Genomic DNA, 128,696 nt, shown 5'->3' on the forward strand with positions numbered 1-128,696 from the left:
CCTCCTCCACTCCAAAGAGAAACGCCCTGGCTCCTTCAATCTTTCCTCAAAAGACCTTCACTCCAAACCAGGCAGCATCCTGGTAAATCTCCTTTGCGCCCTTTCCAATGCTTCCACATCCTTCCTATAGTGAGGTGACCAGAACTGCACACAATATTCCAAATGTGGTCTCACCAGGGTCATGTATAGTTGCAGCATAACCCCGTGGCTCTTAAACCCCATGGCTAATAAACGCTAACACACTATAGGCCTTCTTCATGGCTCTATCCACTTGAGTGACAACCTTCAGAGATCTGTGGACATGAACCCCACAATCTCTCTGTTCTTCCACATTCCTCAGAACCCTGCCGTTGACCCTGTATTCCGCATTCAAATTTTTCCTACCAAAATGAATCACCTCACACTGAGTACAGTACATTTGGGAGGCCTAGCCTCCCCGCCTGTTGCCTCCTCTTCAAGACTGCCCTCCTAATACTGGCCATCTTCCCCCCCCCCCCCCCCCCCCCCCCCCTCCCACCCCCCGCCCAGATAAATGAGGAGATCAATTTGTCCGCCTCCCCTGAAGAAGGATTTTGGTAAAAAGACCGGCAGGCACTGAAATAAGAACAGAAATCGCAGTAACACATTAATTTTAACTGCCTGCACCTGGCCCGCCACACGACAAATGAAGGTTGTCCTACCTTAACAAATCGACCTTCACCTTCCCCACCAGACTAGTAAAATAATATTTTCGGAGCCCACCCGAATCCCGGGCCACCTGCACCCCCAAGTACCTAAGGTGGGTTGCCGCCAATCAGAATGGCAGCCTCCCCCACCCCCGCCCCTACTCCCGGCTGGGAGACCATGAAATACTCGCCCTTGCCCCAGTTCAATTTGTGCCCCGAGAAAGTCCCAAATCTTTGAAGCAGCTCCATTATACTCCCCTCCAACATGCTCGATGCCGTGATGTACAATTACAGATCATCGGCGTATAAGGATATCCTATGCCCCATCCAACGCCCCCCCCCTCCATTATTCCGTTCCAGCGCGATGGCCAAGGGGCTCTATAGCCAGTGCAAACGACAGTGGAGGGCCTAGCGCACCTCTACCTCTTACACCGGTGCAGTGCAAAGTACCCCAAATTGATACTGTTAATACAAATGCTCGCCATCGGCTCCTTGTACAACAGCCACGCCCACGCCATGAGCCTCAGTCCAATTTAAAATCTTTCAAGTTCAAGTAACCCCACTCTACCCAATCAATCTTCTCTGCATCCATTGCCACCACCAACCCCATCTTCTTTCCCTCCGCTGGAGAGAGGATCACATTCAGCAACTGCCTCAGCGACCAGAGGACAGTTGCCTCCCCTTCATGAACCCCATTTGGTCCTCCCCAATCACCTTCAGGAGTCATCCCTCCAGCCTTACTGCCAGAACCTTTGCCAATATCTTGGCATCTACATTCAGTACGGATATGGGCCTATACGTTAAGTGAATGGGCTAGGGTCTGGCAGATGGAATACAATGTTGACAAATGTGAGGTTATCCATTTTGGTAGGAATAACAGCAAACGGGATTATTATTTAAATGATAAAATATTAAAACATGCTGCTGTGCCACGCCTGGAGTATAGTGTTCTGTTTTGGTCTCCTTACTTGAGAAAGGACATACTGGCACTGGAGGGTGTGCAGAGGAGATTCACTAGGTTAATCCCAGAGTTGAAGGGGTTGGATTACGAGGAGAGGTTGAGTAGACTGGGACTGTACTCGTTGGAATTTAGATGGATGCGGGAGGATCTTATAGAAACATATAAAATTATGAAGGGAATAGATAGGATCGATGCGGGCAGGTTGTTTCCACTGGCGGGTGAAAGCAGAACTAGGGGGCATAGCCTCAAAATAAGAGGAAGTAGATTTAGGACTGAGTTTAGGAGGAACTTCTTCACCCAAAGGGTTGTGAATCTATGGAATTCCTTGCACAGTGAAGCAGTTGAGTCTCCTTCATTAAATGTTTTTAAGGTAAAGATAGATAGTTTTTTGAAGAATAAAGGGATTAAGGGTTATGGTGTTCGGGCTGGAAAGTGGAGCTGAGTCCACAAAAGATCAGCCATGATCTCATTGAATGGTGGAGCAGGCTCGAGGGGCCAGATGGCCTACTCCTGCTCCTAGTTCTTATGTTCTTATGTTCCACGCCCTGGGAAGACAGCCAGCTACAACAATCTCAATATCAGCAACAATGTACACTCATCTCTCTTCCCTCCACTTTAATGCCTATCATTTTTATTCTTTCCCCTTCCCCTGTGTGTGTGCCTGTCTTGTAAGTGTTTGGGTAGAGGGTGGGATGGTAAATTCTGGGGAATTAGAACATAGAACATTACAGTGCAGTACAGGCCCTTCGGTCCACGATGTTGCACCGTCCTGTGAAACCCTTCTAAAGTCCCTCTACACTATTCCCTTATCATCCATATGCCTACCTAATGACCATTTGAATGCGTTTAGTGTTGGCGAGTCCACTACTGTTGCAGGCAGGGCATTCCACGCCCTTACTACTCTCTGAGTAAAGAACCTACTTCTGACATCTGTCCTATATCTATCTCCCCTCAATTTAAAGCTATGTCCCCTCGTGCTGGACATCACCATCCGAGGAAAAAGTCTCTCGATGTCCACCCTATCTAATCCTCTGATCATCTTGTATGCCTCAATTAAGTCCCCTCTTAACCTTCTTCTCTCTAACGAAACAGCCTCAAGTCCTTCAGCCTTTCCTCATATGATCTTCCCTCCATACTAGGCAACATTCTTGTAAATCTCCTCTGTACCCTTTCCAATGCTTCCACATCCTTCCTATAATGCGGCGGCCAGAACTGCACACAATACTCCAAATGCGGCCGCACCAGAGTTTTGTACAACTGCAACATGACCTCATGGCTCCGAAACTCAATTCCTCTACCAATAAAAGCTAACACACCGTACGCCTTCTTAACAACCCTGTCAACCTGGGTGGCAACTTTCAGGGATCTATGGACATGGACACCGAGATCTCTCTGCTCGCCCACACTACCAAGAATCTTACCATTAGCCCAGTACTCTGCCTTCCTGTTATTCCTTCCAAAATGAATCACCTCGCACTTTTCTGCATTAAACTCCATTTGCCACCTGTCAGCCCAGCTCTGCAGCTTATCTATGTCCCTCTGTAACTTGTAACATCCTTCTGCACTGTCCACAACTCCACCGACTTTAGTGTCATCTGCAAATTTACTCACTCATCCTTCTACGCCCTCCTCCAGGTCATTTATAAAAATGACAAACAGCAACGGCCCCAAAACAGATCCTTGTGGCACACCACTAGTAACTGGACACCAGTCAGAGCATTTCCCATCAACCACCACTCTTTGTCTTCTATCAGCTAGCCAATTTCTGATCCAAACTGCTAAATCACCCTTAATCTCATGCCTCTGTATTTTCTGCAATAGCCTACCGTGGGGTACCTTATCAAACGCTTAACTGAAATCCATATACACCACATCAACTGTTTTACCCTCATCCACCTGTTTGGTCACCTTCTCGAAGAACTCAATGAGGTTTGTGAGGCACGACCTACCCTTCACAAAACCATGTTGACTATCTCTAATCAAATTATTCCTTTCCAGATGATTATACATCCTATATCTTCTAAACCTTTCCAAGACTTTTCCCACAACAGAAGTAAGGCTCACTGGTCTATAGTTACCGGGGTTATCTCTACTCCCCTTCTTGTACAAGGGGACAACATTTGCTATCCTCCAGTCCTCTGGCACTATTCCTGTAGACAAAGATGACTTAAAGATCAAAACCAAAGGCTCAGCAATCTCCTCCTTAGCTTCCCAGAGAATCCTAGGATAAATCCCATCCGGCCCATGGGACTTATCTATTTTCACACTTTCCAGAATCTCATTTAGCACCTCTCCTATCTCCTCGGACTCTACGCCAACTTCCCACTACTGTCCTTGACTGGCCCTACTCTTACCTTAGTCATTCTTTTATTCCTGACATACCTATAGAAAGCTTTAGGGTTATCCTTGATCCTACCTGCCAAAGACTTCTCATGTCCTCGCCTGGCTCTTCTTAGCTCTCTTTTTAGAGCCTTCCTAGCTAACTTGTAACTCTCAAGCGACCCAACTGAACCATCACGTCTCATCTTCACATAAGCCTCCTTCTTCCTCTTGACAAGTGTTTCAACTGCTTTAGTAACCCATGGTTCCCTCACTCGACCACTTCCTCCCTGCCTAACAGGTACATACTTATCAAGGACACGCAGTAGCTGTTCCTTGAACATGCTCCACATTTCCATTGTGTCCATCCCCTGCAGTTTTCCTCTCCAGGCGATGCATCCTAAGTCTTGCCTCATCGCATCATAATTGCCTTTCCCCCAGCAATAACTCTTGCCCTGCGGTTTGTACCTATCCCTTTCCATCGCTAAAGTAAACGTAATCGAATTGTGGTCATTATCACCAAAATGCTCACCTACCTCCAAATCTAACACCTGTCCTGGTTCATTACCCAGTACCAAATCCAATACGGTCTCGCCTCTTGTTGGCCTATCTACATACTGCATCAGGAAACCCTCCAGCACACATTGGACAAAAACGGATCCATCTAAAGTACTCGAACTATAGTGTTTCCAGTCAATATTTGGAAAGTTAAAGTCCCCCATAACAACTACCCTGTTATTTTCGCTCCTATCCAGAATCATCTTTGCAATCCTTTCCTCTACATCTCTGGAACTTTTCGGAGGCCTATAGAAAAGCCCTAACAGGGTGACCCCTCCTTTCCTGTTTCTTAACTCAGCCCATACTACCTCAGTATTCAAGTCCTCATCAAATGTCCTCTCAGCCACCGTAATACTGTCCTTGACCAACAATGCCACCCCTCCCCCTCTCTTACCACCTTCCCTGAACTTACTGAAATATCTAAACACCGGCACCTGCAACAACCATTCCTCGCCCTACTCTATCCATGTCTCCGAAATGGCCACAACATCAAAGTCCCAGGTACTAACCCATGCTGCAAGCTCACCCACCTTATTCTGGATGCTCCTGGCATTGAAGTAGATGCACTTTAGACCACCTTCCTTCCTGCCGGTACACTCCTGCAACTTTGAAACCTTACTCATGATCTCACTACTCTCAGCTTCTTGTGTACTGGAGCTACAATTCAGGTTCCTGGCCAGGTTAACTGGCCAATATTCTAATATTCTATTATTTTTTTTTTTTTATAATTTTTATTGAAAGAGTTTTTCCATACAAACATTTACCCCTACTATTTTTTAAATTATATACAACACAATCCCTCTAGGCAAAAATCCCTCCCTCGCCCGCCCTCTTGCGCGCACCAGTCCTCCCCCCCCCCCCCCCAGCAACAACTTAACAAACAAGGCAGCCTACAGTTATATTCTATTATTATTGCATATTGTATCATTCTTGCTGTTATAAATAAACCATTTTTTAGTGTTTCACTTACAAATCTGGTGCATGTAAGTCATTGAAGCAGTCAAGGGTCAAATATCTAACAAAGTATATACAGTTTATTGGTTAATTCACTTGCATTGAAACTCCGGGGCATGTCGGGCTGGAACTGAAGGCGCACTAACCCATAGTGCGTAACAATACCAGTACTCTATCATACCACTACTCCACCACCTCCTCTCCAGTAACATTAGTCAAGGCAAAACTACTTCCCATTTCGTAACGGTATACAATGTGACTTTGCACACTTTCACTCTGTTGTGAAAATCCAAGAAAATTCATAAACATGACGGGCGCGATTCTCCCAAAGGGAGACTGAGTGCCGACAGCCGAGTGAAACCCGGAGTTTTTCACTCCGGTGTCGGAGGCCGCTCCTCGCCCCCTATTCTCTCCCCCCCCCCGGGGGGCTAGGAGCGGCATGGCGAGAAACTCGGCCACCGAGCCTTGACGCTTGCGTCAAAGCGGCGCGCCGAGAATGATGCGGCCGGCGACGCCTAAGTGACGTCAGCCACGCATGCGCAGGTTGGCCGGCTCCAACCCGCGCATGCGCAGTTGCCGTCTTCCGCTCCGCTGCCCCGCAAGACATGGCGGCTTGATCTTGCAGGGCAGCGGGGGGGGGAAAGAGTGCGTCTCTTAGAGACGCTTGCCCGACGATCGGTGGACACCAATCGCGGGCCCGTCCCTCCTGAGCACGCCCGTGGTGCTCGATCCTCCCTCCGCCCCCCACAGGCCCCACACTTACCTGTCGCACGATGTTCACACCGGCAGCGACTAGGTGTGGTTGGCGCCGGCGTGAACCGGTTGGGTTCGTCAGGCCGCTCGGCCCATTCGGGCCGGAGAATCGCCGGTTGCCGTGAAAAACTCCGAGCGTTGTCACGCAAAACGCCATTTTGGGGGGGGGGGGGTGAGAATCGTGGGGGGTTCCAGGGCGGCGTGTTTTGATTCGCCCGGCCCTCCCGCAATTTTCCCACCCGGCGTGGGGAGCGGAGAATCGCGCCCGACAGCTTTCTGAAATAAAGACACTTCTGGTTTCTGAATGGTTCCTTCAGATTTTGCATCGTCTCTCAGCGCAGAGCTATCCCCAGGATGTCTTCCCCAAACAGCCAATACAACTTAAAACAACATTTCTCCTTAAATATCTCGTTCCTTTTCATTTTCGATTCTATCAACTTCAGCATCTATTTTATTCAGTTTTTCCAAAAATATAAAATCTTTCACGTCTTCTTATTGCCTCGCCTTTCGGGAGACAATAACATTTAATAACCTTCCCTTACTTACTTATGAAACCTATTTAAGTTGTAAAAGTTTCCTACTCTCCTTTGAAATTTAAATGTTGAAAAGGCAAGCCCCTGTCTATATCATAATGCATAATTTTAAACCAAACCTATTTATTTTGAAATTCACTTCACTGTGGACTTTTATTATAAATTTATGCATTTAGCACCTTCACCAATTGCATCTCACAACTCTCCCAGACAACTTGGGCGAAGTTCTCCCCTACCCAGGGGTCCTGGCATAGCGGAGTGGCACCAACCACTCCGGCGTCAGGCCTCCCCAAAGGTGCTGAATTCTCCGCACCTTTAGGAGCTAGGCCCGAGCCGGAGTGGCCCCCGCTACGCCGACTGCCGCCAAAACTGGCGCTAACGGCCTTTGGGGCCCGCCGGCCGGCGTGAGTCCGCGCATGTGCCGGGGCGTTAGCGGCCGCTGACGTCACCACCGGCGCATGCGCCAGAGGGGGGGTCTCTTCTGCCTCCGCCATGGTGGAGGCCGTGGCGGCGGCGGAAGAAAAAGAGTGCCCCCACGGCACTGGCCCGCCCGCCAATCGGTGGGCCCCGATCGCGGGCCAGGCCACCGTGGGAGCACCCCCCGGGGTCCGATCGGCCCGCACCCCCCCCGGGACACCGGGGGCCTGCTCGCGTCGCCAATCCCGCCAGCACAGGGGTGGTTTAAACCACGTCGGCGGGATAGGCCTGTCAGCGGCGGGACTTCGGCCCATCGCGGGCCGGAGAATCACCGCGGGGGGCACGCCGATTGGCGCGGGGCGTGATTCCCGCTCCCAAGATTTACGTCGGCCCCGGGCGATTCCCCGACCCTGCGGGGGGTCGGAGATTCCGCCCCTTGTCTCTATTAACCTTTCTCCAACTGAATTAAATTATTTACACACACACTACACACAAACATGCACGCACACACACTCTTCTTTACAGAATAACACAATATTCTCCAAATATATTTTTAAAAATAACATCCATTCTCTCAGATGCACACTTTTCAATAAAAACTGAAAAACATTTAAACATTTTTTTTGTTCAGAGCATAGGAACCCTGCTGGAAAAGTGTAATTGTGTTTCATAGCCCATATAAAATGTCTGGAAGGGTCCTCCAGCTGTGTTGGGACTTGCTGTCTTGAAAGAGAGTTTGAAATTTGGGTTGTAGCCATTTTCTGTTCTTTGAAAATATTTTTGCTTGCAATTGTGATGAATATTAGAATTTTTTAATACAGTTTGTATTATATATATCCGTTGCATTATATTTCTTTAAATCCTGGGTTAAATATAGCCAGACTTTGTGTCTGCAGAAGGTGCAATTAAGATGTTGGAAGAGTGAGATCATCATAGAGTTTGTTTAGCTCACTTGGCTAGACTGCTGATGCATGATGCAGGGCAAAGACCAGCAGCATGAGTTCAATTCTCATACCAGCTGAGGTTATTCATTACAGCCCACCTTCTCAACTTTGTCCCTTGCCTGAGGTGTGATGATCCTCAAGTTAAATCACCCTCAGCTCTCCCTCTCAAATGGGAAAGCAGCCTATGATCATTTAGGGTATGGCGACTTTACCTTACTTAGAAGACTAATGTTTACAGAAATAAAGTTCCCTGGGGGTTAGATAGTTGAGGGGCTGTGGTTAACCTCAGTAAGATGATCAAAGCCCAGTTAGTGGGCTGGAGATAATTAATGGGAGGAGTCAGATCTGTAACTTGCAGTTTAGTGTTTACTTGGAGCTTGGAGCTGAGCAGTAGTGCTTGTAAAAGGCTCTCAGGATAAGCAGTACTCTGAGACAGACAAGAATCTGCAGTCTGTTTCCTGACAGGATCCTGCTCTCTCTCTCTCTCTCTTCAAGCAGTCTTCCCAAGAAATCTCTAGTCAAGTGTACAGCAGGTAACCCTGTGTTTACTAACTTTACTTATAAGTGGCTTTTAACCTGTGATGGGCTTTGTTTAATGCTTAATTGGGGATAGAGAAAGGGTGGAATTCTCCGCTGGTGGCCAAAATCGTGGAGGCCGTCGTGAACTCAGCCGAGGTTCACGACGGCCTCGGGGCCCGCTCCCCACAACTAATTCACCCCCACCCGGGGGGGGCTAGGAGCGGACCCCCGTCGTTCCCGGACGTGACCTCGGCTGTCGGAAATGACGCCCGAATGGCGCTTTGCGGATGACATCAGCACGCAGACGCGAGAACCCACGGTGCCGTCTTTCTCCACCACCGCCCAGCAAGACGTGGCGGCTTGATCTTGCCAGGCGGCGGAGGGGAAAGAGTGCGTCCGTTTTGGACGCAGGCCCGATGATCGGTGGGCACCGATCGCGGGCCTGTCCCCTCCGGAGCACAGTCGCGGTGCTCCCATCCCAATCGGGCCCCTGGATGCCCCAAACGGGCATCTGGTGCCCATTTCACGAATGCAGCGACCAAGTGTGGTTGCTGTCGTGGTGAAACGGGCGTGAAGGGCCGGCCGCTCGGCCCATCGGGCTCGGAGAATCGCTGTTCGCCGTGAAAAACGTCGAGTGGCGATTTTTCCGAGGGGGGGGGGAGAATCGCGGGGGCGCCATGGGGGGGCGTAAAAAATGTCGGGAAGCCCTCCCACGCCTCGTGAAGAGCAGAGAATTCCGCCCAAAGTATCAGTTAGTAGCTGAAGTGTTTCCTTTCATTGTTAAGAATTGCTTAACTTCTAATTGTAAGCACTATTCTGTGATGTCAATGTGTTTAATCCCGTGTTAAGAATAAAGTTTGTTTTCATACAAAAGATACCCATTGGTCAGTGGAATCACTACTCCAGAAAAGAATACTTTCCTCACAGTTTTAAAAGTTAAAAAAATGTTTGGGATTCTTGTCGGTTATCCTAACAAATATTGGAGTCTGGTCTGGAATCAGAACACATTTTATTCATTTATTTGATCAGAATGGATTAAAATTTTCCATTTTCTCCTATCAGCCCATGTAACATCATTGATGTTTTCTGCACTTTAAGCAGATCAAGGAAGACAATACATCATCTTCTGGAAAGGCCTCAAGATCATCGTACATTTGTTGGCATTGCCAGGGAGCAGATGTTGTAAGATGTCGTGGCACAAACTCTCAAGCTATCAGACATCGACCAGCAGCTTGAGGGTATATGTGTACTACCTCAATTACAAGCACCAAAGAGTCTCGTTGATGACAACTTCACCTAAGTTTTTTGCCCAATGATGTGGAGCAGTAATACATTCTTACCATTGCCCAGTATCATTGCATCAAGTGCTGTGGTTACACCCCGTTCCTGCATCATCATCACATGTATTCTGATTCCAAATAGACTGTGACACGTGGGCCTCAGAGAACTTTGAATATTCTATGAGATTTTAGCCTTGATGAAAGTCGATCTCCCTGCATGTAAGGCAATCAAATGTGCAGTAAATGTTGGAACTAATTGTAAAACCTCCCAGAGCAGGAGGACTATCACCCAGCGCAGAAGGAAATTTGGGATTTTTCCCATTCACTCCGAAGTGACTTCTTTGCATGAGCTGCTTCCCAGAGTGTTTGTCAACTTGCAGTCTTTTTGATCAGCAAAGATTTTACGCTGCATTTCAGCGATCACTGCATGATTTCTTTCACAGACTCAATTGCTGAAAGGACTTTCAGCTGCGGTGTTGATGGTCATGATGTTGAAAATTTTACGTATGTCTCTGAACTTGTCATTGGCAGCTTCCCTTCCAAGTATCAGTCAAAACATTAGCTGGTGTCCCAAGTCTGGTCTCTATCCGTTTCTTAATGATTTTGTCTGAAGGTTCACCAGGCTAATTCCAGGCATGCAGGACTGACATATGAAAAGAGACTGGATCGACTGGGCTTGCACCCACTGGAATTTAGAAGAATGAGAGAGGATTTCATAGAAATATATAAAATCCTGATGGGACTGGACAGGCTAGATGCGGGAAGAATGCTCACCATGTTGGGGGCATCCAGAACTAAGGACACAGCCTAAGAATAAGGGGTAAGCCATTCAGGACTGACTGCGATGAGGAAGGACTTCTTCTCTCAGAGAGTTGTGAACTTGTGGAATTCTCTACCACAGAAAGCTGTTGGGGCCAGTTTGTTGGATATATTCAAGAGGGAGCTGGGCGTGGGCCTTGCAGCTTAAGGGATCAAGGGGTATGGAGAGAAAGCGGGAGTAGGAAACTGAATTTGCATGAACAGCCATGATCATATTCACGGTGGTGCAGGCTTGACGGGCCGAATGGCCTATTCCTGCACCCATTTTCTATGTTTCTAAGGAATCGCCTTTTGCTCCTTACTAAGTATTATTGTAGAAAGACTAAATCCAATGGTTGCCATTGAAATGGTATATGATTTGCAGAATGAACTACAAATTTTCCAGGCCTTCACTGACCTGGAAGCCATGACTGGATTTTACATTGATCAGGCAATTATTTGGCTGTAGTCATGATTTCTGCCTCTCCAGGCAGTACGTTACTTCACCAGGAAATGCCAGCCAATCAGAGGGTCAACATCTCTTCAGCCTCAGCAGCAACACCAGGCGTGGTAGCCATTGCTGGGACTGAAGGTGCTTCCAGAACAGCCATCAAAGATGCCTCGAGTAAATGGGGGTGGGGCATGCCTGGGGAAATTAAACAGGCCCTGATGAGGGAAAGGGGGTGTGGGAGGCCATGTTGCAATCACGTTGGCAGGGTGTGTCTTCCAGTAAGGGTGACATTTGCTGTAAGGAACGCACCTCAGTTGGCCAAAGGATGCCCAATCAGGATGCAGTCTCCCCAACCCAGCTCCCCACACCGACCCCAAGGTTCACTCCCGAGAGGGATATGGAATATTGACCAATATTTCTGTCTTCTGAACAAACATTTGCAACTCGTTCGTCCTCTAGCACTACTCCTTAACTAAGATGAATTGCAAGATTATGGTTAGTGCCCTTGCAATTTCCGCTCTTATTTTCCTTCATATTGTCAGCTGCTTCTCATCTAGTCCCAGTGATTTATCAACTTTATATCCAGCCAACCTTTCTACAACACCCTCTTTATCAACTTTTAACTCATCCAATGTCTCAACTATGGCCTTATTAACTATGACTCAGCACATTTTCTTACTTGGTAAAGAAAGACACCATGTACTCATTTAATAACCTTAACTATGTTCTCTGCCTTCATGCCTCCCTTATTTTTTTTCACTTCCCCTCTGAACTTTTCTCTATTCATCCCAGTTCTAATTCTTATTATCAACCTGACACCTGTCATACACAATTTTGATTTGGCTTCATCTTACTCTCTATCTATTATCCAGGGAACTCTAGTTTTGCTTGTTCTGCCTTTCCCTCTCATGGGAATGTACCGTGACTATGCCTGAGTCATCTGCACTTTAAGTTGGCCCAGTACTCTTCTACAGCGTTGTCTGTCAATCTTTCATTCCAATTTACCCGGGACAGTCTGTTCTCAATAACCTCTCAAATACACAAACAATAAACACTGGGATCCATTTCTAAAGGAATGGAACTGATAAGTAGAAAAGTTATATTAAACTTGTATAAAACTTTGGCTGGACCACACTTGGAGTACCATGAGCAATTCAGGTCATCATATTAAGACTCCATATCATACAAAAAGGATCTAGGGCAGCATGGTGGCACAGTGGTTAGCATTGTTGCCCATGGTGCTGAGGACCCTGGTTCGAATCCCAGCCCTGGGTCACTGTCCGTGTGGAGTTTGCACATTCTCCCCGTGTCTGTGTGGGTTTTGCCCCCACAACCCGAACGATTTACAGGCTAGGTGGATTGGCCACACTAAATTGACCCTTTAATTAGAAAAAATAATTGGGTACTCTAAATTTATTTTTTAAAAGGATATAGAGGAACTGGAGAAGGTGCGTAAGAGATTTACTTGAATTATATATTTTTATATCTATCAGGAAAGATTGAACTGACTGGGGATCCTTTGTTAAGAAAATAGAAGAGTTGATAATGATCTTTAAGATTATGAAAGAGTTTGATACAAAACATAAAAATGTTCCCACTTGTGGGGAAAACCAGAACTGAGGGCCATAAATGTACGATTACCATGAATAAATCTGAAAGGGAATTCAGAAGAAACTCCCCTCGTTACAATAGTGACTACACGTCGAAAAATACTACATAGACTGTACAGCACTTTGAAAAGTCCAGTGATTGCGAAAAACTCTACATAAATGCAAATAATATTCTTTTTACACAAAGCCTGGTGAGAATGAGCTATAAACACTGACAGGGAGCTTCTGTGTTAGCTAATTGCAACTGAGGGAAAGGGGAGAGTAGATGAAGCAATGTGGATGGTGCTACAATCGGCCTCAGCATCCCTGAACTAGCAGAGAAGAAATAAAAAAAGCATCCACGGTTCCTGATTACTATTCCATGGTGATTTCTGGGAAGGACAGGATTGAACATGATTCTGGTGTTTGCCATAACCTGACCACGTTCATGATATGAATTCACAGATGAACAATATACACTTTGAATTGAGACAACAAGGATTTCCAGCAATGGGAATAAGGAATAAGAAGTGGATGTAGACACTACAAAAGTCATCCCTTCAGGAAAGGAAGGAAGTAAATTGAAGGAAAGATGCAAAATTGCACAATCCTACATAGTACATAGAACATACAGTGCAGAAGGAGGCCATTCGGCCCATCGAGTCTGCACCGACCCACGTAAGCCCTTACTTCCACCCTATCCCCGTAACACAATAACCCCTCCTAACCTTCTTTGGTCACTAAGGGCACTTTTAGCATGGCCAATCCACCTAACCTGCACGTCTTTGGACTGAGGGAGGAAACTGGAGCATCCGGAGGAAACCCACGCAGACACGGGGAGAACGTGCAGACTCCGCAGAGACAGTGACCCAGCAGGGAATCGAACCTGGGACCCTGGCGCTGTGAAGCCACAGTGCTAATCAATTGTGCTACTGTGCTGCCCTGTAATAATAAGCGCCTATTGTCACAAGTAGGCTTCAATGACGTTTCTGTGAAAAGCACCCAGTTACCACATTCCAGCGCCTGTTTGGGAAGTCTGGTATGGGAATTGAACCCACGCTGCTTGCCTTGTTCTGCTTCATAAGCCAGCTGTTTAGCCCACTGTGCTAAACCAGCCCATGCCAAAAATATTGAGCAGATTTTTAAGAACGCGGTTCATTGGTCAGCGAGTCTTGGTCATTCTATTCTGGAAAGTAAGTTGGTACTGGAGCTAAACTTTACTCAGTCTGACATTTATTCATATATTGAAACATCTCCCGAACACCAGAACAAACAAAGAACAAAGAAAAGTACAGCACAGGAACAAGCCCTTCGGCCCTCCAAGCCTGCGCCGACCATGCTGCCCGTCTAAACTAAAATTTTCTACACTTCCGGGGTCCGTATCCCTCTATTCCCATCCTATTCAGGTATTTGTCAAGACAAGCCTTAAACGTCACTACCATCCCTGCTTCCACCACCTCCTTCGGCAGCGAGTTCCAGGCACCCACTACCCTCTGTGTAGAAAACTTGCCTCGTACATCTCCTCTAAACCTTGCCCCTCGCACCTTAAACATATGCCCCCCCAATAATTCACCCCTCTACCCTGGGAAAAAGCCTCTGACTATCCACTCTGTCTATGCCTCTCATAATTTTGTAGACCTCTATCAAGTCGCCCCTGAACCTCCGACGTTCCAGTGAGAACAAACCGAGTTTATGCAACCGCTCCTCATAGCTAATGCCCTCCATACCAGGCAACATCCTGATAAATCTCTTCTGAATCCTCTGATCCCGTGTGACTTCACCTTTTGTACCAGTCTGCCTTGAGGGACCTTGTCAAAGGCCTTACTGAAGTCCATATAGACAACATCCACTGCCCTTCCTGCATTAATTATCTTTGTGACCTCCTCGAAAAACTCTATCAAGTTAGTGAACACGACCTCCCCTTCACAAAACTGTGCTGCCTCTCGCTAATACGACCACTTGCTTCCAAATGGGAATAGATCCTGTATCGAAGAATTCTCTCCAGTAATTTCCCTACCACTGACGTAAGGCTCACCGGCCTGTCATTCCCTGGATTATCCTTGCTACCCTTCTTAAACAAAGGAACAACATTGGCTATTTTCCAGTCCTCTGGGCCATCACCTGAAGACAGTGAGGATCCAAAGATTTCTGTCAAGGCCTCAGCAGTTTCCTCTCTTGCCTCCTTCAGTATTCTGGGGTAAATCCCATCAGGCCCTGGGGATTTATCCACCTTAATATTTTTCAAGATGCCTAACACCTCGTCTTTTTGGAGGTTTACCTACACCTGAGGCACTGGAGCGGTTCAAGAAGGCAGCACACCACCACCTTCTTAAGGGCAATGAGGGACGGACAATGCATGTGGCCTCGCCAGCGATGACCACAGCCCATAAAGATGTTTTTTTTTAAATTACAGGCACATAACCTTTTCAATAAGTCTCTTTTTGTGTGTTCAGATGAAACCCCAATTAATGTCTTCCACCTGCCTATAATTAAATGCAATTTTCATACAATTAACAGGGAGTGTGTTTATGAGTGTGAGTGTGTGCATGAATGTGAGTATGTGTGTCTGTGTGAGTGTGAGGCCGGGATTTTTGAGACCCCTCATGGCCGGACCTGCCGTGGAGATTCGGCAGTCCAGCCGAATGTCCATTAATTTTCACCGGCACGTGCAGGTTCGAGACTTTGCCAAAAAGGAGATACAGAGCTTCCCAATAGAGCCAGCTTCCACATTGCTGGAGGAAGTGCTGACGACAGGGAGACTGTTTTACGGGGTTTACGGGGCTATTTTGGAGGAGGAGAAGGCGTCACTAGAAGGGATCAAGGCAAAGTGGGAGGAAGAGTTGGGAGAGGGTATGGAGGAGGGGTTCTGGTGTTGCTCATTCTGGGTGAGTGTGCTGAACACTCAATTTGGCTCTGTTTTGTTACTTAGCTTTGGAGTCGCCAGGTATCATTAAGATACCGCCACAAGTTTCAAGGTCAAGTTCAAAGCAATAAAACCATACACCAATTAGTAAGTTCAAACAAGACACGTTTATTATATTATAGTAATCTACTAATCATGCATATAAACTATAAGACTAGGCTAATCCTACCACTAATAGGCCAAATACTTATCTGGATTAGGGGACTGCCGGATCAGGGAACAACGGCTTCTAGCTTTGTCCTGGATCTGCAGGCTTCCAGTGGTTATGGTCTAAAGGGGTCAGGAGTGTCTATTCCCGTAGCGGCGTTGTGACTTACTTGCTGGCGGCTTCTGTCCAGACCTCTCCTGCACAAGGTTCTTCTGCTGCAACGGCGTTCTGCTGGGAGGGCTAGCTGGTCAAGGAGAGGCTGACAGAGAGAGCGAGCTGGGGTTGGGGTCTCTGTTTTATACTCCTCTCAGGGTCTTGTGCCCACCTGGGCGGACCCTCTATACTCTTGTAATCGATTGGGTCTCTTCCCAATCGATTGTTTTGAATTCCCCAATAACGGGAGAGTTTCTCGATCACTGGGGCGGTTCTTGGGACTCATTGTTTTGGGCTTCTTTGGCGCCAAAACGTCTGGCCTTCCATTGAATGTATCGATTAGTGTTAATTTGTTTCTTTTGTACCTGGGGATCGCCCGGTATCGCCTCATTAATATGCTGACTGTTTCTTTTCATAGCGTTGTCTGGTTTCAGCAACAGCCAACTGGTTTCTGCAGCAGTCCAAATATACAAGCACTCTGCAAGCTGCTTGCCTTTTACAACCTGTCCATTTTCCCTGCATTCCTTGCAATCTTCCATTTTGTGTTTGGGCAGTGGTTACCCCAGGTGGCTACACTGGTGTGAGGTGCTCCTGAGGGTGAACGCCCACACCATGTGTGCGAGGTTGGGGCTGATACAGCTGAGGGTGGTGTTTAGAGCATACCTTACAAGGGCGAGGATGAGCCGGCTCTTTGAGGGGGTAGAGTAGGCTGTATCGCCTGCTGCGAGTAGCTACTGGTTTGCAATCTGGAGTGAGACTGGCGAAGAGCGGAGGGGGGGGAGATGCGCAGCGTGGCTAGGCTGCAGATAGTGAATGGGGGCAGGGGCCCGCCGAAGCTGAGGGTGAGGATCTTGAGGTTGCACTGGAAATCCAGGCCTAATAAGAGTGGCGCGCAGAGGTCGGGCAGGACATAAAGTTTAAATTTCGAATAACTAGCGCCTCGAATTGTGAGCGTAGCGACGGTGCGTCCTTGGATTTGGACTGAGTGGGAGCCCGAAGCGAGGGCGATAGTTTGGCTCACAGGAAAAACAGGAAGCGATCAGCGTCTTACCAGCTCTGGGTGTATAAAGCTCTTGGTGCTCCCGGAGTCAAAGAGGCATGGCGTGCTGTACCCGTTGATCTGGACCTCCGCCATCGAACTTCGTAGGTGCTTGGGGTGGGATTGATCTAGGGTGACCGCGTTGAGATGCGCGCCACGTGATGGGTGCCCGGGGAAGTCATAGTCTTCCGAATGGGCGTCCGGTCGAGTAGATGCCAGTATAAGACCATAAGACCATAAGACATAGGAGTGGAAGTAAGGCCATTCGGCCCATCGAGTCCACTCCGCCATTCAATCATGGCTGATGGGCATTTCAACTCCACCTACCAGCATTCTCCCCGTAGCCCTTAATTCCTCGCGACATCAAGAATTTATCTATCTCTGCCTTGAAGCCATTTAGCGTCCCGGCCTCCACTGCACTCCGCGGCAATGAATTCCACAGGCCCACCACTCTCTGGCTGAAGAAATGTCTCCGCATTTCTGTTCTGAATTTACCCCCTCTAATTCTAAGGCTGTGCCCACGGGTCCTCGTCTCCTCGCCTAACGGAAACAGTTTCTTTGCGTCCACCCTTTCTAAGCCATGTATTATCTTGTAAGTTTCTATTAGATCTCCCCTTAACCTTCTAAACTCCAATGAATACAATCCCAGGATCCTCAGCCGTTCATCATATGTTAGACCCGCCATTCCAGGGATCATCCGTGTGAATCTCCGCTGGACACGCTCCAGTGCCAGTATGTCCTTCCTGAGATGTGGGGCCCAAAACTGGACACAGTACTCCAAATGGGGCCTAACCAGAGCCTTATAAAGGCTCAGTAGCACATCGCTGCTTTTATATTCCAACCCTCTTGAGATAAATGACAACATTGCATTCGCTTTCTTAATCACAGATTCAACCTGCATGTTTACCTTTAGGGAATCCTCGACTAGCACTCCCAGATCCCTTTGTACTTTGGCATTATGAATTTTCTCACCGTTTAGAAAGTAGTCTATGCTTGGATTCTTTTTTCCAAAGTGCAAGACCTCACATTTTCTCACGTTGAATTGCATCAGCCATTTCCTGCACCACTCTCCCAAACTGTCTAGATCCTTCTGCAGCCTCCCCACTTCCTCAGCACTACCTGCCTGACCACCTAACTTCGTATCATCGGCAAACTTCGCTAGAATGCCCCCAGTCCCTTCATCCAGATCATTAATATATATGGTGAACAGCTGTGGCCCCAACACTGAACACTGTGGGACACCGCTGGTCACCGGCTGCCATTCCGAAAAAGAACCTTTTATCCCAACTCTCTGCCTTCTGTCAGACAGCCAATCCTCAACCCATGCCAGTAGCTCACCTCGAACACCATGGGCCCTCACCTTACTCGGCAGCCTCCTGTGTGGCACCTTATCAAAGGCCTTTTGGAAATCCAGATAGACCACATCCACTGGGTTTCCCTGGTCTAACCTACTTGTCACCTCCTCAAAGAATTCTAACAGGTTCGTCAGGCACGACCTCCCCTTACTAAATCCATGTTGACTTGTTCTAATCCGACCCTGCTCTTCCAAGAATTTAGAAATCTCATCCTTAACGATCGATTCTAGAATTTTACCAACAACCGAGGTTAGGCTAATTGGCCTATAATTTTCCATCTTTTGTCTTGATCCTTTCTTGAACAAGGGGGTTACAACAGCGATCTTCCAATCGTCCGGGACTTTCCCTGACTCCAGTGATTTTTGAAAGATCTCAACCAACGCTTCCGCTATTTCTTCAGCCACCTCTCTCAGAACTCTAGGGTGTAGCCCATCGGGGCCAGGAGATTTGTCAATTTTAAGACCTTTTAGCTTTTTTAGCACCATCTCTTTTGTAATGGCAACCATACTCAACTCAGCCCCCTGACCCTCTATAATTTTTGGGATATTACTAATGTCTTCCACTGTGAAGACAGACGCAAATTACTTATTAAGTTCTCCAGCCATTTCCTCGTCTCCCATCACTAGCCTTCCGGAATCAGTTTGAATTGGCCCAATGTCTACTTTGGCCTGTCGTTTGTTTCTTATGTATTGAAAGAAACTTTTACTATCATTTCTTATATTACTGGCTAGCCTGCCTTCATATTTGATCCTCTCCTTCCTTATTTGTCTCTTTGTTAACCTCTGTTTGTTTTTGTAGCCTTCCCAATCTTCTGAATTCCCAGTGCTTTTGGCCACTTTATAGGATCTCTCTTTTTTTTTGATACATTTCCTGACCTCCTTTGTGAGCCATGGCTGTCTAATCCCTCCCCGGATAATCTTTCTTTTCTTGGGGATGAACCTCTGTACAGTGTCCTCAATTATGCATACAAACTCCTGCCATTTTTGCTCTGCTGTCTTCCCCACTAGGGTCTGCTTCCAGTCGATTTTCGCCAGTTCCTCTCTCATGCCCTCGTAATTACCTTTATTTAACTGTCACACCATTACATCCGATTTTGCCTTCTCTCTTTCAAACTGCAGACTGAACTCAACCATATTATGATCGCTGCTTCCTAAGTGTTCCCTTACTTTAAGATCTTTTATAAAGTCTGGTTCATTACATAGCACTAGGTCCAGAATAGCCTGCTCCCTTGTGGGCTCCATGACAAGCTGTTCCAAAAAGCCATCTTGTAAGCATTCCATGAATTCCTTTTCTTTGGATCCACTGGCTACGTTATTTACCCAATCCACCTGCATATTGAAGTCCCCCATGATCACCGTGACCTTACCTTTCTGACATGCCTTTTCTATTTCCCGGTACATGTTGCGCCCCTGGTCCTGACCACTGTTAGTATGTTCTGGCGAGCTTGATGCAGGATCGCTGCGCTGAGTTGCGGGCCACGTGATGAGTGCCCGGGGAAGTCGTAGTCTTCTGATGAGCTATCTGAGCATGGAGATGCAGATGGGGCCCGTGGATCGCACATGGTGAGCGGCGAGGAAGATGGCATCCAAGATGGCGGCCCCCATGAGTCGCACGTGGCCGGCCGCATGGTGGGGGTTTGCCAAGATGGCGGCCCCCATGGATCGCACGTGGCGGGAGGGGGTGGAGTCGGGGCATAGGCCGCAGCGATTTGGGCTCCACGGGCCCGCTGGTGCTGGGAGCGATTATTTCTCTCTACTGGGGAGTTAGAAACTGGGGCCCTTTTCGCGAGGCACACTCTGGCATAGTGGCCTTTCTTCCCGCAGCTGCTGCAGGTCGCGGATCAGGCTGGGCAGTGCTGCCGCGGGTGCAGGCTTTGTCCACAGAAATGGCAGGCTGGGGCAGCTGAGTAGCTGGCTGGAGCAGCTGAGTAACTGGCTGGGGCAGCAGAGTAACTGGCTTTGGCAGCGCGGTAGCTGGGGGGCCTTGCGGCACAGGCTTGGGGGAGTTGTTGGTTGGGAGCCCACGATGAGGTCGCGGGGTCCGCGGGAAACGAGGTGAGGCTGCGGAAGGAGACTTCCATTGTGGTAGCAGCCTCCACAGTAGTGTCTAAGTCTTGGGCCCCCTTTTCCAGCAACCTTTGGCGCACATAGTTTGATCTGAGGCCCACTACAAAAACATCCCGCACAGAAAGCTCCCTATGTTCGGCCACGGTAACGGTCTGTTAGTTACAGTCATTGGAAAGATTGTTAAGTTCCCGTACGAATTCAGCTAGTGTTTCTGTCGGCCGCTGTTGGCGAGTCGTAAACACGTGGCATAAACCTCGTTGATGGGCCTAACGTACATTTTGTCCAATATCGCCAGCGCTATGGTGTAAGAACCGGCCGGGTTTAGCTGCATGGAAATTCTGTAGCTTACCCTCGCATGCAGTAGGCTGAGCTTTTGTTCCTCCGTTGTTTCAGCGGTGCTGGCTTCTGCCAGGTAGGCCTTAAAACATCTCAGCCAGTGGGAGAAAATTTCTTTAGCCTCTGCATCCTGCGGGTCGAGTTCTAGGCGTCCGGGCTTGAGGGCTGCTTCCATGATTTACTTCGACTGTTTTGTAAGTATATTAAATTGATGGAACCATCAATTCTACAGACACGTGCTTGTAGGATTAGAATAGCAGTTTTAATATACTTACAACAGAGCCAGCCTGTTAGCCGTTGAACTTTCGGTGAACTGGCCAGCTGGCTCTGTGGCATGGATCTTTATACAGCAGCTCCAGGGGGAGGAGTTCTGGGCGGAGCCAAGGGGGGAGCCCAGTACAAACTCTCGAGTACTCCCCCTGGTGGTCAGGTAGTGCAACTGCACTTACAATATCGGTACATATATACAATGGGAGCAGAGTGACATTGGTAACTTATAATACCGTGTGAATCTCATTCACCACAGTCAGATTAGTTGATCAGTGGCAAATGGAATTCAATCTGGATAAGTGTGAGGTGATGCACTTGGGCAGGACAAACAAGGCAAGGGAATACATGATAAATGGCAGGACCCTGGGAAGCACCAAGGATCAGAGGGACCTTGGCATGCATGGTCACCGGTCCCTTCAGGTAACAGAGCAGGTGGATACAGTGGTTAATAAGGCATATGGTACTTGCATTTATTAGCCGAGGCACAGAAGTTATGAGCAGTGAGGTTATGTTGGAACTGTATAAAACATTGGTTAGGCCACAGCTAGAGTATTGTGTGCAGTTCTGGAATCCACCTTTCACGAGAGATATGATAGCACTGAAAAGGGTGCGGAGGAGGTTTACCCCAATGCTGCCTGGGCTGGAGAGCTTTAGCTAAGAAGAAATTGGATAAAACTGGATTGTTTTCCTTGGAGCAGAAGAGACAGAGGGAGGACATGATTGAGATATATAAAATTATGAGAGGCATAGACAGGAAAAAATGTTTCCCCTGGGTGGAGAAATCAACAACCAGGGGGCATAGATTTAAGGTAAGGGGCAGGAGGTTTTGAGGGAATGTGAGGGGGAACCTTTTTACTCAGAGTTTGGAACTGGCTGCCTGAACAGCAGCTGGAGGCAGAGATCCTCACAACATTTAAGAAGTATTTAAACTGCATTTGCGATGCCAATACATACAAGGCTGTGGATCAACTGCTGGAAAATGGGATTAGAATAGTTAGGTGGTTGTTTTTGACCGGCGCAGACGCAATGGGCCGAAGTCCCTTTTCTGTGCTGTATATTATGACTCCAGTCACGGTTAAAAAAAACGCTCCCCCCCCTTTCATTCAACTTCCAAGTGAATCTGTTTTAAAAGTTCATGCCTTGGGAAAAAAATTGAAATGAGGCTGACTTTCTGAATTGGTGCTGTTTGCTTCCAGGGTGCAGCACACATGTGCAGTGCTGGAGGTTGCTCAACAGGGGACCTTTGGCCAGGTTCGGGGACACGGTACCCCGGGTCTGCGCTGTCTCTTTAAGAGCCCAGTGAGCGGGTGGGCGGGGCCAGCCCATGGCGGGGGCTGACAGTTGTCATGCGCGGCGCGGTGCATGCTGGGAAACGCCAGCGGGAGAGTCGCCCTCACATCAAGATGGCGGAGCGGGGAGGCCCAGAGCATCGGCGGCGGCTGCAGCAGCGACGACAACAACAAGAGCGAGGCCCGGGTCAGCTGGAGTGCTAGGGACAAGGGCCGCAGAGGAAAAGAGCGTGTGCTGACGCCGCCTTCCCTTCCCCAACTGCTCCGGAGCGACATTAAAATCTCGTTCAGAGAGGGAGAGAAAGGCTGCTCGGTGCGGGGACACACACCCACCTCCCCACACACACACACCCCGTCCGGCCTGGAGAGGAGGGAATCCAGGCTGAAAGGCGACATCCCGCACTCTCGTATGAATTCCGCCAAGGCCAGCTCGGAGTGTGCGCCACCGGAGGCGAACGCAAGGTCGGTGCTACTTAAATCTCAACTCCTTAGGTCGGCCTTAGTCCCCTCCCCCTTCCCCGATGACCAGGACCCGGGGCCTAGTTTGGCTCTGCTTCTTTGAACCCCCTCCCCTTTTTTGGGGGGCTATTCGTCGTATTAGTTGACTCTGCTGCTTGGCACTTTTTAAATGGTTATTTCTTAATTTGATTGCTTGGTTTTATTTTTTTTGTTCTAAATGAGTCATTTATTGCTTTGACGTTAACTTTTTTATGGTCAGTAAAATGTGTTTTCCTTTCCACTCTAACTTTATTTCTAAAATCCTGTGCTGGATCAGAACCCGGGCAGCTGATGCTCGGTTCCTTGCCAAAGGCTGGCAAGAGGCTCCCAGAAGAAGTCTGATTGCTTCTTGGAGGACTGGCAAATGGGGGTTATTTTTTTGCTCCAATGGAAATGGAATTGTTGGAAATGTTCAGCACGCCTGGCTGCATCTGTACACACAGAGCAGAGGTCAGTGATCCTTCATCAGAATTAGTGCAGATCATGGACCTTAAACTTGAGTGTTTTTTTTGCTCTATAGATGCTGTCCGACCTGCTGATTATTTACAGTGTTTTCAGTTTATATTTCAGCATTGGCAGTACTTTGCCCTCTCATATGCTCCATGCATGGCATTTTGATGTCTCAATTTGAAATGAGGAAATATTTATCACTCCATACAATGTATTTTTTTTTGTTAACAAATCCCAATTGTGTGGATAGAAATTGTACATTATTGTAGGTGAATTGGTTGGAGCAAATTTACTGGAAGGTTTGTCATTTTTAAATTTGGAAGTGAAACTAAAAGTTCAAGATATTCTCTTGTGTGCAGAATTGTTTGCGGTACATGTGAGGTTCAAGGCTTTTTGGATGTTGCTGTCTGGATATTGCATATGGCTAGGCTCAAAGAAGAGGAGTTGGTTGCATACTATGAACAGCCAGGTTTGGGGCGGCACGGTGGCGCAGCACTGAGGACCTGGGTTTGATCCTGGCCCTGGATCGTTGTCCGTATGGAGTTTGCACATTCTCCCTGTGTCTACATGGGTCTCACCCACACAACCGAAAGATACGTCACCCTTAATTAGAAAAAAATAATTGGGTTCCTATAAATTTATTTTAAAAAATGAACAACCAGGTTGTGTATCATTGTCTGATAAGGCTGTAGGTTTTAAGTGTATCATACTGAAACCTTGCCTTTCGATGAGCTTTATAAGTGGAGGCAAAAAGTACGAAAGGCAAAGTTTTGCTAAACCTACAAGTTTTGACCACGCACTGACTATTCCCAATTCTGGACACAATACTTTGAAGAAGTATGTGACGACTTTGTATAGGGTACAGGAGCGATGAAGGATTACAGGGAATCTGTACTAGATTGGATGGTGATTAAAATTATGAAGGGTTTAGATAGAAGCTGTTTTCAATGTCTGAAGGTTTGATAATCTGATAAGACATAACTTGATTGCCAAAAGAAACAGTGGTGACATGAGGAAACACTTTTCACAAGAGTGGTTAGGATTTGAAATGCACTCCCTGACAGTTTGTTGGCTTTGAGGTTCAAATTAGCGCTCAAAAGAGAATTGGGTAAATAGTTGAAGAAAAATATAGAGAGAAACAATGTGGGGGTGTGCGATAGTTAACTGGACTTTCTTTGAAATAACTGGTGTGGACTCTGGGCTGAATGGCCTCTTGTGTTGTACTGTTCAATGATTTCAGCTGAAAAGTTGATGAAAAATTCCTGTTTTGAGTATGTTACATAGAATCACCACTTGTAATATGAACTGAAATTGTTTTCCTTTTTTGAAATCATGATTTAATTAAACCGTGACTGCGATAGTGTAAAATACAAATGATATGTCCAGTTCCACCTGTTTGAACCTGGCACTTCAGGCCCTGTACAATACCCTCTGCAAGAGCTCTCAATCTTGTGAAGAAGTGTGATTGAGCTCTTGTAAAGGCCACAGGTGTCTTAATGCTGACCTAAATATCTGATTGCCCCAGATAGCTACAGGATTTACTAAATCAATAATTTTATTAGAAGTTGATTGAGAGCAGGGGTATATTGGTTGGATTTTAATGATCAAACATAGAACAGTACAGCACAGAACAGGCCCTTCAGCCCTCGATGTTGTGCCGAGCAATGATCACCCTACTTAAACCCACGTAACCCGTATACCCGTAACCCAACAATCCCCCCATTAACCTTACACTACGGGCAATTTTAGCATGGCCAATCCACCTAACCCGCACATCTTTGGACTGTGGGAGGAAACCGGAGCACCCGGAGGAAACCCACGCACACACAGGGAGGACGTGCAGACTCCACACAGACAGTGACCCAGCCGGGAATCGAACCTGGGACCCTGGAGCTGTGAAGCATTGATGCTAACCGCCATGCTACCGTGAGGCCCCACATGAATATTGATTTGCATCACTGAAACTACCAAGACGTGCTTGGTGGTGAGAAAGTCTCTGTTTTGCAGGTGTATACCAACAATTAAATAATTATTTCCACAAATTGCTTCTGGAGTTTGTCATTCAAATTTGGACCTGGTGCACTTTGTAGAAAAATCTAATCATCGTCAGGATCTCTCCCTGGAGATGGAGTAATTTCTTTATTTGGAAGCAATAATGGATCAAGGGGTGTTATTTATCTAATTTATTACAAGGAGTAAATCTACCCCAGAATTAGCCATGATGGTTATTCTGTTTGCTTAGAAAATAACTTTGCTATGAATTCTATATTTAGGTTGTAAGTACAGTAGAGTTACTACATTTAGTTAGACGAGTGAGTTTGCACAGTCAAGACCAGAATACCTCAGATCGCTTCTCCAGATGGTGAATTTTGTCCCCCTCCTTGGCTTAGCACCCAGCAGACCAGGAATGTCCCAAATTCTCCCACCCCCAGAAAGTGTGCACATAGATACAAAATTGGATTCTAATAATTGTCTGTGTACACTCAAAGTCACTTCTTTGGCTCACACCTAAGCAATTTATATAAAGTACTAGAGATTGCTGAAGAGAAGAAAATGCGAGCGGTAGGGGGAAAAAGCCCATTGAGAATTGCATTATCTTGTCAATTTTATTAAACATCATTTCAAGTAGTATTGCAACATGTATTCAGGTGATGTACTGGCCATAAACTGAAAACAGCATTCTGCTCATGGCTCTTAATTTGTTAACTACCGGGGCCAGCACGGTGGCCTAGTGGTTAGCACAGCTGCCTCACGGTGCTGAGGTCCCAGGTTCGATCCCGGCTCTGGGTCACTGTCCATGTGGAGTTTTCACATTCTCCCCGTGTCTGCGTGGGTTTCGCCCCCACAACCCAAAAATGTGCAGGCTAGGTGGATTGGCCCCACTAAATTGCCACCTTAATTGGAAAAAATAATTGGGTAATCTAAATTTAAAAAAAAAATAAAAAAATTTGTTAACTACCGTAATACGGTAATTTTTGTTTCACTCTTTTTGCACTGCAAAACATTTATTGCATTGAATGTTCTGTAGTAAAGTTTCAAAAGTAACCGCAGCTTTTAAAATTATTTATAGGTGAGTATACAGCCAGTTCTTGTCACTTTGGGCAAACAGTCTTGATTCATTTTGTTAACTTTGAGTTGACTGTCAAGTGTGGATGCATAACATCCATGAAGAAGGCTACATTGATTTAGATGTAACAACTTTTAGTGAATAAAAGCTTTGAATTAAAGCGATTGAATATTTGTTCATTGTTAACAGAGAATGAACTCTAATGTGCAGGTGGCTTCAATCTCACTAGAATCACATTCTAAGAACACTAAATATGCCAGCATTAAGCATGTTCTTAATCACAGATGCTGCTCAAGGAACTGAAACAATCCACTTAACACCCATAGTATGGGAACATGCAGTTTCTAAGTTTTTTAGTTTAGAGTACCCAATTCTTTTCCCAATTAAGGGGCAATTTAGCGTGGCCAATTCACCTACCCTGCACATCTTTTGGGTTGTGGAAGTGTGAGACCCACGCAGACATGGGGAGAATGTGCGAACATCTCATGGACTGTGGGCCGGGATTGAACTCGGGTCCTTGGCACTGTGAGGCAGCAATGTTAACCACAGCACTGCCCAATGCAGTTTCTCGAGGGTAGAATTTCTACCAGTTTGTCCTGGAATCTGGATGTAGAATTGGATGAACTAGCATTAAATATTATGGAATTTTAAAAATTTGCCATATTTAAAAACCATCGGTACTCATGCTTTCTGCCATCCTTTTTGTTCATCCAAGATTCAGTATTCTGAAATCAGGCTCTGCACATAAACGTGACCATCTCCCTCGGTCAAAACTGGCCAGATCTGCTGCTTGCACTGGTTCTGGAAGGTTCTTCAAATTACATTTGCATTCTTGGGTACACAGGCACATTTAAAATACTACGGTTGGCTCATGGACACCAATTAATCTGTTACATGATTCATATAATTTTAAGTCATTTTCAGTGATTGTTGGGTTACTCACAAGTAGAAATCTGCACTCTCACTAAAATTGCTAATTTTGGTGATACATCCATTTTCTGCCAGATTAATAAAACTGCATCAAGATATCACTTTTAAAAATATCAAGGAATACTTTTTAACAGGACAAAAAAATAACAAAATAGTTCTGTTATGCTGCCTGATTGTGTGGGATTTGGTAGATTTTGCATTTGTAATTATTAGGATACACTTTGTTCGAAATCTGAACGGTAACCATGACAAGCACAATTTCTAGTGTATTTTCCAGATAGCATCCAAAGTGGAAACTATATCCCTTAGATTTTAAACTTCTTCTTGGGATGTTACCCAAAGGACTCTGCAATGAAAGACCTCAAATGACTCCATACGGATCAACTTTTTGAGCATTGAATGTCTTGTTGGCATTTGCATATTTGTTTACTTCTCAAAATGATTTATCTTCAGATTTCTAGACAGGAAATTCCCTGATGACTTTTTCAGTTTATCCCATGTATATCTACATAGACTGAAAAAGCTCTGTATCTGAGCACTAGTCTGTGTCGAGTTAGGTGAATCTCTGTTGGGGAAGTGTTTGGGATCCTACAGTTCATCTCAGTAAAAAAAGAAATCAGCTCACTGATAATTATCCAGTAAATCCTACTGGACCAGTTGTCAAGTTAAGGCTAGATAGGGCAGCACGGTGGCTTAGTGGTTAACACAACTGCCTCACGGCGCTGAGGTCCCAGGTTCGAATCCCGGCCCTGGGTCACTGTCCGTGTGGAGTTTGCACGTTCTCCCCGTGTCTGCGTGGGTTTCGCCCCCACAACCCAAAAAATGTGCAGAGTAGGTGGATTGGCCACACTAAATTGCCCCTTAATTGGAAAAAATAATTGGGTAATCTAAATTTATTTTTAAAAAAGTTTAAGGCTAGATTCGGTTGAGTTTCAAAGTTTGGCATCAATGACATTCACAGTTGAGGCATTAACAATGTTTATAGACACTTGGCTGAGCTATTCCTTAGAACTGTACTAAGAGGTTGATGCCTTCAGGAGTGAAGGTGAGAAAACTGGCAAAGCAAAATATCAAGGTGGGAATTTACAATCTGACCAGTAGTTCCACAGAAAGGGGTAAATTGTTTTGTTTCCATTGATCTCCGGTGGAAATTTCTGATCTTGGGGAAGGCGTGACTATACCACCTATAGCCTTTTTTGTGATTTTTATTTTCAATGGCGACCTTGTTTTGTAGCTGGTATCCTCCATTTGAACTACTCTTGCCAAGTTGGCAATATGAGCCTCTAACGGTGGTTGGGGGGAAGGGGGGGGGGGCACGACTTGTGCTGTATAATTTTCACCGACCATGGCTGTAGTATTGAAATGTCTTGTTTCTGAGCAACGTTTGAATTTGATCTGCGCAGACTATCAAAATGATGGCCTCTGCATGAACGTGAAAATGTACACGATTGGAAAATCCAAAAGTAGTTAATCTGGTTGGTCCTATTGTCTATCCCACAATATTGCTTTTATGCCCTGTATCAATTTTTCCTCTACATACCATTCAACTCTCTCCCGGATTTACTGGTAGAATGTTTGTCAAATGAGTTATTTCTATTGGGCTACTCATTTTCACTTCGGTAAATCAATTCTGAAAGTACTGTTATAACTCTATTTTCCATTGTCTTGTTTTAAGATTTGAGATGTGTGCGTTACCTCGCAAAGCTAGAATTTGTTGCCTAAAGCTAATTCCTCTTGGAAAGGTGGCGCTGAACCATTTTCATGAGCAGCTGAAGTTCTTTGGTGCACCCAATGTGCTGTTAGGAAGGGAGATGGTTTCTTTTGATCCAGCTACAGTGAAGGCATGGTGATTATAGTTCCAAATCAGGATGGTGTGTGGCTCGGAGATGAACTTGTAGATGGAGGTGGTCCCATGTATCTGCTGCCCTTTTACTTCGAGGTGATAGAGATCACGGGTTTGGAAGGTGCTGGCGAAGGAGCTTTGGCAAGTTACTGCAGTGCATCTTATAAAATGTGCACACGTGAGGGAGAATGAATATTTATGGTGGTGGGTTGGGGTGTTGACTAAATGACTGTTTTTTGTTGGCTGGCATTGAACATTATTTGACAGCAGGAATAATGTTGCACAAAGCAACTTGAGAACTAGAAGTAAGCACGTGCAAGGGAAAGCTGCAAGGAAAAAACGATCTGAGGCTAACTAACTGTCTTCGAATGTGGACGGTGCATTTCCTTAGCTGTGGCCACAGAGTCTAATTTTGAGAGTTTTTCTCAGGCTAGTTAATGGTCACTAAGAAATGTTTTATAAGTGGTGCAGAAATATCCATGCAATGAGGCCCAGGATTTCCTAAATCCCACTCGCATGAAAATTGTGCTATAATCAATGCCTTTTGTATGCCATGATGTGGAGATGCCAGTTTTTCTAAATCCAATATTGGCTGAATGAATCATTAAACAACTGAATTCAGCACAATCATATCAGAGGAAAGCGCCAAACCTGCTTCTTGGGTTCTGTTGGGCGGCCCGGTAGCACAGTGGTTAGCACTGTTGCTTCACAGCGTCAGGGTCTCTGGTTCGATTCCTGGGTTGGGTCACTGTCTGTGCGGAGTCTGCACGTTCGCCCTGTGTCTGCCTGTGGGTTTCGTCTGGGTGCTCTGGTTTCCTCCCACGAGTCCCGAAAGACGTGCTGTTAGGTAAGTTGGACATTGTGAATTCTTCCTCAGTGCAACTGAACAGGACCGGAGTGTGGCAACGAAGGGATTTTCGCAGTAACTACTTTGCAGTGTTAATGCAACCCTACTTGTGACAATAAGAAAGATTATTATATAGTTCTTTATGGAAATTTATGGTTTGAGCATCAAACTATTTGTGATCATGAGGCATAGCAGGTTCTTAATGCTTTATAAAATAAATTTAGAGTACCTAATTTTTCCAATTAAGGGACAATTTAGCACAGCCAATTCACCTACCGTGCTCATCTTTTAAGGTTGTGGGGGTGAGACCCACGCAGATACTGGGGGAATGTGCAAACTCCACATGGACATTGAGCTGGGGCCAGGAGTGAACCCGGGTCCTCGGCGCTGTGAGGCAGCAGTGCTAGCCAGAGGTTTTTAACGTTATTCAGTTTTTTTAAGTCACTCGTTCTGATGTCCTGAATTGCATCTGATACATAATGTGCTGAGCTTTCCTTGGTTAAGAAAAAAACATATCACAAGAAGTTTGATTTCTGGTGTGCCTAACATTTCGGGTGTAAATATAGGAAAGTCAATGTGTGTAGATTTTTATTTGCGGATAGAGCTATGTTAATGATCGATGGAGGGTATTTGCAGATGTTCACCTTAATTAGCACAATTCAAAAACTCATGTAAAATAATAACAAATGAGAATTTCTTCCATGTTTTTCACGGATCATCTATCATGCTAGTATTCTGACATAACGTTTTGAAGAAATTCCTGGCTTGTAACTAGTTATGGGGGAGGAATCAATTGATTTGTGCGACCCAGCATCTCTTCAATAAATTGGCTCTTGAAGCTGGGCAAAATGGAAAAATTATAAATGCCTTGCACGTTCAGATCCAATGTCACTTTAATGCCAGTTGCCTAGCTTTTTGCAGTTCTTTGCACTTGTATGTGGCAGAGTTACTGGATTATACTTTTGTGAATTTCTCATGGTGTTGATTAAATTTTACAGGCAGTTACAAATGCCTCTGATATCACTAGTTTCAGCTCCTGTTAACCCAGGTTATAGCAATGGCTTTACACACAGGCTGGGTTACCAGTTTAATTATCAGAGTTCAATACTGCATGGGAGCTTCGCCATAGGAGATTTGTGAGTAACATTCAGAATTAGGGTTCCGTTAGCATTCCTATGCCAGCTGACTTCTGCTTGTGTCCTAAATTAAATCTTTCAAATTGTAACTCTGGAGCTTTGCCTCGCAACAAACTACAAAAATGGGCCCGTCGTGTGTTAAGCATAATTTGGTTTAACCTGATGAAGATGGTGTTATGAGTAAGAGAAACACAATGGATGCAAAAGTGGGACGTGCACAAATGAAATAGTCATGAAGCAAACCACTACTAATCAGGTAGTATTAGTGAGTTGCCCAGCCTAATTTCCAATCCCTTATTGGTGATATTAAGGCAATCTAAAGGGGCAAAGGAAATGCCTATTAGGATAAAAATAACATTAGGGACAAATGACTTTTTATACAAACCTTCTCCTATTAACTACATCATTTGTACCCAAAGCATAAGGCATTCTTTTGTCTCCTGTCAAGATGTCCCTTGATTTGTTTAGCCAGGACCAAATACAACACCCCTCAAATTATCTACACCTCAGTGGTCCTTCAAACGCAAACAGTAAAACAGCAACGGTCCTCGTGTCATGTCCTGAAACAGTATACTTCTGGTTGAATTTAAATATACTTTAGCCATTAAACAATCTTTCCCAGTGTGATGAATGCAAGAAATTGTCATATTTTGTATTTTTTGCAGGAATGTTAGCAAAACCTGGGTTAAGATGCATACAGACAATATGACTGCTATAGCTGTGATTAAGGTGTCATAAAAGATAATCATTAACTTGAAGGTGAAGTGTTCTGCTTGAGAACTATTTTCTTGTTTCCAGGTAGCCACCTAATGGAATACTGTTTGTTTGAAGGACTCATGGGGTATGTTTGGTCCTGTCAAAATAAGTCAAAGGGCATCTTGTAAGATGAGGCATAAGAATGCCTTAGGCTTTGGGTACAGATGAAGTAGTTAATGGGAGAAGCTAGGTCTGTCTGAAAAATCAGTTGTCAAGGAACACTCATCTGAACAGGGGTATTTTAGTTTGGTCCTGAAAGGCGTTCTCTCCAAAGATTCTGCAGAGGAAAGCAAGTAAAACCCTGGTTGTTAGTCATGAGTAATATTAGAAACATATTGTTTCTCTTAATTGGAATATAGTAGGAGGTTTAGGAAGAAAGTTAAGGTTTTCTCTTTTGCCAAAGCTTTTTTTTTTGTTGCTAATGTGGTTAATTCTGTGTTTAAGTTAAAGTTTGTTTCAACACTGTAACATGTCCTCATTGTACAAATTGAAAATAGTTGGGTTCTAGTCGGGATCCTAACACAAGTGTAATAAAATGTGTTTATAAAGGTTGCAGCATTAGCTGGTGTGTTCCCTCCACAGATGCATGGCTGACCTGCTGAGCCTTTTCAGCATTTTCTCTTTTTCGTTTCAGTTGCAGTTGCTGCTTTTGAGAAACTCTCATATTGCTGCTGGCACACTTGATAGCTGATGCTCACTTATTAGACAATGAACCTCAGTACAAGATGCCCCAGCATATATTACTTCAAGTATGGGCAGTTCTACGATATGAAGTGGAGCACGAATTAGCATAAATAGCGAGTCATTAAACTTGGGTACTTCATGCATCTTGCCTTAATTGCAAACTCGGCCTCCTCCATAGGACGGGGTATCAAGTATAAAAGCCCGAAAATAATGTTACAGTTATACAGAACGTTGGTTCGTCCACATTTGGAATACTGTGTCCAATTCTGGTCACCGCACTACCAGAAGGATGTGGAGGCTTTCGAGAGAGTACAGAAAAGTTTGCCAGGATGTTGCCTGGTATGGAGGATATTAGCTATGAGGAGAGATTGAATAAACTGGGATTGTTCTTATTAGGGGTATAGTTAGGGTGAACAGTTGGAGGATTTTTTCAGGGTGGAAATGACAATTACAAGGGGGCACAAGTTCAAGGTGAGGGGAGAAAAGTTCAGCAGCGATGTGCGGGTGAATTTTTTGTACACGGTGGTGGTGGCCTGGAATGCACTGCCAAGTGAGGTGGTTGAGGCAGATACGTTAGCGACCTTTAAGATTTATCTGGATGGGCACATGGACAGACGGGGTTGGTCCATCCAGGTGGTTGGTCTAGATAGGACACTTAATCGGGGCAGGCTTGGAGGGCCGAAGGGCCTGTTCTTATGCTGTATTGTTCTTTGTTCTATTAAGGCAAGCCTTCTGCTATCAACCGCTACTTGCTTTCAACCTGGGATGCAAGCTATTTGGACCAAGCAACTTATCTACTCTAACCACATCCAGCCTTTTCAATGCATCTTATTAATTTTCACCGCATCCGTTAACTCCACCATCTCCACCTGTGCCTATATTTTGTCAGTATCCTCTGCCTTGGGAAACACCATATAGAGTACTCATTATTATCCTAATAAAGTGAGAATCCCAAGCTCTTTATACTGTTTCTAATGGAGGTGGCTAGAAAGCAAAGCCATGTAGAATATCCGGCAGCAGCGCACCCATCCCTGATGAACTCAGTGCATTCTATGCTCGTTTTGAGCAAAAAGCCATCAAAGCATTCTCAATTGCCCCACCAGCTTCAGGGACACCCATACCTATCCATCACAGCTTACAAAATCAGATTGGCCTCCTTCATCTTGCAAGTGAAACCTCGGAAAGCAACAGGTCCTATCGAGTCTCTGGTCGTACACTCCGATCCTGCATGGACCAACTGGCGGGTCTGTTCACGGACATCTTCAACCTCTCCTAACTCCGTTCCGAAGTTTCCACCTGCTTCAAGAAGACCATCATACTGGTGCCAAAGAAGAACCAGGCAATGTGTCTCAATGATTACCATCTGGTGGCCTTGGCGTCTATCATTATGAAGTGCTTCGAGAGGTTGGTCATTAGACACATCAATTCCATACTCCCAGAATGCCGTGATCCACTGCAATTTGCATACCGCTGCAGCAGGTGCCATCTCCCTAACCCTACACTAATCCCTGGAGCATTTCAACAACAAGGACTTCTACATCAGACTCTTATTCATTGACTGCAGCTCTGCCTTCAATACCATAATCCCAGCCAAACTCATTTCAAAACCTGGGACTTGGCTCCTTCCTCTGCAACTGGATCATCGAGTTCTGAACCATAGACCACAATCAATAAAGATAAACAATCTTTATTATTGTCACAAGTAGGCTTACATTGACACTGCAATAAAGTTACTGTGAAAATCCCGTAGTCGCCACTCGCGCCTGTTCGGGTACACAGAAGTAGAATTTAGAATGTTCAATTCACCTAACAACAACACCTCCATGATGGTCCTCAATACCGGGGCAGCGCAAGGCTGCGTACTTAGCCCCCGACAATGGCAAAATTTGGCTCCACCTCTTATCTACAAGTTTGCTGATGACAGAACCGTAGTGGGTCAGATCTCGGAACAACGTTGAGTCAGTACAGGAGGGAGATAGAGAACCTAGTGGCGTGGTGTAACCACAACAATCTCTCCCTCAATGTCAGCAAAATTAAGGAGCTGACCATTGACTTCAGGAAGTGAAGTATCATACACACCCCTGTCTGCATCAATGGTGCCAAGGTGGAGATGGTTGACAGCTTCAAATTCCCAGATGTGCACATCACCAGCCTGTCCTGCTCTACTCACCTCAACGCTACAACCCAGAAAGGATGACAGCACCTATACTTCGTCTGGAAACTAAGGAGATTTGGCAGGTCCACAGTGACTCTTAGAAACTTGTACAGATGCACCATAGAAGCACCCTGTCTGGCTACATCACAGCCTAGTATGGCAACTGCTCGGCCCAAGACTGTAGAAAATTGCAGAGAGTCATGAACACAGCCCGGTCCATCATGCAAAACCACCCTTCATCCATTGACTCTGTCCACACCTCCCACTGCCTTGGGAGAGCAGGCAGCAAAATCAAAGACCCCTCCCATCAGGGCTATATTCCCTTCCGACCTCTTCTATCAGGCAGGAGATACGAAAGTCTCGAACATGCGCCAACAGGTTCAAAAACAGCTTCTTCCCCACTGTCACCAGACTCGTGAAGGACACTCCTATGACTGAACTGATCTTTTCACACATCTTCTCTACTGAGTAGTACCACACTGGTATGCTTCACTCGATGCCTGTGCCTACGTATTTACAATGTGTATTTATCGTATGTCCTATGTTTTTTCATGTGTGAAATGACCTGACTGGACTGTTCACAGAACAATTCTTTTCACTGTACCTCAGTACATGTGACAATGAATCTAATCAGAAATAATTACTGTGCCTGTAAAACTAACTTTATATTTGTGTAACCTAATTTTTTCTTATGCTATTGTTTAATATAAAAACTATGTTGCAATCTTTATTTCTGTTTATAAAATTCATAAAAGGTGAAGGGTGAGCAGTGCATTTGATCTCAGGTTTGCTGTCTGTGAGAGCACTTCAGTGTGATTCCTGCTTACCCTGCTTGATAACACCAATGCTGCATTCCTGGAGATCTCCTTCAATCAATGTAAAATCCATGCCCCAGAAATTCCTAAGCCTTCGTGGGCTGTTTTATTCATCACTGACTGAAAAATCTAAGATGTGGAGATGCCGGCGTTGGACTGGGGTGAGCACAGTAAGAAGTCTTACAACACCAGGTTAAAGTTCAACATGTTTGTTGAAATCACTAGCTTTCGGAGCCGGTTGAGGCCGTTCTCGTGTGTGCGGAACTTGGCTGCAAGTTTCTGCTCGGTGATTTTGCGTTGTCGCGCGTACTAAAGGAGAACACTTAGCCGGAGATCAGCGGCTGAATGCCCTTGATTGCTGAAGTGTTCCCCGACTGGAAGGGAACATTCCTGCCTGCCGATTGTCACGCGATGACCATTGAGCCGTTGTCGCAGCGTCTGCATGGTCTCGCTAATGTACCATGCTTCGGGACACCCTTTCCTGTAGACAACGTTGACTGGTCTCCAACCAAGATAGAGGCCATATTCTCAAATTGCGCTCCGGACTCAGCAGACAGCTGCGGTACACCGCCAAACAGATGAGACAACAATACTACGCCACCTATATGCACACCAACAACAGGATGCTTGAGAAACTCGGCATCACCACCAGCAGCAACCAAGCCTCCCCTGGTACCACGGTAGAAAACAATACAGGGAAATCTCTTGGCAACTTGTTGGACTACACCCTTCAACCAGACAACATCAAAGCCCTCAGCAGAGTGCTCAATTTCAACCACCACCAAAATGGACCCCATCAATCTCGCGGCAGACACCGAGGAAGTCATCAGGCGAATGAGGCTCCGGGAGTACTTCAACAGACCACAAGAGGTCGACAGCGAACCCGATGAGTCAACCAATTAACTGGAACAGCAGACCGAGAGATCTGCGGTGCGGCAACCGAAGAGGAAAGAGTCGAATTGGACCCCTCCGGAAGGCCGCTGCCCTAGACTCGACATGTATGCCCAAGCCCTCAGGAGTCGCGTCAATGCCCGATTCATCAGTCACGTTCGCAAGACAGCCCCGAACATCACCCAAGCACAATGCAACGACATCCGTGCTGTCGAAAACAAGTGCAACATTGTCATCAAACCAGCAGACAAAGGAGGGGCCACCGTCATATTGAACAGAACGGACTACTGCAAAGAGGTCAACTCAAACAACCAGGAACACTACAGACAGTTACCCGCAGATCCGACTAAGGAACACACTCGCCAACTCAACAGACTGATCAAGACCTTTGATCCAGACCTTCCAGACCTTCCGAGCACCCTACGTGCTCATCCCATGTACTCTCCGCTTTGGAGTTTTCTACTGCCTCCCGAAAATATACAAGGCCAACACACCAGGCCGGTTTATCATATCGGGCAATGGGACCCTGTGGGAAAACCTCTCTGGCTACATCGAGTGCATCTTGAAACACATCGTACAAGGAACGCCCAGCTTTTTTTTAAATCAACATTTTATTGAGGTATATCTTTGGCATTTTAACAGCAACAAATTTACATAACAAGAAAAATATATACATAGTGCAAATTGCAGAATCCTCTCCTGCAGGTCTTTCCATTACTTGCCCCCTAACCTACGAACGATTACCCCCGCCCCCCGCGCGCATCTCTTTCTGCTGAAGATTAGTTCACTGCGAGGAGGTCGACAAATGGTTGCCACCTCTGGGCGAACCCCAGCAGCGACCCTCTCATGGCGAACTTAATTTTCTCCAGGCAGAGGAAGCCTGCCATGTCTGAAAGCCAGGTCTCCGATTTTGGGGGCCTTGAGGCCCTCCATGCCAGCAATATACTCCTCCGGGCCACCAGGGAAGAACATTTTTCATAGAATTTCCAGTGCAGAAGGAGGCCATTCGGCCCATCGAGTGCACTGGCTCTTTGAACGCGCACCCTACTCAAGCCCACACTTCCACCCTATCCCCATAACCCAGTAACCCCACCCAATGCTAAGGGCAATTTTGGACACTAAGGGCAATTTAGCATGACCAATCCACCTCATCTGCACATCGTTGGACTGTGGGAGGAAACCGGCTCACCCGGAGGAAACCTACGCGCACACGGGGAGAACGTGCAGACTCCGCACAGGCAGTGACCCAAGCTGGGAATCGAACCTGTGACCCTGGAGCTGTGATGCAATTGTGCTAACCACTGGGCTACCGCGCTGCCCCTAAAAGGCGAGAACGTCCGCCTCTCCCTCCTCCTGGATTCTCGGATACTGCAAAACCCCAAAAATCGCTACCTCCAGACTCATTGCCATCCTCATTTAATACTGTGGACATGGAGTCAGCAAAACCCCCTCAGTTTTGGACATGCCCAGAACATATGGACATGGTTTGCTGCTGCCCCCCCCCCCCCCCCCCGGCACATTTCCTCCAGCATTGCAGACTTCTCCAGCACCCTCATACTCAGGCAGCTACCTTCCAAGAACAAGTTCCCCCATCCTCTCAATCCCCGCTCCCTGCCAAATTCGGGAAACCCCCCCCCCCTCCCCCCGGTCCATCCTCCCCGGGGCAAACCGATGGTTATCGCAGATTGGGGACCACACCGATTTCCCCCTCTGCTCTCACATGTCTGCTCCACTGTCCCCAGACTCTCAGGGCTGCCACCACCACTGGACTGGTGGAGTACCGTGCCAGTGGGAACGGCAGGGACGCCGTCACCAGTGCCCCTAAACTTGTGCCCTTGGACGAAGCCACCTCCATGCACACCCATGCCCCCTCCACCCCCCACCACCAGTCACCTCCTAACCATGGCTATGTTAGCCGCCCAGTAGTAATTACTGAAATTCGGCAGCGCCAGCCCACCATCTCCCCGACTCTGCTCTAGCATTGCCCTCTTCAGCCGCAGGGGCTTAACCCCCCACACAAAGCCCACGATAATCTTATTGATCCGCTTAAAAAAGGACTGCGGGATGAAGATGGGGAGGCACTGGAAAATAAAAAGGAACCTCGGGAGGACCGTCATTTTTACCAACTGTACCCTACCCGCCAGAGACAACGGGAGTGCATCCCATCTCTGGAAATCCTCCTTCATCTGGTCCACCAACCGGGCCAGGTTCAATTTGTATCGCCTATCCCAATCCCTCGCCAACTGAATACCCAAGTACCTAAAACTGTCCCCTACCACTCTAAAAGGCAGTTTCCCCCGTCTCCTCTCCTGACCTCTCGCCTGAACCACAAACAACTCGCTCTTCCCCATATTAAGCTTGTACCCCGAAAACCAGCCAAATTCCCCTAAGATTCCCGTAATTTCCCCCATCCCCTCCAGTGGGTACGAGACGTACAACAGTAAGTCATCCGCATACAGCGAGACTCTGTGCTCCACCCCTGACCAACCCCTTCCAGCTCCTTGAAGCCCTCAGAGCAATTGCCAGCGGCTCTATCGCCAGCGCAAACAGCAGTGGGGAGAGGGGACATCCCTGTCTTGTCCCCCGGTGTCGTCTATAAAATATTCCGAAGTCCAATTTGTCTGTACACTAGCTACTGGAGCCTGGTGCAGCAACCTAACCCAGTCAACAAAGCCCTTTCCAAACCCGAACCGCTCCAGCACCATAAGTAATCGCACTCGACCCGGTCAAAGGCTCTTTCCGCATCCATCACAACCACCACTTCAGCTTCCCTACCTTCCGGGGGCATTATGATCACGTTTAGCAACCTTTCCACATTTGCCCCCAGCTGCCTACCCTTAACAAACCTTGTCTGGTCCTCCCCTATAACGTCCGGTACACAGTCCTCAATCCTTGAGGCCAGAAGTTTGGCATCCACGTTCAGCAAGGATATCGGCCTATAAGAACCACATAGCTCTGGGTCCTTGTTCATTTTCAGAATGAGCGAGATCATGGCCTGTGACATCGTCGGGGGTAAAACCCCTCTATCCTTGGCCTCATTAAAGACCTTCAACAGTACAAGCCCCAATATTCCGGAGAACTTTTTATAGAACGCGACCGGGTACTCGTCCTGTCCTGGGGTCTTGCCCGACTGCATGGCCTTCAAACCCTCCACTATCTCCTCCAGCCCGATCGGGGGCCCCCAGCCCTTCTACCAGCTCCCCATCCACCGTCGGGAAAGTCAACCCATCCAAAAAGCGCCACATCCCCTCCGGCCCCACAGGGTTTCTGACCTGTACAACCTACTATAAAAGTCCCAAAATGTCTTGCTCAACCCCGCCGAATCCCCAACTAAGTTCCCATCCCCGTTAGCAACTCTCCCTATTTCCCTAGCTGCCTCCTTTCTGAGCTGCTGTGGAAGCATCCTATTGGCCTTTCCTTCCCCCCCCCCCACGTGCTCGTAAATCGCCCCTTCGCCTTTTTGAGCTGTTCCACCACTTCTCCTGTAATTAACAAACCAAATTCCGCTTGCAGCCTTCGGCGTTCCCTTAACAGCCCTGCCTCTGGAGTCTCCGCATACCTCCTATCCACTCGTAGAATTTCTTTTACCAGTCCGTCTCTTTCTGCCCTATCCGTCCTGTCCCTGTGAGCCCGAATCAAGATCAGCTCTCCTCTCACCACTGCCTTCAGCACTTTCCAGCCCACCGATGCTGAGACCTCCCCCGTGTCGTTTACCTGCAGGTAGTTCAACATGCACTTCCTCAACCTCTAGCACACTGCAACGTCCGCCAACAGCCCCACATCCAACCTCCATTGCGGGCGCTGCTTGCTATCCATACTGACCTGCAGATCCATCCAGTGCAGAGCATGGTCTGAGATGGTAATCGCCGAATATCCCATGTCCACCACCCTGCCAACAGGGCCCTGCCACATGAACCCTTTCAGCTCCTTTGCCATTGCTGGCACCTTGCCATTTCTCGAGCATGACCGGTCCAGGCCTGGATCAATAACCGTGTTGAAATCCCCACCCATAATCAGCCTGTGCGAATCCAGATCCGGAATCTTCCCCAGCACCCTCTTTATAAAATCCCCATCGTCCCAATTTGCCGCGTATACGTTGACCAGCACAACTTTCATCCCCTGCAGCTTGCCACTAACCATGATATATCGACCTCCCACATCTGAGACTATCCTCCCCACCTCAAATGCCACCTGCTTGTTAATCAGAATCGCAGCCCCTCTTGTCTTTGAATCCAGACACGAGTGGAAAACCTGACTAACCCGACCTTTCCTCAACCTGACCTGATCCACCACTTTAAGATGTGTCTCCTGCAGCATCACCACGTCTGTCTTCAATCTCCTCGGGTGCGCAAACACACATGCCCTCTTTACTGGCCCATTTAGCCCCGGACTTTCCAGGTGACCAGCCTAGTTGGGGGGGGCAAAGTGGCCTCCGCCAGTCAGCCATCGCCTTTCTTGGGCCCGCCTCTAGCCCATGCGCGCACTTCCTCTGGCCCACCCTGGGGCGGCTCCCGTCCCCCTCAGTGGCCTTCCATCGAAGTCCATCCCATGTCGGCAGAACCCCCCCCCCACAGCAACACTACTCTAAATCCCAACCCAGCTAATAAACTAAGCATATATACCCCCCCCCCCCACTGTGCTTCCGTGAGCTTGCTCACCCAGCTAGTTTGGTGACCCCTACCACTGGCGCCAAGATGTCCCCCACCCATTGTGCCCCGCCCCCCCACCCCCGCTCCTGCAAACGTGTTCCCTCATCCAACAGTCCCCAAGCAAACCCCCGCAACAAGAAAGCACAAAGAACAAAAGCACCACCCACCGAAACCCAGACAGGCACACCTCCACCCCACCAAAGTGCACAACAGTATAAACAAACATGATAAAACACAGAAGGAACATTACCAACATCTACCCGAAAAAGAACCAAAAACAAAATGGAAAATCGACTTTACCCCCCGCCCGCCCCATTTCTTTTTCCCCTAAACAGAGCTCCAAAAAAGACAGTTACAGAACAACATGAGAAGACATAGCCAATTTTAACAACAGAAAGAAAAAACCCAACCCAAACCCCACCAACAAACCAAGGGGGAGAAAAGAGAAACAAACAAACCCGCTCCCCCCAGAGAAAAACAGAAAAGGAAAAAGGGCCCAATATAGGCTAACATATTGTCATTGAGTCCAGAAGTTCTCAAACTCCCACCAGTCCTTTCCTTTTTGCAAAGTCCAGCTCCTCATCGGGTGACTCAAAATAGTGATTTTGGTCCTCATGCGTAACCCACAGACGCGCCGGGTACAGCAGACCAAACTTCACCTGCTTCTTAAAGAAAAGCGCCTCAACCTGATTAAAGCCTGCCCTCTTTCTCGCCACCCTCCACGCTCAGGTCCTGGTACACCCGCAGAATGCTGTTATCCCACTTGCACCTCCGCGTGCACTTGACCCACCGCAGAATACATTCCTTGTCCAGGAACCTGTGGAATCTCACCACCATCGACTTCGGAGGGTTCCCCGCCCATGCCTTCCTGGCAAGCGCCCGGTACACCATGTCCACCTCCAGTGGTCAGGGGAATGCCCCCTCCGCCAGCAGCTTTTTGAACATACCCACCACGTATGCTCCAGCATCTGCTCCCTCAGCTCCCTCCGGGACCCTGACAATTCTTAGATTCTGTCGGAGGGACTGGTTCTCAAGATCCTCCACCTTCTCAAAGAGCCTTTTCTGCTGTTCCCGAAGCATCCCCACCTCCAGCTCCACTGCTGTTTGGTGCTCCTCTTGTCCCAGCAGCGCCTTCTCCACCTTCTGAATCGCCCGGTCCTGGGCATCCAGTCTGCTCTCTAGGCGATCAATTGATTCTTTGATCGGGTCCAGGCATTCCTGCTTCTGTCTGGTGAAACCATCCTGAATGGCCTGCATCACTGGGTCCGTTGAACGCTGCGCTGCCACCTCAGGGGTCCGTCCCTCAGCCTTGCTGTCTCCCATTGCAGCTTTAACACAGTTCGCTACTGGCTTCTTGTTTCTGCCCTTTTGCACACTTCTGATCCTTTTTTCTATAAACCAATGCGAGGAAACAGTGCCCAGCTGCCTCAACCTATAAATTTTCAGTTTAAAACCAGAAAAGAGTCCCGGGGAAGGGTCCAAAAGTCCGACCAGAGCGGGAGCCACCAAATGTGCGACTTACTCCTCCATAGCAGCCACCGGATGTCCGCAGGATTGCCCGTCTTCTGTTGTGACACGCCGGCCATCCTACGGAAACTTAGCACCCATAGACCACTTGAACCAGGAACATTCCTTGTCACAATGGGCGTCTCGGCACTCTGCACCAGAATCCCCATTGATGACGACATTGCTGCAACAGACTTAGTGCTCAACGCCGACAACTGCCAATCTCCAGACGCAATGCTGCAACTCATCCGCTTCATTCTGGATCACAACGTCTCCACCTACGACAACAAGCTCTTCTTCCAGATGCACGGAACAGCCATTGGGACCAAATTCGCACTTCAGTATGCCAACATCTTCATGCACAAGTTTGAACAAGTCCTCCTCACCGCACAGGACCATCAACCGACGTTATACACAGATACATCTATGACATTTTTTTCCTTTGGACCCATGGCGAAGAATCACTGAAACGACGACACAATGACATCAATAAGTTCCATCCCACCATCAGACTCGCCATGGACTACTATCCAAAATCGGTTGCATTCTTGGACACACTCATCTCCATCAAGGGCGGTCACCTCAGCAGTTTGCTTTACCGCAAGCCCACGGATAACCTCACGATGCTCCACTTCTCCAGCTTCCACCCTAAACACATTGAAGAAGCCATCCCCTATGGACAAGCCCTCCGTCTACGCACGAGTAGCGTAACAGACATCTACAGACGCTGAAGATGCCCTCATACGAATGGGATATAGCACTCGACTCATCAATCCCAATGCGCCACAGCAAAAAAAACAGCACCGCTCTCCTCAAGACAAACTTGGGACACAACCGACAGAGTACCCTTCGTCGCCCAGTACTTCCCCAGAGCCGAGAAACCACGACATCATCTTCACAGCCTTCAACACGTTATCGATGAAGACGAACATCTTGCCGAGGTCATCCCCACACCCCAACTACTTGCTTTCAAACAACCGTGCAACCTCAAACAAGCCATTATTTGCAGCAAACTACCTAGCCTTCAGAACAGCGACCACGACACCACACAACCCTGTCATGGCAATCTCTGCAAGACGTACCAGATCATCGGCTTGGGTACCACCATTACACGTGAGAACACCACACCAGGTACGCGGTACATACTGGTGCGACTTGGCCAAAGTTGTCTACCTCATACGCTGCGAGAAAGAACGTTCCGAAATGTGGTACATCGGCGAGACCATGCAGACGCTGCGACAACGGATGAACGGACACCGCGTGACAATTGGCAGGCAGGAATATTCCCTTCCAGTCAGGGAACACTTCAGCATTTCAAGGGCATTCAGCCGCTGATCTCCGGGTAAGCTTTCTCCAAGGTGGCCTTCAGGACGCACGACAACGCAAAATCGCCGAGCTGAAACTTGTAGCTGTATGTGTTTCTGGAACATACCTCTTCATTCACCTGAGGAAGGAGCAGTGCTCCGAAATGTAGTGATTCCAACAAACCTGTTGGACTTTAACCTGGTGTTGCAAGACTTCTTACTGTGAAATATCTACGCCATTGTATTTCAAGCTTATTACTAGGAAGTATTGGTGTGCAATCGAATCATATTAATTGATTCAATTTTATTGATTGCATTCTCATTTTGTTAATATTAATTTAATGGGAAATTTCAAAATACAATGCATTGAGGCACAGGCTGTATCTTCAATGCATTAATTCACAACAGATGCATCATTAGAATTTTGTCCATATATTTGAAAATTAATTTGTTGCAATGTGCAAACTGGGTTTAATTCACCGGTTTGAATTCTAAAATGAAGGAAAAACCGTTGATGGAATTCTGGAGTTCGTTCGCAGAATGTATTTCATTTTTGCAGTGGAAGATGTCTTGAACACAAGCCTTGCACCTCCTTGGGGACTGGGTTCAGATATAACCTATATGTTATATTTTGCAAACCTGGACTCTGCAAAAAGGAAAGGACTGGTGGGAGTTTGAGAACTTCTGGACTCAGTTACAATATGTTAACCTTGGGTTTATAGAGGTCCTGTATGGGCAGTCTCAATTCAGTTAGAAACAGGCATGGAACAAAATCCGCACTGCTACAATTGAGCACTCGTAAACTTGGGGAAAAGTACCTTACTCCAATACTCAGAATGGGGTCTGACCAGAGCCGTATACAGCCTTAGTACATCCCTGATCTTGTATTCTAGCCCTCTTGACATGAATGCGAACATTGCACTTGCCGCCTTAACTGCCGACTGAACCTGCACATTAATCTTAAGAGAATCGTGAACAAGGACTCCCAAGTCCCTTTGTGCTTCTGCTTTCAGAAGCATTTCCCCATATAGAAAATAGCCTATGCCTAGATTCCCCCTTCCAAAGTGCATAACTGCACACTTTTCCACATTGTATTTCATTTGCCACTTCATTGCCCACTCTACTAGCTTGTCCAAGTCCTTCTGCAGCCCCGTTGCTTCCTGAATACTACCTGTCTCTCTACAAATCTTTGTATCATCTGCAAACGTAGCCACAGTGCCTTCAGTACTTTCTTGCAGATCATTAATGTATATTGTAAAAAGTTGTGGTCCAAACACAGACCCCTGAGGCGCACCACTAGTCACTGGCTGCCATCCTGAAAAAGACCCCTTTATCCCCACTCTTTGCCTTCTGCCAGTCAGCCAATCCTCTATCCATGCCAGGATATTACCCTTAATACCATGGGCTTTTAACTTGTTTAACAGTCTCCTATGTGGAACCTTGTCGCAGGCCTTCTGGAAATCTAAATAGATCACGTCCACTGATTCTCCTTTGTCTAACTTGCTTGTTACCTCCTCAAAGAACTCTAACAGATTTGTCAGACACGACCTCCCTTTGACAAAGTCGTGCTGACTCAGGCCTATTTTACCATGCATTTCCAAGTGCTTTGCGATCTCATCTTTAGTAACAGACTCTAAAATCTTACCAATGACAGAAGTCAGGCTAACCGGCTGATGAGATCTGCCATGCAGAATTAGTGAGGTCTTGCGACACTAAAACTCAGTCGAAATTTGAGTTAAACTTAAATCTATTCTCTATTCTGGCTAGCAAAAGGACTTAAAGAGAAATAACTTGTACACAATTTAACTTTCAAATAATACAGAAATGGTTTCTTGCTTACAGCAAAACAGCTTTCATTTACTTCAAGAGTTGGATTGGGAAAAGTGAAAATATGAAAAATAGAGATTGCGAATAGTTTAGATCAACGTATAGATTGATCCTGGATCAAGATGGCCATACGGGCCATCATGTTTATAGGAAATCTTATCTGTCTTGAGCCATCTATCTACACCTCTGTCGTCCTATTTGGTTTGGGTTAGAATCAAATGTATTTGATTCGATGGTTAGCTGTCAATTCATGGTTGAATATTTGTGTCTGTTATGGATTGCGATTCTGTGCTATTATCAAGACAAGTTTCTACTGGTTTTTTGCTGACTTCGCTTTATCTACATTATGCCTTCATGTTGCTATGGTGCATGCTTCGTCCTTGACCAGATTACTGGTACAGCTCATGTCTTAACGTCAAACTGTCTTTGAAAATATGTTTGTTGGAACAATAGCTTTTTCATCTTTGCTTAGTAAAAATGTTGTTTTAATCTCCAATAAGTTTATGCATGTGTCAGGCTTATTGTGTCCCTGTTGAAGCTATGTGTTTTATCATGACCTAAGGTTATGAGTGCTGAAATCCTCAACTTAAAATGTGTATTAAAACTGGGGCTTAATGTTTACACTAAATAGCCGCCTTTTACCTATCAGATCTATCAGGAAATAGTCGATTCCTATCACCGGCCTATAATTTCCCGTCTTCTGCCTCCCTCCCTTCTTAAACCGTGGTGTTACATTAGCCACCTTCCAGTCCTCTGGGACCCTTCCTGCCTCCAGTGATTTCTGAAAGATCATCACTAATGCCTCTACAATTTCCTCAGCTATGTCTTTTAGGTCCAGATGATTTATCTACCTTCAGACCTTTCAGTTTCCCCAGAATCTTCTCCTTTGATGATGGTCACTGCGTTCACCTCTGCCCCCTGTTTATCCTGGAGCTCTGGCATCCCACTGGTGTCTCCCACCATGACACTGATGCAAAGTAACTATTCAGTTCATCTGCCATTTCTTTATTTTCCCCTCCCATTTTCCTTTTATTACTTATCCAGCCACACTTTCCAGTGGTTCAATGTCTATATTTGCTTCTCTTACTTTTATATATTGAAAAAAAAAACTCTTCCTATCTTCCTTTATATTACTAGCCACCTTCAGACCTTTCCGTTTCCCCAGAACCTTCTCCTTAGTAATGGTCACTGCACTCACCTCTGGTTCTCCTGGAGCTCTGGCATCCCACTGGCGTCTTCCCCCGTGAAGACTGATGTAAAGTAACTATTCAGTTCTTCTGCCATTTCTTTGTTTCCTATTATTACTTTTCCAGCCACATTTTTCTAGTGGTCTAATGTCTATTTTTGCCCCCCTCTTACCTTTTATATATTGGAAAAAATCTCTTCCTATCTTCCTTTATATTACTAGCTAGCTTGCACTCGTACTTCATCTTCTCCCCCCATATTGCTTTTTTAGTTGTCCTCTGCTTGCTTTGAAAGGCTTCCCAAGCCTCTGGTTTCCCACTAATCCTCACCACTTTGTATGTTTTTTTCCTTCGCCTTTATGCTGTCCTTGACATCCCTCGTCAACCATTGATGCCTTGTCCCTTAGCATGTTTCCTCCTCCTTGGGATGAATTTCTGTTGTGCCTTCCTAGTAAACCCCCAAAAGTCCTGCCATTGCTGTTCCACTGTCTTCCCTGCTAGGCTCCTTATCCAATCAACTCTGGCCAGCTCCTTCCTCATGTCTTTGTAGTTACCCTTATTTAATTGTAATACTGTAACATCTGATTGCAGCTTCTCCCCCTCAAACTGCAGGGTAAATTCAATCATATTGTGGTCACTGCTCCCTAAGGGTTCCTTCACTTTAAGTTCCCTAATCAAGTCTGCCTCATTACACATCACCAGATCCAGAATTGCCTGTTCCCTAGTAGGCTCTCCAAGCTGCTCCAAAAAACATCTCTTAGACATTCCACAAATTTCATTTCTTGGGATCCACTACCAACCTGATTTTCCCAGTCCACCTGCACATTGAAGTCCCCCATGATTATTGTAATATTGCCTTTTTTACATGCCTTTTCTATCTCCTGATTTATTTTCTGCCCCACATCCTGACTACTGCTAGGGGACCTGTACATAACTTCCATCAGGGTCTTTTTACCTTTGCGATTCCTCAACTCTACCCGCAGAGATTCTATGCCTTCTGATCCTATATCGCTCCTTGCTATCGATTTAACTTCATTCCTTACTAACAATGCAACCCAGCCCCCTTTGCGCATCTGCCTGTCCTTTCGATAGGACATGTATCCTTGGATATTTAGATCCCTGCCCTGATCCCCTTGCAGCCACATCTCTGATGCCCACAACATGGTACCGGCCAATTTCAATGTGCGCAACATGCTCATTTACCTTGTTCCGTATACTGCGTGCATTTAGGTACAACACCCTCAATCCTGCATTGGCCACCTCCCTGTTCACACCCTCCTCAGTCATTGTACCCTGTACTGTGGCCCTTTTTGATTTTTGACTATGGCTTCTCTGCCTTGCACTTTCCCCCTGACTGCTTTTTGTTTCTGGTCCTGTTTTACTTCCCTCTCAGACTTCCTTTATTGGATCCCACCCCCCCGCCACATTAGTTTAAACCCTCCCCAACAGCTCTAGCAAACCCCCCCCCCCCCCCCCCCCCCCCCCAGGACATTGGTTCCAGTCCTGCCCAGGTGCAGACCATCCGGTTTGTACCAGTCCCAATGCCTCAGGAATTTGAATCCCTCCCTCTTGCACCATCTCTCGAGCCACGCATTCATCCTATCTATCCTGACATTCCTACTTTTTTAGTTTAACACCTACATCCCTGAATTCAGCTTGTAGGACCTCATCCTGAGATACAGTATGCCCAGCAGCCAAACTGTAGCAATGGTTCAAAAGCAGTTCTCATGGGAAAGATGGTACATGAGATCAGATTCATGATGGTACTAGCATACATGGGTGACTGAACAAAATTAAAACCTGTGGCAATTTTTAAACATAAATATGCTGAACATCAAGTTCCCTACTAAAGTTTTTGTGCATAGCTGTGACCAACATTGGATGTATGAGGGTGGAGTGCCACTGAATTCTCTACCTCGGGCAATGGCAGCTCAATCATTGATCATATTCAAAATAGAAATTAATAGATTGCTGAATACTAATGAGATCAAGTGATACGAAGAGAGTGTGAGAAAGTAGCATTGAGGTAGATGATCAGCCTGATCTAACTGAATAACGAAGCAGACCCGATGGGCCGAATGGCTTACAGCGCCTCTATTTTGGATCGAAAGTTTATGGATTAAGTGTCCTGTTGTCCTACATTGAAAAATGCCACTTTATTAGTGTGGGATGTATGCAGATCACCTATAACCGATGAAATTAGGAAATGTCTGCCAAGAAATAGCACCCATATTGCAGTTAAAAGAAGGGGTCTACCATCCATAGTTCAACCTTTTGGATGCATGCCTCAGCAAGCCATTTTAAGGATCATGTTCACGCCGAATGGTGTAAGTGATACTTGAGAGGGAAAAACCATAAGAAGTGAAAATATGCATACTCCCCTGCTAAATATTTTTGTGTGGTCCCATTATCAAATTGTGGGATGCTGCGACCGATCAAGAAATCCAGAATATCCTAGATTTGTTGTTGAGAAAGTGAAACGGCCACAGCTGATCAACAGTGGGGTTATTATGATGATGTCGTAACCGAAGTGACTTCAATGAATTGACGTTATATGCCAAAATACTTTGTACAAAAATGCCGTTAACCACAATTCATTCAATAAACAGTGCCACAATATGAATTACCTATTTTTTTTAACATTTCAAAATGGTTGTCACCCACACTGGCATTTACATGATTCTAGGAGGCTTTCACCAGTCAACTTGTGGACCCTGATCAATGATGAATCAAAATTCAAAGAATTTTTATAGTCCTTAATACTGAAGTTGACTGGACCAAACTAATCCTCTGTTGAACCTGATGCATGAATTACAGGTGGCTGAGTAGGATGGGGTGTTTGAAGTCGGTCATTTCCTGATTTGCACTCTGGGCAAATTTCTGCTGGACTTTTTATATTTAAGTGAGATATCACAATATAATCTTGACAAAGTGAGATTGTACAGATATTCCGTTGAGATATGAAATTGTAGTGCAGCTCAGCCGTGCGCTGGACAAAACCTGTTTGTATGGTAGAAATTACTGAAAGAAAATCCACCGTTAACTTCTGTTTAGATGTCTGCTTTGGCTCAGTGAATAGCATGTGCATCTGAGGAGCATGTGCATCTGAGTCAAAATGCTGTGCAGTTTAGCTCCATCCCAGAAACCTGCGCACAATTTGAGCTGACACGCCAGCACAGTGCTGCTTTGTTGGAGGTGCTGTCGCTCTGATGAGACATTAAAACATACAGAAAAGGCCCTATGGCACTATTTAAAATCGAGCAGCGTGTTTTCCAGGTGTCCCAAGCTAACATTTATCTCTCGGCCAACATCAGTTCAAAGCAGTTTGTGGTCATTTGATTTTTGGGGAGACCTTGTGCACAATGACTGCTATATTTCCCTACAATACAACAGTGACTACACTTCAGAAGTACTTAACTAGCTCTGAAGCACTTTGGAACATGATGAAGTCGCAAAAGAAGTAGCTTACAGTGTTGCGAAATCCCTACTAATTCTGCAACTAACCAAGATTGAATAGTGTCGGCCTAACGCAGGCTTTTTAAAAATGTGTTCATGGAATGTGGATATTGTGGTGAGATCAGTATTTATTGACTATTAATTCTCCTTAAATTGCTTTCCTTGATAATTAGCAATTGCTGCCATTCAACTTCTAAGAAATAAATTCAACATAATTTAAGATCTGTGGATAAACAGCGAAGCTTCTATCAAGAACAAAAGAACAGCATTTGCCTTTATGTTCCCGCTTCATCTACTTGCGTATAAATATGTTATGAATGTAAATGTAGTAAATGAAGGGAAACATTCTTGGATAAAACCGATTTAAGTCCTAAATGTTTTTCTAGTATGGAAAGCCAAAATCAGCATTTTTTTACAACTAAAGATTTTAACATGAAAAATATTTGCCATATGTTAAAGTAGCGAAACTACAAAATGCTGTCCGCTTACACAAACTTTCTTTTTTGAGTTTTGTTTTATCCAAAATGGTTTGTTTTCCTCGGGGAAAATGTATTTCCCCCAATTGCTCAAATATGGTCACACATTTTTGTTAGCTGTGAGCCGAGGGCAGCACGGTGGCGCAGTGGGTTAGCCCTGCTGCCTCAGCGCCGAGGTCCCAGGTGCGATCCCAGCCCTGGGTCACTGTCCGTGTGGAGTTTGCACATTCTCCCCGTGCTTGCGTGGGTTTCGCCCCCACAACCCAAGATGTGCAGGTTAGGTGGATTGGCCATGATAAATTGCCCCTTAATTAGAGAAAATGAATTGGGTACTCTGAATTTATTTTTAAAAAGCTTTTGAGCCTTACAACCCATCCCTTTCTGTGCCCCCCCCCCACCCCACCAAACGTTCTCTTCCTGCGACGGGTTTCTTGTCCCTTTGCCTTATCCCCCGTCATTGATGGCCAAGCAGTCTCACTCCATTATAGAATTCATCCATGCACTCCTCTATACCTTCTCTACACTCTTCTATGCCTTCTATACCTAACCTTATGCCGTAACTTCTGTCTTAAGACCCCCTTTCAATCCCACTTCTGACCAGGCTTTTAAGCATTTTCTGTTCCATCTTTCCAATGCCTCCGAAATATCCTGGGGTTTTTTCTTACATTAAAAGCACTATAAATGCAGGCCTATTGTAAACTACAGATGAACTATTTTGTCATGTTTTATTTTTCCGGGCAGCACGGTGGCCTAGTGGTTAGCACAGCTGCCTCACGGCGCAGAGGGCCCAGGTTCGATCCCGGCTCTGGTTCACTGTCCGTGTGGAGTTTGCACATTCTCCCCGTGTCTGCGTGGGTTTGGCCCCCACAACCTAAAAAAAATGTGCAGAGTAGGTGGATTGGTCACACTAAATTGCCCCTTAATTGAAAAAAATAATTGGGTAATCTAAATTTTTTTTAAAATGTTTTACTTTTCCAACTTGTTTCATCTTTCCACGGTTAACTGCTTAGAAAGATGCATAATTTTTTCTGCAATTTGTCCGTCTTGCATTTCAACTTTTATTATCTAAACAAACCTGTAACACTACCACGATGTGCACTCCCAGTCAGCAGTAGATGTCTTTTTGCTGTTACCATTGATTGAGGGGGGAAGAAGATCAGAGACTGTGGTAACACTTGGCACAGGCAGAGATCTGGGATATGATATACAGTCGATCAGGGACAACATGATATAGAGTCGTGACAGACTACAAAGTTAGGACATAACAGGACAGCTGGACTTGGGAAAATTTGGCGAGCTAGGATAAAGTGAAATATCGCAAGGTCAGACAGTAGAGGAGTCAAATATGTATTTGAGTTTTGTAAATGTTCTATAAATAGCACTTTAAATATCTATTTCATATTGCCTTTGTTAAAACAGTGTAAAGTTACAAACTTCTAAATGAAAATAATTAGAAATTGAATTCGCTCACTGCACAATGTGCTGTGACACTGGACGTCCACAATTAACCTAGTTAACATTTTGACAACTCTTGTACTACCAGGACCACTGATGAGACATCTGTGATGTGTACAGGTTCAGAAGTTGTCTTATGGTGCCTTCTGGGCAAACTATATTCTGCAACTTTATTCTGGAGGATTAATTGCTGGTTTGCAGCTACAGAAGATTTGGGTTGTTAAATTTAGTGATGGACAAATTGTACAGGCAGATGGAGGGAATGAATTGGAATTTTCTGATCCCTTCCATTAGACGAAGACAATCGAGGAAAGTTGACAAAATGAAGCAAAAATGACTTCAAAAGCAAGCAATGCATTTTGTGCCAGTACCTTGTGAGGATAAGTCAAGTCAGCACAAATATACTTGGGTAGATGAAACAAAGCTTAGATTTCTCTCCGTCCCCATTTCGGTATTAAATGAAAGAGCCTCCTCTAATTTTGCCTCACCAGCTAAAATGCTTTTTATCATGCCCAGCTTACTCTCTGGGCTCAGCCTGTACTCATTACTTTGAGCTACGTAAAAGTCCTGATTTTTCAGTTGTCTTTTATGATTGGAAAAAAATGCTTTGCAACTGTATTCTCCCGGTGACTTGATCAAGAATTTGTGGTATGAAAGGAATTGGAACACAGCATACTATTTGGTTATAGCATGTTGGCATATCATTGTGCTTGTCACTCCAGAAAAATCCTTCTATATGCTTAGAAGTCTGCAGGCATTTTTCTTGAAAGCTATAAAATAGGATGCATGATGAGGAATGCAAATTGTGATCTACGTTTGTATCTTAAATCTGATGTCCATTTTACTTTTCAGTAAATTGCCTCTTCTAAGCCCTCGTATTCATGCAGCACATCTTCAGATTAAATACTTGGAAGTAACGATCCCCATTTTTTCATTTATCACAAGTTCGCCGTCATACATTTGGAATAGTCTATGACATTTTTCTGTTGAATGATTGTCATAAAATCTGGAGTCTCTGGCCTACGCAAGGTCTGAACCTTGCAATAGAAACAATATCTTCCATCTTGCTGTGGTCAGGATAAAACTGTACTTGGTTTTGTCTCTGCCAGCGTTTAGTCAAAAAGTCTTGGTGCAGTTGCTAGTAAAACCGTTCCGTTCTTGCTGCCATCACCTTTTAAAGAAGGGATGCATGCTACATGGTTTCCAATAAATACAAATGTCTTGGCAAAGATCCACTTTCCCAGTCAACAATTCAAAATCTTTCCAGTTGGCCAATTTAATTGATGTGATTTAGATTTTTCAGATTATATTTATGCATTTCTGAAATTTAGGATGAGAAGGATGGACCATTCAATACCGGCAACAGTGCATTTCTGTAGTTGGGTGTTCCAAAGGTAGTGTTTTCACTAGAATTTAGAATGATCTGGGTTTCACTTCTCATTGAAATCTAGTTGTGCAGCTATACAAAAATAATAGCAGCTTTAGCAAGTCCCATTCACTGGATTTATATTTGAGACACTGAATTTCTACCAAGTTCATTTTCCTACGAGAGTCTACTCCCTTATGAATTCATGATCAGGGAATAAAATATATATTCAAATTTTCAACTTGTCTATTGCATTTATTCATTTCCTTTTTTTTATAAATAATTTTTATTGAAATTTTTCGATACAAACATTTACCCCTACTACATTTTAAATTATAACACAACAAATCCCCCCTGGAATATCCTCCCCACGCCCTCCCCCCCCGCGCACCCCCCCCCCCCCCCCCCCCCCCCCCCCGCGCTACCAGTCTAGCAACCAAACCGTTTTTCCCTTTCTGCCGATGGCCTCGGGCAGTCATTGCCCGCGACCCCCCGCTGACGTGCTCCCTTCGTTGCTATCCCCCCCCCCCCCCCCCTTTCTCCCCGGGTTGCTGCTGTTTCGGCCTCCAGTTCCTATCTCTGATCCAGAAAGTCAAGGAAGGGCTGCCACCCGCCGGAAGAACCCCTGTACCGACCCTCTCAGGGCGAATTTGATTCTTTCCAATTGGATGAAGCTTGCCATGTCGTTTAAACCAGGTGTTAACACTTGGTGGCCTTGTGTCCCTCCACTGAATCAAGATCCTTCTCCGAGCTACCAAGGACGCAAAGGCCAATATTCCGGCCTCCCCTGCCTCCTGTACTCCTGGCTCCACCCCAACCCCAAAAATCGCTAGCCCCCACCCTGGTTTGACCCTGGTTCCCACCACTCTCGATACCGTCCCCGCCACCCCCTCCCAGAACTCTTCCAGTGCCGGGCACATCCAGAACATATGTACATGGTTCGCAGGGCTTCCCGAACACCTAACACACCTGTCCTCACCCCCGAAGAACCGACTCATCCTAGTCCCCGTCATATAGGCTCTGTGCAGCACCTTAAATTGGATGAGGCCCAACCTTGCGCACGACGACGACGAATTGACCCTCTCTAAGGCATCCGCCCATGTCCCATCTTCTATCTGCTCTCCCAGCTCCGCTTCCCACTTGTCTTTCAGCTCCTCTATCGATACCTCCTCCACCTCCTGCATTATTTTGTAGATGTCCGAGACCTTCCCTTCTCCGACCCAGACCCCTGACAGCACCCTATCACTCACCCCTCTATCGGGAAGCAAGGGAAATCCTTCCACCTGTCGTCTGGCAAATGCCTTCACCTGCAGGTATCTAAACGTGTTCCCCGGGGGGAGCTCAAATTTCTCCTCCAGCTCTCCCAGGCTCGCAAACCTCCCCTCTATGAACATGTCCCTCAGTTGCCTGATGCCCGCCCTGTGCCAGCTCTGGAATCCCCCGCCAGTGTTCCCCGGGACAAATCTGTGGTTCCCTCTCAGTGGCGCCGCCATCAGACCCCCCACTTCCCCCCCTGTGTCGCCTCCACTGCCCCCAGATTTTAAGGGTGGCCGCCACTACCGGACTCGTGGTATACCTTGTGGGGGGGAGCGGCCATGGTGCCGTTACTAGCGCCCCCAGGCTTGAATTGCCGCAGGACGCCCTCTCCATACGTTTCCAAACTGCCCCCTCCCCCTCCATCACCCACTTGCGCACCATCGATGCGTTTGCCGCCCAGTAGTATCCGGAAAGATTGGGTAGCGCTAATCCTCCACTGTCCCTACTCCGTTCCAAGAAAATCCTTCTCACTCTAGGGGTGCCATGTGCCCACACATAGCCCATAATGCTGCTAGTTACCTTCTTGAAGAAGGCCCTGGGGAGAAAGATGGGCAAGCACTGGAACAGAAACAAGAACCTCGGGAGGACCGTCATTTTGACTGACTGCACCCTCCCTGCTAGCGACAGCGGTACCATGTCCCACCTCTTGAACTCCTCCTCCATCTGCTCCACCAGTCTTGAAAAGTTCAGCTTGTGGAGGGTCCCCCAGTTCCTTGCCACCTGCACCCCTAAGTACCTGAAGCTCTTTACTGCTCTCTTAAAGGGGAGCCGCCCAATTCCCTCCCCCTGATCTCCCGGGTGTATCACAAAGACCTCACTTTTACCCACATTTAATTTATATCCCGAAAAGTCCCCAAACTCCGCTAGTATTTCCATTACCTCCGGCATTCCCCCTTCCGGGTCTGCCACATACAACAACAAATCATCCGCATATAGTGATACCCGATGTTCCTCCCCTCCCCTTGTCAGTCCTCTCCACCCCCCTGAACCCCTAAGTGCCATCGCCAACGGTTCGATCGCTAATGCAAATAGTAAGGGGGATAGGGGGCATCCCTGCCTGGTACCTCGATGGAGCCCAAAATACTCTGACCTCCTCCCGTTTGTAACCACACTCGCCATCGGGGCCGAATACAGCAGCTTCACCCACTTGATAAATCCCTCCCCAAACCCAAACCGTTCCAGCGTCTCCCACAGGTATTCCCACTCCACCCTATCGAATGCCTTCTCTGCATCCAGTGTTACCACTATCTCAGCCTCCCCCTCCACTGCTGGCATCATAATCACATTCAACAGTCTCCGGACATTTGTGTTAAGTTGTCGTCCCTTTACGAACCCCGTCTGGTCCTCATGGATTACCCCTGGCACACAATCCTCTATTCTGGTTGCCAGGACCTTTGCCAACAGTTTGGCATCTACATTCAAGAGGGAGATAGGCCTGTAGGACCCGCACTGTACAGGGTCTTTGTCCCGCTTCAGGATCAAGGAGATCAGGGCCTGTGACATTGTCGGGGGCAGAACCCCCCCCTCTCGCGCCTCATTGAAGGCTCGCACCAGCACTGGACCCACCAAGTCCACATACTTCTTATAAAATTCCACCGGGAACCCATCCGGCCCCGGCGCCTTCCCCGCCTGCATCTGGCCTATCCCTTTAACTAGCTCCTGCAGCTCTATCGGCGCCCCCAGCCCCTCCACCCGTTCCTCCTGGACCTTTGGGAACCTCAATCTATCGAGGAAGTTCTCCATTCCCCCCCTCCTCCTGGGCGGCTCAGACCGGTACAATTCCCTGTAGAAATCCCTGAAGACCCCGTTCACCTCTTGCCCCTTCTGCACTACGTTCCCTCCCTTCTCTCTCACTCCCCCAATCTCTCTGGCTGCATCTCGCTTGCGCAGCTGGTGTGCCAGCATCCTGCTCGCCTTTTCCCTGTACTCATAGACCGCGCCCTGTGCCCTTCTCCATTGCGTCTCCGCCTTCCTAGTGGTCAGTAGGTCAAACTGGGCCTGTAAACTGCGCCGCTCCCTCAACAGCCCCTCCTCTGATGTCTCCGCATATCTCCTGTCCACTTCTATAAGTTCCCCCACCAGTCTCTCCCTCTCCTGCCTCTCCTTCCTTTCTCTGTGTGCCCTTATGGAGATCAGCTCTCCTCTGATCACTGCTTTCAGGACCTCCCAGACTATCCCCACCTTCACCTCGCCCGTGTCGTTCGTGCCCAGATATCTCTCAATGCCCTTCCGGACCCTTCCGCACACCTCATCGTCCGCCAGCAGCCCCACATCCAGGCGCCACAACGGGCGCTGGTCCCGTGCTTCCCCCAGTTCTACCTCTACCCAGTGTGGTGCATGGTCCGAAATCGCAATGGCCGAGTACTCCGTGTCCTGCACTCTCGAAATCAGCCCCCTGCTCAGTACAAAAAAGTCTATTCTGGAGTACACCCTGTGGACGTGGGAGAAAAAAGAATACTCCCTCGCCCTTGGCCTGCCAAATCTCCAAGGGTCTACCCCCCCCATCTGCTCCATGAACCCCCTTAGCACCTCTGCCGCTGCCGGCCTCCTATTCGTCCTGGAACTCGATCTGTCCAGCCCAGGGTCGAGCACTGTATTGAAGTCTCCCCCATGATCAGGCCCCCTGCCTCCAGACCCGGAATGAGGCCCAACAGGCGCCTCATAAAACCCGCGTCATCCCAATTCGGGGCATACACATTCACCAGCACCACATTCTCTCCCTGCAGCCTACCCTTCACCATCACGTACCTACCTTCCTTATCTGCTACCACCTGCGCCGCCACGAACGACACCCTCTTTCCCACCAAAATCGCCACCCCCCGGTTCTTTGCGTCCAAGCCTGAGTGGAACACCTGTCCCACCCACCCCCTTCTCAGGCGTACCTGGTCTACTACTCTCAAGTGAGTCTCCTGCAACATTGCCACATCCGCCTGCAGTCCCTTTAGGTGTGAAAAAACCCTTGATCTCTTGACCGGCCCATTCAGCCCCCTCACGTTCCAAGTAATCAACCGGGTCGCGGAGCGACCCGTCCCTTTCCCCTGTCTATTAGCCATGTCCTGTCCCCTGTTCGCCCCGGGTCGACCCTCCCCTTCTGACCCGTTCCCCATGGCGATGGCCCCTCCCCCTCTCTCCTCCCGTTCTTCCCTTCCCGTCCTCGGCCTTTCCAGCAGCAACCCGGTATCCCCCCCCTACCCCCCCCCCCCCCCCCCCCCCCCCCCCCCCCCCCCCTGGCTAGGACCCCTCCTAGCCGCGGTGTATCCACCATCGTACTCCCGAGAGTCAGCTGGTTTTCGCTGACCCGGCTGCCCCTGCCACACTCCGACTCCTCCCGATGTGGGGGGGGAGGGGCCTCCCCCCCCCTTGCCATCCCTCTCTGACCCCGCTTTAGCGCGGGAAAAGCCGCCATTGCTGGCCACACCCCACTCTTCTCTCCTCCCCCTTCCTCCGTCCCGCGCGCGGGAAACAGGGGAAAGCCCGCGCTTTCGCCCGGCCACACCCTACCCCGCCATCTTCAATTCCACCCCCGTCCCCATCCAAGCCCATAAAAAAGCCCCCTTAAAACGAGAGGAAGAAAAAGAGAAAAAGAAAACACGCATAACCAACTTGCACCCCCCCCGTCCCGCCTCCCCAACTTAACAATATAACAATATAAATAACAAATCTCAAATAAATACATAAATACATAACTATGCCTGCATAACTAAATAACTACCCAATAATAACGTATTTAACCATCACCCTCCATCGAACAGAACAGTAACCATAACCCTTAAAGAACAGATCAAAAAACAGTAAAAAAGCCCCCCCTACAACAACAATAATTAAGGGAAGTTGGCAACGGGAAGAGACACACAAAAAGGAACAAAGAAACCCCCCATAACACAAGTTTCAAAGAAACCAAACGATCCATCAACTTTAACCAAGTTCCGACCTGGCCTAAGAAAGACATGGGCCACTTGATCAGTCAAGGGTACTCGGGCGGCCTCGACCGCCGGCGTTCCCAAGTTCTAGTTCAGGTCCAGCTTTTCCTCCCGAACAAAAGTCCATGCCTCCTCTGGGGTCTCAAAGTAATGGTGCTGGTCCTTGTAGGTGACCCACAAACGCGCTGGCTGCAGCATTCCGAACTTGATCCTCTTTGCGTGCAGCACCGCCTTCGTCCGGTTAAACCGGGCCCGCCGCTTTGCCACCTCCGCACTCCAGTCCTGATATATCCGCACCGTCGAATTCTCCCATTTGCTGCTTTTCTCCCTCTTGGCCCACCTCAGCACTTTTTCCCGATCACAGAAACGCTGGAATCGCACCAGCACCGCCCTCGGGGGCTCGTTCGCCCTAGGCCGCCTAGCCATGACCCGATATGCTTCTTCCAGCTCCAGGGGCGATGGACCGGCCCCCTCTCCCATCAGGGAGCTCAGCATCTCCGCTACATATTTCGGGAGATCAGACCCCTCCAGGCCTTCTGCTAGGCCCAGGATCCTCAAGTTCTTCCGCCTCATTCGAGTGTCCAGCTCCTCAAAGCGGCTCTGCCATTTCAGGTGGAGTGCCTCGTGCACCTCCACCTTTCCCACGAGGACCGTGGCCTCCTCCTCCCTTGCAGTCATCTCCTGCTGCAGCTCTCTTATCGACGCCTCTTGGGTCGCCTGGGCCCCCATCAGCCTTGTGGTCGTCGGGTTCATAGACTCTAAGAGTTCCACTTTCAGCTCCGTAAAACACCGGAGGAGAGCGGCCTGCTGCTCCTCCGCCCATTTTCTCCAATCTTCTAGTGCGCCACCGGCCGCCATTTTGGTCCTCTTCCCCCGCTTTTTTCGGGGAGCTGCTGCCGCTTTTTTTGTCGCCCCACTCCGAGTACCGACCATAAAGTTGGTCTCACTCTCCTCAGGGAGCCTTCCCCCACCGGGATTCGTCTTTACAGTACCGTCGGGGCCCTCCAATCGGCCCTTAAACACCTTTGTCGCAGGAGCTGCCAAATCTGCGATTTAGCTGGTCATAGCCGCAACCGGAAGTCCCATTTATTCATTTTCAAGAGCTCCCCCCTCCCCCAATACTATAGGTTTTGTTCTGTTTAACTGTTGAGACTGAATTCCTGATATGTGAACAGTATCAGAAGTAGTCTGTGCTTAATCAGACTGAACTATTGTCCCTGACAACAACCTAATTTTGGCGCCAGTGCAGTAACAAGTGCAACATGCTGGAGAAGTCCAGGACCACCTTTGTTATTATTTCCTTAGCTATTTAGCTAAATTCATCAAATTTATGGACTGCCCCACAAACGAAGAGGAAAGATGATGATGAAAAATGGGTTGTACTTCCAAGCTGGTGCTTTCTTTGAATGATGTCAATGAATCAATTTTTGTATCCGAGAGATTTGTTTCAGCAGCATATTTGGGTGTCTACTTTTTAAACTGTTTTCAGTGATCATGGGTATTAAATATTCTGAAACCTTCCTGAGCATTGATTTAAATTGATGTACTGCTATATCAGTATTCTTCTAAAAACTGATCTATTCTGTATCAAAACAGCTCACCTGTGGATGACGGTCGTTCTCAGCATGTACTCGTCTAGTAATTACATTGTTTCTTTTAATTGCAGTGAACAGGGAAAAACTTTAGCAAATAACCACACAGCAAGCCGAATGTGAGTAATCTTCAGTTTTATTAATTATATTGTAAGCTAAATCCATTATCAAGTTTTCATGCTTTCAGTTAAGAACACAATGACAAACAATCACTTGCCAGTAGATAACTTGAATATTGCTGAAAAGAGTGGCTTGATGCCAGAGCTTTTCATCTTGGACTCAGGACAAATACAGGAATACCAAATTTCAAACAGTTACAACAGTTGGAATGCTGAATCTGGCCAAGACATGAGGAAAGCAACGCGGAACTAGGTTCCCTGGTAATCTAAAAAGGGTGCGAGGTTTGGTTTCCTCTGCAGAGAACGGTCCCTGTATGTCGCTTCTAGCAAGTGTAAATGAACCATGTTATGAGCTTGACTGATTATTTTAAATTGGCACTTAGTGTAGCTGTTCGCACACTTGGGTTTATTGTGCTGCCAAATTTGTCGAATCACATTGAATGGTAAATGTTCTGTTTTGGTTTTAGCAAGTGCAGGGTGGTTGAGTATGTTTGGTACTCTACATGTTGCAAACTTCCAAAGGAACACTGTTTGATTGATCAGCCAACTGCTGGGGCGTACAACCTAGGTAGAATCTCAGTAAATTGGTTGGTTAATCTGATGCAGTCCTGGGATTAGTCATGTTCTTATTTAACTTGTGTTGCAAAAGCTTTTTAAAAATGCTCTAAATCATTCACATAGTTTGTCACATTTTTAATGATACATAACCAGGACAGCGCATTGCGAATTTGTCTTATTTGGGGGCCAACAAGGCAGCCAAATACTGGAAAGACTTTATTTGATTAACCAGAGAACTGTATAGTTTTCCCCTTAGGTTTGTGATTAAATGATTATTAATTGCATGTTACATAATAAAACAGCACAATTTAAAAAAAAAAATCCTTTCACTGGATATGGGCGTGGCTGGCTAGGCCAGCTGGTATTGCCCATTGCTAAGTGCCCTTGAGAAGGCAATGGTGAGTCGCCTACGTGGACCCCTGCAATCCATGTGATGTAGGTGCACCCATGCTGCTGTTAAGGAGGGAGTTACAGGATTTTGATTTAGCCACAGTGAAGGAATGGCGATCCAGTTCCAATTTAGGGTGGAGCAGTGGTGGTATTCCCATGCATCGGCTATCCTTCTCATTCTGGGTGGTAGAGGTCGCAGATACGGAAGGTGCTAGTGAAGGAGTCTTGGTGATTTATTGCAGTTCATCTTATGAATGCTGCCAATGAGTGTCAGTAGCAGAGGGAGTAGATGTTAAAGGTGTTAATTGGGCTGTCAGTAAAGTGGCGTGCTTTTTCCTGGATGGTGTGAAGCTCGAGTGTTATTGTAGCTGCACTCATCCAGACAGGTAGAGAGTATTCCATCACACTCCTGACTTGTGACTTGTAGACGTCAGGCTTTGGGGAACCAGGTGGTTAGTTACTCTCTGCAGAATTCCCAGCTCTTATGGTCCCAGCAATAATTTCCATTTCAGTTTCTGGTCAATGGTATCCCCAGCGTGTTGATAATGGGGGATTTAGTAATAGTCATTCCATTGACTATAATGAGGAGGTGATTACATTCTCTCTTATTGGAGATGGTCATTGCCTGACACTTGTTTGGCACAACTCAACCCAAGCCTGAACATTGCCCAGGCCTTGGTGCACATGAACCCAGATTGCTCCAGTATTTGAGGAGTCCTGAATGGTGCTGGACATGGTACAATCATCATCAAATGTCCCCACTTCTGACCTTGTGGTGTAATAAAGCAGCTGAAGATGTTTGGGCAGAGGCACTACCCCGAGGAACTGCTGCAGTGAAGCCCTGAGACTGAGATGATTGACCTCCAACAACTACAACCATCTTCCTTTGTGCTAGGTATGTTTCCAACCTGTGGAGCGGTTTCCTCTCGATTCATACAAATTGGGTGCAGGAGTAGGCCACTCACCTCTCCGAGCCTGCTCCACCATTCAATAAGATTATGGCTGATGTGATTGTAACTTCAACCCCACATTTCCTGCCGACTCCCAATAACCTTCCACCCCCTTGTTAATCAGGAATCTATCAAACTCTGTCTTGAAAATATTGAAAGACTCTGCTTCCACTACCTTTTGAGGAAGAGAATTCCAAAGACTCACGACCCTTAGAGAGAAAATAATTCTCCCCATCTCTGTCTTAAATGAATGCCCCTTTATTTTTGACCAGTGAGCCCTGGTTCTAGATTCACCCACAGGAGGAAATATCCTGCCCACATCCACCCTGTCAAGATCCCTCAGAATTTTGTGTGTTTCGATCAAGTCAATTCTTACTCCAGCAGATACAAGCCTAACTTGTCCAACCTTTCCTCGTAAGATAACCTGCCCATTCCAGGTATTAGTCCAGTAGATGTTCTCTGAACTTTCCCAACGCATTTTCACCCTTCCTTAAATAAAGATACCAGTACTGTACACAGTACTCCAGGCGTGGTCTACTAATTCCTTATATAGTTGAAGGCAACCTCCCTACTTTCTAATCAATTTCCCTCGCAATAAACAATAACATTTTATTGGCTTTCCTAATTCCTTGCTGCACATGCCTTTTATGATTCATGCACCAGGTCATCCAGCTCCCTCTGAATCAGAACACTGCAATCTCTCGCTATTTAGAAAACTTGTTTTAATCTTTCTGCCAAAATTACCTTTCACATTTGCCCACATTATTCTCCATTTACCAGATCCAGATCTTTGCCCACACACTTAACCTATGTCCCTTTGTAGCCTCATTACACGCTCTTCACAATTTATTCTCTTATGTCCTCTTCACAATTTACACTCTCACCAATCTGTGTCATCAGCAAATTTCACAACTGTACCTTCAGGTAGTTCATCTAAGTTATTTATCTGAATTTTTATGAGTTGACACCCCACCACAGATCCTTGTTACATCCTGCCGTCAGAAAAAGACCCATTTATTTCAAAACTGTTTCTTGTTAGTCAATCTTCTCTTCATGCCATTATCTTAGCCCTATACAATGAGCTTTTATTCTCTGCAGCAGCTTTTAATGTGGCACCTTATGAAATGCCATCTGGGAGCCTAGGTACAGTATACCCGCTGGTTTCTCTTTATCCACAGTACATGCGACTCCTTCAAAGAGCTCCATTGAATTGGTTGAACGTGATTTTCCAGTCACAAAACCATGTTGACTCTGCCCGATTGCCGTATATTTTTCAAGGTGCCTGCTTTAGTAAATTTAGTAACAGCTTCCAACAATTTTCCTGATAGATTCCCAATTACCCCTGATTTTGCCAGGGCTCCTTGATGCCATACTCTCAAATGCTGCCTTGATGTCAAGGGAAATCTCTCCGACCTCACCTGTGGAGTTTAGCTGTTTTGTCTGATTTTGCTCGATTGGACCAAGGCTATAATAAGTTCGGGAGCTGAATGGCCCTGGCAGAATCCAAACCAAGCATCAATGAGCAGGTTATAGGGAGTGAATTAATGTGGTTGATAATCCCTTCCACCATTTTGCTGATGATCAAGAGTAGACTCATGGCTAATGTGAATTTTCATGAACTGGACGTAGCTGGGCAATTTTCCACATTGCGGGTAAATGCCTGTGTTGCAGCTGCACTGGAATAACTTGGCAAGGGATACAGCTAGATCTGGAGCACAAATCTTCAGTACTATTGCCAAAACGTCAGGGCCCATAGTCTTGGCAGAATCCAACTCATTGCAACTGTTTCTTGATATCACGCGGAATTAATCAAATTAGATGAAGATTGACATCTGTGATGTTCGGGTCCTTGAGAAGGCCGAAATGGATCATCTACTTTGAACTTCTGGCTGAAGATTGTTGCAGATACGTTATCTTTCTCTTCTGAATAGACGTGCTGGCTTCCGCCTTAATTGAGAATGGAGATACTTGTGGAGCCTTCTCCTCCAGTTAGTTGCTTAATTGTCCACCATCATTCATGATTGGTTGTGCCCGGACTGCAGAACTTAGATCTGATCCTTTGGATGTAGGTTAGCTTATCTCTTGTCTAAAGTATGCTGCTTCTGTTGTTTGGACCGCAACTAGTCCAATGGTGTAAATGAGCTTGATGCCTCATTTTTAGATATCCCTGGTGCTGCTCATGGCATGCCCTTCTGCACTCTAGGATTGATCCCTTGGCTTGATGATAACGTAAAGGGGATATGCCAGACCATGAGATTGTGGTTGAACACAATGCTGCTGATGGCATTAAGCCTCTTGGATGCCCAGTGCTGTGCTGCTAGACCTGAATCTATCCCATTTAGAGCTCTAATGCGATTCACAGGTATGCTCAGTGTGAAGATAGGACTTTGTCTTCACACGGGCTATATCGTGGCTATTCCTACCTATACTGTCACAGATTCATCTGTGACTAGTAGTTTGGTGAAAGCATTGTCAATTCTGTTTATCCCTTTTGATTCCCTCGCCATCAAGAGGCCCAGCCCGGCAGATATGTCCTTCAGGACTTGCTTAGTTGTTGTGCTGCTAGTAGTGTTTAGCACTGTTACTTCACAGCACCAGGGACTCTGGTTCGATTCTTCTTGGGTCACTGTCTGTGTGGAGTCTGCACATTCTCCTCGTGTCTGCGTGGGGTTCCGGGTGCTCCGGTTTCCACCCACAGTCCAAAGATGTGTGGGTTAGGTGGATTGGTCATGATAAATTGCCCTGTAGTGTCCAGACGTTTGCTGGGTTACGGGGATGGGGTGGAGGTGTGGGCTTAGGTAGGGTGCTCTTTTGGGGGTTGGTGTAGACTTGATGGGCTGAATGGCCTCCTGCACTGTAAATTCAATGATTCTAAGGCAAATGGGATCCTAGAGGCAACAAGAAAAACATTTTTACCCATCATGCAGAATCTTGAATGCACTGCCTGAGAGTGATTTTAGGCAAATTCACTTGTGACTTTCAAAAGGAATTGGGTAATTAACCTCAAGAAAAATTGATAGGGGAAGGGCAGGAAATGAAGTTAGTTGAATTGCTGTTACAAAGAGCTGACACTGACACAATGGACCAAATGGCTTCCTTTATTCTATAATCACTGATTCTAAAAATAAAGTGCGGCAATGAGGAGGAGGTAAATTTGGAGCATGGAAAGAGAGATGGAGTGGAAAGAGGGAGGCAAAGTGAGCTGGAGGAAGATTTTGGGGGGGGGGGGTTGGAGAAAGAGGTGACCAGTTATGGTTGGGGAATAGCAAGTGTAAACCAGCCAACCAAACGGAGGGAATAAAGAGTAAATGAGCCGCCAGATTAGAGTTGGTGCCTGAGGGGATTGAGGGAGTTTGTAGGGAGCGAGACAGGACATTTGAAAATAGAGGAGGAGGCAATGACAGCTGGACGAAAAGGTGGGAAGCGCAAGAGTCTAAATTAGGTCATGGGAAGGAAGCCAAGATGTAAAATGGGTGAGAATGAATAGAAAAGGAACGAACAAAGCAAAGGAGGAAGACGAGTACACAAATGTGATAAGTGGAGTGCAATACAGCTGGAGTAAAGGATTTTGAGTCAGCAAGTTAGAAGCATAGCAGGAGGAAAAGAATGATTGAGCCAGAGAAAAGGCGAATGAAAGTGAGCAGTACAGTGGGTCGGAGGCAGAGAAGGGGAGAAATGGGGCTCTTAATGAGAGAGACTGACAGAAGTAAAGGACAACCATGTTGGAGAAAAGAAAATTACTGCAGATGCTGGAATCTGAAACCAAAAAGAAAATGCTGGAAAATCTCAGCAGGTCTGGCAGCTTCTGTAGGGAGAGAAAAGAGCTAACGTTTTGAGTCCAGATGACACTTTGTCAAAGCTAAAGACAGAGAAAGTGGGAAATATTTATGCTGTGGAGCGAGAATGAAAGATGAGTCATAGCCACAGAAAGCAAGGGGAAAGAGTGCTAACGGCAGTCCCCAGAGAGAACAAAAGGTGTGACAGGCCAAACTGCAGAGAAACTAACATCAGAGGGTAAGCGAGTCTTGGTAAATATCTTGTCCAACACTAAGAAACAAATGGAAAGCAATGAAGGTGGATAGTGGGGGAGGGACATACAGAAATCCTGTTGGAGAGAAAAGCAGTACATTTTCAGGGCAGGCATTCCTGGAAGAGAAGAGGCAGTGAGTTAAACACAGGATAAAAGCAAATTACTGTGGATGCTGGAATCTGAAACCAAAAAGAAAATGCTGGAAAATCTCAGCAGGTCTGTCAGCATCTATAGGGAGAGAAAAGAGCTAACGTTTCGAGTCCAGATGATCCTTTTGTCAAAGCTGAATACTGCGAAAGTGGGAAATCATTAACCAATGTTAATGCTGGCCACCAGCTAATTGTTGCATATCAATCTGTCTCACTGGTCCAAAAGCTATATTAGAAACTACTGTATTGATGTCTATTTTGACATCATCTATACAAGTTTCATTACATGCTGGCTAGGTGCTTGAGCCGATTGTGTAACTGATTGTCCAACGCTGCTTGATACTGATGTTCATTCATTCTTGATTAATAAGAATCATTTCTATCAATGTCCTGATTTGAAAGGCAGATGGCTTTTTGGATAGAGGTTCAATTAAAGCATCGTAAAAATTGGGCTCATGGAATTTTGTTTATGTAAATGAGGTTCCCTCGGGAGTAGATAATTAGAGACATTGTTTTTAGTTTATTAAGATGATGTAGTTAATGGGAGGAGCCTGGGGCTGAAGCAGTCAGATGTTGAGATTGCAGTTTTGAAGTTCAGTTAAGATTTACCTGTGAACAGACCAGCACTGCTCTCAAAACAGTGAATTAAAGATTTACCTGTCAGCAGGACAGGTGCAGGTTCTCAAAGGCTGGCCGGTACATAGAATCCCGACAGTGCAGAAGGAAATCATTTGGCCCATCAGGTTGGCACTAACCCTTCGAATAAGCACTCTGCCCATTTACATTTCCCCATCCTATCCCCATAACCCCGTAACCTAACCTGCACACCACTGGACATTAAGGGGAACAGTACTCTGAGGCGGGCAAGAACTGCAGGTTGTTTCCTGACCGGATTTCTCTCTCGCCAATCGGTCTTTTAAAAGGATCTCTAAGCAAGTATCCCTGGTCTGCCTACTGTGTTTAAAAATGGATTTTGGCCCGAGGTGGGTTTTGCTTGATTGGAGATAAAAGAAAGCAGTTACGATTTATTGTTTTGTTGTATTCGGCATTGTTCAATGAGTGATTGTAAGTTGTTTTCTTGTGTGAGGTTAAAGTTATTTTAATGCCGTATTAGTAATAAAGATTGTTTTAATAATATACCATATCCCTATTTGTGCATGCAATCCCTTCAAGAGCAAGGTATCCTTTCCTCAGTCTTAGAAATAAAATAAAATATTGGAGTTTCTGTCCAGTGTCCTAGCAACTGTTGAGGTCTGGTCAGGGATGGTAATAACTGTCTCTCTAAATTGCTTTGTACAGGTCTCCACTAGTTTCTGCCTGTGCTGGTCAAGAAATGCTGCAGCTCACAACTCAAAGCATCTGCATTCAGTTTTTAGCTCTAAATTCCTCCTTGAATATTATTTTTAACTCCACATGCATAGCAAGAAAAGCATTTAAAAGGATCCCTTGGTGTTTTTCCTCTCTGAATGGATTTCTTGGTTGTTTTAACCACCAAGGTAATGGCGGCATCTAATTTGCATGGGTGATTTAACTGCATTCATAGCTTGGATAAGGACAAGATCACTGTAGGTTATCAAACATTTGAAATTGCAGGGATCACGTTGAGGAAAGCCTAAATGAAGTGAGCATTATCTCTGGAGAATTACTTTTGCTCAGTGACTTGCAAGTTTTGATTTAATAGATTTAAAATTCTAAGCATTCGTTTAGAACAGCTTGGACTGTAGAACTGTGCGCTGAACTTGCTGGCCCAAATGGAAATGGTAATGTTTGAATATTTAAGTAATCTTTATTCTAGGATATGAAAATTTGGTGACCTGTCTACTGTTCATTGTTAATTTTAGAAATGGTTCAAAAGTTCATGAGTGCTAACAGGAATACATTTTGGCATATGAAGAATTGAAATGCTGTTTATTGAATAGGAATCCAGATGTTTTGGAGAGTTCTGCATGACATCTGTTCCATTAGAATTGATCAGTTTTGTGAATTGTAAATTGTACACACCAGCCAAGGGGGTAGAAGGGAAAGATGCAAAATGTGAACGACGTGCCTGCATTGGAAATGCTTGATATTTAATTGAAAGTTTTAATGGTAAGCATAAAGGATGCATAAGTGATTTTGAGGATTTTAAATTGCTTCTTACGTGACCATGGCCAGTTTAATTCTTGTTTTGAAGAAAGCATGTTGTTGTGAAATAATTATTAAAACCTCACTGCCGAGTTTAAAAGAAACCAACACTAAAGGAGAGGAAGCAGAAAAGAGACAAAACTATCCAAAGTGCACATAAAAATTTGGTCATAAATCCCTTACTAGGCTTAATATTTAATTTCAAGTATGAACAAATTCTAGGTTTTGAATTCAGTTGGCCCAGAGTAAAGGTTGTAGGTTGTCCTTTTATTTGTTTCTGAAAGGCTAAATGTGAGTTGAACAGGCACTTGCCAATAATTTTCTTCATACAGTAATTCCTCCTTTGAGCGGTGGAAAAACGTGGATGAAGGACGTTTGCGCTTTCTATGCACATTTGTGTCAGTGGATCAGCTTTGTCCCTATAAGTGTACACTGCCTTCTTCAAAGTTCCTTTTCAAATCAAGCTCTTCAAATTTTGAAGTAAAATGTTGCTTACCTAAAAGAAATACGCTTTTGAGGTTTGTCATTATGTTCCTATTTAATCAGCATTTTGAATTCTGTGTCTCCTGCATTTGTAAATTCTTCTTGTAGGTTTTGTAGATGTATGCTTGTGATATGTGCCATTGTAAACACTTGCAGTATATGGGATTTACATGTGAAGTTCTGAGGATCTGAGTTCACAATAATGCCACACTTAATATCATTAAGAAATTGTTTCAGCTGATCTGACCTTTGGAGATGCTTTAAAGGAATGTTCTGGCACTACCCAATACAAATTTATAATAACCAGTGCATGATTTGGGGAACATCGTCTTTGTATGCCGGTAACCCTTCTATGCCTCTAATTCCCAGGAATGACACCTGACCTTGTATGTGTCTGTGCAATGTTTCATTTAAAAATCTCATCCTCACATCGAGAGAGGAAAATGGAAACCAGGACCAATCTAGAGGCATCATCCTATTTGACTTAAATGCTACTTTCCATAAGTCTCTGCTGGTACACATTGTCATTGTGCACATGAACTAGATTCTACTAAAGTATTGTATTGTAAAGTAATTGTAATTCTACTGCAATGGGGTGGAAAATAAATTTTTGTCCACTCCTGGGAACAGGAGCTTCCATCCTATTCTTTGTTTCTCTTCAGTTTTTGTATCGTGTTGGAGACTTTGTACTGTTAGAAACGTTCAGCAGGTAACAGCATGCTGTGGGGAAGAGCAGAAATGAACAACTGTCTCAACAATACATTATTGTGCAAGTCGTTTAAATGAAACATTGCTGTACTCCTGCTTGGTATTTGGAGGCTGTACTAATCCCTCTGCCTACTATTTTGAATGTTTGCCACAGGAAGCGAGCAGCTGCAAAGCATCTAATAGAACGCTACTACCACCAGTTAACTGAGGGCTGTGGAAATGAGGCCTGCACGAATGAGTTTTGTGCTTCTTGTCCAAGTTTCCTCCGTATGGATAACAATGCAGCGGCCATAAAGGCCCTTGAGCTTTTTAAGATTAATGCAAAACTCTGTGATCCTCACCCTTCCAAGAAAGGAACCAGCACTGCCTATGTGGAAAACAGCACAAAGAGCTCCCATAGCATCATCTGTTGTTCGGAAACAAAAGTGAATAAGCGAGAGATGCAAGCCCAAAGAGAAGATTTTAAAGGTGAGCCTCCTATGCAGTCGATGACTGTTTGTTTGCTATTATGTATGGTGACCCAATAAAGTTCTTCAAAATTCTATATAGTTTCTATAAAGTAGATCTAACATGGGTTTCCATTTGTGAGGAACAACAAAACTAGAGATCATCCATATAAGATGGTCACCAGAAAATCAAATAGTGAATTCAATGGAAATGTCTTTACCCAGAGAATAATGAGAATGTGGAACTTGTGCACAGAGAGTTGTTGAAGCAAGTAGTATGGATGTACTATGAGGTAGCTAGATAAACATGAGGGAGAAGAGACTAGAGCTTATGCTGATAAAGTTATATTAGGAAAGATGAAAAGAGGCTCGAGTGAAACACAAATGCCAGCATGGCTTAGTTAGCCAAATAACCATTTTCTGGGCTGTATATTCCACTGGTGCGAGTACCTGAATGACCAGGATGTTTAAGAACCAAATGAAACAAATGGTAAAGTTTAAGAATCTAAACAACATTAGGACAATTCTTTGAGAATGTCCAAACTACTAAGTATGCATATTGCAATTAATCTTGTAAACCTCTGAAAGGTTACAGATTTAGATGCTGCCATAGACTCAGGATGGGAATTTATCCTGCCACAGCATGAATTGGACAGGAATCCAGGATGGCCAGTTCAAGCCCTGCTGCGTATCTTCAATAGAAAGCTCACCTGTATATGTTCAGCTATTTACAGAGAATGAGTGCTTTGCGTCACTATTGGCAGTCGTTTCAGATGTAACACCCAAGTGAGTTTGGGAACACAGGTTGAATTGGATCTGATAGAAGTAACCAAGGTAGATATTATAGTTCTAATTACAAATCCTCTAACCTAATATGTCATTATCTTGTAAGGGTACTTCCTGTTTATTACCCTGTCTTTTATTTTGCTGTTATTCTTATTTTGATCCATGGCTGATTAATGGACATGGATCTTTAAGGCACGCAGTCTGTGCCTTTAATTCAAGGAGAAGAAACCAGAAGCAGGCGATGTCACCGTGCTAGCTTGTGCTGGTTTGAGCAGGAGACCACAGACCTTTGGGGGAACCAGTGGGACAGATGTGCTGGGAATCGGTTAGATTGATTGGCTGGGTGCTGCTCATTCCCTGTGCTCTGCCCGGTAACAGATGGTGATTGGATCTTATCCCACTGCAATGCTTTTTGAGACCTGGAGGTTTCAGTTTTGACTCTGGCAGCTTGGTGAAGAGATCCAGCTAACTCTCTCCAGGAAGATCGAGCTAACTCTTTCCAGAAAGCCTGCTGTGAGGGCTGGCTGTGTCTCTCCAGAAAATCTGTGAGTGTTGTATTCCTGAAACTACAGAGGCCTGAAGACAAACCGCGAACTGAAAGCAAAGTTTGATGAGAAATAAAGAGCTTCTCCAGGAAAGTTGTGAGTACTGCTTTTCTAAACTACAGAGAAGACCGTTGCAGGCTGCAAACCATAGACTTTAATCTGCAAGCCTACTGTGAAGAAAGTCACCATCTGAAACACAGACCTTTTCCTTTCACTTACAATTGTTACCCTTTCCACCCACGTGTATGTGTGTGTCTATTTCATTTTAGTTATTATAACTAAACAGTAGTGCAGCACGGTGGTGCCGTAGTTAGCACTGCTGCCTCACGGCGCCAAGGTCCCAGGTTCGATCCCTGCTCTGGGTCACTGTCTGTGTGGAGTTTGCACATTCTCCCCGTGCTTGCGTGGGTTTCGACTCCACAACCCAAAGATGTGCAGGTTAGGTGGATTGGCCACGCTAAATTGTCCCTTAATTAGAAAAAATTAATTGGGTACTCTAAAAAAAAATTTAAATAACTAAACCGTTATTGTGTTTACAGTGGGTTACAGTGTAAATTAAAAAGGGACACCAGGTTTGTAGTGGTAAAACAGGATGGTTCTGGAAGCTGCAAAGCACTTCCTTCAGGTGGACAAGTTATCTCTGGTTTATTTAATAACGGCAAACTGAATTGGTAGGTGAATTAGAAATTGAGGTGCGAGCTAAAGCTAGGAAGGTGGAGATAATTGATCCAATTGCTCAGCATTTAAATTTGAAACGCATGGCAACAATCAGTAGAATTACCTAAAATCCAGCTAAAACAATTGGCAATGCAGCAAAAAAGAAATGAAGATGCAGCGAAAAGAACGAGCTGAGGGAAAAAGAAATCGAAAAAGAAATGGAGATGGAGCATGAGGAAAAAGAAATGGAGATGGAATTGAGGAGGTTGGAATTAGAGAGAGATGAAAAAGAGACCCGAGTTCCGGATTAAGTTACTAGAAATTAGTGGGGAGGCTGGTAAAAAGTGGAGGGAAGCTTAATCTTAGAACGGAACCCAGTGGCGATATGTTTAAATTTATACAGGCCCTCCCAAAATTCGATGAGAATGACGTAGAAACGTTGGGTGCTTGAGAAAATAGCAACTCGAATGGAGTGGCCAAAAGAAAAGTAGACATGCAGAGTAAATTGATGGGGCGGGCACAGGACGTTTATGCTTCCCTGTCAGCGGGTGTCTAAGAAGTAGGATGAGGTAAAAAAAAAAGGCTATCCGGAAGCGCATAGGGAAAAGTTTGGGAATTTAAGGAGACAGCCAGGACAGACTTATGCAGAATTTGACAAGATTAAGCAGAACAATTTTGATAGGTGGACACGCGCATTGGAAGTTGCAACTACCTATGAGGCTCTGAGAGAGGTCATTCTCTTAGAAGAATTTAAGAATTCCCTACCTTCTGTAATAAGAACCCAGGTTGAAGACCAGAAGGTGAAGAATGCTAGGCAGGCAGCAAGTAGGGGCTGGTTTAGCACAGTGGACTAAACAGCTGCCTTGTAATGCAGAACAAGGCCAGCAGCGCGGGTTCAATTCCCGTACCAGCCTCCCTGAACAGGCGCCGGAATTTGGCGACTATGGGCTACTCACAGTAACTTAATTGAAGCCTACTTGTGACAATAAGTGATTATTATTATTTATTATTATTACAGCTGATAATGAGCTAATCCATAAATTTAAACCTTTGTTCCGTCACCCCCATAATTTTGAAAAGAATAGGAAGTGAGAGTGAAAAGAAGGCAGGTTGTCAAGGTAAAGAATGGATAACTGAGCATGCTCCAAGATCATCTCAGACCAGGAAAAATGTACTGGAGGTCAGACTCTAGCACAGGTGTTACCATGTAACAAGGTGTGCCATGTTCATTCAGCATGTTGGAAGTTGGAAGGAAAAGCCCATGGACTTGAGAGTTCAGAAGGAAAATTCTGAAAAGGGAACAAAAGTGGAGAATACTACAGGGCAAGACTGTAGCTTTAACTGAATTTAGGAGACCTGATGTAAACACTGCTGTAGGTGCAGATATGAGGAATAAGGCAGAGGAGAGATATACGGGATTTTTGTCTAAGGGGAAGTTCGCTCCAGTTTCCTCAACTCATATCGCCGAATCCATTGGAGAAATTTAGAGGAGATGGACTTGATTTCCCCTCCAGAGAGCTCAATGAAAGCTGAGGTATTAGCGAATGGGATAGGTGGAGATTATATCCCAATTCCATTGTATAAAGTACAATTAATTAGTGATTTTGTGTCGGATCCTATAGTTGCCGGGCTGGTTAAGAAATTCCCAGTGGACAGGGTGGACTTGAGAAATGATTTGACAGGAGTGAAGGTTGTAACTTCATCCGTTTGTAGGGAGTCAGAGGGAAGTGCTACAGTCAGCATTTGAGACACCCAACAGTATGGCATGTGGGAAATCAGGAAAACTCATTGGGCATTAAATGACTCGAAGAAAGAAATGTTGAAAGACATTAATCAAATATCAAATGACACTGGTAGTGAATCTGATTCTGCTCGGACTGTGAAATTATCTCAGTGGTTCCTCATATCAGAGTGATTCCTCACAGATTTGTCAACAATCAAATCTCGTAGAGAACCAGTTTCTGAACCTTTTTCAAAATATATTTTTATTAAAGATTTTCCATTTGCAGTAAATTTTATTTCAAAGCCAACATCACAAACAGCAGATGTAACACAGAACAACATAACAAATTCAACCAACCACATGCACCTCACGCACAGAAGAAAGGAAAAATAACGCCCCCGCCGTAGCAACTGAAGGTGACTGATTCCTTAAAGTACGCAATGAATGGCTGCAATCTCAGGTAGAACCCCCTTAAAGTACGCAATGAATGGCTGCAATCTCAGGTAGAACCCCTCAACCAATGTCCTGACTGTGTACTTAACTTTCTCCAGGTACAGAAATTCCACTCATACCTGTCCTCTGCCCCCAGAAATAAGCTGCTCATTTTGGCCTTGGGTCCAGCATGCCCTGTGCATTATCTTTAGCTGGATCAGGCTGAGCCGTGCATATGAAAACTTTGGCTCACCCTATGAAGGGCCTCATTGCACACTTCCATCATCCACTATGGGTCCCAACTCCCCCTCCCACTTCATTTTCACCTCATCCACTGGAACTGATTCCTCCGACAGGGTCCACCAATAGATCCCAGGCATGCTACCCTCTTCTAGAGAAAGGACCCTTTCCAGCAGAGACGGAGGCGCCACGAGAAAGGGCGGGAAGGCCCTTCACACAAAATTCCAGATTTGTAGATACTTGAATGAGTTCAATCCCAAAGTCCAAACTTGACTGTCAGTTCCTCGAAGCTGGCAAACCGTCCCTCCACAAACAATTCCCCAAATCTCTCAAGACCCTTCCCTTCCCACACACCAACATGACATACAGTCTTGATGGTTCAAATGAATGATTAGCACAAATAGGGGCCAACCTCGATAGGGATTCAAGCTTAAAGTGCTGTCTGAATTGTTTCCTAGTCCTAAGAGTGGACACAACCGGTGGGTTTGAAGTGTACTGTGTGGAGAAAATGGAAATGAGGCCGTAACCAGCGCCCCCCCCCCCCCCCCCCCCCCAAAACTAGATCCCCGCTACGATCTCGCTCCATCCGTCCTCATATAGAACCCAGATCAATACACCACCCCAGCACCTTCTCAAACTGTCCAATAATAAAAAAGCAAATTGGGCAATGCTAGGTCCCCTGACTCTATCACTTTGAAGAACTGTCCTGTGGATTCTCGGGGGCCCTGCCCGCCCATGTAAAGAATTATGTCATCCTACTAGCATTGACAACAAAAACAATTTAGGGAGAAAAACAGGAAGACATTGAAAAAGAAACAAACTTGGAAGAATATTCATTTTAATAGACTAGACTCTGTCTACCAAGGACAGGTGATGGTTGGCCCACTTTTGCAAATCGGACCCCCCCTCCCCCCACTTTATCCCCCTTCCACCTATCCATTGCTTTGAGAAATGGCTAAGGGTTTAGTTGCAAAAGCAAATAGAAGAGGGGACATTGGAGACCCATGTCTTGTCTCCTATTTAATAAGAAGAACCCAAGCTCAAGGTGTTGGTACGAGCAGTAGCCGTAGGGGCTCAGTACAGTAACCTATACATGAAATAAACTTTGGCCCGAGACCAAAACTCTTCAGGACTTCAAAAAAGTAGCTTTAGTCCATCCTATCAAATGCTTTCTCGGCATCCAAACACATAATCACCTCCGGCTCAGTGGAAGGGGAGAGAACAATATTCAACAGCTGCTGAATATTGGCTAACAATTGCTGACCCTCTGCAAGCACCCGAGGGAGACAGGACTCCAGCATCAACACCAACACCGTGCCAGTATCTTGGTCTCAACATTCATTAGCAAGATAGGATGGTATAACCCACACTCTTGTGAAATCCTTATCCTCCTTCAGCAGAAGAGAAATAGAAGCCTGCGGAAGTGTAGCAGGCAAAGACTCCCAGGGTAGGGAATCATTAAACTTGTCCACCAATAATGGGATCAACTGATCCCACAAGCGCCTTGTAAAATTCGATAGGAAACCCATCAGGCTTGGGAGCTTACCTGTCTGCATCCGGCCAAAATCTTATCAAAAACTACTTGGGGCCTAACAGAACCTCTGACTCTTTCCGTCTCACCAGGGACTCGGATCTATAGAGACCCTTGTAGAAAAACTCAAATGAAGCATTGGCTTTATCGGGGTAGAAACCACGCTCTCTCCCGAATCCTCAAGCTGAATAATCTCCTGGGGAGCTGCCTCAGCTGATGGGCTAAAAGATGGCTGGCCTCCTCCCCATATTTGTAAAAATAAAACCTTGAATGCCGCAGTTGGCTCACCCCCTTGTCCGTGGACAACAAATTGAAGTCCGTCTGCAGCTTCTTCCTGCTCACCAGGAGCTCCAGGGTAGGGCCACACAAATGCCTGCGGTCTACCTGCAGGGGAGAATCCACCAATATCTGCTGTTCCACCTTACCTCCCTATCCATATGCACCTTCGATTATATCTCTCCTCTAATAACTACCTTCAAGGCTTCCGAGAGCATGGCGGGCAAGACAGACTCGTTCTTATTGAACCTGACATATTCCTCAATAGCCTTACATATAGGTCCATAAAACCTCCTCTCCTCCAGTAACTCTCCATCCAAACTTCACGGCGGATGTTAGAGCGGAACCGGACTCCAAAATCAAGCCCCCAGATGCGGAGCGTAGTCTGAAATGATGACGGCCAAATATTCCGCCGCCTTCACCCAAGGGAGAAGAGACTGGCCTACCAGAAAACACAGTCGATCCTCCGGAATGAAAGTGCCGGCCAAGGACCCAGTAACCATCACTAAACTGCCATAGGGCTCTTCCACAATCTTGACGCTGAAAAAAGAACCCGTTTGTTAATTAAAATTGCTGTCTCCTGGCCCGAATGAAACACCTGGCTCACCGACCTCATATGCAGTCTGGTCTGATCCTCACCAACAGATATAATAATGATAATCTTTATTGTCACAAGTAGGCTTACGTTAACACTGCACTGAAGTTACTGTGAAAAGCCCCTAGTCGCCACATTCGGGCAGCACGGTAGCACAAGTGATTAGCACTGTGGCTTCATAGCGCCAGGGTCCCAGTTTCGATTCCCTGCTGGATTACTGTCTGTGTGGAGTCTGCATGTTCTCCCCGTGTCTGCTTGGGTTTCCTCCGGGTCCTCCGGTTTCCTCCCACAGTCCAAAGACGTGCAGGTTAGGTGGATTGGCCATGATAAATTGCCCTTGGTGACCAAAAAAGGTTAGGACGGGTTATTGGGTTACGGGGATAGGGTGGAAGTGAGGGCTTAAGTGGGTCGGTACAGACTCGATGGGCCAAATGGCCTCCTTCTGCATTGTATGTTCTATGTTCTATTCCTGCACCTGTTCGGGTACACCGAGGGAGAATTCATAATGTCCAAATTACCTAACAGCGCGTCTTTGGGACTTATGGGAGGAAACCAGAGCACCCGGAGAAAACCCACGCAGACATGGGGAGAATGTGATGACTCCACACAGACAGTGACCCAAGCAGGGAATCGAACCTTGGACCCTGGCACTGTGAAGCAACAGTGCTAACCACTGTGCTACCATGCCACCCCTATTTGGCTACCACTGTTCAATGATGGAGTGATTGAATGTTTGTAGAAGGGGTAACAATCAAGTGAGCTGCTTTATCCTTGATGGTGTCGAGCTTTTTAGAACCATAGAATTCCTGCAGTGCAGGAAGCGGCCATTCATCCCATTGAGTCTTCACTGACCCTCTGGAAGAACACCCTACCTAGGCCCACTCCCCCGCCCTATCCCCATAACCACACCTAACCTACACATCTTTGGAAACCAAAAGGCAATTTAACATGGCCAATCCACCTAACCCGCAAATCTTTGGGACAGTGGGAGGAAACCGGAGCACCCGGAGGAATCCCCCACAGACATGGGGAGACCGTGCAAACTCCACACGATAGCAGTAACCAACCCAATACTGGAATTGAACCCGCGTCTCTGGCACTGAGGCAACAGTGCTAACCACTGTGCCGCCGTTCTGCTTCTTGGGTGTTGTTGGAGCTGCACTCAATTCAGGCAAGTGGAGTGTTCCATCACACTCCTAACTTTTGCCTTGTGGATAGTGGAAATCCACAGGATTTCTAGCTTCTGAACTGCTTTTGTAGCATGGCTAGTCCAGTACAGTTTCAGTCAATGGTTAACCCCCCTCCCCGGATGTTGATACTGGGGAATTCAACCATGGTAATGCCATTGAATGTCATGGGGTAATGGTTAGGTCCTCTCTTGTTAATGATGGTCATTGCCTGACTCTTGTATGGCACAAATGCTACTTGCCACTTGTCAGCCCAAGCCTGGATATTGTCTAGGTCTTTTTGCATGTGGAAATGGATTGCTGCAGAATCTGAGTTGTGCATGGCCCTGAACCTTGTGCAATCATCTGCGAACATCCCCACTTCTGACATTACGATGGAAGGGATGTAATTGATGAAGCAGCTGAAGATGGTTGGACCCAGGACACTACCCTGCTGAACTCCTGCAATGAAGTCCTGATACTGAGATGTTTAGTTTTCAACCACCAAAACCATCTTCCTTTTGTGGCAGGCATGACCCAATCCGGTGAAGGGGTTTCCTCCTGATTTCCATGGACTCCAGTTTAGCTAGGGCTCCTTAATGGCGCACAAGGTCAAATGCTGCCTTGCTGTCAAGGGCAGTCCCTCTCACCTTGAGTTCAGCTCTTTTGTCCTGTCATGGAATTGAATGTGCTACATAAAAACAGGATCTTAACTATTCAGTCCTAATTTGAGGAAAAGGTTTGGTTGAGGATGGTTAAACCGACAATTCTTGCAGAATGCTTATATCCAACAGTGGGCTTTATTTTAATCCATTGTTTTTCTTGACACTAGCACTGTTGGACTTTTGTCAGACATAGAAGTGAGTGAAGCTGTTACTGCTAATGAGAGAATCAATACTGTCTTGAGATTTTCTTTGAGATATGAAAAAAGCAGCATAAAAATGGCAAATTCACAAAGAGAATAATAGAGTGAAATGGAATGAAGAACCAAATTTAAGGCATCAAGAGGCTGACCTTTTGTAATTTTTCTCCTCCCTTTTCATACTTCAAATTCAGACTAAAGTGGGAATTGTCAGCCTTCAGCCCTGGAGGCATACTTCCTGATTGAACTTTTCAAAAAATTGAGAGCATAAATGCTGGAAATGCATAGTTGCTCATCAGCATTTGAAAAGGGTTCATATTTCCGGTATCAATTCTTTGTCAGAATACTGATCACCGTTTCTCAATATGAGACCTTAACCTACCTTGTTTTTTCAGATACTGATGGGTCTGGCATCTTCTATCATTTTTTGTTTTGGCCTTCCAGTGCCAGTTTATTTTTCTCTTTTTATTATCTGAACATTTCACGGGTTCTCTTTTTGAGCAAATATTCACTCTAAATTGAAGTGTTAACTTATTTTTCTCCCAGGCTATTTATCACTTAATGGACCACGTGAGGCAATTAAACGGATTGGTGAATCTGACTATACATCAGGAATATTTTGGAATGTGTATTTGCTGTGATTGTTTTTACGTAGTACATCTTGATTTACAAAACTTATTTCCATTGAGAGGAATTCACTTATTGGAAAACTTTTTTCTCTACTCTTGGACTCTTAATTTCCAAAATGTGCAATTAAACTGTTTCTGGGTCACTGTTGCGTGCTGCTGTGTAATTTGTCTGTTGGAAAATGCACAAGAAATGATACTCTTCATTTTGTTTTTAATGTTTTTTCTCTCTTTGAGAAATCATCTGATAATTGATCAAGATTAGGAATTTGTCGTGTATGAAATATATTCCATGTATGCCAAATGTAAGACATATATACCCATTTTATACCAACCATGTTGGTTCCTTTCCAACTATCTATAAAGCATGTTACTGCAGCATTATAAAATATGCTGAAAGGACACTGAAAATAAACGTAAGGAATTCACCTGTTTCGGGTTACTCTAAGTACTGTAATTATAACCATCTTTCCCATTGTGTTTCAAATGTAGATGTGAATTACCTGACTGAGGAAAAGGTGTATGAAATCTTGGATCTGTGTGGAGAACGGGAAGACTATTCGCCATTGATACGTGTCATTGGTAGAGTTTTCTCTAGTGCGGATGCATTGGTGCTGAGCTTCCGAAAGGCCAAGCAGCATACTAAGGAAGAGTTAAAATCTCTTCAGGGAAAGGACGAGGACAAAGATGAAGATGAGGAAGAAAAAGCTGCATCTGCGGGGTCCATGTATGATGCAGAGGCTTCTTCATCAAGAAGCTCCTTTGGGGGCACACAGACAAGAGACAACAATGTTCATAAATTAGGAACTGAAGAACTATCTATTGATGTTGATGCAGTCAGACGGGTCTATAGTAAATTGCTTTCCAATGAGAAGATAGAAACAGCTTTTCTTAATGCATTGGTGTACTTGTCACCAAACGTGGAATGTGATTTGACTTATCATAATGTATATTCAAGGGATCCTAACTATCTAAACTTATTCATTATAGTCATGGAGAACAGCAACCTTCATAGTCCTGAATATCTGGAAATGGCTCTTCCACTGTTTTGCAAAGCAATGAGCAAGCTACCCCTCCCAGCTCAAGCCAAATTGATTCGACTGTGGTCAAAATATACTGCAGACCAGATCCGTCGGATGGTGGAAACCTTTCAGCAGCTCATTACGTACAGGGTCATAAGTAATGAATTCAGTAGTCGGAATCTGGTGAATGATGATGATGCTGTTGTTGCTGCTACAAAATGCTTAAAAATAGTGCACTATGCAAACATTATTGCAGGCGATGTGGACACAGGGCACAATGAGGAGGAGGAAGATGAACCAGTTGCAGAATCCAGTGAAATTACTTTGCAGGAACTACTAGGTGAAGAACGGAGGAATAAAAAAGGGCCCCGGGTGGATCCCCTCGAAACCGAGCTGGGAGTGAAAACAATTGATTGCCGAAAGCCACTTGTCTCTTTTGAAGACTTTATTAATGAACCACTAAATGATGTACTAGAAATGGATAAAGACTATACTTTCTTTAAAGTAGAGACAGAAAATAAATTCTCCTTTATGACCTGCCCATTCATTCTGAATGCTGTAACCAAGAACTTGGGACTTTACTATGACAACAGGATACGCATGTACAGTGAGCGCCGAATCACTGTCCTCTACAGCCTAGTACAGGGGCAACAACTGAACCCTTATCTTAGACTTAAAGTCCGTCGTGACCACATCATTGATGATGCACTTGTTCGGGTAAGTTTATTTTTTACTTGCTCTGTGAACCAATCCTGTGAAATAAGTGATTTTTAAAATTCAACAAAATAATACAATGATGGTCTTTGCTACAATTAATAAGAATGACAAATAACTTTGTTTTCCAATTTAGAATAGCATTTTCTTTCCTGTGTTTTTGTAGGGTGCTTCATGTCAAAGCACCAATTTTCCAGTGGAGTTGTATTGAAAGATGTACCATGGTTCTGCTCTATCGATGCAGATGGTCAAGGAATTCATAACCTCAATTAAACTTGATTGGATTCTAGCTAAACTTCATAAGTGTTATTACCGTGTGAAATGAGGTGCACTACTAAACTAAATTTGGGTTTGTGACTGGAAGAACTGTATCAGTTCTGTTTTTATTTCTATTTTCGTCAAGGTGGGCAATAATTTTTAATGAATTATGCATTTAACCCTGCATCCAATCATTTGATACTCAAATGCTAGTCAAATTATCATAAAGACCAGGAAGGTCCAGTTTCAGTTTTGTGTACACTTTTATCTGAGGATCCTTTTCAGCTCCAGGTCAACATGCAGACTTCTGTCTTTTGACAAGATATCCTAGGATACTTAACACCCTCTGGCGTGCGCGAACTCTGACTTGTACCTTCTGGCATGCGTGCTCCCCCCCACTCCCCCGGTGCATGCTCGAAAGTTCGCCCTCTTGGGTGCCGCAATCTATTCTAACAACCAGGGCAGAGGGGCAATCTATTCTAACAACCATGTCAAAGGATGGGGAACATTTTCTCAACACCCATATTGTTTGCTTCCCTCCACTCCTGTGTTGATTTATTTTTAAAGTTCCCTCAAAAATGGGCACAAGCACCACATCAGCTGAAGTGGTTAAATAGGCACCTCGCCACAAGGGAAATTGGGAACGGAAAAAAAATGCTGGACTTGGCAGTGATGCCCACGTCCTATCAACAAATAAGAAAAATATCACAAACTGATCCTCGCAAAAATACTGGATTGGATTGGATTTGTTTATTGTCACTTGTACCCAGGTACAGTGAAAAGTATTTTTCTGCGAGCAGCTGAACAGATCATTAAGTACATGGGAAGAAAAGGGAATAAAAGAAAATACATAATTGGGCAACACAAGGGAAACAATGTAACTACGTAAGCACCGGCATCGGGTGAAGCATACAGGGTGTAGTGTTAATTAGGTCAGTCCATAAGAGGGTCATTTAGGGTCAGTCTGGTAATAGCGGGGAAGAAGCTGTTTTTGAGTCTGTTCGTGCATATTCAGACTTTTGTATCTCCTGCCCATGGAAGAAGTTGGAAGAGTGAGTAAGCCCGGGGGGGGGGGAGAATCATTGATTGATTATGCTGCCCGCGTTCCCCAGGCAGCAGGAGGTGTAGAGGGACTCAATGGATGGGAGGCAGGTTCATGTGATGGACTGGGCGGTGTTCACAACTCTCTGAAGTTTCTTGCGGTCCTGGGCCGAGCAGTTGCCATACCAGGCTGTGATGCAGCCAGCTAGGATGCTTTCTATGGTGCATCTGTTGGTGTTGGTAAAAGTTGGTAAGGGTCAATGTGAACATGCCAAATTTCCTTAGTTTCCTGAGGAAGTATAGGCGCTGTTGTGCCTCCTTGATGGTAGCATCGGCGTGGGTGGACCGGGACAGATTTTTGGAGATGTGCACCCCTAGGAATTTGAAACCGCTAACCATCTTCACCTCGGCCCCGTTGATGCTGACGGGTGTGTACAGTACTTTGCTTCCTGAAGTCAATGACAGCTCTTTAGTTTTGCTGGCATTGAGGGAGAGATTGTTGTCGCTGCACCACTCCACTAGGTTCTCTATCTCCCTCCTGTATTCTGACTCGTCGTTACTCGGCCCCCTATAGTCGTATCGTCAGCAAACTTGTAGATGGAGTTGGAACCAAATTTTGCCACTCAAGTCGTGTGTGCACAGGGAGTAGAGTAGGGGGTTACGTACGCAGCCTTGCGGGGCCCCGGTATTGAGGACTATTGTGGAGGACGTGTTGTTCATTCTTACTGATTGTGGTCTGTTGGCCAGAAAATCGAGGATCCAGTTTGAGTGGGGAGCCAAGTCCTAGGTTTTGGAGCTTTGATATGAGCTTGGCTGGGATTAAAATGGAGAGGCGGAGCTGTAGTCAATAAATAGGAGTCTGATGTAGGAGTCCTTGTTGTCGAGATGCTCTAGGGATGAGTGTAGGGCCAGGGAAAGGGCGTCTGCTGTGGACCGATTGCAACGGTATGCGAATTGCAGTGGATCAAGGCGTTCTGGGAGTATGGAGGCGATGCGCTTCATGATCGACCTCTCGAAGCATTTCATTACAACTGACGTCAGGGCCACCGGATGGTAGTAATTGAGGCACGTTGCCTGGTTCCTCTTTGGCGCAGGTATGATGGTGGTCTTCTTGAAGCAGGTGGGGACCTCGGAGTGGAGTCGGGACAGGTTAAAGATGTCCGCGAATACCTCTGCGAGCTGGCCTGCACAGGCTCTGAGTACACGACCAGGGATCCCGTCCGGTTCTGTCACCTTCTGAGGGTTCACTTTCAGGAAGGCCGATCTGACTTCGGAAGCTGTGATGGTGGGTATGGGTGAGTTTTTAGCTGCTGGGGCACTAGACAGTGGATTGTTGGTTACCTGCTCAAACGAGCATAGAATGTATTGAGTTCATCGAGGAGGGGTGCGCTGCTGCCAGAGATACTACTTGGCTTCACTTTGTAGCCCGTTATGTTGTTTAGTCCTTGCCACAACGGCCGAGAGTCTGTCTGTGACTCTAGCTTGGTTTGATATTCTCTCTTGGCATCTCATACGCCTTTGCGAAGGTCGTACCTGGATTTCTTGTATAGGTCAGGGTCATCTGACTTGAACGCCTCAGATCTGTCCTTCAGTAGGGAATCAATCTCACGATTGGTTTCCGGTTGGGGAACATACATGTCGCTTTCTTTGGCACGCAGTCGTTCACACATTTGCTGACAAAGTCTGTGACGGTGGTGACATACTCATTTAAATTGGTCATTGAGTTCTTAAATATGGACCAGTCCACTGTTTCTAAGCAGTCATGTAAGAGCTCTTCTGTTTCCTCGGACCAGCACTGCACGATCTTCTTAACTGGATTCTCCCACTTGAGTGGTTAGGATAGCATTTATCCTGAAAGACCAGGGATTACACGCAAGCGGGCTGTTGAATTACACACACTTCAGTTAACATGGTTTTCATTGCCATGGGATTGACGCCTCTTCATGGGACAGCCTGTGTAGCATTTCTAGCATCAGATTTGAAAATTGTGTTCTTTTTGGACAGTGGGAAGGCATAGGAAAAGGAAACGGTCTGTCAAATTGTGATACTGATCAAGGATTCTTATGATTTTAAAGTATACTATTCACTTCTTCTTTTTTCAAATAATTTTTATTGGAATTTTTTACAGAAAATATAAAAATATAACAACAAGTATAGCAACAAGCAGTAATATGCAACTAACAGCCCCATAACACCCACAATTCCCCCCATACCGTAACATCACATGTATCACACTCCCCCCACCCCCCCCCCCCCCCCCCCAACAAGAGAACTTAACCATAAATTAAAATTAAATAAATCAAATTTAAATAAAATAAGCAAACATAATCAACGTGTGCAACCACCCACCCCCCCGGGTTGCTGCTGCTACCGTCCCAGTACCCTATCGTTGAGCCAGAAAGTCGAGGAAAGGTTGCCACCGTTTAAAGAACCCTTGCACCGATCCTCTCAGGGCGGATTTAACCTTCTCAAGCTTAATGAAGCCCATGTCATTGATCCATGTCTCCACGCTTGGGGGCCTCGCGTCCTTCCACTGTAGCAAAATCCTTCGCCGGGCTACTAGGGATGCAAAGACCAGCACACCGGCCTCTTTCGCCTCCTGCACTCCCGGCTCTACCCCAACCCCAAAGATCGCGAGTCCCCATCCTGGCTTGACCCTGGATCCCACCACCCTTGACACCGTCCTTGCCACCCCCTTCCAGAACTCCTCCAATGCCGGGCATGCCCAGAACATATGGGCATGGTTCGCTTACTATTCACTTCTAACAATCGGCCATAATTTGTTAGTTACATTTTGTGATGATGCTTTGACTGAAATTAAATGACATTGGAAATATATATTTCTAACACTCTCCTCAAAGATTACAGTTAATGTGCTTTGCAGATTGAGTACATTTTTTAAAAAGCCTGTTCCCAGCTAACTACTTTTAACTGGCTAGTTTTATTCATTCACAGGATGTAGGTGTCACTGGCAAGCCAGTTGCTCTTGAGAAGTTATTGGTGAGCCATCTTGAGCTGCTGCAGTCAGCGAACTGCAGGGTCTATATAGAACTGTTGGGTTAAAATCCTGGAACCCTCTACCCAATAACAATGAAGTAATGACAATTTACTTCCAAGTCACAATGGTGTGAATCTTGGAGTAAAGCCTGCAAGATGATGGTGTCCCCCATGCAGCTGCTGCCCTTGTCCTTCTAGATGGTTGGTTTGGAAGGTGCTGTAGAAGAAGCCTTGGTTAGTTGCTGCAGTACATTGTGAAGGCTGCATGCCACTTTGCACTAATGGCACAAGAATTAGGTGTAGGAATTGAACCTTCAAACCTGCTCCTCCATTCAATAAGATCATGGTTGATCTGGTTATGGCATCGACTCCCATAGCCCTTAGCAGAGGAAGTAAACGTTTTAGGTTGTGAAAGTGGTGCCAGCCGAGCAAACTACTTCCTCTGATATTGAGTCTTCCTTAGTTTTGAAGTTGCGCTTATCCAGGCAAGTGGAGAGAATTTCGCTCATCTATCCAAGCGTGAATGTTGTCCAGATCTTGCATGTAAGTATAGACTGCTTCAGTGAGGAGTTGCCATTGAAGTTGCGCTCTCTGGCATCAGTACCATATCAGAAGTGTGGATGTTCAGAGGGAAGGTAATTAATGAAATAGCTGAAGTTAGTTTGGGCTGACAACACTGCTCTGAGAAACTCCTGCAGTGAGTCCTCGGGCTGCGATCATAGCTTCCAGTAGCCATAACCATCTTCTTTGGGTGCAGTATGCCTCCAGCTAGAGGAGAGCCTTTGCTCTGATCCCCATTGATTCAGTTTTTGCCAGGGTTCCTTGGTGCCACATTTGATCAAATTATGACAAGGGTAGCAATCTCGCCTCGCCTCTGAAATTCAACTCTTCCTTCCACGCTTGACCCAAAGCTCGACTGAGATCTGAATCAGTGGCCCTGACTGGATACAATCTGAGCATCGGTGAGCAAGATGATGTAGATGCTGTACTTTATTTTTTCATTTACGGGATGCGGACGTCGTTGGTTCGGCCAGCATATATTGCCCATCACTAGTTGCCCTTCAGAGGGTGGTGGTGAGTTGTCTTCTTGAACCGCTGCAGTCCTTGAGGTGTAAGTAGACCCACTGTTGTTAGGGAGGAAGTTCCAGGATTTTGAACCAGCAACAGTAAAGGCGATATATTTCAAAGTCAGTGAGTGACTTGGAGGGGAACCTCCAGGTGGGGTTCCCAGGTATTTGCTGCTCTTCTAGGTGGCAGTGGTTGTGGGTTTGGAAGGTGCTGTCCATCATTTGTGGCTGGATGTGGCAGGACTACAGACTTAGATCTGATGCGTTCATTGTGCAATTGCTTAGCTCTGTCTATTGCTGCTTATGCTGTATGGCATACAAGTAGTCCTGTGTTGTAGCTTCACCAGGTTGACACCTAATTTTTCTGTAAGCCTGATGTTGCTCCTGGCATCCTCTCCTGCACTCTTCATTTAACCAGGGTTGATCTGGTTAAAGATCAACAAGGACTGTGCGCTGGTCACTTGTACTGATACTGTCATGGACAGATGCATCTGCAGCAGACAGATTGGTGTGGATGAGGTCAAGTATGTTTTTCCCTCTTCCTGGTTCCCTCATCACCTGCTGCAGTCCCAGTCTAGCAGCTACGTCCTTTAGGACCCGGCCAGCTCAGTCTGTGGTGGCACTACCGAGCCACTCTTGGTGGAACAGTTTGGCTTGAAGTGCACCTAATTAAATTCTGCTGTTAATGGCCCGCAGCCCATCATAGATGCCCAGTTTTAAGTTGCTTGGCCCTTTTGAGGTGGGGGGGGGGGGGGGGGGGGGCATTGTGCACAGAAGCATCTGTGATTGTTGAGGACAAAGTCAAATAGGTTTTTCCTCTTATTTCACTTCTCTTGCAAATTGCTGCAAGCCCAGTCTGGTGGATATGTCCTTCAGGGCTTGTCAGTTGTAATGCCAGTGAGCCATTCAGTCCGCTACCCAGAGTAAAGTCTTTGCCCTTCCAAGTGGTGTTTAACATGGAGTACTGACTCATCAGCTGAACAAGAGCATTGCGTGGTATAGGAATCAGACCCCTTATTCGGCGTCGCAAAATCTGGAAGTACCTCAACACTGGCTACATTCAAAGCTGGCTCCCTAGATATCAATTTGAAACTGGCTCGAGTGCATTTTGAGCTGCTGCTTTATTTTGGCGACCCAGTACCGGCATACGTTAGGGTCTGGTCCCTGTAGCCAGCAGGAGATTTCTTTACCCCTATTAGACCTAATGGTGTGAGAAGTAAATGTTTAGAACTCCCAGAGCCACTCCCTGACTGATGCCACTGTGCTGCTGTCTGTGGCAGGTCGGTCCTGCCAGTGGGACAGGACACACCTAGGGATGGTGACTGAGGAGGCTGCCACAAATATGGCCAAGTCACCAGGATTTTGCAGAATCAACTGGTTTAGGTGTGTCTTTGTCATGTCCAACTCGATCCCGGGGTTATCACCATGCACGTGTAACTTGACATTTTGGTGGCGATTGCCAAGCTATTTTCAGATGTCCCTCTTGCCACGTTTTACTTCTGTTTCTGTGCTTTGAATCATTCTCCTATTTTTGGTACTCCATGGCTGCCCAACTTTATTCACTGCTTGTGAAGAGCGGATAAAGTAAAATAGGTAAGGAAACACTTGAGAGTGGACAGAAAAAAAGGGAGAAAAGAGCAGACAAGCCAAATGAATTGCAAATGAGCAGAACTCAAAACTGAAGGGCGAAAATAAATTTTTAGAATGCCTTTCTCAACTTCTCATGCACTCAGACTGCAATTTACACAATTCTTTGCGTACTCTACCTGCAGCAATAGGGTATAGATTTCTTGTACTACCTTAAATGGAAGTGTTCATATTTTTGTCCTGTGATCTGATTTGAGCAGCTGCACCACTAATGTAATAAACACACCTTACTGGGGTGCTTTGGAGTAAAATATTGATGATCATCTTGGGAATATTTTGATTATCGCCAATTGGAAGATTAATAGCAAAAAAAGTGACCTTTTAATCAGCATTGCACTAGTTCTGATGGCAGTCTTTTTGACTCTTCTCTAAAACACACTAAAAGAGTTGCTTAACATTTGTGCTGTACAAATGTGAAAGGGGAATCGTGGAAATGATGGAACAGCATAATTTGGTTTACACTAATTAATTAGGTGCAGTAAGCCAGTGTGTATGCCACTGGACTGACGACCAAGGTTGCGTTTAATCTCGCCATAATAAGTGAAACTCTAAGTAATTGAGAAAGAAATGCTTGAGTTTATATAATGGTGGACATCTCTAAAAGCGCATACAACCCATGAAGTACCTTTGATGTGTAAATCACTGTTGTGACACAGGAAACATGACAGCCAACTTGTATCCACATCCCTGCAAACATAATATGGTTTGTGATGTTGTGGGATAAATATTGGCTAAGGCATCAGGGATAGCTCCCCTGTTTATTTTTGAAATCATCATCTGATCTGTTACGGTCCACTCAAGAGGGGCAGGCAGGGCCTCAATTTAACATCTCAAATGAAAGACGACACCGTCATCAGTGCAACGCTCGTTCAGTAATGCACTGGAGTGTCAATCTTGTATCGTGCTCAAGACCTGAGGTGGACTTGAACCCACAATCTTCTGATTGATGCAGGACTCTTACCAACTGAGCTGTGGTCCTGCCATTAGCATGCATTCTGATCCATGTTGCATTGTTGATTCTTGCGGTTCTCAAAACAGCTGAACCCCTGGATTTGTCCACAATGTGTAAACAAGTAGGGTGATGCATGAATCTATTTTTTTGCATAGGTCTTCAATTCATTTTTTGTGGGCCTCCTGAGCTGAAGTTTTATTTTTAAAATATTATTATTAAGCTTTTATCATTTGATACCAAAAAATCCAAACGACAATAAACTAAAGAAAGAAAACAATCCTCCCCCAACCCCCACCAAGCAGCTAATTCCTTGAAATACATGAACGATTGCCATCTCTGGTAGAACACTTCCAGTTTACCTGCTGACGATGTTTTTGACCTCGATGCAAAAACTCCATTAATTCCCCTAGCCGAATCGAGGCATCGCCGATCTCCAACTCAACAGGATTTATCTCCGAGCAACCAACAAGGTGTGAAGACCAGGACGCCTGCCTCTGCACCATCCAGAGCCAAAACCCCAAATATAGCCGCCAAAGGGAGGGCTCCAACTCCGTGTTCAGGATTGCCGACAAAAGAGACCCAGAAACCCACAAGCTTGGGACAGGACCAAAGGATGTGCGTGTGATTAGCAGGCCCCCTTGAACAGTGCTTGCATCTATCCTCAAACAAAGGACTCATCTGGCTTCAGTGAGGTGCACCCTAAATGCTGAGGCTCAGCCTTTCGCACAATGACGTGGCGTCCACACTGCGGAGGGCTTCAGTCCACACCACCTATACCAATATGAGCCTCCGGCTCCTCCTATTTGGCCTTCATCCCTTCCAATGAGACCTGATACTCCCCAAAACGTTTGTCCATATATGTCAAATGTACTGCATTCTTCCAACCCTCGAACAGGAAAGGATCCTCTCTAGCAAGGATGGCAGCGGCACCACTAGGAATGTCGGGAACGTCTGTTCTAAAACCAGTCCGGGCCTGCGAGTCCACATTTCTCTATCAATTCCTCCAGGCTGGTAAACTGCCTCTCCAGAAATAAATCGCTCACTCTCACCTTCCACACCCAAATGTGGCATCCAACTTTGCAGGTTTGAGCAAGTGGTTCATACAAATGAGGGCCCGCCTTGACACTGACCCCAGCTTGAAATGCATACAGTGGGAACAACCACCAGATTGGATGAGTACTTTGCCAGTGCAACAGGCAGAGACGCTGCCACCAGTGCTCTCAAACTGAACCCTCTACATGACCCAGACTCCATCCCCACCCTTGTAGTCCCCAGGTCTCCACACCACCCCAACATCTCTGCATTGGCAGCCCAGTAATAAAACATCAAATTGGGTAATGTGAGACACCCCCCCCCCCCCCCCCCCCCCCCCTGCTGTATATCCCTCTGCAGGGCACCCGTCTGAATCTACAGGGTTTTTCCTGCCCAGATGAAACCTAATATAAGCTGCTCAACATCCTGGAAAAATGACTTGGGTAAAAATACTGGAAGACACTGAAATAATAACCAGAATCTTGGCAAGACGTTTAACTTGATGATTGAACCTGGCCCACCAAGGACAATAGAAGGCTGTGCCACCTTTTATAGGTCAGCCTTAATCCGAATCGCTAGGCTGGTATCATTCAATTTACGGAGCCGTACCCAATCCAAGCCACCTGCACCCGCAAATACTGAAAGCTTAGTCCCAGCCAGGCAGCAGGTTGAAAATACCCTTCCCTCCATTTAACTTGTATCCAGAGACGGAGCTGAAGTTCTTCAATACACTCATTATGTCCCCCTTAACTCGCCCCGGACCGTTTGCGTAAAGCAGAAGGCCATCCGCAAATAAGGAACCCCCATGTTCCACACCCCCCCTCACTATCCCTCCATTTGCTTGAGGCCCTCTGGCAATAGCCAGTGCCTCAATCACCAATGCAAATGAGAGGAACATAGAACAGTACAGCACAGAACAGGCCCTTCGGCCCTCGATGTTGTGCCGAGCAATGATCACTCTACTCAAACCCACGTATCCACCCTATACCCGTAACCCAACACCCCCCCCCCCCCCCCCCCCCCCCAAACTTAACCTTACTTTTTAGGACACTACGGGCAATTTAGCATGGCCAATCCACCTAACCTGCACATCTTTGGACTGTGGGAGGAAACCGGAGCACCCGGAGGAAACCCACGCACACACTGGAAGGACGTGCAGACTCCACACAGACAGTGACCCAGCCGGGAATTGAACCTGGGACCCTGGAGCTGTGAAGCATTTAAGCTAACCACCATGCTGCCCCATCATTCTATGCAGCCGAAAAGACCCCAAACTCATGATGTTGGTGCGGTTGCTGGCAGAAGGAGCCTCTTACAACAAACGCACCCACGATACAAACCCAGGCCCCAACCCAAACTTCTCCAACACCGCAAAGAAGTACCACTACTCGACCCTATCGAATGCTTTTGCTGCATCCAACGACATGCTTCCGGCCTAGACAGTAGGATAAGAACGACATTAAGCAGGCTCCTCACTGGACGAAAACTTTCGGCCCTTTACAAATCCCATCTGGTCCTCCCCAACTACACCCAGGAAACGGGGTTCTTTTCAACTTCAACTCCAGGATCTTGGCCAAAAGCTTTGCGTCTACATGGAGCAATGAAATCAGACGATGCCACCTGCACTATGTGGGATCCTTGTACTTTTTCGGAAGAGAAATAGATGCCTGCCCAAGCGGCTCACGGCGAGAACCCCACGCCAGAGAATCATTAAACATCCCATCAATAATGGGACCAGCTGATCCGCAAACTTCTTGTAAAGTCCCACCGAGAACCTATCCGGCCCCGGAGCCTTTCGTGTCTGCATAGAATCATCATAGAATTTACAGTGCAGAAGGATGCCATTTGCTCATTAAGTATGCACCGGCTCTTGGAAAGAGCACCCAACTTAAGCCCATGCCTCTACCCTATCCCTGTAACCCAGTAAACCCACCTAACCTTTTTGGGCACAAAGGGCAATTTATCATGGCCAATCCACCTAACCTCCACATCATTGAACTGTGGGAGGAAACCGAAGCACCCGGAGGAAACCCATGCACACACGCGGAGAATGTGCAGACTCCACACCGACAGTGACCCAAGCCGGGAATCGAACCTGGAGCTGTGAAGCAACTGTGCTAACCACTGTGCTACTGTGCATCTTTCCTAACGCTGTTCGAACGTCCTCCAAACCCGCCTATGTCTCCAGCTCTTCCCACAATTCCTTCCCCACTCTGGGAAACTCCAAACCCTCAAAACTCTACCATTTCCAGCTTGTCCTTGGGCAGCTTCAACAAATAAGGCCTCTCGTAGGAGGCACGAAATGTCCCATTTACCTTGTCTGGGACGGAAACCAACCTACCCTCTGAATCCCTAAACTAAATGATCTCTCTAGTAGCCTCCTCCCTCCTAAGCTGGTGAGCCAACAAACAGCTGGCCTTCTCCCATACTTGTATACCACCCTCTTCAAACACCTTTGCTGGCGCACACCCTGTCCATAGACAGCAGGCCAAACTGCATTTGCAGCTTTTCCCGCGTGCCGATAGTTCCAGAGTCAGGTCACTCACATACCTATGATCCACTCCCAGGATCTCATTGACTAACTCCTGGCGCTCCTCCCTGGCCTTTCCGTCCATATGTGCCTCCCCCACTCCACTCCCATTCACGAGTTACTCTTTATTACTATTGAGGTGGCCCCTGCTCAAAAAAGCCAACAAAGAACAAGCGCAATCCCCCAGGTCCGCCCAAGTGACCAGTGCCCAGACCCTAGCGCCCTTCCAATACTCCTCTCCACCTCTTTAATACCTCAAGTACCCTTTAAGTCACCTTTTTGAACCCCAAACTCATTTGAAAACATGAAAAGAAGACGCTTGACACACTATATTGCAACATCTTCAACAAACCCCTCCAGTCTTTCACATAAAAAGTCCCCATTGGCCCTCCTCAGACTGGTCCCAGCCACTTCTCTTTAATGAAGGCCTCTGCCTTCTCCAGCGTTTCAAAGAAATGTCTTTTGAGTCAATCGTGACTCTCTGTGTCACTGGATGCACCACCCCGAATTGCTCTCCTTTGTATAGCACCGCCTTTGCCTCATGGAAGGTGGCACCGCACGCCTCTTTGCCAGCTCGGCCCCAATGTCTTGGTAGATCCGTACTGTGTCTCCATCCCGGTCAATATTGCGGTGGTTCTTGACCCACTCCAGGAACACTCCTTCCTCTGGAAGCTATGAAAAGGAATAATGCCTGCCCATGATGGCTCATTCGGCATGGCATCTGTTGGAGTGCCTGATGAGCCCTGTCCAACCCTGGTTGGGTGAACACTTCATCCCCGACACCACCAGGCGAGTAAACATGTCAGAGAAGCACCTTGGTTGTCTTCGTGCCCTCCACTCCCTTCAGCAACCCCACCATTCTGAGGTTCGATTGCCTCGACCTGATGACCAAGTCTCGACTTTTGCCTTTGACCCTTGTTGCTCTCTGACACATGCAGTATCTCTGCTTCCAGCGAGGTGAGCTTTCCCCCATGCCGCGACAAGGCCTCCTCCACACCCTTCAATGTCTCCCCTTGCTCTTTCGCAGCCTTCAAAGTCTTACCCAGCTGCTCTCTGATCGGGCCTGACCAGTGCCTGCTCAATAGTGGCTTTAAAAGATTCCATCTCTTTGCCTTGCCACTGAAACTACTTGTCCATCTGCTTCCCAAACCTTTCCAGCTCCTGCGTCATTACCACGGCTAGCGTGCCTGCCGTGATGGACGTGGCCGTCTCTGCCATCTTCTCGCCTTCAGATTCCTTCAGGCTACCAGCTTGGGTTTCCTTCCATTGGGCTTTTTCAACAAGACTTTCGACATAGTTTCGCCGAGTAGAGGTTACCTCGTTCGGTCAGCTGAGTTTGAACCAAAAGAAAAAACGGGAAATGGGCAAAAGGCATCAAAAAACAAAGACCCAGGCGGGAGCCATTTTTGTGCGTCTTGCTCTTGCATGACGTCACCGGAAGTCTTCAATTCAGATTAACTGTATAATTTATCTAATGAAATTGTTTCTAAACAAATTGCTCTCCTTTGTATAGCACCGCCTTTGCCTCATGGAAGGTGGCACCGCACGCCTCTTTGCCAGCTCGGCCCCAATGTCTTGGTAGATCCGCACTGTGTCTCCATCCCGGTCAATATTGCGGTGGTTCTTGACCCATTCCAGGAACACTCCTTCCTCTGGAAGCTATGAAAAGGAATAATGCCTGCCCATGATGGCTCATTCGGCATGACATAAATTGTATATTTTCTACATCTGTCACTTTGGATGAGAGATTTTATGATGTCTCCTTTCTTATGAGTTGTATGGTTGAGTACTAACTGAAACTTGTGAATGAACTGCAGCAGTAACCCGGTGTATGAACCCATGATGGAATCAGAGTTAAAGATTTTAAGGCACTAACTGTTGAATGGGCTTCACAAACAAGGGAGGGATAAATGTGTCTATTATCTCTTTCACCTGGTTGTGAACATATTTCAAAACTTTCCTCTCTCCTGCCAATCATTCTCCAGTTTTAAGTTGCTTTCCATACTTTTAAAGGCAAGTGAGTGGCTCTCTGGTCAATTCTACTAGAAAGTCAATTATTCCAAATATCGTGCCATATGAATAAATCCACTGAAGGCATTTTCATTTACACCAGTTCTAAATTTACTAGGCTTGGAATTGTTAACAGAACCTGAATTGCTTTTCTTTTTGCCAATCTGCCTCCAATTTGCACCTATGCGTCAAACGTGAGGTTTGCTTCAGTGATGGACCTGGTGTACCTGATAAATGAGAATACATTTTATAACTAAGTCACCAGCTCAAACTCGTGTTTCCACAATGTGCATGAATTATTAAATCTGAAGTATTTTGAAGTGGGGATGGCCTGATGCCAGAGGTTAAATGCTAATCCATCAATATTAAACTGTTTGTAAAGCTGGAGATGATTGCCATGGAAAATCCTGCAGACCTGAAGAAACAGCTGTATGTAGAATTCGAAGGCGAGCAAGGTGTGGATGAAGGAGGCGTTTCCAAAGAGTTTTTTCAACTTGTTGTGGAAGAAATCTTCAATCCTGATATTGGTATGGATTATAGTTTCGTAGTGCTACAATTTTAGCATGCTGACAACAGCTGCTTAAAGAGTTGCCCATATGGCTCTGGTAGATTAGGATGTGTAACACTGGTCATTTAGATCAAAAAGGCCCCAAATTCAACTCCTGTTAGACTCTCCATCTGATGGTAGTGGAAGCAACACACTTGGCCTCTGTACCCAAAGGAAAATCATCATGGTCTTTGCTCCTGGTTCTTAGTTAGTGACTGCTGATGGAAGTATTTATTTTTGGACGTCAAGTGAAGAAATCGTTGGGCTCGGCTGCAATGGCCTTCATGAACGAATATCATTTCAATAATTGTTAATCATGGATAAAACGATTTACTTGAAGCGTTAAAAGTACTCGTGGGGTTTTAACCTGGCACTGTCAATAACATCAGGAGAGAAAGACAGGCTTGGGGGAGAGCAGTGATTGCTTCCACAGGGTTAGATTTTTATATGAACAGCAATCGCAGCTTGCTACACATGGAAGCAAGATGCTAAAACATTTGTGTATTTCCCCCCAACTTCGTGCAAACACTTTATAGCTTGCAAGAATAAGTAATTCCTAGTGGAAAATAAACAATAATAATCTAATGCCAATCAGTGAATACGATTGTGGTTTATTGGCAAACCAATTGAATCACTAAATTGCTTTTTAAGTGATTTCCTGTCCATCTGTTTTCCCTCCAGTAACTGAAAATTAGCTGATTGGTTATTTCAAGGAAGCTAAGACAAATGGGGTGAATAGCTGAGGCCTGAGAAATTATATTTCAAGGCTCGTTTTGAGAATAGGTGTGTACTGCAGAAGGTCAATGTAGTATTCGTTTTCAAAAGAAGTTTATCTGAATAATTACAGGCTAATTAGTTTCACGTGTGTGGGCAAGAAGACTAATCTTTAAATTTGAAATCTTTTGAGACAGAGTAAATTAAAAGTAGCCTATGTGGATTTAATAACTGGTGGAAGGGAAGCATCTGCATAAGATCTAAGGACAGGAAGAGTAGAAATGAGTAGTAATGCCCCAACTGTTTCTGTTCACTGGGTACAGCAGTGATTTGGGCTAAAGGAATGCTCGGAACTTAGGAACTTTGATACCCAATTCTGAGGACCAAAGGAAGCTGCAAGATGATCTTGATGAGATATTGAAATAAGCAAAAAATAAAAAGTAACAAACAGAATTCACTGTTGATCAATTCAAATGTCAGTGATAATTACACAATAAATGGGAGAAAAATAGGTGATGACAGAGAGCAGAGGAATTTGGGAGTTCAGATTGACATGACCTTAAAGCAATACCTCCTGGTTGATGAGTTAATGGAACGCTGGGTTTCATGTTAAATACGGCAGTCTAAATTTAATGGTGAATCATAAAACAAGGTAGCATAGGAGGTGGTTATTCACTTTACCCATCACTGTGTTGCCACTTTTTGAGCTATTAATCCCACTCCCCTATTGTTTCAAGAGCCCCATATTTTTTGAACCTTCAAATAGGGAATTTAATAAATTCCTGAAAGTTACCGTTGTTGATTCCTCTTTCACTCTCCTTTCAGACTATGTACTCCAGATCACATTTTTTTTTTTTAATTTCCTCCTGTCACGTCTGGTTCTTTGCCCATCACTGTAAATCTATGTTGATTGGATACTGGCCCCTCTGCCACTGGAAACAGCTTTTCCTTACCCTCACGGAACCATTCATGATTTCCGAACACTGCTATCAAAAATCATCTTAATCATCTCTACTTTAGGGAAACAACCCCAGCTTCTCCAGTCTTTGGATATAACTGCAGTTGTTCTCCCCTGGTACCATTCTAGTAAATTTATTCTTTAATTTGATAAAAATATTCATCCTGTGTTTCAGAATTTGAGCTATGCCTCCCCCCAAAGACCGTGATCATCTTCCTAGTGTGTGTAATGTAACCGGTGCCTGACCAGCGTGAACCAGAAGGTTTTGCAAGACTTCCTTCCTTTTGTACTCTTTGCTTCTATTAATAAAACTAGGCATCCCAAATACATTTTAACAACCTACTCAACTTGACCATCAAAACCTTTCCCTGGTCTCTCCCTGCATCCTCTTTAAAATTTCACTGCTCAGAATATAGTATCTTATCGTTCTTCCTACCAAAATGATTCTATATAAATCTTTAGTAAGACCACAGTTGGTTCTTGGGCTAACCCTGCAGATTGGTTACCCATATAACCTTTTGACCCTTGTAGTAAGAGGTTTCTCTGCATAGCATATTTTCGACTGGAATTGATAGAATGAATTTATAATCTCACTATTCCATGGCTCATTGAACTTTTCAAAGTGTAAAAATGTTTTTTTTGTGCTCTTTCCCCCATCTGCAGGGATGTTCACATATGATGAATCTACAAAATTGTTCTGGTTCAACACTTCCTCATTTGAGACTGAGGGACAGTTTACTCTAATTGGCATAGTCCTTGGCCTAGCCATTTACAACAACTGTATACTGGATGTGCATTTTCCTATGGTCGTTTACAGAAAATTGTTGGGAAAAAAGGGAACCTTCCGTGACTTAGAAGACTCTCACCCGGTAACGTGCAAACATTAAATTTAATTTTTAAAAACACAAGCTACATGATAACCGATGCAGGTTATCTGGAGAGGCTGGTTTAACACACTGGGCTAAATCGCTGGCTTTGAAAGCAGACCAAGGCAGACCAGCAGCACGGTTCAATTCCCGTACCAGCCTCCCCGAACAGGTGCCGGAATGTGGCGACTAGGGGCTTTTCACAGTAGCTTCATTTAAAGCCTACTTGTGACAATAAGCGATTTTCATTTCAGGTTATAGATCATTTTTCCTCTCTGCAGCATGACTGCATTTCTCTTAATTTTGGATCTGATTCCCTTAATCTGCGGAGGTGAGAGAAGCAATAAATAAGTGGGAAATGAAGGAAGAGGGGTAAAAGCAAAATGAATAGGGAAGCATGCTGTGCCTCTCAATTCAAAGTGAATTTTTGCTCAGTTAGGTATTATTTACTAATTTGGATTAAGTAATTTGTATAAAACAGTGCAAGAGATGTTTTTCCATGACGTTGATTCAAATTAACAGGCCATTTAACAACTCCCAAGTTGAAATTTGAGTGTACTTCACATACTGGTTAGTGAGATTCAGCTTTGAGCTTTACCAAAATCTTATTAACCCAGCCTCTATAAATGACACTGTCTGAATGCTATAAATAATGAGTAGATATTTTGAGTAGATATCAACTGTGCGAAAAGCCATATATGATGAATGATTTCTTTCTTAGGTCCTGCATCAGAGTTTAAAAGAACTTAGCGACTATGATGGCAGCGTAGAGGATGATATGATGATTACTTTCCAGATATCACAGACTGACTTGTTTGGAACTCCAATGATGTGTGATTTGAGGGAGAATGGCGATCAGATTCCAGTGACAAATGAAAACAGAAAGGTAATGTCAGGATAAATCCCAAAAGCTTCAAGTTAGAGGAAACAAGGCTGCAGGAAATAGAGTTCAGGTCCTGATGTGACTCCAATTTTGGGTAAAATAAAGATGGTTTAATCTTCTTAGCATCTGTCTTGCACTGTTTAGACTTAGGACTGTGTGAAGTATAACCCCGGTGTATTATGAAGCATGGGTCCTTTCTTTCCCATTTATTCCTTCCAAGACCATTTTTTTCTTCTAATATATTACAGCAGGTGTCAAATGGCCTTTCACATAACTCTGACCTGATGTATAATGGCTCCCACCTTGCTGTTCGGCTGGATTTGTAAAAAAGGAAAATAACAATCTGAATGAACGAGGAAAGGAAGATGGCCAAGAGGGGATACAGAAGAGACTTGCAGAAACAATGAGAAAAAGACCCGAGTGGAAATGCTACAGTGATATGGGAAAGTTAGAAGTAATAGCCCATAACTTCAGGCTCAAGGCATCATAAACTGGGGGGTTAGTACCCCCAAGAAGCGCTAGGGACTGCCACCCTCGGAGGTCCCCAAGTAAGGATTGCCTAGAAAGTTCAAACTTCCATTGGGCAATTGTTCCAAGTACAATTTAAAATGCAAACTTCAATAGTTCTGTCTGCCTTATTGGGACTGTTGTTGTGCTGTACTTTGTTTGCAATCACATCCTCAAATTCAAAAAATTGTATTTGGGAGGCTAGGCAAACTTAACCCAACCCACCCTACCCACTTTCCTTACAAACCTACCTTCTCCATGGCTTCTGAAAGTGGTTGAACCTTTAAACATAGCTGCTTTTTTTGGCAGTAAGTGATGTTAAAAAAATGGGCCGTGGCTTTCTCACCTCCAACTCTCCAACCCTTGACTGGAAGGTCTTGGGAACAGGCTGCCTTACATTGTTCATCCCCAGTCTGAATCAGAAGATCGGATGAGAAAGGATCAGCTGGATCTGGAGGTGAGAAGCTAACATTGGAATGGAAATTCAACTCTGGAAATCTGGAATTTTCATGCCCATTGAGAGAATAAAAGTTTAAAAAAAAAAAAAGATATTGCAGGAAAAGTAGCAAAACAGGAAAACAAAGAACAAGATAGTGCGAAAGAGTGGGACGAAGTTGCAGGAAGAGATTTGTTTTTCTCCCCTATATTTGACCATTGTCATTGGTGATCAGTGGGTAATGGTAATTTTAATTGTTGCCTTTCCCTCCGCATCAGCTTTACGTAGCTGCAATTTGCAACATTTCCAATAATAATCTTTATTAGTGTCACAAGTAAACTTGCATTAACACTGCAATGAAGTTACTGTTAAAATCCCGTAGTCGCCACACTCCAGCGCCTGTTTGGGTACACTGAGGGAGAATTCTGAATGCCCAATTCACCTAACAAGCTTGTCTTTGGGGACTTGTGGGAGGAAACCTATGCAAACATGGGAAGAACATGCAGACTCCGCACAGACAGTGACCCAAGCCGGGAATCGAACCCAGGTCCCTTGCGCTGTGGAGCAAAATAACTACCTATTCTTGGATAACCCTAGCTTTCTGTTTACAAATTTAAAAATCACTCTGATTTTATGCTCCAGCATAGTTAACTTTGCCCAGCCTACGGAATACGACGTTTTGAATTTAAGGACATTATTGCAAAAAGGTGCAACGTGAGAACAGTCCAGTAAGTGGACACTGGGTGCACAAAAATAAGCGCAGGAGATGAGATTAGAGATAATTAACTCCTGAGTTGATAGAAAAAGTCAGAGGATAAGCCACCATTTACATTCAATCTAGAATTGAATCATGAATTTGTATTGTGGGTATATTAATTGTTTCCTGTTTGAGTTTGATGTAAAGCTAATATTCAGTTGTTTTATACCAAACAGGAATTTGTTGACCTTTATACAGATCATATTCTCAACAAATCAGTAGAAAAGCAGTTTAGAGCCTTTAAAAGAGGTTTCCATATGGTTACCAACGAGTCGCCACTAAAGTATTTATTCCGACCGGAAGAGATTGAGCTACTAGTCTGTGGAAGTCCGGTAAATCAGTACTAAAATCCTTCTCTCTCAACTTCAACTTTTTGAATTAGAGACAATGAACTTTTATGTTGCTAAAGTTGATAATAAAGGGAGATCTCTCGTATTTAGAACCTAGATTTTCAAGCACTTGAAGATACTACAGAATATGATGGTGGATATGCCAAGGAATCCCGTATTGTAAGGTATAGTTTTAAGTTTATTCTAATTTTTATGTTTGTAGTTTTATTTTTTAAAAAGTTAACGTGTAGCTATTTTCTTCGCCATTGAACTGTACCTCCACTATTTGGTTCTCCTGGCAGATTTCTTATGTCTGTTTTAGTACCACTGGCCTCATTTTGCATTTGCCCTATAGGAAACTACTTTTAATATAGATCTCATGGCTTAATTCAGAAATCAAATCAACTTTCATTATAGTGCTGTATGATCAACTGACGTCATTCTGAGCCAGTGATTTTCGAACACTAATACTTCGGGCCATTTTTCAAATATCAAAGTACGCACAAGGCCCATTAACTTTCAAAAGACTGTTGAGTCAGACTTGCTAAAGAATAACAGCGTCTGAGTAGCACATGCCAATATTAATGTGCAAATTGACCAGTTAACTTTAGCAAGGAAAAGATAACCCAGGAAATCCAAGTTGTTGGCTGATTCTGGCCATTCCCCTTCAACTTTGAGGAAAATACATTTCTGCCTTAACCTCTCTATGCATTTCATGAAGTTGCTACACTTGCTCATTAAACACGCCGTAATGTTCAGTTTACTCATTATCAACCGAAGTGGCACACCGATCTTCTCAGCCCCAGGAGATCGCTGCAGAAAAGGTAGTATCCTAGATCTAACAGTAACTTCATTTGAAGCCTACTTGTGACAACAAGTGATTTTCATTTCAATTCATTTAACTACACCATCAATGAACTTTCCTTCATTTATAAAGTCAGAAGTAGGGATGTTCGCTGCTAATTGTGTAGTATTCGGTACCATTCGTGACTCAGATAACGAAGCTGTCTATGCCCACATTAAGACCTGAACCGTAGGCTTGGTCTCGTATATGGCAAGTAACATTCGTGCCACAGAAGTGCTGGGCAATGACTATCTAAAACAAGCGAACACACCACCCCTGAAGTTCAACAGCAACCCCCACCATCAACATCCTGGGGGTTGCCATTGACTAGAACCTCAATTCAACCAACCACATAAACACGGAGGTCTACAAGAGCAAGTCAAGTGCTGATAACTCCCTAAAGCCTTCGCACCATCTAAAAACACAACTCCGAAGTGTGATGGAATGCTCCCCATTTGCCAGATGCCTACAGCTGCAGCAATACTTACAAATTCAACACTATCTAAATCAAAGCCATCCACTTGATTAACACCCCATCCACCTTAAAATTCAGTGTCTCCACCACTGACTGAGTGACAGCAATGTGTGCCATCTACAAGATGCACTGCAGCGACTTAACTATGGCTCTTGACAATGCTTTTCAAACCTGTGACCTCTACCACCAAGAGGAACAAAGGCATGGAGCCACCCAACTGCAAGTTCCTCCCCACTGTTGCTAACTTGGAACTATAATCGACATTCCTTCAATGTTGCTGAGTGAGAATCCTGAAACAAGCATTAACCACACAATGGTGGTACTTGCACCACATGGACTGCAGCATTCAAGAACACAACTCACTGTCACTTCTCAAAATTAAGGATTGGGAATAAATACTGGCCTTGACAACGATGCCCTCACCCTGTGTAATTTTTTTTTAAATAATCCTTTTCAAAATGACAATTGGCAATTGTGAGCAATGTGCCGATGTTGCCCAGAAAATGAATAATTATAAGTCCAAACCTTTCAGGTTGTGAATGGTTTTAGGTGATTGTAAAATGTCAAATTTCTTCCAGTCTTGTTTTCTCGATCTCCAGTGTTTCTTTATTTCTCTTACCCTACCTGATTTGATAGTGAATTCCCCAACTCTAATTCACCCTTCGCTATCCAATCCTTTAATCTCATTGGTTAATAAGCTGTATTGTTAATTTCATTGTACGTCAAAGTCCCAGATACCTTGCTGTGCCATTCAGCTTGCACTTCCAGCAACAAGGATAATTAATTTCAAAACATTCTGCGAGGTGCCTGCTCCAACAAAATCTGACTCGTGAACTGGTATTCTCGGAAAGATTAGACTGTTACAAGAACCATATTTTTATTCCTATACAGCAACAGAAGTAACTGCGAATAAATGCAGAAAACTCAGGAAGAAATCGGACCTTGTGTTGCACTTCATGGCTTGGGTCCAAGTTTCAAAATCTGTGTTCTGTATTAATGTTTTCAGCCAGAGTTCATTTTGTTTTGCTATATTCAGGGGGGAAACAGCCACCAATTTAATTCAGATTTGGACCTCCTTTTCCCTGCTTGGCCTCGAGCTAAATTGATTGTAATGTGTATTTAAACATCATATACTGTTGTACAACTGAACAAGCTTTATTATTTGGTAATTGTCTCTACAAATTTTAATTCAACAGTATTTCCCATATGTTGAACTAAATGCTAAATAGTTTAGACGAATCAAATAAGAAAGCTAAAATGACCAAAGTACACCAAGTAAATTGGGAATTGAAAGATAATGATTTTAATCTCATCAGTGTATCTGTCAGTTATGTGCTGGCTGTAGATTTGGTGTGTGCACTTATAACTTGTGTTTTCATTTTGCATGCTGGGTGCAGCTAATTGCATGAGTAAAGGATTAACAATTATGACTTAATTGTGTATTTTATAGAATCATTGAATCTAAAGTGCAGAAGAAGGCCATTATTTGGCCCTTGGAAAGAGCACACCTCCACTCCATCCCAGCAACCCCACCTAACCTTTTTTGTTTGGACACTAAGGGCAATTTAGCATGACCAATCCATCTAACCTGCACATCTTTGGACTTTGGGAGGAAACCAGAGGAAACCCACGCAGACACGGGGAGAACATATTTAACGAGTAATTTGCAGTGTTCTTTTAATTGAGGATCCATATTGAAGGGCCATAATTCATGGTGCAGAAAGACACCAAGATCTAAAAAGTAATCGGGATGCTTGAATTCAAAGAGTGAAAGAAGTAAGCTGATGCTGGGGAATGATATCTGCAGGTTCTAGATTATTACCCCACAGCAGGTGGGACTACCAAGGTCATCGCCAAGTCACATGCCATCCTATTTGGAACTATATTGCCATTCCTTTGTTTTCACTGGAACTCTCTAACAACACAGTGGCTGTACCTACACCACATGAACTGCAGCAATTCAGGAAGGAGCTCACCACCACCTTCCTGGGGGCAAGTAGGAACGGATAATAAGTGCTGGTGCCCTCCGATCCAAACTATGTATTTCAAGAAAAAGCTAGATAGAGTTCTTAGTAGCAAGTGGGCAGCCACCCCTGAAATGGAAGAGGTAAACAGTGAAGGGAACCTTTGGGAGTGTGACCCACTCAAACCAATGTTGTGTTAACTGCATTGATGATACCTTGAAGCAATGGGCCCTGAAATGTAATACTAGATTCAATGGATAGGGACAAACAGGCAGTACTGCTACCATCAGCATGATACCAATGGAATGTTGTCTCCCTGGTGTCAGAGTAAAGAACATTTCAGAGCGTGTACAGAAAATTCTGTGGGGTACGAAAACCCGGAATGTTTGGCTGAAATCAAAATTGATGACAGGGAGAGATTGCGGTTCTGCAGTCAGAGTTTAAGGAGCTTGGAAAGCAGGAGCTTAATCTCTTTTCCTCCTAGTTTGATGAACTAGGAGTAGAAGGATACGGCAAATTGTGAGGCTACATACATGATGCATGAGGGGAGAGTTTCAGATTCCAAGGACATTGGTATCTGCTCTATGGTGCATGACACCTGCTCAAGATGGATGAATTGAGCTGGGACCAATATCCTTGCAGACGGATTGTAAATTAAGATCAACGGTTGTATCCACCCTTTTCAATTGGCCAGGGTTATTTTATCTCCCCTCTTGTTGCTCAACTGTCTAGATCCTTGAGTAATTGTTTGAACAAGACTGGCAACACATTAATTGGTCTTAATTTTTAACAGATTTCTTAGGGGGTTGGGCACAAAGATGTAGTGTTAAAAGGTAGAAACAGGATTTACAGAACTGGGAGAGACAGTTAATTAGAGATAAAACAATTTGCTGGAATCATAGAAAATACTAAGAGGTCTAAGTTAGTGTTATTCTCTTTTAGTGGCTCTAAATATGGCAGTTAATAAGGTTGCCTTTCTTAATCTTAATTATGAATATGCTCTGAGTCACCTGGTATCTCTTGATACCGCCACAAGGTTCAACCGAATACCGATCAAAGAACCAATACACCAGTTAGTTAGTTCAAAGTCAATGCTACTTTATTTACACACAGTATGATTTACTCATGCACAATAACACTACAGCTAAACTATGTCAATCAGTAACACCTATACTTAACTTCGGGTGCCCACTTAGGTCAGAGGAACAATGGCCGTTGTTGGGATCTGAGGCTGTTGGGATCGAAGAGGTAGCAGGAGTACAGCTAAGGTCGTCCGTCTGGTAGCGAGCATTGAACTTGAACTCACTTGCTTCTGGTGGTGCAGGTGGAAGGGTGTCTCCAGTTGAGAGCCAATTCCAAGAGAGGGAACACATGGCAAGGGTTCCTTCTTATACTTGGGGGGGCTTTGCGTGCTTTTAGGCGGACCTTAAACTTAGTCCCATTTAATTGGGCAGCTTCTCAATCACTGCCATCAATCTGAGCCAATAAAGGGGCGAGTGCCTTGATGGCTGGGTGTGTCCTAAGTGGCCGTTAGCCTTGCTTTGTTTGTGTCTTCTTGCTGGCACCAGAATGTCTGGGATAGTATCGGCTACCTGAGCACCAGTCTTTGTTCATCAGAGATTGGCCATTAATGTGCAAATCGGTCAAGAGTTTCGGTTCTGTCTGCAATCTGTCTTTTAAATACACATTCAGGCTTTGTGCCTGCTTGTTACTTTGCATTGTCCATTTTTCCCGTTATGCTCTGCGAGTGTCCATTTTATAAGCTGAAAGTGGCTATCCCAGATGGCTACATTAGGTTTAGTGTGCATGTATGCAAGTGCCATTAACAATGTTGGTGAGATGCAGGCGAAAATAGCCACATGGAAATATAATGTAATAACTTTGAGACCTCACTGAAAGGAGAGGATTGGATGTTTAATATTCAGGAAAGGAGCGGGAGAGAAAGGAGTAGCACTTTTGGTTCTTGAAAATATTACAGTGCTAGAAAGAGGGAATGTCCTGGTGGGCCAAAGGCTGAATATATTTGGTTGACGTAAAGAATCACTGAAGGAGCTATGACGCTGCTTGATGTATTTTACGGGCGACCAAATAGCGAGAAAGAGTTAGAGGGACAGTTTTACAAATAAATTATTGAGGTGCAAAAGCCATATTGATAATGGGAACCTTAACTACTGCAATATTGAACAGAGAAGGGGAGGAATTGCTGAACATAATACTGGAGAATTTTCTGAATCGGTATGATTCTTGGGGGGTATGCAAGAACAGGGAGACCTGAAGGTATTTGCATCCAGATCTTTGAAGTTTACGGAATACGTTAATAAAGTAGTTAAAGCATATGGGATTCTGGGCTCTTTAAATGTAGTCATAGCATACAAAAGCCACCATGTTGTCCTAAACCTATATAAACCACTAGTTTGGCCCCAACTGAGGTGTCTCCCAATTCGGCGTACCATATTTGGCAAGGACGTGAAAGCTATGGAGAGGCCACAGATGAAATTTACTAAAATGGTTCTAGAGATGAAGGATTACAGCATTGTGGATAAACTAGAAAACCTGGTTATTCTCTTTAGATTTGTTGAAGGTGTTTAAAATCACCCGGTTTAGATGGTGTAAAGAAGGAGAATCTATTTTCAGTGGCTGAAGGGTTGAGAACCAGCAGATTTTAACTGGCAAGAGAATTGGAGGCAGCATGATATTCTTCAAATGGTTAGGAATTCAAATGCACTACCTGTTAGGATGGATGGTTACAAATTCAATAGGAGCCTTCAGAAGGAAATTGGATAAATGCTGGAGAAAAATTGCAGAGATATGAGGAAAGTGGGGGAGCGATGCTAACTGCATTAGTCTTTGTATGGGCTGGGGAAGACATGAATGACCTCCTTCTGTCTGTGAAAATACAAAACTGATTTCCATGTTGTGATAATTTGAAGAGGAAGTCAGTGATAAAGGGTGGTATATTTTATTAGAAAGAAAGATTTTGCTTAACTACTGAACCCAATAAGGCATCCATTTCTGATACAATTCAACAAGAGAATTAATATTGTGGACTCTAATGCCTGAACTTTGAGTGTTACTATCCCAGTTGGTATTGTAACTGGGCAAGGAGATTCCAGAATGGAACCCTGGCTCAAAAGACCATAACTTTTACTTGTTTTTATAAAAGGTGAAGGAACAGAGTCATAGGACTGACAATTTTAACAAGAAAAAAATTCTTAAACATGAATAAATTGGATTATGATATAATACACTCTTACTCCCCCTAGTTTAACAATTACAGGTTTTAGAATTAACACCGATTACAAAGTACATCTTAATCTACATCTTAATCTACAGTGTTCTCATTAACACAATCTCTTTTAAGTGGACAGGATAATGGGGCAAATATACTCTCCACTCTGAACCCCAAGTGAATGTTCATGGATGTCTCCTCAGAACCTCCCCAGATGAGTGTCATGTGAGAGTTCCAAAGTCCACTCCCAAAAACACGCTTTAAAATCTTCTCTCATATTGCTTCCTCTTAGTGGTTTGCTTTCCAAAATCCAGACCAGGTTTTCAAATGACACTTGAAGCTTGCGTTCCATTTTTAACAGCAATGCCAGCCCAGGATTTTTCACCAACCCCTTTAGGATTTCTCTGCCTTGACTGCTGTGCAAATTGTTCACAATTGCTTTAACTCTTGATTCCCGACTGTGTTAAAATGGCATCAGACATTTGATTTACCTTTAAATGCTGCTGTCCCACTTTAAATCTGGCTTCTGCAATTGTTCCTTTAACTAAGAATACTTTATTTACTCTTCCTTGAATTGCTTGAATTATGTTCTCCAGTTGCCTTAAACATTAACTCCAGTTGTCTTAAACATTCTTCCTCTCCCAATTCCCTGGTTATCTGGACTGTAACTTGCACTTTAGGAAGTCTGTCTCTTTGCAGCTCCCGTCCTATCCGGCCTGCCTTCTGGCAGAGTTGTGATGTTCACTCCCCAAGTTCCTGTCTCCCAACTGTCCTTAAATTACCTAAACTAAAACTTAAAAGCTTCCCTGCCTTACAAGGCCTCAGTTGCTAAGCAATAACTTATACTTCTCTAGGCTTTTATTTACTCTTCACTCTGCAACCCCTTCTACAAGCATAATAGAATCAAAATTCGAACTTAACTCCCACACACACACAAACCTTTGCCCAGCATTAATCTAACTATAGGTTTTACCCTCCCACCAAAACATTAAAATAAACTCTCACTAACAGAAATATAAATCCCTTAAAACTATCTTTGTTTTTCCTAACATAAGTTAAAATCAAGCTATCATAATTGTCATCCTTAACCCTGCTCCTGCTTTTTGCAGTTCCAAATTAGATAACCTTTACTTTAAGAGTTTGCGTTAGTACACTAAAATGGTGAACTACGCGATATCGTCATACTTTGTTTAAAAAAAAGGCACGTTGTCATTCTGTTGTCACAAATTTGTACGCATTTATACACTGCCTCAGACTGAAGGGATGATCCATTGAAACCGAGATGGTGGAGGAATTTCTTAAGCCAGAGGGTGGTGAATCTGTGGAACTCATTGCTGCAGAAGGCTGTGGAGGCTAAGTCACTGAGTGTCTTTAACTCTGGGATCGATAGGTTCATGATTAATAAGGGGATCGGGGGTTATGGGGATAAGGAAGGAGAATGGGAATGAGAAACATATCGGCCATGATTGAATGGCGGACCAGACTCAGTGGGCCAAATGGACTAATTTGCTCCCATGTCTTATGGTCTTACACACCCTACACACACACCAACTAATTGTAAGAATGCCTCGCATGAAGATTTTAAATAGAAGGGTTTATAGGTTTACCGGCCTCATCGTTTCACCAATGGTAATTTTCAAGATCCATTATTAAAAGACTTTGAAGAGAAAGTTGTTTGAATTCCTGAATGTTTGAGCACTTTGTATTGGCTGGTTTAGCACAGGGCTAAATAGCTGGCTTTTAAAGCAGACCAAGGCAGGCCAGCAGCACGGTTCAATTCACGTACCAGCCTCCCCGAACAGGTGCCGGAATGTGGCGATCAGGGGCTTTTCACAGTAACTTCATTTGAAGCCTACTTGTGACAATAAGCGATTTTCATTTCATTTCATTTGTTTGCTTGCATTTTGCTAAATATAGGGATACTAATTCATAAAGGAATTAACAATAACAAATATTTTTCCAGGGAGTTTTGGGAAATCGTGCACGCATTTACAGAGGAGCAGAAACGATTCTTCCTGCAGTTTACAACAGGCACAGATCGAGCACCAGTTGGTGGCCTTGGAAAACTCAAGATGATTATTGCAAAGAACGGACCAGATTCTGACAGGTAATGTCTCCTCAGTAATTAGCCATTGTCCACAAATGACCATAGGCATTTCTCTCCATCAGAGAGAAACAATTAGTTATTTAGCTGAAGGGTCACTGCTCCACCTCAAACATGGGGCAAATCAAAGAGACAGGCCTCCATGAATAGCACAGCCAGCCGCTACACAAATTGAACCGCGGTGATGGTGTCATTCAGCACCACACTCCAACCCCCACATTATTTTTTTTGATTCGTTCAAGGGATGTGGCCGTTGCAAGCTGTGCCAGCATTCATTGCTGATCCCTAATTGCCCTTGAGGGGGCAGTTTAGAGTCGACCACATTGCTTTGGTCTGGAGTCACCAGGTAAGGATGAAAAATTTCCTTCCCTAAAGGTCATTCGTGAACCAGATGGATTTTTACGACAATTGACAATGGTTTCATGGTCATCATTAGACTTTTAATTCCAGAGTTTTATTGAATTCAAATTTCACCATCTGCGAGGGGCTGGTTTAGCACAGGGCTAAATCGCTGGCTTTGAAAGCAGACCAAGGCAGGACAGCACGGTTCAATTCCCGTACCAGCCTCCCCAAACAGGTGCCGGAATGTGGCGACTAGGGGCTTTTCACAGTAACTTGATTTGAAGCCTACTTATGACAAGCATTTTTCATTTCTTTTCATTTCAGCGGGATTTGAACCTGAGTCGCCAGAGCATTACTCTGGGTCTCTGGTTTACTAGCCCAGTGACAATACCACTATGCCACTGCCTCCCCATTATAAATGCCCTCTATCTGCTTTAGCTCCACAATGCATTTGTATTCCAAAATACATCCTTGCAGAACTTCTGCTTCATGGGTCACATTTTTGAACAGCAATGGATTAAGCTTTTGTGTTGATAGCTATTGGGGAATTTAGCATCATTCTGACACCTTTGTTCATTTGAGGCAGCTGAAAACATTTCTGATGGGGCACTGCAGGTGTCTGCATTAAATGCATTCGACTCACCACTGCATACGACTCGCCACTGCATACACATTATGTCTTGCTATATAAAATGTATATAAAGAAGGCCTACTGTAAAGTTGACTGAATGTGTAAATTCAACCCTTGAGGTGGTATTGAACCATGAAGGTGAAGAGATTCCTGCGTTGATTTTTGAATTGTGGAATTTTACAGCACAGGAGAAATCTATTCTTCTCACATTTGTGCTGACACTCGAGAACCATTTGCTCCATTCCTGTAATAAATCTTTAATTATTTTGCTCTCATTGTGTTTTCCTATAGGACATTCCATGTCCTGATAAACATGTACTTTGAATACAAATTCCTGTCTCTTCCATCATCCTGCCGTCAATGAACCTATATCCTCTCGTTACCAAATCACTGAGCAGTAAACAAGCTTTTTCCTGACTTGCCTTACCAAAGCCCTTTATAGTTTTGAACACCTCCATCAGGTTTCTCTTATCTAATTAGAGCACCGTTGCTTCAGTCTTCAACTTCGCCGCCCCTCTCTTTTGTTATAGTGAATTGCTTCAGTACTCGTATAATCTGAAGGGCAGCATGATAGCACAGTGGTTAGCACAGCTGCTTCACAGCTCCAGGGTCCCAGGTTTGATTCCCGGCTTGGATCGCTGTCTGTGTGGAGTCTCCACGTTCTACCTGTGTATGCGTGGGTTTCCTCCGGGTGCTCCTGCTTAATGTCGTTCTTATCCTACTGTCTAGGCCGGAAGTATGTCGTTGGATGCAGCAAAAGCATTCGATAGGGTCGAGTAGTGGTACTTCTTTGCGGTGTTGGAGAAGTTTGGGTTGGGGCCTGGGTTTGTATCGTGGGTGCGTTTGTTGTAAGAGGCTCCTTCTGTCAGCAACCGCACCAACATCATGAGTTTGGGGTCTTTTCGGCTGCATAGAATGATGGGGCAGCATGGTGGTTAGCATAAATGCTTCACAGCTCCAGGGTCCCAGGTTCAATTCCCGGCTGGGTCACTGTCTGTGTGGAGTCTGCACGTCCTCCCAGTGTGTGCGTGGGTTTCCTCCGGGTGCTCCGGTTTCCTCCCACAGTCCAAAGATGTGCACGTTAGGTGGATTGGCCATGATCAATTGCCCTTTGTTTCCAAAAAGGTTAGGTGGGGTTACGGGGATGGAATGGAGGCGTGGGCTTAAGTAGGGTGCTCTTTCCAAGAGCCGGTGCAGACTCGAAGGGCCTCCTGCACTGTAACTTCTATGATTCCATAATCCTTCCTAAACTAAAAGTCAACAGGGATTCTTAATGTGGTCTAACCAGTATAATTTTTAATTCGGTAGGTAAAATAAATCAGCCTTTTTTTTTTTTGCTTCTGGTTAAAATTCCTGCTTGAAAGCATTGAGTTCCATTACATTGATTCATGACTCAATTAGAATCAGTGACAGCTATCGGCAAGTAAATCGTTTTTGTTAGCTATTGTTGTTTTTCTTCCTGGACCTAGTGGTGCACAGGCAGACTTTCAACTGTTTTCACATGTAGTTTTCCCCTGGAACAGTTCACCAGCCTGTCGCCAGAGAGGCTTGTATATTGAGGGACGCCACTCCACATCAAGCGTGGCTGATCAGGAGTATCTCCAGCTCTTACTGCCGGCCACCGGCCTGTTAGAAGGATTTTGCCACATCATAAATGCCCCTTCCTTGGCCATCAAGTCCTGGGGTGGGACTTGAACCCGGAGCTTGTGGCTCGGAGGCAGGAACGCAGGGCCCTCTGTGCCACAAGTTCTTTTTGCTGATGGCGACCTCCAATATTTCTCCAATTTATCTTCAAATTAACTCCAAAATTATAAATAAAGTGTTTACAGTGCAGGTTGCAATGAACAAGCTGGCGTGTCCAAACCTAATGCATTTTTTTTTTCTTCCAGGTTGCCAACATCTCACACGTGTTTTAATGTCCTCCTGCTTCCTGAGTATTGCAGCAAGGAAAAGCTCAGTGAGAGACTACTAAAGGCCATTACCTATGCCAAAGGATTTGGCATGCTGTAAAAGATATGAATGTAAAGCGTGTGATAAAAAAGTAAAATTATGGGTGTCAGTGCCCCTGTTTTTTTTTTTAAAGGCCATATGATAGTCAGCTACAATAGTCACCCATGTCTGTGCCTCCCCTCCTGGGGACACTGGGCTGGAACAGCAGATTTCAGAAACTTGTACGAACAAATTCTTTTGGTTAGTGTGACTTTCATATCATTTGCTTGTATGTATAGTAAACTTTTTCTGAATATTTATTTTAAAGTTCAAGAAAAAAGTTACTCAATCATATGTTTGTTACATTACTGAATTGAGCCTTTTTCAATTTATAAAAGGAAATCAAATTCTCTTGGATAGCGTTCCTCGGAATATCAATGTATTTTTAAAACATGTACCATTATTTCCTGTATCCACCTTGTTCTGGGTGCACTCTTTATTTTTTTAATATCTCCCCCCACACAGCCGCAGCGTTGCTTTGGAGCTTAGGTTTGGAGTGGTTTGGTGCAAGTGCTGCTGTTCTAGTCCCAGAGAGCAAATTTTTACTTACCTTTAGATCTAATAAAAATGGAAGGGAGAACCTGGAATGTTAACGGCGTTCTTGAGATCTTGCTTTAGTTACAGCACAACAATTCTTGGAAGGTTTTAGAAAAAAAAATAAAAGAAAAACTTAACTGTTAGTTCTCACAAGTCTGGAAATATTATATTTTCTATCTAACCTTTCAACTCTCGCACTGGAACGCTGACCCACTGGGTTCGACTGATGGCATTTTCTTTTTTTAAATCCACCTCTTGTTTGATGTTTTCACGCAAACCCACACGCAATGGTAAAAAAGTTATCAACTTTATTGCAAGATTGTAAGTGGGCTAAGAATGTGAAAGTGCACTCGCAAGAATTGGAGCCGAAGTTTTATCTTTTGACTCTCCCAACAAACATTGGGCATTTTCTGAGCTCCCCCAAAATGTTTTGTTCTTGTCCTTTTATCTGCTGTACCTAAACAATTTATTCTTCAGGAAAAAGATTGCATTTAATCCTATAGGCCTTACATTAGTTCTAATGGAGAAAAGGCTCATTGCATTTGAAATAGAATATGATATTGGAGAGTGTGGGCGCTGATGAAATAAGGTTGACAGCACTATTTAAACAATTTTTACTCATTGAAAAATGAACAAAGGATGTTAACGTGAATGATATTAAATAAAACAGACTAAAACCATTTCTTTACTGTTTCCTGGCACAATGGTAATGACTCAAATTAACTAAACTTTAGATTATTTTATTAAAGACCTTTTTCTATGTAAAACATAAAATTAAAAGAAATGTTTTGCAGCGTTGATTGTAAACAAATCGTAGTTTAAAAAATGGATTAAGAATTTGGACAGGAAGTTGATGTTCCAGAGAAGCATTTTCAGAAGCAAATACTATCCCGATACCACTTTATTTTTTTTTTAAAAAGGCTCTTTCATACTGAAGGAATCACCATGCCCTGCGTTGAATTTGTTTAACCGCACCGCCCCAGCCCCTTACCAAACTTGTGTTTTTTTTCTCTCCACATGTTAGAAATAAATAAATAGATCTCTGGAGTTGTTTTAGATTCTTGAGTCTCTTTGGAGATGCTGATGAGAGGTGGAATTTTTCACTCAGCTCTGGCTTTATTTGAAATCTAGGTTTCAGTGATGTTCAGTCATATGGTACCTTTACTGCATTAGTAAAATCTTAAAATGGCTTTATGTACCACCACTTTGCTGTCCGATGTGTTTCTTATTGAGATATTTAATGGATTACAGTCCTCAACATTGGCTACATGCTAGACTATAACTACTGTGCATTTTTAAGTTTCTGTTCTTAACTTCTAGAAAGGTTGATATATTGCACTTCTTGCTTTTGCACATAATAATGATTAGTGTCACAAATAAGCTTACATTAACACTGCAAATAATCAAACATTCCATGAAGCAGTCCACTAAACAGTTGCATGGGTGCTATGGACACCATAATTGATTAGAGAACTTTAAACCAGCTCAATCTGTACATTTTATGCAAGTTACGATTTTAAAATATTTATAAGGTATGTAAACATAATTTAAAGAATCTTCAAGTAAGGCATGTAAAATGAACTGCAAGCAGGGTGTCTCTGAACCAAATCTCTAGTACTCCGCTACTTGCTAGAAACCAAATGTATCAGGAAATTGCAACAAACTGAGTAGATCATCTAGTCCAGTGCATCTCAAACTATCTGATGTGGCGTACCGGCAGTTTTTTTTTCAATGTGCCAGGGACCGGTGAGCGAAACAAGCCAATCCAGGATTACTGTCTCTTTCTTTTCTGGAAACACTCCAAGTACCGGCAGACGATGGCTCGCGTACCGGCACCGGTACGCGTACCACACTTTGAGAAGCACTGATCTAGTCCATTGTGTCTGATCAACCATCTTGTTACGCATAGCAGCTCAAATCATTTTAATACCAGTTCTGTGCCCTTTTTCAGTATCCTTTGCCTTCACTTGCCATGTAAATGCTTCCCTTTCAAACACCACAATTGGTTACACATCTTTGACTGTTTGCAAACTTTTTCCAGAACAATTTTCTGGATTCACCTTTAACCAGCTTAATTCCAGTTTTAAGATAAGTCAGTGTTCACTTTCTAGGTCCACGCAGTTTGTGTTCCCAGTCATTCGTGGCCAACCTATTCCCTCCAAGTTCCACTGATATACCAGGGTGGCAAATCAGTTACTAAAATATTGACGATTTGTTAGGTTTGTGTATTGGATTGCTGAATATGCCATGTGTCATGTTCTTGGAATATCTAATGCAAACATTAGTACACTGCAAACAGCTGAAAATAAAATGGAGCTACTAAAACAAATTTAACCTGAGCTCAAATAGAACACGGGACAATGTTAAAATTAGTGAAAGCTGAAAATAAAGGGGAGCTACTAAATTAAATTTAACCTGAGCTCAAATTTCAGTTTCTGAGATTTACAGTATGTTTAAATTTTCTCAATACCTTTTAATAAACTAATAAAATCATAATAAATTGGCTGACGGAAATATGTATAGAGGTTTTGCATAAATCCTTTAAATATGTAAAGATTTTTAAAATTCATTCATGGGATGTGAGCGTCACTGGCAAGGCTGGCCTTTGTTACCCATTCTTATTTGCCCCTGAGGTAGTGATGGGGTGGAGCCTTGATTCGCTGCAGTCCATGTGACGTAGGTACACCTATAATGCTGCTCGTAAGGGACTTCCAGGATTTTCACCCAGTCTCAGTGAAGGAATGGTGATAAAGTTGCAAGTCGGGGTTTTGTGTGGCTGGAAGGGGAATTTGCTTGAAAGTGGTGGTATTCCAATGCACCTGCTGCCCTTGTACTTCGAGGCTGTGGGTTTGGAAAGTGCTATCCACAGGAGGCTTGGCACGTTGCTGCAATGTGCCCTATGGATGGCACCCAATGCTGCCACTATGTGCAAATATTGTTAGGAGTGAATATTTAAAGGTTGCCAATCAAGCAGACTGCTTTGTCCTGGAGGGTATCAAACTTCTTGAATATTAGAACTGTACTCATTCAGGCATGTGAAGAGTATTCCATCATGCTCCTGACTTGTAGATGCTGGACTGGCCTTGGGGTGACAGAAGTGGCTACGCATCTCAGAATTTCATACTCTTTACTGTACCAGATACTGGACGCAGCATTAAAATACAACTGGAGTAATCATTGAGAAAAAAAATACCTGCCATTAAAATATAACTTTACGGCCACATAAATCAAACTAATGAGAGATATTTTCATACCAATAAAAACCTAGGCTTTTTAAAATGTGATTACTTGTATGATATTTACAGCAGAAGTTCAATCTGTTAATGTATAAACAGACATTTTAAATATTTGAGCTTTCTATATCTGACCATTGTCCCATTAACCAGTGTTCTAATATGAGCAATTCAATAAACAAAATGTATATTAGGAGTATTTTTGTCATGCAAAAAATTACTTAAAAAGAACAATTGCTTGAAACTAGGGCCTGATGGGGGCACCAATCGTACGTGACAAGATTGTATGTTAATTTAAAATGCCTCATTCAGTGATTTTTCTTTACATTATCGTAAGTAACTTGTGTTAATCCAGTTAAAGGAACATAGGTACTGCCATTCAGCCCATCGATCTGCTCTACCATTCCATAAGATTGTGGCTGATCTGGTTGTGGTCTCAACTGCATTTTCTGGTCTGCTTCCTATGATACTTGACTCCCTTGTCTGTCAAACTCTGCCGTGAATATCTGACACGTTGGGTCTTTATCTTTGGTCAGTGGCTGCCATGCACAGTTCTCCTTTCATTTTTGCTCTCAAAGATTCATAGTTTATTAATTCCTTTAAATAGCTGGTATCAGCGCTGCCAGATGTATTCAGTACAAGTTCTTCTTCAAGGGGTAGACCTTTCATTATGCATTTCTGAAAGAATTCCTTTGCTGTACGGTCCTCGGGCTGTGGAAGTTGGGTTCAAACGTGCAGGCACTTTTCCTGACTTGGTTGCCTTGGAACTGTTCCAAGCAGGGCTGCCTCTTAGGATAATGATCCTGGGAGTAGCCCCTGTTGAAAGTAGAGCTGCTTTGGCATTACATGGAATAGTGGGACTTTCCTGTTAATCGGTCAGCCTGCCCCATCTTGCCTAAGAGGAGAGAGCGGGTTTTCTCTTTCAGGTACAGTATGGGGCAGCTCTTGGCTCCACATCTGTTTTCTTTCCTAATAGAATGCAATAATGTGCTTCCCAGCTTGAGCATGCATAAAGAGGGGAAAGACAACATTGGCGTACCTCAATTCAGGTAAGGGGTCGGATGCATCTGGTGTCATGTTTTCATGTTTGGGAATTTCTACATTGCCATAACTTCAGAAATGTGGGGCACAGTTCCTTGAATTGCAAAGGGCCATTCCTTTAGTCAGCCCATTTAAATTTCAGAATTCACATTTTGAGTATAAATATCCTATCTGGATTAAGAGTCTAATCATTTGGAAGATATTTTATTAATATGAGAGCACTTTGGGGAATTGATGGAATTTAACAGGTTCAAGAAATGCATTTAATCAAATTGACTCGGGCACTGCACTTTAGATGTGGCCAGGTTACTAGTCAATTATGAGCATTTCAAACCTGCGCTAGAATGATCATTTGGGTGTTCTATCATCACTGGTGACTTTGCTGGTCTTGAAATAATATAGTGGTAAGCAGGGCCAAGAGTTAGAAACCGGAACAGTGCCAAATGGCCTGCTACGCTGTAAGTTTCTATATTTCAATGTTATTTAACTTAAAATTGTTATAGTGTTTATCATCTCTAATTCTGGACCAATTTATCAACTAAGATGTTTACAGATAAACTGATAAAGGAACTCACAAAAACAGCTATTAATTTATTTTATAAAGTTGTAAATTGATTAGGAAAGTGCAAATGTAGAGATGATCAATACCTGGGTTGCCTGTCACTGTGATGGAGATCAGCTATGAAAAGGCTTCTTGGATGTGAAGGTGTAAGCATAAAAATATATTTTAGAAATTTGACCATCTTGTTGGGAAGAAATGTTGCAGGACTTTGAGGTGATTTATTAAGTGATGTAAATTCCATGATGTGGCAGGTAGCATACCTGGGCAAGTTGCCTTTTCTCATTCCATTCTATTGGTTGATTTTAGGGTCTCTACTAAAACCTCGATGGGAATGGTGCTGGTGCAGTAATTTAGTTACCAGGTGAACACCAACTTGGGGGATTTCAAATACGCCCTGGGCATACAAGCAATATAAACTGAGCACAAAAAGCCCTGTTTAACAGTCAATCTGCCTTTTTCAAAAACTAGTTTCCTTTCCAAAGTAAGGGAACATTTACCAAGAGTCTTGGAGCTCCAAAAACCAGCCTCGTCACGCCCATCTTGGTAACCCTCTCACGAGATTTGTGATGCTGGAGATGTCTGAGATTCATTAGGCTCATTTAAATAGCCTGCGTTGGATTCTCCTGGCACCCGGGCCTTAACAATCTCCCCAGAGAGGCCTGGACCAGGCCCCACTTAGTACTAGTCCACACACCTGGACCAGGCCTTTCGGAACCTGGGGTGTTTCCCAAGTCATTGGAGACAACTGGGAGGTCGAGGACACGGCAAGGTGGTCACCTGGCTCTCCCTCTGGCACCTTGGCACAGTCGAGCTGCTTGGGTCCCACAGCCAGGGGTGGGGGTGGCTATGGCCATGAAAGAGTATGAAGGTTGGGGAATGAATGGGGCCTGATAAAGGTTTGGGGGGGTGTTATGGGTGGAACCCATAGTGGGGTGTACAAGGATGCGCAGGTTAGGTAGGGTTACGGAGACAGGGCGGGTGAGTGAGCCTAAGTAGGGTGCTCTTTCAGAGGGTCAGTGCAGATTCGATGGGCTGAATGCCTTCTGCACTGTGGGCATTTAAATACCTCTTAACCTAACTTACACATCCCTGAATACTAAGGGGCAATTTAGCATAGGCAATCCATCTAACATGCACATCTTTGTACTGAGGAAACTAGAGCACCCAGAAGAAACCCCCACATACATGGGGAGAATGTGCAAACCCCACACAGTCACCCAAGGCCGAAATTGAAGCTGTAAGGCAGTAGTGCCACCGTGTCATTCAGTATGTCCAAGGAGTGGTTTCTGGCATGTAACCTTTACTGAATTGTATTTTCTTTTATGGGGAAAGACTGTAGGAGTTGGACTAATTGATCAGCTGGTACATAATGAGTTGAATGGATTCTGGTACTGTAATATTCTATATTTCTAGTGGTCTCCTTCAATGACCCCAAAACGTTCACAAAGATATGGCTGAGTCCATGATTTTAAAACATGTAATTTTTCAGAGACGCCCTGACTGAAAATGAAAACAACCTTCTGGTTTCCAGGGAAACAAGCCTGAAACAGAACTTGGAAAACAAATTTTGAGGACATTGAAACTGGTTTTAACCAGAGAACCAGACATGAGCCAAGCCATCCGAACTCGGATGATAATTCCATTGGTGCAGTACAGGCAGGCCGAATATGACCCAGGAACTGGGAATAGGCAAATAAATAGTGCCTGCAGTTGTTCCTATTATGTGAGACGAATCTAAGCTATAAAAATCATTGTAAGCAGAGTTGCGGCGGGCCTGCAGTGGTGCGCTATTTTGGTGAAGACCGTGGCCCTGGAAATCAGATTGGTTGTGTGCTGTAATCTGGTGGTTCAGGCTAAATCCTGAAACACGAGCTGGAATTCTATCTGAGAAAGGCAGAATTCTATCTGAGAAAGGCAGAGTTATGAAGGACTTAAGTGAATCAGTCGGCTACCTGAGGAGCTGTGTGCATAATACCATTGAAAGGGACAGAAAGCTGAAGGCAAGTTTAGAGCAGATATTGTGAATTGGACAATTCCACAGTTATACCTTCAGTTTTTCCAGAACTGACCAGACTGTTTAAGGAGTTGGCTAAAGAAGTATCTATGCCATCAAAACTGTCATGGACCTAGCGCTGGAGGTTCTGCAGGAGTGTGCATGTTCAGGTGATGGCCATCTCCAGGAATCTTGGCTGGAATACACACCTGCTGGTGAACATGGCTGAAGGGTTGAATTAATTGAGTGAAAAAGTAAGAGTTCCTGGGCTGGATTCTCCACAGCCTGACCCCGAACTTGCTGCCGCCACAGGGGCAAAGAATCCAGTTTTACACTGTAATCGGGCCTGGCGCCAGTTCGGCAATTCTGCAGGCACCGAAAATCTGCATCACCATGGAGTACGCTGTGTCTCCAGGGGGGGCATTGCCAGAAGCCTGCTCAGCAATCCTCTGCTCCTGACCGGCTGAGTTCCCGAACTAACCTGCCAGCACCGGTTGGGATGCTCGTGTGGTGGCTGCGGACTAGGGCAGGCGGTTCGGAGACCGGGGGGCCTTGTAGATGGCCAGAGCATTAATGTGCGGGGTTTGAGGGTCGGGCGTGCGGCCGATTGGGGGTTTATTTTTTTTGTCTGACTCCGCGGTTGGAGCCCGCCGCCGTGCACATGAAGTGCGGGGGTCCGTATCTGCAGCAAAAGCTGCGAGATTCACTCCGGGTCTCTGCTACCCTGAAGGGCAGGGAATTCATTTCACTTTTTTGCCGGAATCTCAGGAGTAAAACCACCGTTTTGATGCCGGCATGGGGACATAGTCTCAATAATGGAGAATCCAGCCCACTATGTTCCAGAGGCCAAGTTAGAGAACTTTGCAACAACGCATGGGTCTGAAGGGAGTTTTGTGAATGGTTATGAAAGATGGATTATCTTATATTTAGTATTATTTTTTCTGTTGATGCTTAATTTGCATTATTAAAATAAAAGTTACAAAAAGTGAAAACTTGATCATTTTATTTGGGAAGGGTAACTTTTTAGTTTATAGTCTTCCCCACAGGATTGTAAAGCTGATGCAACGTGTATCTTTTTCTCATGAAAAATTGATGACTCCCCTTGGCAAGGTAAGTAAGGTCCTTTTGAGAAAAGAATGCTTAAACTGACACTTTTGTTCAGTGATTCTTTTTTTCCCTGTTTGCGAGGTATCTGATAGTCATTGATCCATGGACATGTGTACGAGACTCCAAACTAAGCGACTGAGAAATGCACAGGTAGAGTTTCAGCTGCCCAATATAGACTGTATGTATACTGCCCTTGTGACACACCAGACTTAATTTAAATCTAGAGAGCTGGTTAATGAGAGGGTCCTCAAATCTGTGAAGGGATTTAATCACCAGAAGAAACATGGCTACAAACAGCGATCACTGGTAAGATTCTAACTTCCTCTCCAACAGGAACCATGGCTTCTCCCATTCGCTATCGTACAGCTTGTACGTAGAAACAAGAAGCAGAAATTGGACATTTTGCCTTTGTACCTTCTCTGCCATTCAATAAGATCATGTCCGATTTGGTTTTGGTCCCAACTCTCTTGTCTGCCCCCAATTATCCTTGACCCCCTTTCCATCAAAAATATGGTCATCTTTGCATTATTTTGAATGTGAAGTCCAAGTTTCCCTTGATCTCAGACACAACCCCATAATGCCAAAGACCAGCCTTGTGTTTTTTTATTGAACTTCCAAGGCTCTCTTGCAACTGAGCTAGTCCCATTCACCTTTCCCAATAGCCCTAATTATTCTCCGCTAATAATTACACATTTCCGTTTTTAAAGTTACCATTGAATCCATTGAATCATCTTTCACCACACGCTCAGGCAATGCATGGCACTTGCTGAGTACAAAGATTTTTCCTCGTGGCTTTTGGTTCTTTGCCATTCACCTTCTCTTGGTGTCTTCTGTGTCTTGACCCTTGAGCCTGTTTTTCCCTGTTCTATTCAGTCCAGACCCTAAGGGGATCAGAGGTTATGGGGAGAAGGCAGGAAAAATATATCGGCCATGGTTGAATGCTGGAGCAGACTCGAAGGAGCAAAGTTAAGCCATCGGGCCCTATGTCTTATGGACTCCTCCTGATTTTGAATGCCTCCATCAAATCAAAAGGAAGGTTACATGCTGTGGAGAGGGGAAGAAAGGGCGCAAAAAAGGAATCCTGGGATAGGATAAAGGATGGGAGAGGTTGAATGACAGATTGTGGAACAAAAGGCGCAATGGTTGCTGTTTTTTTTTAAAAAAGAAAGCAACTTTCCAGAACAAGTTTAAATGGTAGAATAAAACAGCTATGAAAACAACACGAAAATGTAGTGACCATAAACTGGCAGATGGCAAAAAGAACAAAATGAAGGACTTGAGTTTATTGTCTGAAATTGTTGAACTCAACATTAGCCGAGAAATGCCTAATCGAAAGACGTGGTGCTCTCATTTGGTTACAGAAATAAAGTTTTCTTTGTTATTCCAATCAACAGTTACAATTTAATGTTACAAAATATATTTTAAAACAACCATAATGAAAGCTTTATTTCATATACATCAATTTTACAATGACAATTGATGGTACATTGAACTTTGGTCATTTGCTGTACTTTGGTGATGGCAAATCCTAAATGCATTGGACTTTGGATATCCACTTCTGGTTCTTGTTAGCTGCAATTGTGCCTGTAGGGGGAGTTCTTATCATTCTCCTATGGATTGATGCAATAATTTGAACTCTTGAACGAAGAATACCTTTTGTTTAGTTACATGAGAACATTTGCAGGATTGAAATCACATCAAAACCTTTGTCTTTACTTGAGTATCATTTTCTCATAAGTGCAAGTAATTACATCCCAAAATTAATTTGAGGACACCCTGTCAATTCTGTGGCTCATTGGTTCTTGCAGGTGAGTCAGAAATTTGTATGCTCACCCACTACCTGAAGAGATTTAAGCATGTAGTTTAGGTGACACTTCAATGCAGCACCAAAGGAGTTTTACATTGTAAGAGGTGCCAACTTTCTGATGCAACATTAAACTGGTTTTATCAACCTTCCTAGTTGGGCATTGGTGGTGCAATGGTATTGTCACTGGACTAGTAATCCAGAGACCCAGAGCAAGGTCTGGGACCCAGGTTCAAATCCCACATGGCAGATGGTGAAACTTGAATTAAAAGCCTAATGGTGACCATGAAACGATTGTCGTAAAAAAAACTCTGGTTTTTTAATGTCCTATAGGGAAGGAAATCTGCTGCCTAAGCGTGACTCCAGACCAACAGCACAGCAGACTCAAATGCCCAGCATTTATTTACAACTGAATTTATAAAAAATGACCTTCAAAGAAGAACTGGAGAGTTATCCCTGGTGTTGGCTGATGTTTGTCCATCAACACTTGAGGTTGAGAGGTGGTGTAGTAATGTCACTGGTGTACAAAATTATGAAGGACATGGGATAGGTGGAAGAAACTTTTACCCTGTAGTAGAGAGGTCAATAACCAAGGGATGTGTATTTGAGGAAAAACCTTTTCACCCAGAGTGGTGGGAATTTGCAACTCGCTGCACCCTCACAACATTTAAGAAGCATTTCAATGCTCTCTTGAAATGCCATTGCACAGAAGACTATGGAAAAATGAAAATCGCTTATTGTCACGAGTAGGCTTCAATGAAGTTACTGTGAAAAGCCCCTAGTCGCCACATTCCGGCGCTTGTTTGGGGAGGCTGTTACAGAACAAGTGTTGGAAAGTGGGATTAGAATAGATCGGTGCTTGATGGACCATGCAGACATAGAACAGTACAGCACAGAACAGGCCCTTCGGCCCTCAATGTTGTGCCGAGCCATGATCACCCCACTTAAACCCACGTAACCCGCAACCCAACAATCCCCCCATTAACCTTACACTACGGGCAATTTAGCATGGCCAATCCACCTAACCCGCACATCTTTGGACTGTGGGAGGAAACCGGAGCACCCGGAGGAAACCCACGCACACACGGGGAGGACGTGCAGACTCCACACAGACAGTGACCCAGCCGGGAATCGAACCTGGGACCCTGGAGCTGTGAAGCATTGATGCTAACCACCATGCTACCGTGAGGCCCGAAGGATTTTTCTGTACTCTGACTAGTAACCAGAGCTCCAGCGTAATGCTCTAGAGACCTGGGTTCAGATCCCACCATGGCAGCGGGTGCAATTTGAATTCATTTTTTTAAAACCTGGATTTAAGTACCATAGATGGCTATGAAACCATTTTTGATTGTTGTAAAAATACCTGATGTACGTCAGGGAAGCAAATCTGTCATCTTTAGCTGGTCTAGCCTACATGTGACTCATGCCTTCTGGAATGGCCAAGCAAGCTACTTAGTTCAAGGGCAATTGGGGATGGGAAATAAACGCTGGCACAGCCAGTGATGCCTGCATTCTCTGAATGGATTCTCCATTCATTTCAGTATTTTGAAGATGTGGTTGCATGAGCCTTTTTTGCTTTGTGGTTTTAGTGACCTTTCATAGATTCCCTACAGTGCGGAAGGTGGCCATTCAGCCCATCACGTGTGCACCAACCTTTCGAATTAGCACTCTACCCATTTACACTCCCATGCCCACCCCGACCTGACCTAACCTGCACATCAGGGGCAATTTAGTGAGGCCCATCCACGTAACCCGCACATCTTTGGATTGCCGGAGCAAACCAGAGCTCTCGGAGGAAACCCACGCAGACACGTGGAGAATGTGCAGACTCTGCACAGTGACCCCATGCCAGAATTGATCCCAGGACCCTGACTGATGCTGTGAGACAGCCGTACTAACCACTGTACCACCCATTTCTAGTGATTTAGGTTAAAAAAAATTGCATTTGCAAGTAGCCATTTATTTAAGCCGTTCTCTACTATCCATAGATAAACTTAATAAAAAGCCATCTTTGAGGGGAATTTTACCTGTTTTCCTCACTGTATCAATGAAAGCAAGGAACAAGAAAAGCAATCAAGTAACCCCCAAGTTGCAGACTTTTAGACAATCTGTTTCATTGTGGATTCAGCTCGACCTATTTACTCTACAAATTCAAATGGTTGCCCACCTTCTAAATTAAACAGAGCGAAATTAAACAGTGTGAAACAGCATTGTGGATGTACCCGGACCAAATGGACTGCAGTGGTTCAAGAAGGCAGCTCACCACCATCTTCTCAAGGGAAACTTAGGGATCGGCAAAAATGCTGACCTCGAAAGCGGCATTCATGTTCTAAGAATGAATTAAAAGAATTCTGCCCACTTTCAACTTTGAGCAATCAATTTCCATGTGGGTTCTATTTTCTATGATCCCAACTATTCAGCAGCAGTCATGTTCAACATTGTTTTTGATCAATCTTATCCTTCCATATTGACAGAATCTACATTTCAAAATGCAATTAGATATTTAGACAGCTCTGTAAACTAACTGGCACAATATGAACTGCTTTAGCAAAATATATGCATAACTGCTTTAGCAACATATATTCTATACATAACTGCTTATGCAACATATATTCTATGCATAACTGCTTTAGCAACATATATTCTATGCACAACTGCTTATACAACATATGTTCTATACATAACTGCTTATGCAACATATATTCTATACATAACTGCTTTAGCAACATATATTCTATGCATATTAACTACTTTAGCTACATATAATCTACAGATAGATTATATGGGAGGGAGTGGGTTGGAGAAATGTCATGTTCACGTGCTCCACCGTAATCATTTTTAAGGCCAAGTCCAATTATCTTTTGTTTTAATCTGTTGATGGAAATAGGGTCTGTTTTAAGTTTTAAGAATGCTCTTCCTAACAGATGAACCATAAATTCTAAAATAATAATTCTCTCACTTTTCCAATGCATCAACGTTTCGATTGAATAAATCCAGTGGACGTTTGAATTGGAATCGAATTCGGGTGTGTTTGATCCTCTTAATAGTCGGCGCTGCCTTGCAGGGGATCATTACCGCATCTGACCGCAGTTTTATAAAGTTGGCAGGAGATTAACGATAGCCGGATGGTCAGGAACAGGTGTATTTCTATGTTCCTCACTTGACATCCAATGGTACCTTGGGAGGAATCTAGTCCGACGCGGCGCTCTACCATTCTACCACAGCTACATTCACGGCCCGCTGTCCCTAAAGAGCGAGCATGCGGTGTCATGCCGCACTGTTCCATGCCTGGTAGCCATGATGTGGAGATGCCGGCGTTGGACTGGGGTGAGCACAGTAAGAAGTCTTACAACACCAGGTTAAAGTCCAACAGGTTTGTTTCAAACACGAGCTTTCGGAGCACGGCTCCTTCTTCACCTGAAGAAGGAGCCGTGCTCCGAAAGCTCGTGTTTGAAACAAACCTGTTGGACTTTAACCTGGTGTTGTAAGACTTCTTACTGTGCCCATGCCTGGTGGACAGCACAGGGGTGCCTCAGCAAACCCCTTCATCACGTTCTGATTCGATGTTTTTAAATTTCAATTGTGATTAAAACATTCATTTAAGACAATACCCCTTTAAGGGGCTGCCCCTTTAACTTGTCCCTCAGTTCATTTGATTTATTTTAATTGGTTACCTGTTTTGTCCCAAAATAGGAGCAGGTACCCAGTAATAACGACAATGCATCCTGTTCGATGAGGATTGCTGTTGTGTTTATGGCCATTGCGTTAACTTTTGAGACATTACCAGGCATTTTTTTTTTAATTTCCAAAAGCAGCCACCAATCAGGAGTTCCCCCTTTCATTTCTGTGGGCTGAATTGGATCCCTGAGTGGAAAGGATAATTGTGTCAGCACTGCATCGTTAAACCCAGAGAGTTAAAAAAAAATGTGAAATACATTCGAGTGAAAAAAATAACATGGCCAAAAAACTTTAAATATTAAACTAATAACCCATATCTGAATTCACAGTTTTTAAAAAAAAATCACGAGTTGTAACAGTGGTTTCAGCTTTCGAACCTGTTGCATTTCTAAATGGAAGGTTACAGTTGTGGGGGGCTCCATCAGAAAGACATTTGCAGCGTACTCCGGGATGCTGGTATACTGCGTGTGGCGGCTCATTTGAATTGAACGAAGAAAGAAGTATTAAAAAAAAGTTGTAAGCGAGCTGCTCCAAGTATCTTTGGTTCCCACTTTAGTGCTTAAATATATTCGCGCACGTGTTAGCTCATGGTCATTGAGGAGGGGCACCGTATAAGGCGCTATATAAATGTAAATTGTCTTTACTAGGAGGTATCTGGGTAGGTCCCAACCCACTGAGAACTCAGGAGTTTAAATGCCACCTTGTCCTGTAATTAACCCCTTGAGGAGGGGATGACAGTTTTTCCCAGGCTGGATTGTTTTAGTGGGAATCCCTTTCAACGCCAACCGGGAATCGTCTAAAATGCCAGGTCCAGTTTTTTGAAGGTGAGGCTGCGGTGGTTGAGTTCCTTGCCGACGAAAGTCCAGCCGGCGGCTGTGTGCTGGTCCGGCTCTGCCCAGGGCTGGCCCCTGCTGCTGGGTGGGCTGAGCATGGCCAGCAGCCGGTGCCAGTAGTAATCTGCCAGGCTGGGGCTGCGGGGCTGGCCGCTCTGCAGCCGGGCACTGAAGCTCCTGGTGCGCTCGGCCAGCCCGCTCCGGCTGCTGAGGCAGGCGTGTATCTCCAGCAGCGAGGGCTTCGCCTGCCGCTCGCCCAGGTTGAGGAAGACGTGGAGCGGCGACTGCTGCTGGCTGGCACCGCCGGTGCTGCTGCTGCCCGCCCGCTGCCCTGCCCTGCCCCTCTGCCCGGCCACGGTCTGGGCTCGGCCCCCCCGGGGGCCCTCCGACCGCAGCCCGGGGGGAACGCTCCAGGCGCTGGTGGTGTGGGGTCTCCCCCCGGGGAAGGGGGCCCGGGACCCCCCACTCCCCCGCGTGCTGCTGCTGCCGCCGCCGGCAGCCTCGGCTGTCCTGTGCCTCTGCCTGGCCGGCCCAGCCGCCTGTAAGATGCCCCGCACAGCCGCCTGGCTGCCGTCCGTCAGGGTGGTGTTGAAGCCGGAGAAGGAGTTGACCTTGAGCCGCTCGGCCAGCTCCCGCCTGTCCATCAGCCGGGCGTGGGCCAGCTCGGAGCGCCGGAGCTTGGCGCGGAAGCGGTTGTAGAGCAGCCTCTGGTCCAGGGTGTAAGAGGCTGCCACCTGCCTCTTCAGCGAATCCAGCAGGCCCAGCCTCTGCTGCAGCAACATCTCCTCCTTCCAGTTCATGGACAGGGTCAGCTTGGACAACTCCACTTCCCTGGGCCTCTTCCCCTGGGCCATTCTCTCTCCAATGCCTCCTCTTGACAAACTCCCCGCAAACCGCTCGCCTTTCCCTCTGCTTCCCGCTCTGGTAACATAGAGAAATGTCAAAGGTGGTTCCCAAGCGGGAGTCCAGCAAGAAGCCACATCCTGACTGGAAAGTGGTAATCCGACCCCCCTTCTTAACAAGTGAACAACAAGAGTGAGAGGCCAATCCGGGATGGTGCTTTGAGGCGTTGTCAGGGCGTGAAGCTCTCAGCCTGTGCTGCTTGGCGGGAGGATCAACACTTGTACATTCCTCAATGCACAGAAGCCACCCTTCCTGCCAACACTCTGGGTGACAGCTTGGAAAGTGAACAGAACCCCATCAAATCTGTGGCAGTTTACTCG

The 128,696-nt window shown here is 45.0% G+C and overlaps 1 protein-coding gene across 1 annotated transcript; it reads left to right on the forward strand.

The window, feature by feature from the left end:
* The first annotated feature begins 22,391 nt into the window (after positions 1 to 22,391).
* ube3a (ubiquitin protein ligase E3A) lies at positions 22,392 to 114,426 on the forward strand. The gene is made up of 11 exons (XM_038818844.1): positions 22,392 to 22,782; positions 60,519 to 60,563; positions 70,110 to 70,423; positions 80,333 to 81,579; positions 95,493 to 95,637; positions 97,993 to 98,198; positions 98,917 to 99,081; positions 100,955 to 101,110; positions 101,219 to 101,292; positions 109,583 to 109,726; positions 112,586 to 114,426. The coding sequence occupies exons 1-11, from the start codon at positions 22,394 to 22,396 to the stop codon at positions 112,704 to 112,706; spliced, it is 3,006 nt and encodes a 1,001-aa protein (XP_038674772.1). The 5' UTR covers positions 22,392 to 22,393; the 3' UTR covers positions 112,707 to 114,426.
* The last annotated feature ends 14,270 nt before the right edge of the window (positions 114,427 to 128,696 follow it).

This window comes from Scyliorhinus canicula, chromosome 14 (assembly GCF_902713615.1).
Source record: "Scyliorhinus canicula chromosome 14, sScyCan1.1, whole genome shotgun sequence".
NCBI lineage: Eukaryota > Metazoa > Chordata > Chondrichthyes > Carcharhiniformes > Scyliorhinidae > Scyliorhinus > Scyliorhinus canicula.

Coding starts and splice junctions, on each gene's coding strand:
- ube3a (XM_038818844.1), top strand. CDS start 22,394: ATGCTGGGAAACGCCAGCGGGAGAGTCGCCCTCACATCAAGATGGCGG. Junction 22,783..60,518: donor CCACCGGAGGCGAACGCAAG/GTCGGTGCTACT, acceptor TTTTAATTGCAG/TGAACAGGGAAAAACTTTAG. Junction 81,580..95,492: donor TTGATGATGCACTTGTTCGG/GTAAGTTTATTT, acceptor CTGTTTGTAAAG/CTGGAGATGATTGCCATGGA.